The sequence below is a fragment of the Vicugna pacos genome, chromosome 10, assembly GCF_048564905.1.
Source record: "Vicugna pacos chromosome 10, VicPac4, whole genome shotgun sequence".
Classification (NCBI taxonomy): domain Eukaryota; kingdom Metazoa; phylum Chordata; class Mammalia; order Artiodactyla; family Camelidae; genus Vicugna; species Vicugna pacos.
The window spans coordinates 75,147,462-75,283,076 of NC_132996.1; the positions used below are offsets into that span (position 1 = coordinate 75,147,462).

The following is a 135,615-nucleotide window of genomic DNA, read 5'->3' on the forward strand; positions in this document are numbered from 1 at the left end:
CTGTAGGGATGTTTTCTTCCACGAATTAGAGTGAGCACCAATGAACAGGTGATCAGAAATCTCTCCTCACCCCTAGGAGAGCTCGATGACTCCACAGCCAGTGCAGTTTCAGCTCAGCGCACTCACCTGACTCATTGGCCAAGGTGGTTCTGGATTATCATGTAGCCTGTGCTTACCTGCTTGCTGAGCAAGGAGGTGTCTGTGCCATAACAAACGCCTATTGCTACACGTGGACAGATGCCTCTGGGGAGGAGAGACCCAGTTACATAAAATTAGAGCAAGCACATTGGCTGCAGCAAATTGCACCTGACAACCCACTGTCTTTTTATTTATTCAGCTGGATACCTTCAGGGCTGGACTCCTGGCTTAGCACCATTTTGGAAACTGGGTTTACTATGTTGTTTTTAATTCTGCTCTGTACACTGATTCTGCAGTATACTGCACCTACTATTTGTCAAATCTTTGGGAAAATGACATACCTAATGCGATCGCGGCGCTAACTCACTGCTTTGAAGTAATTTCTAGCACTTACAACCGTTTACCTAAATATGGACTTTTAAGAAGAAATTCCTGAGGGTTCTCCCTACTACCTTTGCTTGCTACTCAAATGCTGCCTCATGAGGTTTCTGATTTACGTGCTCTGCCTCTGACATGGGACATGATGACCAGAAAAGGTCCTTCCTGGCACTGAGGGACAAAACCACTGCATGCACAGGCCCTGACTCTTGACTGGTGATCCTCCTGAGGTAGGATCTTCATCAAAAGGGGAAAATGTGGAATTAAGGAAATTAGGCCACAGTTGGGGTCAGGACAGCCCTGTAAGGGGAGCTCTCACACCTGCCACGCATCCTCAATTACTGCAAAGAGAAAAAGAGTCCCCTATGCCTCTGCAGGAAGGCACCTCTACCTACAACCAATCAGGAAGAAGGAAATGCCTCTGCGCCCCAGGACAGCCCAGCCAATCCAGGCCTGCAGCGGCCCCGCCCACGGGGAGCCTCCGTACTCTGGGCTCCCGGCTCCTGCAGCTCCCCCTTCTCCCTGTAAAGGCAAGTTCCCTCCCTTGGTCTCTGGGTTCGCCTGTGGCCCAGCGCGGTTCGCAGGTCCAGAATTGCCGTTCCTCTGCTATTCCTGAGTGAGCCCGCCTTTGCTGGTGAAGTAACTGGCGGTTTTATTAGCACAGTTGACGACAGCCGTGTACAGCTCTGCGTGGACACGTTTTCGTTTCTCTGGTGAATATACCTAGGCGTGGACGTGCTGGGTCACACGGTGACTCCTTTTCAGTTGCTGCCGGACTGTTTTTCAGATGGCTCAGGGCTCAGTATTTCTGCCAGGGCCCTGTCTGTGTTAAGAACTTGAGTCAGTTTTGAAATTAGCGCGTGTACTCCTTTCTTAAGAACTACCCTCTGGCCACCAAGAGGACCCCATAGGCTAGAGTCCGGAGCCCCCAGTGGAGACTGGGGTGGGGGGACACGCCTGAGTCTGGCGGGTCAGGAAAGGGGGGGCGGGAGGGCCTGGGGCGGGGCTCGCGCAAGCCGCCCGGCTGGAGGAGGGTCTGGGCAGCCCTGCGCTGGGTGCTGAGAGACGCCGCGCCTCCCGCCCGCGCGCTGGTTACCTAGCAACCAGGCAGCATCCCTCCCAGCAAGCACCGCTTCGAACGCAAGCCACTGGAGACTACGAGTCCCCGCATGCCCCGCGGCCCGGCGCGCGGACTACAAGTCCCACAACGCGTCGCCTGTCCTCTCCTGGCCGCCCCCCGCCCCTGCGCTCCCGAGACCCTGCGGAGCGCGCGCGCGACCCCTTCCCGACGCTCCCCGCGCCGAGTGCGGCGCGGTCTCGCGGTGACTCGGGAGCGTGGGGGCGAGGCCCGGAGGAGCGGCTGGGCCGGGGCGCCATGCGGCGGGGCGAGCGCGGCGGCGCCGAGGGGCAGCGGCCGGGGTCCCCCGTGCCCGTGGGCAAGGCCTCGCTGGAGGAGCCGCCGGACGGCGCGCCCGCGGGCCGCCGCAGCAACGAGTCCGAGGTCTACGACGACGGCACCAACACCTTCTTCTGGTGAGGGACGCGGTTCGCTCCGCTGCCGGGATGAGGGGTGCCCGCGGGGCGCGGGGCGGCCCAGCGCCTCCTGTGCGCGCTGCCCCCGAGGGAGGGCTGGAGGCGAGGGGGACAGGGAACTCGACTCGCGGTCTGCAGAACCCTTTGGCAGTTTAACGTATACCCGAGGAGATACTTTTGCTTGGGAAAAGTGATCCTGAGGCTGCAGAATCCCGCCGGCGTAATCTTGTCTCTGCAAAGTGTTCGCCCCACCGAGAAGCCCGAGGGAGGAGTGAGCGCAAAAAGGGCAGCCAGTGAGACGACAGGCAGCCTCAAAGAGCAGATGGAAGGACCCAGCGAGACCCCAGGGGTGCAGCTCTTCTCTCAAGCTCCGCGTGCTTCCTCCCAGTTGGTGGGCGAAGACCCACCTTTAGCGGGATCCCCATTCTAACGGGGAGACTTCCGTCCTCTAACAGAGGGGATGGCCGGGGGACCCCGGGACCAGCCTCCTCCCTGCCCCAGCCCCTTTTCCTGGGAGGACTTTGCACAGAAGTCACCTCAGAAAGAGTTTTCCTGACCTCCCATCCAAAATTCACCCCTGCCCTCCGTGCGTTGCCTTGGAGAGTGCTTGTGCTGCGTGAGGTTATCTTCTGCTCCCCCAGCGCGTGGCGGGAACAGCTCACTGCGTGCCAGGAGCTCAGGGGGCGTTTGTGGAGTAAAGGTGCTTCTTCTCTTTAGTTGTCCTTGGCAGGCCAGCTCTTTGACCCCTGCACAGCTAAGTCCTAGACAAGCCTTGGGGTCAGGCTGTCCTCTAGTCGGCCTCCAGGGGCAGCCCCTCCCTGCCAGGGCCCCTGTTGGAAGACTTCATGATGTTGCTCTAGGCTGAGTTTGGCACTTTTGTGCTTGGAGGTCCAGGAACAGCCTGGGACCAACAGGTCCCAGGCGTGGCTCCTCCGCCTGATGGCTTGGTGACCTTGGGCTGCCCTTCGCCTGCCTGAGCTTCCCTTTCCTTGTTAGGGAGACAAACCCCATACACTAGAAAGCCTGCTTCGTGGGAGGAGGCCTGTGGCTGTTCTTTGCGGCTCAGTTCATGTCCGGCTGAAGTTGAGTTGTGTAGTGGGCTCCGGGGACAGGGGCAGAGTCAGTGTGGCTTTGGTCCCCAGGGAGCTCATGGGAGAGACAGATGGATGTGTGGTGTCTGGCAGGAATGCCACGCGGAAACAGCCCCGCAGAGTTGTGGGGCTGCCAGAGGAGGTGTGATCTGGAGGTGAGGAGAGCCTGAACGGTTCAGGGAGGCAGTACGGAGCCAGCGGTGTCCTGGTTGTGTCTGACCCAGGAGAGACGGGTTGGGCAGTCCTGTGTCTGCCTGGCTGTGGAGGGAGAGAGAGACAGGTGCCCTCCTCAGTGGGGGTGTGGCCCCAGAGCTGGTGGCCCTGCTGGACATCCTGTAAGTGGCTCAGGCCTGTCAGCTGCCCTGCCCCGCCCCCTCAGCCCGCAGCCCTGCTGGCGGCCACTGGAGGCAGGTCCTGGTGCGGCGGCCAGGCTTGCTTCGTTTCTTTCCCGTTTGGTGCAGGTTTCAGGGTGCTGGTTGCTGTTCTAAGGATACACAGAACTAAACGAGCTTAGATTCTGGCGCACACCTGGACCCCCGAGGGCACGGTGTGTCGTGGTGCTCACAGAATCCCGAGGGCACACCCCTCACCTGGGGCCGTGGAAAGCGTGTGCTGGTTTTTTAGAAGCACAGACAGGTGACGCTCGGGTCCCTGTAGCTGAGCTTACTGCAGGGAGGGCTGATGGGGGCCAGGAAGGCTTCTGAGGGCGACTGGACTGCCAGTTTCAGGTTCCTGCTCGGAGGTCTCCCGGGTAGGTGTCTCCGCCCTCTGCCCCCTGCCCCCCCCCCCCGCCCCTGGGTAGAGGTGGGCTGGTGTGTGGGGCTCTTGCCTGCCTGTGCAGGGGAAGGGGCGTTGCGTTTCCTCAAGGCAGGCAGGTAACCGGATGCCTGCCTGGCAGGGTCTAGCTGCTTACCTTCTTCTGAGTCTCTAGTCGTTGGCTTGCTGTGTTGGAATTTAAAAACTCTTATTTTGTGTTTTAGAGAATCTTAATAATGAATGTTCCACAAAATTAATATAAAGGCTAAAGTGTATGTATTTGTAGAAATGACTGTGTTCCAGAATTACTCAGAATATCTGTTGCCTGGTTGAAAACCTTCTTTTTAGGGTTTTCGTTTTCAAAGAAACTTGGGCTTCTTGGGGGCCAGTGACGGTGGTTGTGGTGGGCCACGGATGAGGACGTGGAGTTTCTTTGTCATTACCAGCCGCAGAGCGCGGAGTCCAAGGCTGGATTCCCCCAAACTGGGCCTGAGGGAGGGACCAGAGGACCATGGGGGCCCAAGATGGCGTGGACACTGCTCCTCTGCCTGTCGTGGTGTCGTCAGTGGGGACGTCAGGGGAAGCAGCCAAGACCACAGGCACAGGAGCTGTGGGAGGACATGGCACCTTGTGTGGTCCAACAGGCTTTCAGGACGCTCTTGGGGACTCGATGCCCCAGACAGGTGCTTCCAAACGTTGCCGCCTGTGGGCGGGAGGAAGGTTACCAGGAGCCAGGGACAGCATGGGTGGTGGTGACATTTTGGCAGTGCTCTTGTCCGCAGGTGTCCTCCAGCACGGAGCCTTCGCTGAGCACGCTTAGTGATTCACGGAGCTCTCCTGTCAGCAGCACATCTGCAGTAGCCAGGAGAATGTGTGGGGCGGATTTTAGGTGCCCCGGGTTCTGGAAGACGCCTTCCCCAGACATTGTGGCTTGGGCTTTGCCCGCTTCACCCACATCTGGGAAGCATGACTTGTCCGCTGATGCCTTTTTGGTTGTGCTGGTCTGAAGGCCAGGGGTCAGTGGCCCCAGTTGCCTCATGCAGGCCTGTGACAGGCCCCGGTCTTGACCTTTCCTAGACTAGTCTCACAGCCAGACCTGCTTGTCTTCACTGCGGGGCTCGCAGGCTGTTTTCCTGTGTACTCAGCATAATGGGCGTGCTCGTCTCTAGAGGGGCTGGTGGCCGGCCGGGTGTGTCCGCGGCCCCCCTCCCCGGCCCTGTCCAGAGACCCACCGCTGCCCCTCTCGTCCTGGGCCTGGATCCTGGGTTCTCTGTTAGCCACTCGGCCAGAGGGTGCGTCTGTCTTCCTGGGCTCCATGGCAGTGGAGGTGGAACGAGGCTGAGGCCAGGCCTGGCGCCTGGGAGGGGCCGGGAGTCTCCCTGCAGGTCTGAGGTCCCTCATGGCGGCTCTGGTGGTGTTGCTGGGTGGGCCCCTTGTGGCACAGTCTGTGTGCTGGTCGGTGTCTGAGATCCTTACACTTAACTGTCAGGGCCACTGTTTCATGCCTCGTCTCTGCTCCCGCTCTTCTGTCCCTCCTGCCTTGGTTTAGTTCTGCATTTCACCTGACTACGTTCCCGGTCACAGTGACCGTTCCCAAGCTCTCCCTGTCCAGGACTGCCGCTCTGCCATCAGGTCCGTGCGGCTCCCCCCTGCGCTGGCGGCCCCGTGGGACAGTGTCCATGAGAGTGGCTCCCCCTCTGCCAGGCCTTCCTTCCCGGCCGCCTGGCTTCCTGGTCTCATTTCCCTTCTGTCTGGAGGACTTCCTGCAGCAGCTCTTTTGGAGAGGGTCTGCTGGCCCTGGACTCTGCTTCCTCCTCCGTCCACAACTGTTTGGTTCATATGCGTTCCTGAAGGGTATTTTTGCTGCATGTGGGACCCTGGTTTAACGTTTCTCTCAGTGGAGGCCGCTGACCCGCGTGCTCCACCCACCCCTGGCAGGCATGTCTGGAGGCCTGGAGCTGGACGCCCCAGCTCTGAGCAGTGCTGCGCGGTCACGTTGGGCTGGCCTGGGTTCCACGTCCTGTCCCATCTGTCAGCTGGCCTGCTGTCTGTACCCTCTGGGCAGGTCCAGAATCCAGCCACTCCCAGCAGCCCCGCGGTGGGCCGGCCCCATCACCCGCACCCCTCCCCCCTTGCCGGGGCCCCTGGGGGCAGCCGCGCTCCGTTATCGGCCCTGCAGTGGCTCTCGCCCGGCTGAGGTCCCTCTGAGCCTCCTGCCACACTGCCCCCCGTTTCTGGGACTGGCTAGGCCCGCCCGCGCTGCTGGCCTGGCCCTGTCCCCATCCCCGGGCGTCCACCCTGGTGAGGCCCTCCTTAGTTCTACGCCCGCCCGCTCTGTTTTCCCCACATGCATCCTGTTCCTCTCACACCTCAGCTCAGGCAGGCAGGTTTGGGGTTTGTTGGCGTGTGCCAGGTACTCTGGACCACTTACTGTCTGTGGCACTTGGGACCTCTCACCCTGGGTCTTGTCACCTCACAGTGAGGGTTTGTGAGGTGATGCAGGTGTTCCCAGCGGGGCTCAGACCCCAGGCCCCCGCCGCTGAGCTGTGTGACCTGGACACTGCATTTACCAGCTGTGACCAACCTCGGGGCCAAGGTGATGAAGAGGCCCATGCATTGTCAGTGTCAACCTTGTGATCCGGATGCCCTTGGCCCCTCATGGGTTCTCAGTGACTCCCGTTCTCCCTGCTAACATCTGATGTCCCCTGCAGGGAGGAAAGGGTGGGCCGTGTCCTGGGCCCAGGAGCCAGCTGAGCTCGCCAGTTCCCTCTCTTTGTAGGCTTAGGCAGAGGATGAGTTTCTGGGTCACCGTGTCCAGGGCACCGTAGGAGTGAAAGTCTGAAATAGGACCTTATGAAGCAGTCTCTGTGTTGTAATTATTCCACAGGCCTTTCAGGCAGTGAAATGTTTACAGAGTTCAGCTGAGGTTTTCCTGAGGGTCCCTATGGCCTAGGACTCAAATGTGAATGTATTTATGTTGAATTGTACTAAAATAGTTAAAATAGAAGTTTTGTTCACTTCTAACAATTTTAAATGCCCAGTATTGTGAAATGTGGTAAAAGAATGCACTGTTTTCTTAGCTTGGGGCTAATTTATCTAAACATGGCTGCCTTTGTTTTTGTTTTCATAAAGAAAATAAAATTTAATTGAAGGGCAGGAAATAACACCTAAATGGGAGATGTTCCTTGTCTTGTGGATGGGGAACTCTTGGTATTATTCGCCTACCAATTCTTCCCGCACTAATTTATAAATTCAGTGCAATTCTAATTAGAATCCTAATAGAATCATTTGTGGCCACTGTCGGACTGATGCCAAAAGTTAAAGTGTGAATAAATATGCGAGAATGAAAAGGCTGGGGAAGTAAGAGGGTTGGGCTGCCGGATGTCAGGTCTTAGGTCTCAGGTCTGCAGCCCCACCCTTGCTTTTTAAAAAATATCACTTGAATTGGGGTAGGATTTTACTGGATGACACACACCCACCTGAGTCCACATCCCTTGAGTTACACACCATGTGCACTGCCAGGGGTGGGGGGAACGTCCCGCCGCTGGGAAGCTGCTGTTCCCTGGCCCCCTCTTGTGAGTCATCGCAGACGGCAGGTGTCTTTCAGGGCTGGCTCTGTGGGCGTGGCGTTCACTTCCACACACAGGTCTGAGTGGACACGTCCTCTTTTCCCTTGAGTAAACACTCTGGGCTGAGGCGGGGTGATGGGGAAGCCTGTGTGACTGTCAGAGCTGCGAGCTGCTCTAGCCCCTGTGTCTTGTGCAGCCCCCTCCCTCGTGACGCCGGAGTGCAGTTGCTCTGTGTCCCTGCCGGCGCTTGAGCCTTCCTGTGCTGCAAGTTTGCTTTCACTGTGGCTGGTGAGGCCGCACGTCTGTCTGTGTGCCATTGGCCATTTGTTTACCTTTTCCTCTGAAGTGTGTGTGCAGTCTTTTGTCCTTTTTTTTTTTTCGAGATTGTTAGTCTGTTGTTGGGTTGTAAGAGTTCTTTATGTTTCTGGATACAGAGGCCTTTGTCAGACACGTGTACTGTGAATGTCTTCTCCCAGTTTGTGGTTTGCTTTTTCATTTCTTTAGTGTATGTTTCATGGTGAGAGACAGGGAGCTAACGCCTGGTGGCAGGTCCTCTGCTCGGCTCGATGCTTCTGTGTGTTTGTTCGCTTGATCTTCGTGGTGTCCTTCAGGGGCTGGGGGCATCCTCAGCTAGAAATGGAGGGGTTACAGTGTCTCTCCAAAGACACACTCTTCTCCTTGGGTGTAGGAACTGGGCCTCTGCCTCCTTTGCAGGCAGCTGTTGAAATGCAGAGGGGCCCAGGCGAGTGTGTGACTCAGGCAGCGTGCAGGCTGGTACTTGGCACTTGTGGGCCCTGTTTCCAGGTGAGGCCCGCCCACTGGCTGCTGAGAGCCAGCCTCCTTCCTCCCACATCAGGGCTCTGAAGGCTAATACGGAGGGGGCCAGACAGAGGTGAGGAGGCTGCCTTCGCTCCAGCCACGCAGCCGTCTCTCAGCCAGGTCTCCTGGGTGTTCAGCAGCAGTCGGCCCGCCCGTCTTGCCCGTCTTGCTTGGGGCCTCAGAGCCCCTCTCTGCCTCCTGTCCTCCACTGTCCTTGCGGTCTCCCATATGTGCTCATTTCATGCACCAGAGGTCGGTTTCAGCCTGGCCTTACTCCGTGAAGAGAGCTGTGTTAACCTGCTGCCTGGTCTGTCTTACAAGAGATGCCAGCTCCAGGCACCTGGGGCGTGCTGGCGTGACAGACAGACTGGACAGGGTGACACAGCACACGCAGAGTGTGTAGCTCATGGTCAGTGGAGTCCCTCCCCTGGTGGCACGTCATGAGCGTGGGGTGGCGCTTTCCGGACTTGATGTGGCCGTGTGCTTGCCTTTCAGGCGGGCCCACACCCTGACGGTGCTTTTCATCCTCACCTGTGTGCTGGGCTATGTGACTCTGCTGGAGGAGACGCCGCGGGACACGGCCTACAACACCAAGAGGTACCGGGCTGCCGGAGGTTGGGTGGGGTCCTCACTCCCTCAGGCTGGCCAGGGGTCTGGAGACCAGCCTCCACTGCATGCCCGGAGCATCCTGCCCGTCCCTGGGGCCCCACCAGCACGTCTCCCATGTGATCTGCAGGTCGTGCTGCATTTGCACATGTGAGACCAGAATGTGCTGCGGCAGCTCCCCCGAAGGGGTTCAGGTCAGTTCCCACAGGGACCAGCTTCCCCACACGCCCAGCACTCAACACTCCAGGCACTGTGAGTGTCCTGCAGGTCAGCCCAGTCTGGACACGGTCCCCCAGACAGCGCCAGACCCCAGGGTTACGGCCGCAGTCCTGCAGGACAGCCCCACCCCCACCCCCACGACCCCAGTAGCAAGTCCCGGTTGCCCTGTGCTTCCGACTGGCTGGCTGTGAGTCGGTTTCCCACCACCCCCTCCTCCTTTCATTAATTTGTTAGAGCAGTTTACGGAACTCAGAGAATACGTTACTTACTTACTTTGAAAAGTTTATCCTGAAAACACGTAACTGAGGAACAGCCAGGTGGGAAGGACGTGTGGGACGAGATGTTGGGAAGGGCCTGGAGCACCGGCCCCGCCCCCCCACGCCCCAGGTCGGCCGCTTTCTAGAACCCACTCAGTTCACCAGCCCCATCCTTCTGGATTTTAGAGAGGTCCCTCGCATAGCAGGGTTGGTTAGAATCCGTGGCCGTTGGTGATTGGCCCAGTCTGTGCCCCGCCCCCAGAGGTCTGGGGTGGCACTGAGCTCTGACCCCCTAATCGTGTGGTTGGTTCTCCTGGCAGCCAGCTCCCATCCAGAGGACACCCTGAGAACCTCAGCACTCTGGAAATTCCAGTTCTGGCCAGAGAAACAGATGAAGCCCAAATACATACGTGTTATAAATCACTGTGTCGCAGAGACTGAGTTGGGTGTCTGGGATGTACGGGTTTTTGTGAGGCCGGGGAAGGTTCCCACCAGCTGGCACCATCCTTCCACACTCTGTCGATACAAGGCTCTTGGAAAATTTTAAACTGGCTTTGAGAGTCTGGTGGCCTATCTCGAGCTGCGCAGGAAGAGGGAAGTCTTTCTGTGTTATCTCCAGAAGCAGATGAGCTGATGGGGTGCACCCTTTGCCAGAATCCATGGGATTCTGGGGCCAGTCTCAGAGGTGCAGGAGGAAGATTTGCTGGTTTTAGTACTCGTTTCTGTGGGTTTTCTGCACTGGACGGATTTGCTGCTCCCTCTGGTTGCATGAGGCCCCCGTTGCTCTTCCAGTCCTGGGGCCCAGCCCCGCCTGCTCTGGTGGGGCAGGCGGAGGAGGCCAGGCATGGACAGAGGCCTGGAGGGGCCAGGAGACTGCTGGTCGGTCAGCCTCGGGTGGCGGGACTGGGCTTGCGCGCCGTCGTCCCCTGCCGGGCTTGAGGTGAGCGGCGTTTGGCACATCCTGCTGGACACCAGGGGGCTCCCACCAGGCTGTGGTGTGGGGTCTCCATGCTGCAGCGGGCGTGTCCAGGGGAGTCTGGGCTCAGGCCCCTGAGGGCTCCCAGTGGCTCACGTCCTGCCCTCACCCGTGAGGCGCAGGTATCCCGCCCGTGCTCCAGCTCCCAGCTCCACGCTCGGTGGGGCTTCCTCCTGCCATTGCCTCCGGCTCCCGTCGGCTTTGCTGGGTCTTCCTCATTATTCTCGTCTGCGGGTGAGTCGTGAAGCCTTGCTGCCCGGGGCCCTGCGCTGCGACCCAGGCCCAGGGGCTGCGGGCTCAGGCTGCCCTTGTTGAGGAGGAGGCTTATTGGACGTGTCCGGGGCCCACCTCCTCGTCCTGTACTGGCCTTCCTCCTGAGCCGTCCCTGCCCGAGAGAGGCCAGGATGGTGAGCCCAGAAGGGGCCACCCAGACAGCGACAGGGGCGCCTGGACCCTCTCCAGGGGTCCCCTGGGTGAGTTCGTTGAACGAGGGGCTGGAGGAAGGCAGGTGGCTAGGGATTTGAGGGCCCCCAGACACATTCTGCTCTAAAGTTCTGTGCTCTGTGGACACACGGCATCATAGTGCACGATCTCTGGAGCCCAAAGGGGCTGCCCTCCCTGCCCTGTGGTGCTGCTGGTGGTGCCTGGAATCCACCCAGCGCCTCCTGGGAGCCCCTACCCCACCCTCAACTCCTGAGGCTCTGCTACTGCCTGCAGGGACGTGCTCTTGTGAGCACTGGTGCATGGCTGTGTGTGTGCAGAGTCCTCCCCCATGCCAGCATGTCTGCCTGAGCTGCGACAGGCGCTCCAGGGGCAGCCCCCCACCCAGGCCCCCAGGGGCTTGGGGAGGCTGCCAGGCAGACTTATTTTTATTATGTCAGAGCTCTCGCTGGAAGGTTTTATACATATAAAACGCTTCCTAAAGATTGTACGTATTTTCAAAAATAATATTTATGTTGTTAAAAATTTAGGAAATTGGTTTTCTTTAAGCTTCCGATTTCAGCTTGTGTGTCATCATTCCTGTTACAGAACTCACAAGTTCTGTCACTTTGAGGGAGTGGGTTTTCTTCCAAGTCAGCTTATTGACATGTGATTTCATGTGGCATGTAGTGCCCACATCCGTCCTGCCGCCTCTGAGCGCTGCAGTCAGTCTGCCGCCACTCCGGGCACCCCCGCCGGCCACATGCGGCCCTTCCTGCCTGTCCTGCAGCCTTGCCCAGCACACAGCTCCTGTCTGCCACCTCCCACCCAGCACCCTGCTGCGCCCGCCAGTGGCTGTTCTGGCCTCCTGCTGAGGGCGGCCCCATTTGGACACACCGCCGTTTGTTGACCCATTTGTCTGTTGGTGACATTGGGGCGTTTGTATTAGTGTACATGTTACATATGTGAGTGTATGAATGAGTCTACACCTGTGAAGTGTGAATCAATTTTGCATGTGTACACCAGAGAGAGCACAGCTGGGGAAGAGCAGAGTCAGGGCTGACTGCCTGGTCAGGACGAGGCGCTGACTGCATTGGTCAGGATGGGGAGCCAGCACGAGGCGCTACAAGACAGTCGACAGGACAGGACAGAGCCTAGAAACGACTCACAGACGGGGCCAGGCGCCTGGGACGGAGAAGAGGCAGCTCAGTGGAGAAGGGAGAGTCTTTTCAGCAAGATGGGCCTGGAGTGACCAGAGGTCCACTTGGAAAGAGTCTAGACACAGACTTTACATGTTTCACAGTGATTGATTTGAAATGGATTATAGACTTAAATGAAAAATAGAAAACTGTAAAACTTCTTGAGGAAAACATGGGAGAAAGTCTGGTGACGTTGGTTTGGTGATGACTTTTTAGATAGAATACCAAAAGCAGGATCCATGGAAGAGAAAACAGACGCCCAGTACTCTGCGGGGTTGGGGGGTGTGCAGAGGGTATAACTGTAAATACCTCATTATCCTCCTCCGAACACCTTGGGCAAAATACCTTCATTAAAATTGAAAACTTCTGCTCTGCAAAACTTGTTGTTAAGACAATGAAAAGACAAGCCACAGGCTGGTAGTAAGGAAGTATTTGCCTAACACACATCTGAAGAAGTACTTGCACTGTGCAGCGACCTCCTAAAGCTCACGGTGGGGAAGCCAGCAGCGCAGGGCAAACTGGGCAGGCGATCTGCACGGACACCAGAGGTCACACACGAGGAGGCGCTCACATCACCTGGCAGGGAGGTGCCGTCTGCACCTCAGGAGCCCCGCGACGTGAACCCAGCAGCACCACGGGCTGGTGAGGTTGTGGAGCCACAGACGCTGCCCCATCACTGGTGGGGTGCACGTGGGGCTGCCGCTCCGGGAGACGGCTTGGAGTCTCTCGTGGAACCAGACACTCCCACCGTGTGGTCCAGCGGTTGTGCTCCTTGGTGTTTACCCAGAGCAGCTGAAACTTACCACACAGAAACCTGCACACAGGTGTTCATAGGAGCAACCAAGACGTCCCTCATGGGTGAGTGGGCAGACACACGAGGACACTTGTTCAATGGACTCACTAAGCAGTAAGGGGAATGAGCTGTCGAGCTGTGGAGACACGGATGAAGCTTAAATGCAGGTTGCTGAGTGAGAGAAGCTGTCTGAGAAGGGGCCGTGCTGTATGAGTCTAGCTCTGTGATGTGCTGGAAAAGGCACGCTGTGCGATGATGAAAAGATCAGTGGTTTCCAGGGCAGAGGGAGAATGAGTAGGTGGAGTGTGGGATTTTTTAGGGATTTTTTGAAACTGCTGTGTGTGATACTGTAATGGAGAATACATGCCCCTGTGTGTTTGTCAAAACTGTGGGACTTTAATGTATGCAGATTGAACCACGCTCCTTGGAGAAACGGCCGGTGCCAGGGCCGGGACAGGGGAGCCCAGGGTGGGCCTGGAGTGTCTCCTTGGCAGCCCCCACAGAGATGTGTGTCCCAGAGGTACAGAAGCTGAATAAAAGCAGCCGAAGCTGGAACAATTTGAGCAACAAAATCAACAGAGTAATCTCGAATGATAACCCAAAGTGTAACGTAGACGTCCATGAGGCCATGTTGATAGAAGAAACGGTCGAATGTGTGAGTCGGGGAGAAGACAAGTCTCCCACGCAGAGGATGTCCCCTCAGGCTGTGCAGAGGGCCTCCCTTCCGAGGGTGCGGTGTGTGGGGGGCCACCTCGACACCCACCCGAGCATCGAGAATCAGCGGTGGCGTGTCCCTGTGAGGGTGTGGCACGGGCGGCCCCTCACACCTGCGGTCTCCTGCTCAGCCAGTAGCTTGCAGCCTTAACTAGGGGCTTCACAGCCCTCTGCCCAGCCTCCCAGACCAGGGACCGTCTGAGGATCCGCGCAGCCCAGAGGAGCTGAAGGAGACATGATGACTGATTGCCGCGGAGGTCTGGAGTGGGGTCCTGGGGCAGAAAAGGGACATGAAGTAAAAACCGAGGAAATCCGGGAGCACTGCCGACTTCGGTGTATCAGCGTCAGTTCGCTAACTGACAGAGGTGCCCTCCTGACAGTAGAGGGGCTGGGCTTGGGGAGTGTGGGAAGCTCTGTACTGTCTTGGCAGCTTTTCTGTTCTAAAATTAAAAGGTTACTTTAATGTGTAATTTAGTCACTTTTCTTTAAAAGTCAGTCCTCCTGGACAACAAGTCTTCCCACGAAATCGTAGATGTTACAGTAGGATGTGCACCCGAGGTCAGGGTCGTGGGCTGACCCGGGAGGGACAGGCTGCTCAGCACCGCGTGGCATAGGCCTCTCCTTAGTTCCGCCCTTGTGGTGTCTCCATGTGTCACCCCCAGCTCTGAGGCCGTCTCGCAGTGGCCCCGACAGTGGCCTCACTGGACAGCTGCCCCTTTCATAGGGCGGGGGGTATCTAACAACCCTTTCAGTGGGTTCTGGGAAGGTGCCCGCCGTCCCCTAGGCAGCCCTGTGTGGACCTTCCACACCCACCCACCGCTGGCACCGAGCCCGGGGCGGGGCGCTAGTGAGAGCTGGCTCTGTGTGGCCAGCGCCCAGCCCGTCCCTTGCCATCACAGCAGCCCCGCAGGACCGGGTGCGGCGGCCCCAGTGGGACGCGCCATTGGGCCCCCAGCCCTACCACCCTTCCATCGTAGGGCTTCAGTGACGCTGAATCATCAAGTACGGGGTTTCAGGCGGGTTTTGTTGTGTGTTTGTTTTAATGTGAAGCACGTCTTGGTGGTGAGGCCCCTGATGGTGTGAGTAACTCCTGGCCCCCAGTGGAAGGGCCTTCTTCCGAGGGCACTGCTGCCTCTGGGTGGTTGGAGCTGGTCTGGGCTGCTGAGGCCCCCTGGCCTCCCTGCTTCCGTCCCCTCTGCCCAGGGGTCAGGGGCTGTCACCACAGTGGGCGTCCTGGGGGTCCCTCCCACCTCCTGCCTGGGAGGAACCGACAGGGGCTTGGTGCTTACGCACACTGAGGGGCTGTTTGTTCTTTATTTGCAGAGGTATTGTGGCCAGTATTTTGGTTTTCTTATGTTTTGGAGTCACACAAGCTAAAGACGGGCCATTTTCCAGACCTCATCCAGGTAACTCGCCAATTCCCTTTCCGTGTGTGCCCGCGTGGCAGTTCTGTTCTGAGGGTTGCTCTGTGTCTACTGCTGCGTGTGCGTGTCTTGGCCCCCTTTCCTGGCCCCCAGCCAGCCACGCAAGTGGCCGGTGAGGAGGGTGGGCGAGGGGCTTTCAGACCTGTCTCCAGGTCTCTTCCTGTGGCCGCTGGACCTCCTTGGGGCCCTCCTCTGTCCTCCCACTCTTTGCCCTGTCCTGGACCTGTCCTGGCCCTTCTGTCCCGTCTCTGCCCACTCCGCCTCAGTCAGGGCCATCCTCCTGTAGACGGAGATACCCCTGGGGCCGTCCAGTGGCATTGGGGTGGGCTCGAGCTGGTGGCTCTGCCGTCAGCTGTGAGGTGCCCACCCTGCTGTTGGGGGCTCCCCAGGTGGCGACTGCAGCAAGGTTTCTGTCTCTGCCCCCCACCCACCCTGAAGTTGTGGGGCCTTCTAACCATGCCGGGCGTCCCCTCAGAGCTGGAAGGCATGGCTCAGGCCCCCCAGCATGTCTGGGGTCCCAGCCTCACTGAGGGGTCGTCTCTGAGGGCAGGGGGTGGTCGGTCTCCTGAAGGGTCACAACTTAGTGATACGTTTCTTTTCTGTCTCAGTAAAGGTGTGTATTTATTGTAGAACATTTCGAAAATACAATTTTTAAATTTAAATAAAAAGCACTCACAATAACCACTGCTCAGTTTCAGTGTGTCTGTATATGTGTGTACGTACGCAGCTGTGAAAAATTGGCATCACACCATACGTGTGGTTTTATATCGTGCATTTTTCCCTTCAGGTTTAACATAAGCATTTTCTCATTCATTTTTTATGCAACAGCTGGAGTTTTGGTGGCTGCTTGTTTAGCCGTCGTTTGAATGTACAGCAACCTACTGAGCCAGTCCTGTGTCATTTTATGTGTAGAGTTTCCAGTTTTATTGTAATAAACCAGGCTGTAGTAGGTTTCCACACATAGACCTGTGTGTACATATGATCATTCATGTGACGAAAGTTCCAGGAGGGGAAGTGGCGGATTAAGGGTGTGAGTGTTTGGGCGCCTGATGGTTGCCCTCTGGAAAAGGTGTGTGCACCCAGCGGCCAGTATGCACTGGGGGCTCATGGAATTGAGCGAGGCGCCAGGGTGTTCTGAGCCGGGCGGGGGCTCGCCATCTGCTCTGTCCTGGTAGTGCCTGGTGGGGACCGGGGTGCTGGATGAAGCCTGTGTGGTCCGACTGCAGGGCCTGCTCTACCTGCTCAGTGGTCTAGGTGCATCCAGTCTTGATGTGGGGGGGGGGGTGCTCCTAGCCAGAGCAGTGGGAAAGTGAGGTGAAGTATAAGAACCACCAAAATCACAGTGAAAAGCCAGGTTTAAGTGCTGTCAGATCGAGCTGGAAGGAAGAGAGGGGCTGCTGGAAACGCACCCAGTGCTTGTCTGTGGTGACGCACTGTGCCGGGCGGAGCTGTGAGCAGGACTGGCAGGCAGGCCCGGGGGTGCCTCGGGGCTCCAGCTTCAAGTCTTCCTTGTCTGAAAGCTCTCACCAGGGCCCCTCTGGGCCTAGTGGGCAACAAGCCGGCTCCCCTTCGGCAGAGGGCAGTGTGGTGCTTTCTGGGTCTGTTTTCTGAGCTTTGCTCTTCAGTTGCTGTTTTTCTGCTGACGTTGATCAATTAATGAGGGAGCTCGTCCTGGAGCATCGTCTTTCGGATGTTTTGTCTCGGTAGCCTGGTGGTTGGCTAGAAACCCTCAGGGTCTCAAATCAGGTTACACTAGAAGTGGCTCTGGGATCAGTCCTGGGCTGCACGCTGAGGGGCCAGGGAGAAGGGCTTTCTGGCCCCAAAAGGAGGTGCTTTGGGGTCTCCGCCCACACCCTGCCCCGCAGGCCTGGGCCCTGGTAGCCACGAGGGAAGCTGACAAGAGGCCCCAGGTCTGCCTGTCTGGGGGCTGCTTTATTTGGAAGCTTGAATTGGCTATAGGTCCAGATGGGACTGGCCCATCTGTGGCTCCCTCTGAAAGCTGGAGTAAGTATGAATGTTTCCAGTGCTGCTAAGGTGGCCAGATTCGATGTTTAGGAGGAAAATAGGAGTGTTGGGTTGGGGAGGGGTTGGGCTCTGAGTCAGGAAACCAACTTCAGGAGTCTCGGGGGTGGTCCAGGGAGAGATGGCAGCTGTGGAGCAGAAACCCTGGCCGTGGGGCACCTAGGTGTTTGGGGTGGGGTGGGCGGGTCTGGGACCCTGGTGGCTCTGCAGGCCGAGTGTGATGGGGAGTCTGGGGGCCGTACGGGGAACGTCGGGCAGTGACGGTGCCACTGCAGATGCGAGACGTGTCTTCGTGGGAGGAGGCTGGCTGTCACCGCAGCTGAGCGGCCCCAAGTCACCTCCCTGCCACCCGCTGCCTGCTGCTGCAGCTCTTGAACCAGGGAGTTTTCTAGGCTTCTCCCATCCTTAAGGGCGCAAAGAATAAGTTTGTCACCTCAGCCGTGTGTCTCCAGTGTCTCAGAATGTTAGTCAGCTTCCCTGAAAACTGGCCACGTCAGTGAATCTCTGTGGCCGCTTCTCCCGGCAGGTAGGTCAGACACAGGCCTGAAGGCCCTGTGTGCCTTCCGTGAGCCGCTGCCCAGGGAGCCGCCTGGCGCCTCAGCTCACCCGCTGGAGCTGAGGCGCGAGGGCCCGGGGCGGACACGGGCGAATGCAGACTCCCTGGGGAGGCCATGGCCCAGCCTTGGGTCTCCAGCTTGTGGGCGGGCCCGGTTTGTTTCAAGATGAATGAGCTTTTGCAGGTAGGCTGGTGGGTTTCTAGTGGACGTAAGCCTAGGGCAATCAGATACCTTAGGCCTTTGTTAACAGGTTTATGAAGAGTCTTGGACGGTTCTAGACCTTCCCCTTCTCGTTCCCTCATCCCCCGGTGGGAAGTTGAGCCTTCTGTGTGAGAGCATGGAGAGCAGACGGTGAGCGAGAAGCCCTCGCTCGTAAGAGGAATTCTGAGGGACACCTCTTTCTGTCTCCAGCTTTGTTGGAATGTAGCTGGCACATACCGTGTAAGTTGAAGGTATACAGTATGACGATTTGATGCACATACATCGCAAAATTAATACTCCAGAGGGGTTAGTTGTCACCCCACGTAACCCTATCTGCTTCTGTGGTGAGAACGTGTACCATCTACTCTCTCAGCAGCCCTAAGGGTGAAGTGCAGCCCTGCTGGTCACCGGAGGGCAGGCTCTTAAGACTGCTGACTGAAGCTTATGACAGGTTCCCGAAACAGGTCGTTATGACCAAATTGGTTTTATCCCGGGAATTCGGGAATGGTTTAACACTAGAGAATTTGTTAATACCATTCGTCACATTAACACTGAGGGAAAAAGTAGATCCTCGTATAAACTTTCGTACTCATTTTTGATAGAAGCATAGTGCATTAGAATTGAAAGATTATCTTAACATGGTGGAAGGTGTCCACCAAAACCCTGCAGGCTGACTTCACAATGAAAGTCAACACAAGGCAGGAGCGCTTGCCGCCCCGCTCTGTCCTCTGAGCTGCAGGGAGACGAGCAGAGGTGGAGGCCCGGGGACGGGCACGCAGCTGGGGAGACTGCTCACCTCTGACCGAGGTCTGGCTTTGTGAAGTGTCTGCCGGGGGCCCGAGCGGGGCCTGGACTGGGGCCCGCGCGTGTCCAGGAGCCGCACAGGGGACGGGACAGCCAGGTGCCAGCAGGGCTGGCGCCCCTAATGCCTCTGTGTTCTGTGTCTTTGCAGCTTATTGGAGGTTCTGGCTCTGCGTTAGTGTGGTCTACGAGCTGTTCCTCATCTTTATACTCTTCCAGGTAAGCGGCTTTTCCGGGTTACGAACTGGGGAACGAGGTGAGTGAAGGGTGGCAGAGAAGGCTTTGCATGTCAGCCCCTCCCCGGCTCTGATGGGAGGCAGGGCTGCACCCTGTCCCGGTGGGCAGAGGTTGCGGAGGGAAGGTGGGAGCTGTCGCCTTTACCAGTCTCCTTGCAGCGGCAGGGGCCTCTGGGCCCGCTGTGCTGTGTGGGTCGGAGGGATGATGCGTTGGGATGCAGGCGCCTGGAGGGTAGTCTCTGCTTTGAGTTGCAGGTGCTTCATCTGAGCGCCAGGCCGCGCCCCGGGGGGAGCACCGCTGACCCCTGACACGGGCGCTCTGGGTGTTGGAGGTGGACCTGGGGCCCGTGGCTGCACAGTTTGTTTCTGGCTTTGTGGCTTCCCTCCCTCCTGCACACGTTCACAGGTGGTCAGGGTGAAGGGTGGAGACTCACTTCCTCAGTAGATAAACCGTGGATCAGGATTTGTTGCCACTAGTGTCCATTGAGTAATCCTCCTTGTTCTGGTTAACCCAGGGAACCACATTTGGTGGTGGTCTTCAGTCATCAGTCTCAGCTCTGCCGGTGACGGCGGGGCTGTGTATCGTCATAGAGACATGTGTACGGCGCTGTTCACACCTGCGCAGACGCCACAGCTGGGCGCGGAGCAGTCTTGTCACCCAGCCCCCCTCGGGCGCCCTGGGCAGCTGCATGGCCCCCGGCCCTCCCCCAGCAGCACAGCGTTGTCTCTTGGAGAGTCTCCTGTGGATGGAACTGTGCGGAATTCATCCAGGCTGCGTGCCGCCAACACCCGCTCCTTGTTCTTGCGAGGGGTCCCTGGCAGGTGTGCTGCCATCGTTCCCGGTGTCGGGGACACCGTGTTGTGTCGAGTTTGGGCAGATATGAGTGGGGCTGCTCCGAGCCCTCCTGTACAGGCTTTTGTGTGAACCTGAGCGTTTATTTCTTGAGGGCAAACACACATTAGGTGTGTTTCGCTTTCCGGGTCGCTGCGGGCTGCTCCCCGGGGCGGCGGTGTCCCTGCCGTCGCCAGGATGCTTTGCTTTAGCGAGTGTCTTGTCACGGATGTAAGTGTGCTTCCAGAGTGGCCAGTGGTGCTGGCCGGCCAGTGCTTCACGAGCCGTGACACGTCCTTTTTGGGGAAGTATTCGTCTTTTGCCCTTCTTAATAATCGGGTGGTTTGTTTTTGTAATGTCTGGTTATGGCAACTTTTTACATAGTTCTGATGCCAGGTCCTTTATTGATGGGTGGTTTTCTCCAGGCCTGTCGCTGGTCCCTCATTCCTTACCAGTGGCGTTTGTTGTGTCTTTTCTTTTTGTGCTTTGATGTCATGTCTAAGATTTCTTCGACACGAGGTTAAGATTTTTTCTTGTATTCTAAAACCCACATGGTCTTCTATTTTGCATGAGATTGCCCATTCTTTGAGATATTTTACATTGAGATTGTCCACTGAGTTTTTTTACATTTTGTCTTGAAGTAATTACAGATTCACAAGAAGTTGTGAAAAGTTGTATGGGTATGTCTCATGTTCCTTCACCTAGTTCCCCAGTATTTTGCATAAATACAGGACAGTATCAAACCAGGAAAGTGGTTTTGGAGCCATCCACAGAGCTTGTCCGTCCAGTTTTACACACATGCATACATACACACGTCTGTATGTAGAAGTGCTTAATTTTTATAGTTTTATTCCAGTGTGTTTAATTAAAAATTTTTAAAATTGTAGTAAAAAAACATAACATACAATTTATAATATTAACCATCCTTAAGCGCACAGCTCAGTGGCATGAAGCACAGCCGCACTATTGTGTGACCAGCACACCATCATCTCCAGAACTTGTCCCTCTCCCCAAACTGACGCTCTGTCCCCATTAAACACGCGCTCCCCTCCCCGTCCCCAGCCCCGCCCGCCCCTCTCTATGGATCTGACTCCCCCGGGGACCCCATGTGAGTGGAGTCGCACAGGACCTGTCCTTCCATATCTGGTTCATTCCACTCGGCACCACGTCCCCAAGGCCCATCGTGCTGTAGCTGGGTCGGAATGCCCTTCCTTCTTACGGCTGAGTAGTGGTCCATCGTGTGGATGGACCACGTTGTGTGTCCACTCACTGTGCTGTGTGGACACTTGGGCCCCCTCCACCTCTTGGCTGCTGTGAGGAGCCCCACGTGGACGTGGGCAAAAGGATCTGCCCGAGTCCCTGCCCTCCATCTCTGTGAGGACACACCCCGACATGGCAGCGCCGAGTGAGTCCGTGCTCAGCCTTCAGAGCAGCTGCCACACTGTCCGCCACGGCGGCTGTGCTCATTCCACATCCCCACCAGCAGCGCCCAAGATTCCAGTTTCTCCATGGTCTGGCCAACACTTTTTATTTTACCTTTTTTTCTCTATCTGTTTTTTTTTGGTGTGACGTGGTAAATGGTATCTCGTGTGGTTTGACTTGTGTTTCCCTGATGCCTGGTGATGCTCAGCATATTTCATGTGCCCGTTGGACATTTGTATGTCTTCTTTGTAGACCAGCTTTTGTTCTGATTGATTTCTCATGGTCCGTATTTTGTTCCTTTATTTAAAATAAACTTTATGTAAAGCAAATCATAGAACTGTGAAGTTAGTGCAGAGTTCCCATCAGCCCTGCACCCAGCTCTCCTGTGGCAAACGTGGGCTGCGGTCCATCACCCCCTTCTTACCTGAGCCCCCCACGCCCCTGCGGGACGTTCTCCATGTGCGGCTCCTTCACCTCCTGTGGTTTTCAGAGTCTACCTTTTGCGCTTCCTCTGTTGAGTTTATTCCTGAGGGTTTCACTCTTTTTGATGCTGTCATAAGTGAAATGTCGTCATTTCGTGCTGGTCTGCTCATTTCCGGCATCTAGAAGTGCAGCTTGTTCTGTCTGTGGACCTGTGTCCTGCAGCCTGTCTGCGCCCGCCGGTCCATTCCAACAGCTCTGCTGTCTGGCGGGCCTGACCGTTCCCTGCGCAGGCTCACGTCTGCAGCAAGGAGATTCCTGCCTCTCCCTTCCCAGCCTGGGTGTCTGTCTGTCCTTCTCTGGCCTCCCTGCCCAGCGGCAGCCTCACCACCCCTCGTCTTGGTGGGGCGCCCTGCCCTCCCCAGGCCGCTTGTCCTGGGAGGAGGGCGCCCTTTTCCTCGTTGGTTGAGTGTATTTATCTTGGGAGGTGTTGGAGTTCGTCCAGTGCTGCTTCTGTGTCCAGTGAGATGTGTGGGTTCTCCCTTTGTTGAGATGACATACTGCGTTGATTCATTTTCTTCTTTTGAGCCAGCTTAGCATTCCTGGGATAAATCCCACTTGGGCATGGTGTATGGCCCTTTTTATATAGTGCTGGATTCAGTTTCCTAGTATTCTGTTGAGGATTTTTGCGTCTGTACTTGCAAGACACACTGTGGTTTGCCTGTAATGTCTGGCTTTTTGGTTTTGGAATCAAGGTTGCTGGGGGTTTGTCCGGTGTTTCTCTCATGATCTGACACAGGATTCTGACTTGGTGCCAACCCCGCCCCCTGGCTGAGGGGTGTCCGTCGCGTCCCCCTCCACGCCGCGCCCTCGGGAGGGAGGTCCCGCTGCACATCTTGAGGGGGGAGCTTCTGCTTGGGAGACTTGTTTCTTCTCCCCGACCCACGTTTTCCGTCACGTCTTGTACCAGCACGGCCTCACGGACGTCCGTGTTGCACTCTGGGTTATAATTCAGTACTCGGTTGATTTTGTTGCTCAAGTTGCTTTGGCCACTGGGAGATTTCACACACCACGTCGTCGTGGGTTCTTGGTGTTTTGTCTTGTGTTTCTGAGCACCTGCTCTCTGGGGAGTCCCTGCCCCAGCCCTGGACTCGGCCGTTCCTCCAAGGAGCCTGGTTCCTTTGTTGGAGGATGGTCTCGGGAACCAGGCCCTGGGCCCTTTTGGCCAACAGCAGGGAGACGTGTGGGTCCTGACGGGTGTGTCTGCAGATGTTTTAGAAACAGCCGGTTCAGGGGGCCCCTGCTGCCCAAGCTGCCGGCTGCTAGCCACCGGCCTCCCGCCTCCCTCTCCAGGGAGCCACATCACACGGGGGCCCGAGGCATCAGCCGGCCTCACTGGCCTTTGCTGGAGTGGAGGGTCATGGTCTGGAACTCTGACTTCCTTGGGTCATGAGCCTTCAGATGCCCCAATGTAGAGACTTTTTATGCTTGACCAGCTGTTCACCTCCCTGGGGGTTGAGCATCCAGGGGTCTGACCCTGCAGACCCGGCCTCCAGAGCCGAGTCCAAGAGGCCATCCCTCTGACTCGGGAATGTGGCGCTGTTGTCAGCCCCTCAGATCCAGTGTCACCCGGGTCATGTGGGGTGATGTCAGTTGCTCGTGGGTCACCTCCGTGGTGTGACAGTTGCAGGTCTGAGTGCCATCTGCCCACACACACCCTGGAGGACTTTGTTGGCCCAGCCTGAGCCTCCTCCCCGCTGCACCCCTCAGCTGGTGCTTGGGCAGGATCCTGGGGACGGGGCCCTGATGACGGGGGCCCAGAGGGAGGAGTGGGCGCGGCTGCTCAGAGGGGCTCCTCTTCCGCCGGGTGCAGCCCCAAAGCCCACTTCATGCCAAGCCCAGAGGAGCACTCAGCTAACGCTGGCGTCTGGGGAAGGCTGTCCGGCCATCATGTGAAGAAGTGTGTCCCAGGAAGGCCACTGCTCTGTGGGGTCTGGGCCCTGAAGGGTCTTGGGGAAGAGAGGTGGGGAGACTGGTGATCTGAGCCCCCGACGGGATGTGCTCCTGTAACCCTCCTTGGCAGGGTCCCGTGGGGATGTCACCTCGGACCGGGGAAGCCCCTGATCTGCCAGGCCCAAGGCTAGGGGTGGTGCTGAGACTGGGTGCTGTCCGCACACCACAACCCTCGGCCCCTAACACGGGTGCTGGCCTTGCAGACTGTCCAGGACGGCCGCCAGTTTCTGAAGTATGTTGACCCCAGGCTGGGGGTCCCACTGCCAGAGAGGGACTATGGGGGCAACTGCCTCATCTATGACCCAGACAATAAGACCGACCCCTTCCACAATGTCTGGGTGAGTGTCCAGAGGGGTCACTGGGCATCAGGAGGTCCGGAAACCGAGTCGTCTGTGGATTGGATGGGGTGGGGCAGCATGAGCCCCAGCAGGTGCTGACCCCTCCTTCCTGACCTGGGGCTCTCCTCGGCTCAGCGCCCTCCTGGAGCGGTGTGAGGACCAAGGGTGGGGACGCCCTCCCAGCTGTGGCGGGGTTACGTCCCAGCTCACGACTAGGGCCCAAGCACCAGGATGGGGGCCAAGCATGTGGGGTGGGGGGACCATGAATGGGATGGGGGGACCCTGAATGGGATGGGGGGCTGAGCACCAGGCCTATGTCCTTCCCCTCACAGGACAAGCTGGACGGCTTTGTGCCTGCACACTTTATTGGCTGGTACCTGAAGGTAGGCACCTCCTCATTGTGCAGAACACCTGGTTTCGGGTCAGTCATGGAGGACAGGTGGGCTGTCTAGAGGGTCTGTAAGACCACCTGGGCTCAGGGTCCTTACTGGGCCGAGCATCCTGGGCATGCCACGGTGGCTACTGAAGAGCAAAGCAGAGGGACAGCCGGGAGGCCTCTGGCCCCCATTCCTGCCAGCCCCCAGCGGCTGAGCCTGAGGGCCGACCTCACATGCCCTCAGCTTGGGGACGCGAGTAGACACACCTGAGAGCTGCCTGAAGGCCTTACATCGGGGTGCTTGGGGACTGGTGCGCCTTTGCTGATGCCTCAGCTGAGGGTGCTGCGGGCTGGGTAGGAAGGAGGCCTGGGAGGGCTGTAAGTGGGGGCCCGTTGCGTGCTGACGCACGGCTGGCCCGCAGACCCTGATGATCCGGGACTGGTGGATGTGCACGATCGTGAGCGTGGTGTTTGAGTTCCTGGAATACAGCCTGGAGCACCAGCTGCCCAACTTCAGCGAGTGCTGGTGGGACCATGTAGGTGCCGGCTGCCCGCCTGCCCACTGAGCCCCGTGTCCCTGACCCGGGCCCGCCACACCATCGCTGGGGGAGGCACATGGCGCAGGCTCCCCGTGGACCGGGCCGGACGGAGTTGGGTCTGTGGCACCCACCTCCCCCGGCTCCTGCCCCCAGTGGATCATGGACGTGCTCGTCTGCAACGGGCTGGGCATCTACTGCGGCATGAAGACCCTCGAGTGGCTGTCCCTGAAGACGTACAAGTGGCAGGGCCTCTGGAACATCCCAACCTACAAGTACGTCCCAAGAGCCACCCTGCCCCTCGGGGCCTCGGCGTCCCTGCCGGCCCTTCTCGGGACCACCCCGCCCTGGCCGCCCTCCCTGGGGGAAGTGGTCCAGGAAGAGACCTGGGGGCGGGGGGGGGGGGCGGGGCGGTGGCAGTGCCGCCCCAGGTGACAGCCCTGGTTCTAGGGGCAAGATGAAGAGGATCGCCTTCCAGTTCACGCCCTACAGCTGGGTGCGCTTCGAGTGGAAGCCCGCGTCCAGTCTACGCCGCTGGCTGGCCGTGTGCGGCATCGTCCTGGTGGTAAGGCTGACGGCCTCCCGCGCGCGGCCCCCGGGCACCGGGCTCACCCCCACCCTCCTCTGCCCCCAGTTTTTGTTGGCAGAACTGAACACGTTCTACCTGAAGTTCGTGCTGTGGCTGCCCCCCGAGCACTGCCTGGTCCTCCTGCGGCTGGTCTTCTTCGTCAACGTGGGCGGCGTGGCCATGCGGGAGATCTACGACTTCATGGACGACCCGTGAGGGCCGCGGGGGCCGGGGAGGCACGGGAGGAGCCGTGCTGCCGCTCGGGCCGAGCTGGCCTGCACGGCCTCAGCCGACGCCTCCCCCGCAGGAAGCCCCACAAGAAGCTGGGCCAGCAGGCCTGGCTGGTGGCGGCCATCACGGTCACGGAGCTGCTCATCGTGGTCAAGTACGACCCGCAGACGCTCACGCTGTCCCTGCCCTTCTACATCTCCCAGTGCTGGACGCTCGGCTCCGTGCTCGCCCTCACCTGGACCGTCTGGCGCTTCTTCCTGCGGTGAGCCCGCACGCCACGGCCCTGCGCCTCCGGGCCTCTTCCTGGTCGGGTCCGAGGTGCCAGGCCCTGCACGGCTCTGCCCTGCCCGCGCTGGCACCCGCGGGGGGCGCGTCCACGGGGCAGTGGCAGGGACCTCCAGGGCCCAGCTGGTGGTGACGCGGCCCCCGCTGCCACCAGGGACATCACCCTGAGGTACAAGGAGACCCGGCGGCAGAAGCAGCGGAGCAGGGCCGACGGCAGTGTGGACGGCGGTGTGGACGGGCACGGGCACCCGCCTGGGCCGGACGACTCCTTGGGGCCCGAGGAGGCCGCGAGGGAGGGGGTGCCGGCTCCAAATTGAGAACGGACGCTGCGCCTCAGCCGCGTGGAGCCCGGGCCCGCCGCCCTCCATCTGCTGGGATTCCCGCTGGGCCTCAGCCCTCAAGGTTTTCTTTTCCTTTTCTCCCACATGCACAGTGGGGCCAGGCGTGTGTGTGTGTTCGCGGGGGTGTGCGTGCGGGCGTGTGGGCGTGCGTGCGTGCTCCTGGCTCCTGAGGCTCTGGGGCTCGCCCTGGGCCACGGCCTCCCCTCTCTGCGCAGTCACCCCGCCGGCCTCGTCCGCACTGAGCCTTGGCACCCACTGAGCGGCTCGGCCCGAGCGGCAGCTTCGCGGTGCCCCCTTGGCTCCCTGGACCCTGGCTGCGCCCTGCGGGCCCCACGACTCCCCTGGCAGCCCGTGCAAAGGATGATCACCCGGGAGCGCCCTGCGGCCGCTGAGAAAGGGCAGATCCTTCCCTTGGGGGCTTTCACCTGACCTTCCGACCTGGAGGGTGTGCGGCCGGGGCTGGGGGTGGGGTCGGATACTCCAAGGCCAGGCAGCCTGGCGGGTCGTGGGGTCTCCGTGCCCCCAGAGTTGAGCTCATCCCCACGAGCAAACAGAACAAATAAAAGCCACAGTGAAGGTCTGTCGCTCTGCGTCTCCTCGCTGCCCTCTTCCTGTCGCTGCCAAGCCCTGCAAGGTGCCCAGGACCCTGGCTTCCACACACCCCCACTGGAAGGAAGCAGGTGGCCTCTTGCTAACCCGCTGCCCTCACCTCTGCCGTAGCCTGTGCCACCACGGACACCGTCCCCACCCCAGGTGCCCCGCTGTCTCTTGGCTTCTCAGCCTCTGGCTTCCGTGAGCTGACCTCGCTTTGGGGGTGTGTGGCGGGGGTCTCAGTGTGCCCCACCCAGAGGCCCGCCTGCTGCTGTCCCTGCGTCAGCTTTGCTCTGGGCTGACCCACTGCAGGGACACCAGGTGTCCTGTCCGCCCAGCTAGCTCCGCCCGAGGTTCAAGTCACTGGGTTTGTGGTCACTCTGGGTCACAGCCTGCCTCCCTCCCTGTGGGGTGGAGACCCCCGCTGGCTTCTGGGCGAGATGCACGCAGGCCCACGTTGTGCGTCTCCTGCCCAGACCCGAGGGCAGCTGCTTCCTTCCAGTGGGGGTGTTTAGAAGCCAGGGTCCTGGGCACCACGAAGGACTTTTGCAGCGACAGAAGTTACTGCCCAAGGACCAGACCCTTTGAAAGCCACCCAGCGTCTGCTGCTCGATTGTGCTGGTCAGGGCAGGTCACCCCTATGCTGCCCACCTGTGGCACGGTGAGGCCAGCTAGACGGAGGACCCTGCCCTCCCGTCCACGGGGCTCTGGCCTCCACCAGGAACGCGTTCTGGAGCCGGCCACTGACAGGTGCAGCCGCGAGCCGGGAGCTGGGAGCAGCTCCCAGGCGGGTTTCCGGCCCACATGCCAGGCGCCCAGGTGAGCTGCTGACGACCAGAGGCTGCTGTGCCTCTGAGGGCAGGGGGGACGTTCTGGTGCCCCTCAGTGTGGGCAGGACGCCGTCCTCGCAGACCCTGAGGATGTGAACGCCTGTGGGGGGAGGTGGCCTCCAGGACCGCAGGGAGCAGGACCCTGCCAGCACCCAGGTAGCTCGGGCACATCCACGGCCAGGCCTCCCAGAACTCACTCAAAGCTGCTCAGTTTGTGGTTATCGGGCAGCAAGAGCCTCGCGAAAACGTTGCTCCCTCGACACCAGCACCTCGCAGGAACCACAGGGACGGACAAGGACCCCTCTTGCCACAAAAGTGTTTAATGATTATAAAGTGCCTAAAATTCTCTCGCAGAGATAAGTTGATTTGAGCGTTTCTCTCAGTTAAAGCTGGGACACCCCGAGGGGGGAGGCGGGCTGTGCACGGCGGCGCCTCAGGAGATGACCCTCAGGCTGGGCTTGCTCCTCTCCAGGGCCCTCAGGCGGTCCTCCACCTCCTCCGTCCAATAGATGTCATAGAGGCTGCGGAGGGAGAGGCAGGGTGGGCCGTGCCCGCCCGCGTGCCGGCCCGCCCCCGCCCCCGCCCCCGCCGCCCACTTACACCAGCTGCTCCAGGGCACAGCCGGGCTGGTCCAGGCTGCCCAGCAGCTGCAGGACACCAGGGTCGCCCATGCAGTTGTTGCTCAGGTCCAGCTCGCGCAGGCTCTGGTTGGCCAGCAGGAGCGCCGCGAGCCCGCCGCAGCCGCCATTAGACACGTCGCAGTCCCCCAGCCTGGGTGGAGAGCAGGGCAGAGGTTGGGGCAGAGGGCACCAGTGACCGGCCTAGTGACCTGGGCCATGCTCGTGGCCCCGGCGTCACAGCTCTCCCCCCACCTCAGCCTGGAGGCGCAGAGCTCCCCTCTGCGGGCACAGCAGCCACAGGCTGGACTCAGGACCCCAACTCCTTGCTTCCTCACCCCCGAGCCCGGCTGGGTGGGGCGGAGGCTCTACAGAGGCCAAGGGGATGGCTGGGGACAGGAGGCACGAGGGCCAAAGGAAGGTTAGAGGTGCCGGCTCCCGCCGGGGGGGGCAGCGGCGCGAGGCCCAGGGGCCCCCAGCGCCACAAGACCACCATGCCGAGGGGCCGCGCCGGGGCAGACCCAGGTGTCAGGGACCACAGCCCCTCTCCCCGCCTGACGTCAGAGTGTCCCCAAGACCCTGGAGGCAGGACAGTGTCCCCTGGCAGGATGCAGGAGGGTCCCGCCTGGGGCTCAGCTGCAGGGCCGGCTGTCTAGGGCTCCTCGGCCCCACCTTCGCCTGGTGCCCGGGATGACCACCGTCCCAGGGGAGCCACCAGTGGAAGGCAGGCAAGGACACAGAACAGAGGAAAAACAGTGACGGCAGAAGTGAAAGGCTGAGCAGCTGGGCTGGAAGGCAGAACAGGGAGCCTGGAGGCCGGCCCACCAGGCCAGCAGAGGACCCTGGAGCACGACACGACACGCTCCTTCAGTGCAGCCAGCACCCAGCACGCACGGTGCCGGGGGGAGCACGAGCCAGCTCACGCCAGGCAGCACGGAGCAGGGCCCCGCCGACGAGGGCCTGGCAGGCAGGCGAGCGCAGGCCGGGGCGGAAGCTGCTCTGGGTGGGGGCCGAGAAGAGAACACCCAGAAGGCTGCGTGGGGACAGGGCTCCCGCACGGGAGGGGGCCCTGCCGCCCCGCGCAGGCACACTCGCGCTCCGCCCGCTGGCTCACCAGAGCGCGCGCAGCACGCAGCCGGGCTGGCGCAGGCCCCGGCAGAGCTCCTGGACGCCCGCGTCACCCAGCTTGTTGCTGCTCAGCTGCAGCTCCAGGAGACGCTTGTTCCGGGCCAGCACGGTGCTGAAGTGGGGGCAGCAGGCGGCCGTGAGGCTGCAGGACTTCACCCTGCGGGAGGCAGGCAGGGACTGAGGTCGCTGCAGACCTGAGCCCGAGGGGCGCCCCTCCCAGGGCCCCCTCCCACTCCTCCTGGCTTCTGGGCAGCTCAACCTCAGCACCTCGTCCCTGCCCTCCCTCCGAGGAAGCTCCGGCCCCCAGGCCACAAGCCTCCTCACGGGGCGCACGCTCACCACAGCATCTCCAGCTGGCAGCTGGGCTGCAGCAGGCTCTCACACAGCAGCTGGGCGCCCTCGTCACCCAGGTGGTTGCCCGCCAGACTGAGCTCCTTCAGGGTCTCCTTGGCCCTGAGGACGCGGCACAGGTCTCTGCAGCCGCTGGTGGTGACCTCACATTCCCAGAGCCTGCGGGGGGGCGGGGGTGCTCGGGCTGTCACTGCAGGGCCAGCGGGGCGATGCCGGCCCCACGTCAGCACAGCGGCACTCTTGGACGTCCCCCGCCGCGCCCGGCCGCTCTGCAGGCCCTGCCCGCCCTGCCCGCCCAGCCCGGGGGCCGACTCACCACAGGGTCCTGAGCTGGGAGCCGGGGCTCAGCAGCCCGGGACACAGGTCCGCGACGCCCGCGTCGCCCAGCGCGTTGCTGCCCAAGTCCAGCTCTCTCAGAGAGGCCTGGGCAGCCAGGATGCCACACAGATCCTTACAGTTGGCTGCCGTGAGGCCACAGTTCTCCAGCCTGGGGACACAAGAGGTGCCGGGAGCCGGGGAGCCCCGCCCGCAACCCCCCACCCCGGCCCAGACCTTACTTGAGCGTCTCCAGCTGGCAGGCGGAGTCCGCCAGGCCCCGGCACAGCGTCCGGATGCCCGCCTCGCCGATGTCATTGTTGCTCAGGGCGAGCTCCTTCAGCTTCTGCGTGGCCCTGAGCACGGCAGCCAGGGGCTCGCAGCTGGCGGCAGTCAGGTTGCAGTACTCCAGCCTGGGGACAGGTGGCCGGCCAGCCCCTCACTCGCAGGAATGCGTCCGGGCCGGCAGGCCGAGGGCCTCCCTTCCCACCCCGGACAGTGGGCGGCGGAGACCCAGGAGAGAGAACACCTGTCCTGAGCCGGGCCTTTCTGGCCCAGCTTCCTTCCTCGGCCGCTGACCCCACCCGTGTGCTCACGGCCACTCCTGCTTGTGCGCGGGGTCATAGGCCAGCTGCCAGCTCCTCCGGCCTCAGCTGGGAGTCAGGGAGCAGGAGGTCTGCAGGACCCCGAGATCCCCCTCAAAGCTCCCTGAAGCTGATGAGCTGGGGACGGGGCTTCCCAGGGGACAGGTGGGTGCAGGGCTGGGGGTGGGCCTAGGGGGAGCGGGCACACACTCACTGCAGCTTCTCCAGTTGGCACTTGGGGTCCAGGAGCCCCTCGCAGAGCAGCTGCAGGCCGGCGTCCCCCAGCGGGTTGTGGCTGAGGTGCAGCTCCTGCAGGGTGGGCAGGGAGCGCAGCAGGCCGGGCAGGGCCCCGCAGCCGGCCTCCGTCAGGGAGCAGTTCTGGAGGCTGGAGCACGTGGCCGTCAGCGGGGCCCCACGCGATACAAGCCACCCCCGTCTCTAGGAGCCTGGGCAAGGCGCCTGTGTGGGCGCCCACAGGGCGGCCGGGCCGGGCTCAGGTGTGCCTCAGGGCCCAGGGCCCAGGGATGACAGGCAGGGCTGCGGTGTGAGTGGAGCCTCCCCGGACCGCCAAGCAGGCTCAGACCCTGCAGCCTCACCTGAGCTTCTGGATCTTGCAGGTGGGGCTCTGCAGCCCCTGGAGCACCAAGCGCACGCCGCCATCACCCAGCTCATTGGTGCCGAGGCTGAGCTCGGTCAGGGAGGAGTTGACCCGGAGGGCTGAACTGATGTCCTTGCACCGCACCTCCGTGAGGCCACAGTCGTCCAGCCTGTGGACGGACACACCTGGTCATTTCACACAGCAGGCCGTGACCCGACAGTGGGCTAAGAACTGGGCAAGGTGGGTGACAACCAACACAGCTTAAAACGAAACAGGAAAAGCATATGATCATCTTGGAAAACTTCAGACACCGGCACGTGTACGGATGCGGATCTCCGCATCTTACCGAGGGGCCCGTCAGCAGGTGTCCACCTCCAGGAGAGAAATCAAACCTGGACAAGGCAGCAGCTCCGAGCACGTGTGGGAGAGGACGCGGCACCTCGGAGGGCAGTGCCCCCCTGAAGGGCCTCAGCAGGCCCAGCGGGGAACGTACCAGAGCACAACCCAGGACCCGTCCGTCCCCGTGAGTGAAAACCCGAGTGAACACAGGTGGAAGAAAAGCCAGCTCTTACTCACGGAATGACAGCTGGTAGTCGTGGAAGGAACGGGGACATTAAAATCCCAGTTAGGCAAAGGCCCGTAATAGCCATTCTGGCAAGACCCACCAACGGGTGTGGAGCTCAGTGGACGACCGTTTTAGCACAAAAGGGTGAGAGCAGAGTCTCAGGTGTCTCACCCAGGGTGTTTGCCGATAACAGGAAAACCAGTGGCTGCAGTGGAGAACCGGCAGGCACCACCCATCAGGTGGTCATGGTGACCACGAGGCGAGGGCTCACCGTTTGGCGCCACTGTGACCATAAACCCCAGATATGACATGCCAGGCAGGGCACAACATCACTTCTGTGTTATCTTCCCCAGAATGTGTGACTCAGCTCTGAAAAGACGTCGAGGGTCAGGTGGCCAAGGTCAAGGGCGGACAGAGGGGCCGTCACAGACAGGAGGGGCCGGGGAGACGTGAGGATGAGTGCCCCGAGGGCTCCCGTGCGCCCCGGGAACAGGAGAGGACGCAGGTGGAAGAGCCGGTGACGAGAGGCGAGGCGCCCTGTTGGGCTCTTCGCTATGACCCGCGCCCCAGGCGACAGGGTGCCTGACATCAGCGGGAGGGGGCGCAGGGCACAGGGAACCCCGCACCGTCTTCACAACTCCTCCATAACCTAAAATGCTTTCAAGGAAGTTCAAAAGGAAAACGACAAGCAGGCAGGCATCCATCTCTCACCGGTGAACGCTCAGGACCCCTAGGTCTGCGCTGTTTCCCAGCCTGCGGCCCCGCAGGGGACAGGGCACAGGCAGTGCCCCCGGGAGGGGAGCCGACAGACGCGATCACACCCCCAGAGCAAGAGGGCGAGCTGCAGACCCTGGTCTGGGCCGCTCTGCCCACCAGGCTTGGGCCGGCAATGCGTTTGCATTCAAGTGGTTGGAGAAAGGCAGGGTAAGATACAGCCCAAGTGGTAGAGCGTACGCTTAGCATTCACGAGGTCTTGGGTTCAATCCCTGTATCCTCCTCTAAAAATAAATAAGTAAACCTAATTACCCCCCTCAAAAACAACAAGAAATAGTTGGAGGAAAATTAAAAAAAAATTTCATGCCACACAAAAACCATACAAAAGTCACAGCACGCTTCCGTAAATGAAGTGACGTGGGGGCTGCTACCTGACCACCTCGTACTGCTGGATCAGAGGCAGGAGCTCCGTCCACCGGCTGTCGCTCAGCTCCTCACACTGGATGTCCAGGTTCATGGCGGGAGGTGAAGTCTTTCCTAGACAAGATGCAGAGGGAGAAATTCTCTCAAGGTTCGAGAGGCCAGAGACCCAGCAGATGGGGGGGGGGGGACAGCGAGGGGAATCCAAACAGGACCCCAAGCGGCCAAGCTTTGTGGAGGAGCCAGTCTCTCCCTCGCCTGCTTCCTTCCCCTTCCTCAGCTCCTTGATCCTTTATCCACCTCGGCCTCCAGCAGAAAAGCCGGGGTGGGTGGAGGGAAGCTTCGCCCACTGGGCTCCCTGCTCCCCCAGCCCCTGGCACTGACACTGGCCACCCACAGCCCTGCCTCTGACTTGCCTGGGCTGGCCGCAGGCCTGGCCACAGCGTGGAGACCCCAGTCAAGGGAGCACAGGGGCCACATCTGTCAAGTGCTATGGAACTCTCCCTGCCTGCTCACTGGAAATGGGGGGCTGTGCCGGCCAGGCAGACCACCCACAAAGCCGCAGTCCCCCCAGCACTTGAGTACCTGAGGCCTCACTGCCCCGAGGCAGCTGGGTGGGTGGCACAGGTGCCTGTGGTCAGGTGACAGTTCCCGACAGCACCAGCTGCAGGTGCCCTGGACAGGACAGAGCAGGTGGGGTGGGGGCCCCAGGTCCAGTGGCCTGCACTCTGGGCGGTGCATTCCCTGGGGTGCCCGATTCCATGATCCCCTTCTGGGAGCCGGGACTCTGGACAGGGCATGTCCTCTGCCGCACCTTGGGTCAGCGAGGGACCAGCCCAGACAGGCCGCTCACCACGCAGGCTGAGAAAAGCAGGAGGCCTTTGCCCAGCAGGTATGGGATGGGAGGTCACACAGACCCTGAAACCTCACCTGGGACAAGCACAGAGCCTGAATAAAAGAGGAACCGGAGCCCCAGGCCGGGGCTCACTGTGGCCCCGAAGGTGGGGGCCAGCAGGAGAGGGAGCCACGGGCTGCCATGAGTGGAGACTGGGGATGGGGCTGGGGGCGACAGAACGCTCAGTGGAGAGTCACACCTGGGAACAGTGTCATTCCGGGTCTCTGGAAACAGGATGACTCAGCCCACGAGCTTTCTGAGAACAGCGCTCCTCTCATGCTTGTGCCCGTGCCTGGCTCGGCCCTGGCCTTGCTGAAGGGGGGCTCCCCCTCCCACCCCGAGGCTGGTTCGGAGCCCACAGTGGGGAGAAGAGCCAGCCCAGGCCAAGGCTCTAGTTGCACTCCTGCTGAGCAGAGGCCGCCCCCCACCCCGTGCCAACCTGTCAACGGGCAGGCAAGACTCACGACTGCACGTCCCAGCAGGTGGGCCTGCTAAGAAACTGGGGCGAGGACATCGGTAACTGGCCACCTGACGCAACCATCACACGGACAAACCCAGCGCATGTGAGCAAAGCCAGACCTGCCCCACCCAGCCCAAAGTGTGCTCACCCAAACCCTGACTCAGAATCCTCCATCCAGGCCTGAGAGGCGTCAGTCAGGAACAGGGAGCTCACAGCTGGTGATTCTGACCCCTCCCGAGGGGAGGGGGGAAGGAGGTGGCACGGAGGGACCCCTGAGGGGCGCCAGTCCCAGCTCTGCTGCCTCTCCCTGAATCCCGTGTGACGCTAGGGGACTCCGTTCTAGGCTGGGAACTGATACGCAGCAGCTGGCCCGACCTCCCAACTTGGCTGGACCGCAGGGCATCCCTTTGGTTGGCCCTTGGGACCAGGAGGCCGCCTCTTCACCTCCAGGGGTCACTGATCCCTTTCAGGATCCGTGAAAAAGCGTTACATCCCCCCAGAGATGCCGTGTACAACCGTCCTCAGCACCCTCAGCTAGGGCACCTGGTCGGGATGGGAGCAAGCACACGTCGGGCCCACGCGCTCACTGGGAACCGGGACCAGCAGCTGGGCTGCTCCCCAGGCCCCAAGGCCTGGGTCCAGCATCTCCACAACGGCCCGTAAGTAACGCGGGGTAACAGGCCGCCGCGCACGGCCGCGCCGCACGACCGGAGCCGCGTCTGTTCCGCCTTCGGTCTGGCCTGGGCCTTCCCCTGGGCGGCGCCCGCGGGGCGGCGGGGAGCGCGGGCGCGCCGGGGACAGCCCGGGGCCGGAGCCGCCCTCCGCGCCCTCCGCGCCGGCCCGAGGCTCCGCGTGTCCGGCGACCCGCGGTCAACGCGGGGTTGGGCCGGGGCCGCTCAGACGCGGCGCCGAGAGGACTCCCGGCGCCCCCGGCCCCCACGCCCTCCCTGGGCCCCGGGGCCGTCCGCAGGCGGTCAGGGGCCGGGGAGCCCCCGAAACGCCGCAGGGTCACCCGAGTTCGCTCGCCTGGCCAGTGAAGTGAGGCCGCCGCGCCCCGCTTCCCGGCCCGCGCCCGCTCCGCCCGGGACGCCGGACCTCACCTCGCGTCGCCACCGCAGACCCGAGGGCCGAGCCGCTGCTTCCGCCGGGGCCGCGGGGCGAGGGCGAGGGCGAGGGCGAGGCGGGTCCAGGGGCGGGGGCGGGGCTTAGGCGGCGGAGCCCGGCGCGGCCCGGAGGCCCAGGTCTGGTAGCCCTCGCCCACCCGACCCCCACGGCGGGACACCGGCCCCAGGGACCGGCCTGCCCTTCATCCCTCCTCGGCCTGGCGCAGGGCCTTTTTCTGAGCCGTGCGCCGAGCCAAAGCTCCCAGGGAAGCCCTCGCCGCTTTCCGCTTGGCCCCGGCGTAACCTTCCAAGTCCCTGTTTGATTTACCACTGTGTCGCCCAGAACAGATGGCAGGCGAGCTCGCGGGGAGGGGGCACCAACCGGAGGTGGGGCTGCAGGCGCTGGGAGGCCCGGCCGCCCCCACGAAGACTCGCCGGGTCTTCCCTTCCTCTGCCTCCTCCCGCCAACAGGCCAGTCAGGGAGTTTCCCAGAGCACAGAAATGAAAATACCTGAGACACGCCAGACAGGAAAAGGTGGGAGTGACCATCGGTTATCTGCAGTGGCTGTGATGAACTGGATGAGCCAGTAAGCAGGTAGGTAGGGTAGGGAGTCCCTGGAGAAAGAGAACCTGGGGTGGCTTTCTGGACACGAGAGGCCATTTTTGCCCTAAGCAATTTTGTGGTCTAAGCCTGGCCACAGCGCTTGCCCTTGAACTGGTCTCAGTATAATGATCTTCAGTGAACACAGGAATACGGAAACAGTGCCTGGCAACCCAAGTGACAGCAGCAAAGATACCAGCTGTAAAGATTCCCAGTGCTGGAGGGGGAGGGTACAGCTCCGTGCAGAGCGCGTGCTGAGCACGCACGAGGTCCTGGGTTCAGTCACCAGTACACCTCCATTACAAGAACTGAATCAACCGAATTACCACCCCCAAAACAAACAAAAACAACAAATAAATAAAAATGGTTAAGATGGTAAATTACAAAAAAGAAGAAGAAAAAAGACTCCCAGTTCTGTTTCAGTGGCAAAGACCAGCCTGAAGCCTCAACCACCACGCCCCCTGGGCCCTAAGGGACGATGGCGCTGACCTCGTCCGACCCTCCTGACTCCGATCAAATAAAGCTGGGGCTCTGTGGGAAGACACTGCTTTGGGAAAGAAGCCCCGTGTTCTCCTTACGTGCTGCAAGTAATAATAAATCCTTCCTTCTCCCGATCTTTGGCTCAGTTGTGCACTTGGGCTCGACACCCACCAAGAGGCCAACACAGCTTTTCAGGTAGCAAGCATGGAGGTCCGCTTCTGGAGCACAGTTTGGCTTATGTAGAACTGACACACCCCTCCATTTCTGTGTATCAGTCAAAAGACATATTCATGCCTGAGCTCAGGATACACGCTCAAAATGCCTTTTTTGCAGCAACTGTGTAACCGTCCAAACCTCCAGACGCTCTAAATGTCTATCAGTAGGGAAGTGGTTAAATCATCTGTAACATCGCTGTTTCGTGCCCCTTTTGGCTGAACCATAACCAATCCTGAGGCTGGACTGGCCCTCGTGGTTCTTACTATGATTGCAAGACACCCTTCAGCAAAGACCATTAGGAAACTTGGAAAAAATGTTTATTACTCACATTTGTAGGAATGCACAGGGCACACCTGGGGCTGCAAAGCGAGGTGGGAGTGGGGTGAGGGCAGGCGCCCAGGGCTCTGCTTTTACTGGGGTTGAGGATGGGGGCCTACGGTTTCACGGGCTCACTACTGGTAAGTTAAAAACATAAGAGCAAGAATTTAAAGCTGGAGAAGAAGAAAGAGCATGTGGCCCAAATGGTCAGCTACTGAAACCAACCAACCTCTAACGGTACCAAAGGAGGCTCAGGGAACTGACTGGTTGCCTGGGAGTCCAGTCTCTGGGGGAATAAAGGAAGGGCTACTCAACCTGGGGAGACTATTTGGCGGGGCCACTCCTTGGCTCGAGGAGCTCGCAAGGAGACCAGGGCTACCAACGTGGGGCCACGGGATCCCGAGAGCCCAGGGGCTTCCCAGAGGTGAGCCCCTTAAGCACAGACAACCACCCCACCCCACTGCAGAGCAAGTGCAAGTCGACAAGTCGTCAAGGGAAGACAGCGAGCGGCTCTCTCCCACCTTGACGCAGGAGAATGAGAGTGGTGCTGGGCTTCTGGCAGAGGCTACTGCAGCCCGGAGTTGGCGAGGATGGAGGAAGGCAGAAGGGAGGTGGGCAGAGAGGGGACTCTGGGTGCGCTGGAACCCAAACCAACTTTAACGTGACTTGCATAAAGTGAGCAGAATGTGCTTTCTGCAGGAAAATTTTAAGACATAAAAAGTGGAAGGCCCTAGAATGTCCATCTTCCAGAGACAAAGGCTGTGTCTCTGTATGTGCTCCTATTCCTTCTGTACACACAATACACTCGTTTTAAAATAAAAATGAGATATTGGGAATGGTAGCTGGAACAACGGCCCCCCAACTCCATCGCGTGTCAATCCCCAAACGTGTCAGTAGTCACCTTACGCGGCAAAGGGGTCTTTGCAGATATGACCACGTTAGGGATCTTGAGATGGGGAGAACGCCCCGGATCACTCGGATAGGCCCCATGTAGTCACGAGGGTCCTTATAAGAGAGAGCGGCAAAGCGGGAAATCAGAGAGGAAGCGTCACAGGGCAAGCAGAGGTTGGAGGGGTTGCCCTCCGGAGGTGGGGGAAGGCAACGTCTAGAGGCCCAGACAGATTCTCGCCTGGAGCCCGCGCAACGAACCGGCCCTGTGGAGAGCGTGGCTTCGACCCCCCGAGGCCCATTTTGGACTCCCCGCCTCCAGAAGTGTAGAATAATACGTCCGTGGTTAACTCCCTGCAGCAGCAGGAGGAAACGTGCGTTACGGAGCTCTGCATCTCAGCTAAGACCAGCTCCGTGTACAACGTACACACGAGTACAGCGTATACGTGTCACGTCCACGGGCGCGGGCACAAGCTAACTTCTCCCGGCCACACTGTGAGCCGCTCTCCGAATGTCTCCACTCAGCCCACCTGTACAGGCGGACATTTAGGCTGTTTTCACCGTTTCCGGCTTTACAGCATGTTCTCCTACGTGGCTACCTTCCTCGTACGCCATCCTCTGGGGGGCCCGCCTGGTTCCAAGGTCCCGGCCCAAGGCCAGCCTGCAAGGCGGCAGATGCCACTAACGCGGCCGGCACCGCGCGCCCGCGCAGCTGCGTGGGCGCCGGGGCTGGTGGCAGCCCAACAGCGCAAGGGCTGGGACGCGGACCCCCTCCGGACCTTCCAGCCCCCTCCCCCCGCCGGGACAACCCTGACCCCGCGGCCCCGCGAGGTTCTGTCCCGCTTGCGTTCCGCTCCCGCCCGCAGGAGCTGCCCACCCAGCTCCCCAGGGTCTCGGACGACCTAACGGGGCGGAGCTGCCGGCGGGCAGATAGCCCGGCCCAAGGCCCAACACCCTGCGGCGCCACGCGGGCAGACCTGTCTGCCGGGGCCGCCCGCCCTTCCCGGGAGTCGGCTCCTCAGAGCGGCGTAAGGTCGACCGTTACTCAATTCGAGGAGGGAAGTCTGGCGGACGGTCCGGGACCGCGCAGGCGCAGACGCGGCGCCCCGCCGGACTCCCAGCGAGCCCCGGCCGGGACGGCGGGCGCGCGTGCGCGGGGCGGGCTCGGGCGCTGACGTCTTCGGAGCGCGCCGACGTTCGCTGGGCGGCGCCGCGGCCTCGGCCCTCGCGGCCCCGCCTCACCGCCCCGCCCCGGGAGCGCGCGTCTCCCCGGGCCGTGTGGCCTCAGTAACGCCCGGCGCGCGTCCACTCGCGGCCCGGCCACGGCCGGCGCCCGTGAGGACTGGCCACGGCCAGGCAGTCGTTTATTTGGGCCACCCGCTGACGGACCGCAGAGTGACCGACGTAGACACGACGACAGCCTGTCCCTGCCCGTAGACTGGGAGGGAGGCGGCCGACTGCAGACCGGGGCGAGGGCCTCGCGGGCGGGGCGGGGCCTGAGTTGTGGTCTGGAGGGGTTAGGAGCACCTTCGAAAACAGTGTTTTGTTCTGTCAGTTACATATTTTTTGCTCTGTGTTTTATTCTCTCATCTGTGCTCCACAATCCCTTGTCCCCTCAACGTCACTTCTACCTCTTTTCTGTATGCATTTCTAGAACATGTTCTGTATTTCTGACTGGTTTTTATTTGCTTTTTAATGGAGGTTCTGAGGATAGATCCCCTGACCTTGCGTGCCAAGCAAGCTGTACCGCTGAGCTACAGACTCCCCCGACCCCCACTGGGGTTTGAACAGCATTTATTCGTATTTTTGAAATACGTACAGTGGCTTTTATTTCTGTAAACGTTGTATTTTTTTCGTCCACTTTCCCTAGATGTATTGTCAGGTAATTCAACTTTCTTTGTTAATGTCATTCATTCTTTAGAATAGCCGGGTTTTTTTGGAACAGTTTCAGGGTAACAGCAAAACTGAGAGGAAGGTACAGATTTTTCCCATAGAACCCCTGCCCCCACGTACGCAGCCTCCTCCGATTACCGCACCAGATGGGACATTCGTTACAACTGACGGTGAGATGGTGCGTCGTCGGCACCCAGAATCCATGCTTCATGAAGGGGTTCGCTGGGTGTCGTACCGTCTGTGGGTTTAGACGATGTGCACGGACACGTACTCATCATGATGGTGGGGCGCAGAGTAGTTTCACTGCCCAGGGCATCCTGTGTGCTGTGCCTGTTGCCCCTCCCTTGCTTCTCCGCCGCCGCCTCGCAACCACTGATCTTTTTACTGCCTCCATAGTTCTACCTCGTCCATGATGTGACACAGTGGGAATCATCCAATCTGTATCTTTTTCTCATTGGCTTTTTTCACTTAGGGTTCCTCTGTGTCTCTTTGTGGCCTGATAGCTCATTTCTTTGTAGTGAGGTACCACAGTTTATGTATCCATTCACCTATTGAAGGACATCTTGGTTGTTTCCAAGTTCTGGCAATCATGAATTAAGTGCTAAAAACATGTGTGCAGGCTTTAGTGTGGACATAAGTTTTCAACTCCTTTAGGTAAATACCTAGGAGAGTGATTGCTGATGACATGGTGAGGTTGCATTTAGTTTTGTATGTCTTCCAAAGCCGCTGCACCATCTCCATTCCCACCAGTGATGGGGGAAGAGAGTCTGTTGCTCCTGATCCTTGCTGAATTTGGTGCTGTCAATATTCTGGACTTTGGCTGTTCTGATAGCTGTGTAGTGGTACCTTGTTGTTTTATAACACGCGTTTCCCTGATGATGTGTGATGTGGAGCATCTTTTCATGTGCTCATTTGCTTTCTGTCTCTCTTCTCTGGGGAGGGAGGGGTCTATTAAGGTCATTTGCCCATTTTTCAGTTGGGTTACTCATTTTCTTACTATTGAGTTTTAAGAATTCTTTCTATATTTTGGATAACAGTCCTTGGTCAGCTGTGCCATTTGCAAATATTTTCTCCCCATCTGTGACTTATCTTCTCATTCTTTTGACATTGTCTTTTGCAGAGCAGAAGTCTTTCATTTTAGTGAAATTCTGCTTATCAGCTGATTCTTCCATGGATCATGCCTTTGGTATTGTATCTCGTAAGTCATCACCATGCCCAAGGTCATCTAGGTTTTCTCCTATGCTATCTTCTAGGAGTTTTATAGTTTTGTGTTTTACATTTAGGTCTATGATTCATTTTGAGTTAATTTTTCTGGAAGCTGTAAGTTCTGTGCCTAGATACATTTTATTTACGTGGATGTCCAGTGTTTCAGCATCATAGGTTGAAAAGACCATGTTTGTTCCATTGTACTGCCTTTGCTCCTCTGTTGAAAATCAGCTGACCATATTTATGGGGGTCAATTTCTGAGCTCTCTGTTCTGTCCCATTGATCTATTTTGTCGACTCTTTTGTTTATACCACACTATCTTGATTGCTGTAGCTTTATATAAGCCTTGAAGTTGGATACTATTGGTCCTCCAAGTTTATCCTTTTCCTTGAATATTATGTTGGCTATTCTGGGTGTTTTTCCTCTCCCGAAAACATTCAGTTAGCTAATATCCACAAAACTTGCGGGGATTTTGTTTAGGATTGCACTGAACCTATAGATCAAGTTGGGAAGAACTGACATCGTGACAATATTGAATCTTCCTACCCATGAACATGGATTATTATTGATTTAGGACTTTGATTTGTTTAATTTTTTCATTTTTCAGTTTCATTAGGTAGAATTGTTACAATTTGACTGTACATATACAACATATTGCATGTAAATACATACACACAATATACTGCACATATTTTTTTAAAAATTACATATTGTACTATTATTTCTAAGAATATTTAGAGCTTTATCTTTTTAAATTTACATAGTTATCAAAGGAATAAAGCCAACTACAAAATAAGAATTAATTCAAAAAGATAACTACACCCCCTTATTAACAGCAACATTATTTATAATTGCCAAGATATGGAAGCACCCAAGTGCACATCAATAGATGAATGGATAAAGAAGATGCAGCACATATACGTGATGGAATACAACTCACCCACAAGAAAGAAGGCTATTTTGCCATTTGCAGACCTTCAGTCACTTTTTATTTTCACTTCAAAACCTAGAATTTTGTAACTGGCATAAATATTTCCATTGCATCAAAAACAACAAAATACCTAGAAATAAACTTAACCAAGGAGGTTACCTATACTCTGAAAACTGTGAAACATTATTGAAGGAAACTGAAGATGATACAAAGAAATGGCAACTTATCTTGTGCTCTTGGATTGGAAGAACTAACATTATCAAAATGGCTGTTCTACCCAAAGCAATCTGCAGAGCCAACGCAAACCCAGTCAAAGTACTCATGACATTTTTTTCAGAACTAGAACAAACAATTCCAAAAGTTACATGGAATCATAAAAGACCCCAAATTACCAAAGCAATCTTTTGTAGGTCTTTTTTTTTTTTCCTCTTCCTTCTTTTTTTCTTTTCTTATGGTTTGATGACTAGAAAAGGTCCTTTAACATTTGTTGTAAAGCTGGTTTGGTGATGCTGAATTCTTTTATTTAGCCTTTTTTTTTTTAACCTGTAAATCTTTTGATTTCTCCATCAAATCTGAATGAGAGCCTTACTGGATAGAGTGTTCTTTGTTGTAAGTTTTTCCCTTTCATCATTTTAAATACATCGTGCCACTCCCTTCTGGCTTGTAGAGTTTCTGCTGAAAAGTCAACTGCTAATCTTATGGGAGTTCCCTTGTGCGTTTTTGTTGCTTTTCTCCTGCTAATTTTAGTATTTTCTCCTTATTCGTAATTTTTTGTCAATTTTATTACTATGTGCCTTGGTGTGTTCCTCTTTGGGTTGATCCTGTGTGGAACTCTGCACTTCCTGGACTTGGGTGACTGTTTCCTTTCCCAAGTTGGGGAAATTTTTGGTTAGTATTTCTTCAAAAATTTTCTCAGGTCCTCTCTCTCTTCTCTTTCTGGGACCCCTATAATGCGAATATTAGTGTGCCTCATGTCTCAGAGTTCTCTTAAACTATCCTCATTTCTTTTCATTCTTTTTTCTTTTTTTCTGTTCTGCAGTAGTGATTTCCATGAATCTGTCTTCTACTTCATTGATCCAGTCTATTCTTGGTTCCTTCTAGTGTGTTATTCATTTCAGTGATTTTACTCTTCAACTCTGTTTGGGTATTCTTTATATTTTCCCAGCTCTTTGCCAAAAACTTCGCTCTGTGCATCTGTACTCCTCTTGAATTCTCTGAACCTCTTTGCCATCATTACTCTAAACCCTTTCTCAGATAAATTGCCTGTTTCCTCATCACTTATTTCTTCTTCTGGGATTTTATCTTCTGCCTTAGCCTGGGAGATATTTCTCTGCCGCCTCATATTGTTTATCTTTCTGTTTGTATTTTTAGGTAGGTTAGTTACGTTTCTTGACCTTGGAGAGGTGGCCCTCTGTGGGAGATGTCCGATGCGTCCCAGCAGTACACTCCTCTCTTGTCACCCAAGGGCCAGGGTCCAGCTGGTCCCAGTGTAGAGTCTGGCCTGTGTTTGTGGATTCCTTCCATAGGCTTTGGGATTGTTGTTTTCTTATTTCTAGTACCTGCCCCTGGTGGATGGGGCTGGATTAGAGGCTTATGCAGGGTTCCTGGCAGGAGGAACCAGTGCCTGCCCACTGCCGGGTGGAGCTGAGTCCTGGACCTCTGGTGGGTAGGGCCTTGTCTAGAGGTGTTTGTGGCTCAGGAAATCTGCTGATGGGTGGGGCTGTGTTCCCACCTAGTATGTTGTTTGGCCTGAGGCTTCCCTACGGGATGTTGGATGGGGCTAGGTCTTGGTGCTAATCATCCAGTGAAGATACCAGCCTTCAGGAAAGCTCATGTAGAGGAAAACTCCCAGAATGTCTGCCACCAGCTTTTATGTCCCCTGGGTGAGCTGCAGCCATCCTCTACGTCCCCAGGAGACCTTCCAAAACCAGCAAGCAGGCCTGGCCCAGGTTCCCATGAAATCACTGCCTCTGCCCTTGGACCTGGCACATGCGTGGTTCTGTGCACACTTTCCAAGAGAATAAAGTCTCTGTTTCCCCACTCCCGTGGGGCTTCTGGAATTAAGCCCTGTTGGCGTTCAAAACCAGACGTCCTGGAGTCTCCTTCCCCTCCCAGTGCCGGAACCCCAGGCTGGAGATCCTGACATGGGGCTTAGAGCTCTCACTCCTGTGGGGGGGCCTCTGGAACCTGATTATTCTTCAGCTTGTGGGTCACCCACCCGGAGGTATGGGGCCCGATTGTATTGCGAGCACGCCCCTCCTGCCATCCTGACGTGGTTCTCTCTTTATGTTTCCAGTTGAAGATCATCTTTTTTGCTAGGTTCCTGTCTTTCTTCGATGGTTGTCTAGCAGTCAGTTGTGGTTTTGTTGTAGTCGCGAGGAGAGGCGAGCTCCTGGTCCTGCTACTCTGCCATCTTGACCAGTAATCCCCTAATCGGTCTTTGATTTCTTTCGTCAGTTTTGTAGTTTTCCTTATACAAATCTTATACATATTTTGTTAGACTTATAGCTAAGTATTTAGTTTTGGTGCTAATGGTAAATGGTATTGTGTTTTAAGTTTCAAATTCCAGTAGTTCATTGCTACCATATAGAAAAGCAATTGATTTTTGTATATTACCCTTGTATCTTGCAACCTTGCTATAATTGGTTATTAGTTCTTTTCTTTTTTGTTTTTAGCTAATTCTTTTGGATTTTCTACATAGATGATTATGTCATTTGCAGACTAAAAGAGTTTTAGTTTCTCCTCCTCAATCTGTATACCTTTTATTTCCTTTTCTTGGCTTGTTGCATTAGCTAGTACTGCCAGGGTAAGGATGAAAAGAAGTGAGGACAGGGGGTTTATCGTTGATTTTTAAAAAATTTTCTCAAATGTCACGTTTGACTTCCTCCCCTTCCCCATCTTGTCCTTGACAGCCTCAAACTTACTCTTCTCTTTCTGGCTTCATTTTTCTCTACAACAGTTGCCACCAGGTAGTATACTGCACATTTTCTTTGTGGTGTCTTTTGTCTGCTCCTGTCCACTCTTCCCTAGAATGTAAGTTCCACAAGGACAGGATTCTTGTCTGTTTTGTTCATCACTTTTTCCTCAGTGCCTGTCACATAGTAGGTGCTCAATAAGTAGTTGTTAAAATGGATGAATAAATTATGGTGTATATATAGTCAAAGTTAGATGGAATGTTGACTGAAATTTTCTTCTGCTTCCAGAGGTAATTATTTTTCTGATGGGCATGCTCCACCTGCCTGCTAATTACATTCCTCCCCTCTTTAGGTCATATATATTCTTAATTCCAGTGCTGGTTCTTTTCTTGTTATGAAACATCTGTGAGTGGGGACCATTCCCTCTGAACCAGATACTTAGGGAGGAGTGATCAGTCTGAGCTGGGAGCCTCTAGGATCTTCTTAGTAGGTGTGCAGCAGGTTAGCTGTGTCCTCCGCCCTGGGCCCTTGCCTGCTGTGGACCAGCCCCTTGGGGTGAAGCCCACATGTCATCAGTGACTTAGGTTTACAGACACCTGCTGGCTGCTCCGGTCAGCAGTCACAGAGTCGAATGCCCCTTCCCACCCCTTCCAGCAGGTCCGTCTCTAGGCTCTTCTCAGGGCCTGAATGGAGTGTCCATCTGGCTCCTCTTTCATTGAAATCCTTCGTGCTGCCCTGTGTTAATGGTGCGGTATGACCCGAGGATACAATCTGGGTAAATCTCACGAGGGTTGTTTGGAGTGCTGGGTACATGGACTGTCCTCCCACTGACCGTGGATGAGGAATAGTGGCCCCAAAGATGTCCATGCCCTAATCTCCAGAAGCTGTGGCTGTCACCTTACATGGCAAGAGGGACTTCACAGATGACGTAAAGGATTATACTTGGGATGGGGAGGCTATCCTGGGTGGTAATCATAGGGGTCCTTGTAAGAGGGTCAGAGTCAGAGGAGATGCGATGGTGAGACACAGGGAGAGAGCAATACGGAAATGGTGAGCTGCCAGCTTTGAAGATGGAGAGGAGGCCGTGAGCCAGGACATCCAGGTGGCCTCTAGATGCTGGCAATGGAGGAAGCAGATTCAGTCCCAAAGTCCAAGGAGGAGCACAGGCCTGTGAAAACCTCAATTTTAGGACTTCTGACCTCCAGAGGTGTGTGTGTGTAAGTCGGTTCGACAGTGGCCGTGGGGAACTCACCCAGGCAGGCACACCCAGGGCCAGGCAGAGGGCCGGCCTCCCTCCTGTGATCGGGACCTCCCGGGAAGGGCAGGCCTGTCAGCACCACCAGGGGGTTGCTGACCCTGAATCTCCAAGTATGCCACGAAAGTCAAAGGAGCAAACTCCCCATTATGGCCTAAGCCAGTCTGCATTGGGTTTTCTGTTTATGGCAACTTAGTCCTAACTGATACCCCGAACCTGGCCATGGAACATCCCCTGCCACCCTGGGGACAAGTGTTGGAGTGCGTGAGGAGGCTGGGGTGAGACTGCCATCTGAGACCTGTCTTCACAACAGAGGGGACTGAGGAGAAGGCTGAATGGCAAGTGGGAAGGCCCCATGCCATGCCGGTGACCAGCGGCTCCACGCACAGGGTGGTGAGGAAGGAGGCCAGGCCCCACCCCTCCAGGGCCCAAAACAGAAGCTAAAGGGGAAGAGGAGAGTGGTTTCAAGGGTGGAGGAGGATGGGGTCAGCATGGCTGCTGCAGCTGCATGTCAGGAAGGGGCCTTGGGAGCAGGGACAGTGCCCAGGGCTGCCCATGGGTGTGGGGCTCTCCTGCCAATGCTGACGCTCGCCCCTGCCCACCCAAGAGAACCAGGCACGGAGAATGAGTCAGAACTAAAAAAAATATTTCATTTCATTCTGAATAAAAAATGGAACCGACGGAACTCTTGGAAATCCTGAAAACAAGGTCATCGCTACGGCAGAATTTCACAGAAATCATCACACAGGGCGTGGGGACCAGGCCTGGGCCCCAGCCTGCCATGAAGGCTGCCTCTCTGGGGAGGGGCACAAATGGGGCAGTGGCCTGGGTGGGCCAGAAGGGCCAGGCACAGATGGTGGCTGTGCCCCTGGGATGAGCCCCGCCGGGTCCCCAGGGTCCAAGCTCAGAGCTTGGCTGCCAGCTGCCACTGCAGCGCTGCAGCCTGGGCCAGGAGGGGTCGCTGGTCTTCAGGGTGCCTCCCTGTGGGAGGCCTTCCGGCTGCGTGTGCCCCACATCCCCCGCTTGGAGTGGTAGTGGTGGTAAAAGTTCCGCAGTCGGAGCCGCTCCACCTCCAGCCCTGCCTGCAGGACCCTGGGTAGAGAGGGGCGGTCAGGGCTGCCCCCGAGCCTGTAGGATCTTTGTGATCCTACAGGGGGTGATCAAGACTGGGTTTGGGGGTGACTGGGGTGGCCCTGATTCTTCAGGACCCTGCAGGGGGAGGGCAGGGGTTCAGGGCTGCCCTGAGCCTACAGAACTCGGAATGGGATGGGATGGAAGTGGTCGTGACCCTGCCCAGGGTCTAGGGGGATCAGGGCTTCCACCACTCTAGGACCCTGGTGGGAGGGTGGGGGCTCAGGACCACCACCAGGCCTATAGGATCTGGGGTCAGAACTGATGCAAGCGCTTCCCTGAGCCTGCAGGACCCTGGGGTAGGAAGGGGTTTTGGGGAATGGGGTGGGGTCTGAGGGTCCCTCTAGGCCTACAGATCCTGGGAGTCGGGGAAAGAGGAAGGCAGAGTTCTCTCAGCATGTGAGGACCCCTGGGGGTCCCCCTCCCTCCTCAGAGGAGGAGGATAAGGAAGATAAGGAAGTCTCAGTCTCCATGATGGGGGAGGAAGTGGTCACCTGTCCAGGAGCTCCCAGTCCTCGCCTCCCCACTGGTCTCGGAATTCCTCAGTGTTCATGCCTCCAACGCGGTCAAAGTCTGACTTGTAGATCCCAAAGAGGCCGAAGCCGTTCACCTCCCAGTAACCTGGGGTAAGGATGGGGTGCCCTTCAGACACTAGGTCCTGCAAACCCAAATCCTTCCTCAGGAGGGCTCTCGGGGTCACTGCTCCGTGTTGGTTATAACCTAGGAGCCTTGTGCATGACCTGGGTGTTGGAGGAGGTTCCTAGGGGCTGAGCATGACTCTGGGGTTAGTAGGGGAGGACCTGGGGTCCTGGGCATTTTGGGGGTCCTAGATACCACAAGGGGTCCTGAGCATTATAGGGGGCACTGATAGGGTCCCTGGCCTCCTTAGGAGTTGGGAGGCCCCCAGGGAGCCTGGATTTTACCCTGGCATGACTGAAGGGCATTACCATGTGGGTCCCCAGGCGAGCTCCCGCAGCCCAGACGCATGACCACAGGTGCGAAGGCCAGCTTGCCCTCCACGCAGTGCTTCCGGATGCTGTCCAGGATGCTGAGGGGGAAGTGGATATGCAGGTCGCAGAGGAAAACGATGCTGCTGGCATCCTGGAGGAAGCGGGGAGGTCTGAGCCTCACCCCCTCCTCCGGAAGACAAGTTCCTCTCTTGGCATCCCCCACCCCAGCCCATCTCACTCTGCCCACCCGCCCCAACCCACACAGGCACCTCCACCGCGTCCACTCCAGCTTGCAACCCAGCAGAGCGCTCAAAGTTTCCGGTTCGCCTTAGGTATTGGTACCTGGTCAGGGGGGAGTAAAGACTGGGAAGTCACAGCCCCCATTTCTCGGGGCGACGGCAGGCAAGAAAATCCGCTGTTCGGAAGAGAGAAGATATGCTCCTCCCTCCCTGGTCGGGGTGCTGTTACCTGGGCAGTTGCGCAGCACGCAGGGCCTGCTCCACATCCATGTCCTCGCTCTCAAAGTCCACCAGGATGACACTGAAGTGAGAGTCTCCTGTGTGGGCGTGCAGCGCGGCCATGTCCGCCAGGAACTGTACCACCCAGCGTGCCTGGTTCTTCACTGGAGGATGGGGACACAGAGCCAACCCTGACTCACCGTGATACCCTCTCCAGGGCCAGTGGCACTCCCCATCTCCCATGGGGCCTCCTGGACCCAGTCCCCCCGATCCCAGGTGGCCGGCCTGCAGCCCTCCTGCGCACCTGGCACAATGAAGTGTACCGTTACATCCTGGCGCCAGGCCAGGCGCAGCGGCCGGCACAGCTCCGGGCGGCCGTCGGGGTGCGCTGAGACCTCAGGAGTAGGCTCGGGACTCTCCCCGTCCCCATCTGTGTCCCCGGCTCGGACTCCAGGCAGTCGCAGGAAGACGTACTCAGACAGGCGCAGGCGGCCGCCTCCGCGTTCCTGCAGCTCCAGCTCCAGGAGGAAACGGCTTCCGCGTGCGGAATCCCTGCGCTTCTCCACGTTCACGATGCGCAGAAGTGCGTACCGCCTGGGAGGCGGGGCCAGGTCAGCTCCTCCAGTGGGCGGTTGCATCCCCTGCCCCCAACCCCGACTCTTCCTGCAAATCGCCCCAGCTCCAGAAACTCAGGTGACTGAGGGAGGGTGCTGCCATGGGTCCCTCTCCCTCCCGGCCACCGGGGAGTTCCCAGAAGACAAGCCCACATTCTGTGCCTCCCCCAGCCTAGGGCAGCCCACAAGGGAGGTGTCCCCCAAGTCCAGTTTGGCCCTCTCCTGTCGTCTTCTCTTCTGGGTGCCATCATTCCTGCCCACAGCGACATGCTCAGAAATCTTCAGGGACACCCACTGTCCACAGGATGAGGTTCAAACGTCTTAAGTGGCATTCTAAGTCAGTGAGGGTCTCTACCTTGTGGCCTCAATATCCCCTCATGCTCCATGAGCAAACTTCCTCCTTTCCTGTGCTCTTTGACGTGGGTGTCCCTGCCTGGATGCTTGCCCCAGTCTTCCCCAGCCCCTCCTCTCTACGGTCCTGGGTGCTTCCCCTGAGAAGCCTCCTTGGTGCCTTCCCTGGCACCAGCCCAAGGCCATCCTGATCCCCAGGGAAGAAGCCTCTGGGCCTGCAGTGAGACCCTCTCTGCTCCCCCCACCCCAGCCCTGCTCAGTGCACCATTTCCCCCATCACTCTGCCCTCAAACAGAGGCTTCTCCTCATCCTGGGAAAATCGCACCTGCCCCTGACTGAGATCACTCTTCCTTCTGCTGCCAGTGTCCCTCATGCCAGGAGCCTACCTGTGTGACCTCCTTGGGGTCCAAATTCCTCCCTTCAACCTCTGCCCTTCCCCACCATGCTGTCCTCACTGTCAGGGACTTTCTGCCCCAGACTCTCTGGTCTGTCTGCTCTTGCTCCTTGGGACCACAGCCATGACCCTTCTGCTGGAAAGACCCCTCATGCTGGTCGGATGATGAGCTGCTGTCAGGAAGTTCAGTCAGGGGGCAGGTTTGATTTCTCAGCCATCTAGAATCAACCTGCCTCCAGCCCCCGCTGAGAGCCCAGAACATCTTGTCACTGCCCTGGACCAAGCCTTGGGTCACAGGCTTCCCCTCCCACCCACTGCCCTCCAAGGCAGCCACATGCTTGTCTACAACCCAAATGGGCCAAACCCAAAGTCTCAAAACTTTGTTTCACAGGCAAGAAGAATGAGTCTTGTGCCTGGCCTTCGAGGCCCACGATGCCTGTCCTCTGCCACCAGCCCTCCTGGCCAGCCCTTACCTGTTGTGGCTATCTGCAGAGCCTGCCTGCCCCTCCTTAAGGGTTCAGCACACCTCTGAGAACCCTAAGGCCAAGCTGGGGCCCCCACTCTCTGCCCCCATACCTGCTTGGGGTGGAGACAGGACTGGAACCTGGGGCCTAGGGGAGACCTGAGGGTCCAATGGGGCAGGAACCCTGAGCCTTCCCTTGAGGACCAAGACCTGAGTCAGCACTTTGCCAGCGGAGGAGCGGTCCAGGGGGCTCTTAGCTTGACCTTCGTGTGCGTCTCTATCTAGAGGAGAGACCTGGGTGGCTCAGGTCTAGGTCCAAGGCGATAGGCATGGGGTTTGGAGGTACATACAGCACTGCAGGGCCAGCCCTGGGTTGGGGAGTAAGTTCCTAATACATGGGACCCTATGCAGTAAGGAGCCCCAGAAGGGAGAAGGGGTGTGTGCTACTCTGTTAAACCCTAGGAAAGGTCTAAGGATCCCACAGAAGCCAAGGCAGTCCTGTCTCACTTGCGCCCGACGCCCGTACCCGGCGTGGTGCGTGTTGAGACGCTCCATGTACTGAGCCACCACGTCCACGGCCTCTGCCTCGGGCAGCTGCAAGTTTCCAGACACGTTGCAGCGCAGGTCATTCCAGTCTGAGCGCAGCAGCTCAAAGTCCACGTTGCCCACGCTGAATGTGCGCTGCCAGTTGATGGCATCCTCGCGCCATTGGCTGTGCGCCGGGCCAGCTGCCTCTTCGCTGTCCTCTGACGCAGCCTCATCGCCCGGGGCCCCTTCCTCCTCGTCCTCGTCGTCCCCTTCCTCCTCCTCCTCCTCACCCTTCCCAGGCAGCTGTGGCCTGGACACCTGGGACAAGCTCAGGAAGGAGGTCACAGGCTGCCCCTCAGTAGTTGAGTTAGAGTCCGCTGTGGGGGCCGCGAGTCCCGGCGCACCCTCCCGGCTCCCCTGAGTGGCCTGGGCCCAGGCCAGGGGCCTCAGCTCTGTGGCCTGGGGGCTGCCGGTCCTGCGGCCAGGAGCCTGGGGTGGGCGTAAGGGTGTGCGCAGCTGCACCCTGGGCAGAGATCTGGGGCGCAGGTAGACGCCGCGGAAGGGCGGCCAGGGCAGGCCTCGTGGGCTGAGCGGGGCCAAGGCCTGGGGGGGCGCCCGCGGTCCCGGCCGCACCCGTGTCACGTACACCTTTGGGGCCGGCCGCTGGGCTGCGGCGCGTGGTGGTGGGGCGCGGCCCAAGAGGAGGGGAAGGGGAAGGGCAGCCCAGCTCAGCGCCCGCGAGCGCCTGGGGGCCGGGCCGCCCCGGTGGGTGGCAGACGTGGGCGGGGCAGGGGTGGCTGGGGCCTTGGTGGGAGCCAAAGGGGCGGGAAACAGGCGGCTGCTCTGCGCTGGGGACGCCTCGGTGGGTTCCAGCTCCCCTTCGTCCTCGTCGTCCAGGAAGTCTGTGGAAAGGGCAGTTCAGTCACCCTGCCCGGGAGGGCCTAGCTGGGGGCGGAGGCGGTGGGGGGCACTCACCATCCGGGTTGAGGAAGAGGAAGGCTCGGCGCTGCACCTCCTCCTCTTCATCTTCCTCCCTTTCCTCCCTGTCCACCTTCATGTATTTATAGAACCCAAACCTGGGGCGGGGGCGGGGCATCAGAGACCCTGCTGCGCAGAGGCCCCGCCCCATTCTTTCCCTGTTACCACCCACACACCTTTCCAGATACAGCGGTGACTCGCGGTAGAAGCACTTGTTGTCCGTCTCCATGTGAGTGAGGCGCGTGTGGTCATTGGGATAAACGAAGGACAGGTACACCTGAGACAGGGCAGAGTGCTCAGGCCAGGCGTCTTCCAGAGGATCTGGAGGAGGCTCAGGGGACCCTGGGGAGAGGGAGGCCTGGGTCTCAGGGAAGGTCTTGGCGAGAGGCACTCACAAATTGCAGTCCCTGGTATCTTGCGATAGGAAAGTCCTTGACGACGTAGGTGGGGGCGTAGGAACAGGGCTCCAGCACATTCTCCAGACTCGAGGGCTCCAACCGAGGCGCTGCAGGAGGGATGGTCACAGGGTGGCCGGCCTGGAACCCCCGCCCCATGCCCCTCGCGGGCCCCCTCTCACTGAGAAAGAAGGTGTCTCGTGGATCTGGCCGCAGCATGTCGGCTCTGGGCTCCTCTTGCAGCAGGAGCCTCTGGACGCGACTGGCTGGGGACTGTGGGACGTGGGCCACGTGGTCCATCTTCAGGGCTGACTCATCTAGAGACAGAGGATGTGGGGGTCCCCGGGAGTGCCCAGGGACCCCTCCTCACCTACATCCAGACACCATCCCAAAGAGACCACCCATTAGGAGCCCTCCCCCTTTCCCAGAGAGGCACCAGGCACTGCACCTGTGTACAGGGAGATGTGAGCAGGGCCTATGACCTCGAACTTCAGGCCCGGCAGGAAGGCTCGCCACTGCAGGGTAGAGAGGATTGTCAGGACCAGAGGACAGGGGTCAAGGTGGGAACTTGGCTTGGTCAGGGATGAGTGATTCTTCCCGATGCGGGGTGGGGAGCTAAAGCGGATGGCCTAGTCAAGGGTGCAGGAAGCTGGGAAGGTGGATGGGAGGGGGTCCTAAGGAGGCCCAGACGGCTAGGGTCCCTGGAGGCAGGCGAGGACCTCCCATGCTCCCTCCAGGCCTTTCCTGACATCCTGGGTGCTTCCTCATCTTCTGGTTATGGCTTCTGCCCTACCTGCTCCTGCTGCTGCAGCCACGGCTCTTCTGGAGGGTGGAGCTGTCCTTCCAAGGGATGGACTCAGCAGCCCCCGCTCCCTGCTGGACCTCCCCATCCCCATTCCCCAGCTTCTCCGGCCACTCCCTCTCAGTCTCCCTTGCAGACTCTGTCCCTCTCCCATGCCCTCACAATGGGGTTCCTATGGGCTATGCCGGGCCCTCTTCGTCGCCCCCTCGGCTTCCACAAGGTCACCTTGAATCTGCATTTCCAGCCTAGACTCTGTGCCAAGCTGAGCTAAGGTGACACTCACTGCACACAAACCAGGCACCTGCAACATGCCCCCCAACCCGACCCACCCTGCTCACCAACCCACACCCAGCCAGGCTCACGCTCTTGGTAGCTGTGCAACCCCCCACTTCCTCCATTCTCACCTCCCTGGTTCAGGCCCCAAGGCTGCCCCTAGAAGTCCCTCCTACCAGGCTCTCTTCAAGTAGTGGCCAGAGGGATTTTCCTCAGGGGGAAGTCCTGCCTGATCTGGACACCGGCCTGCTTGGATTCCAGAAGACTCTGGGTGGGGACCTGGAGTTCATTTGATGCACCCCAAATTCCTCTGCTCGTCTCCTGGTGGATGTCTATCATCTCCCAAGACTCTACTCCAGGGCCACTTCCTCCATGAACCCCCTGGGCCCCGAGCGGGAACCGTGAAGCCTAAGCCCATCCCTGAGCGTCTGCTTTGTCCTCTGCTTCGTCAGCTAGGCTGGGTGCTCCTCTGGGGCAGGGTCCACACTGCTGCCCTGCAGGGAGCAGCGGAGGGGAGGGCAGGTCCGGGGAGGTGGGGTCTTGAAGCCCTCAGGAGGGCAGCTGCACTCACGCCTACTTCCACGTGGTCCGAGCCGCGGTCATCCTGCTTGTGCAGCAGCTCAAAGTAGTACCTCCGGGAGGCCATGAGCCTGGGGACAGAGAGGTCAGGGGCAGGCCCCAGGAGCCCCAAGCAGACGGAGGCACAGCAGCACTGGCCTCATGCACGCATGTCACCCAGTCCCCACACACGCAGACACACGCTCCCACAGCCACTCACCTCCTGGGCTTGGACACCTGGGAGCTGAACTTGGTGAATTCTCCAGGCGCTGTCCACTCGGAGCCAGTCTGGAGGGTGACACAGAAGGGGCAGGGGGCTCACCCCCTCCTTGGGGGCACCAGCCCCATCCAGTCCCCATTCCTAAGAAGCTGGAGGGAACAAGTGACCAAGGCCGCAGGAGGCCCGTGAAAACAGAAGGGGTGTGGATGGAGGGGCTGGGCTTCAGGTGGGGGTACCTTGCCCACAAAGGCCATCAGCTGGGCGCCCGCCGGGCTCTCGTTTGGGCTCAGCCAGAACTCAGAGTTGTCATCTGAAGCCACGGAGAACTGGATGTCTCCTAGGCCACAGGACAGGGCTCAGGGGGGTGTGGGGCCTTCCTGCCCCCCTCCCCCCACACCCCATGCCCGCACCATCTCTCGCCGGGTGGATGAAGCCGAAGATCCGGAGGCCATAGTTCTTCCACTTGGGGGACACGGCCAGCTTCTTCACTGTGGTGCGTGTCTGGGGGTGGCAGTGGCCTCGATATCAGGGCCCCCGCATACCCCTGCCCACCTGTGGGCCAACCGCCCAGCCCCCAGCACTCACGTGAGGGAAGAGCGGGAAGTGTAGGTTCCTCCGCAGATGGCCCACGGCGCCACCACACCAGTCCTCAAACACATGCAGATTCACCTGCCCCTTGTACTGGGGGCAGGAGGAGGGCTTACCTCCTGCACCGCTGCCCTGCCCTGCCCACCCCTACCAGGCAGCCAAGCAGAGCTCACCTCCTCCCGCCAGGGGGGCACCTGATGGGTGAGGTTAAGTGAGAAGGGCCTTCGGGCCCCCCCAGGAAACAGCACGTCTGGGTCCTGACCTTCCGGCTGCAGGGGAGAAGGGCACAAGGGTCAGAGCTGAGAAGCAGAGGCAGGGAAGGGCCACGCACACACAGATACATGGGGACGCACCCCACGGAGACCCCTCACACATCCAACCATGCCGAGGCCCAGAAGACCCTCACCACCCCGCCCAGACACTTGGCCACCCAATGTGCGCCACCTACATCCGCCCAGGCCGGGGTATCTGTTTCTGGGCCCCGCTCGGGGCTACGCCTGCGTCCTCCACCCACACAGCCCACAGCTCTGGAGGCCACCGGCCCGCGAGTGGCCCTGGCTCTTGTGCGTGCTGTGCACACAGGCTCTTCCCACGGCGCTGCTCACCACATGCTCCTCCTCACGGCTCTCGCTGGAGTCCTCCACCCTCTGTGTGGACAGCGACACCCCGACGCCCCGGCCGTCGGTCACACTGCTCAGCTTTTCACCTTCTGTGGGTGGCACATGGGGCGTGACTGGGGCTAGGCTCTCCAAGGCCACAGCTGAGCTCCTGGGCTCAGCGGGGGGCAGAAGGCCAGTGGTGTCTCCACTGAAGCCCCCCTCCCCACATCTGCCCCTTCCTGATGCCCCGCCCTACATCTGGAAGTGCTCTCTGTGGGGCCCTTCTCCCATACACACTCACTTCTGTGGAGACAGCCCCTGTCCGTGTCCTACACCTGGCTTTTCCCAGCCCTGCCGGCGTGAAGGAGCAGCTCTGTGTGCAGGTGCTGGTGTGTATACCTGCACATGCACACCCGTCCTCTTGTCCTCATCGGTGGCTCTGCCTCCAAAGAGGCCCCGGGACTGCTCTGCCCTCTGCTCTTTTCCCATGTGCTAGAGTGGTGTCTGTCTCCCTTACCAGAACTGAGAGCCAAAGGTTAGGGCTGCAGCTTGCTGTCAGGAGGGCACCATGATCTTGAAACTATGCCAGCCCCAGCCCGTGGCTCATGTGCCACCTACTGCCCTCCAGGCCAGGGTCCGGGACCAAAGGTACCCTGGCACCAGCCTGGGCAGAGGAGGGATAGGCACGCTGGTCTGGCTGCCAGAGGACCTGGGGCCAGTTCCTGGAGGGAGACTGTCTCCCTGAGAAACCCCTCCCAGGTCTGTGGCCATCTCTAGAGCTTGGCACCCCTAAAACTCCCCAAGCCAGACCACCTCCACACTGCCCTTAACTTTCCAGACCTCCTCTCTAAGCTGTGGACCTGGGGGTTCCATATCCTGGGATCTGAGCCTCCAAGGTGAGGCTTCCCTGTACCCCATGTCTGCTCCCATCCAGGGACACCCAAGCCAGGAGCCCCTCTGCTGCAGGGCCAAACCTAGGCTTCAACATCTATGCCCACCCCTCGATCCAGATCCCGAGGAGTTAGATGGACACAGTTGGCCTGGGTGCCTTCTCCGGGGGAGGAGGGTGGCCCACGGCCTTCTGCCTGTGAGAGCTCCATGGTGCCTGCCCCCTGCTTCTTATTATGGGTTCTTCCCCCACACCTGTCCTCTGTCTAGCTGGGAGGTGAGCTCCTTGGCCTGGCCTGATGCTCCCTGCCCACCAAGGTGAGTCTGTGGGTATTGGGAGCCTCCTGCAGTGGGGGCCCAACCCAGGCTGCCATCCCAGTCCTGTAGGGGCTGAGCCCCAGCACAGTGAGAACCCGACAGGCCTCCTGCCTCCTGGTTCGCCCTCCCTCCAGGACCTCTGCCTGCACAGGCTGCTGGACACTGGGAAGCCTTCTTGGTGGAAGTGAAGACGGTGCTGACAGGGCCGTCAGGAAGGCCTCAGACGTGTTCAGACACCCAGCTTCTCACAAGCCCTGCCCTGGTGGGAGTCTGTAGCTGGACAGGAGGCAGGCTGCAGCCAGAGGTGAGATGCTCGCGCTGGGGCTGCTCTTGGCAGGTGCCACCTGAGAGTTTGAGCTTTTTCATAATCCTGAGCTCTGGCCTACCCAGGAGAGCCGGACAGGTTGATGAGTCCCGAGCTTCCCTGCTGGTCCAGCTGAGAGCAAAGGAGGCCTCAGAAGTGGTGTTCCCACACCTCTGCCCCCTCCCAGTTGCTGAGCTAAGCTCCCCAGCTGCTCAGGAAGTCGGGTTGGGGAGGACAGGTTGCTCGGAAAACCACAGAGGCAGTTAGGTTATGTTCTGTGTTGCTGGGTCACACTCGGGTTCTGCTTTGCTTGCTGATAGCTGGAGGGCGGGGGGCTTCTCTGAGGGCCCGAGTAGTGCTGGGGGCCTCTAGAGGGAGGGACAGCTGCGAGATGCATGGACTCTTGGGGGTGGTTGGAACAAGCCCCTGACCCCTGGCCTGGGAGTCTGTGGAGCCAGTTGTGGGACTGAATGGGGAGCTCTGGACCCCTTTCTGGTGGGCCAAGACTTCCGTGAGTCAGAATCGTGCTGAGTCTTTGGGAGGCAAGACTCGCACTGCCCATCTTAAGGACATCCCACTTCCTCAAGAAGGGCCAGGAGCAGCTTGGCTGGCATCTTCCCTGCCCTGAGGTGGGTCGTTCTCTCTCATCACTTACCCCCAGGTTCCAGGTGCTCTGCCCCTCCTCCTGCAAATCTTGTGTGTCAAAGGTCACCACCTCCAAGAGGCCCTCTGGGATCCCCCTAGCTAAAGTGGCAGGACCCTTCCCCTGACTCTTTCTCACAGGGCTCACCAGGACCTGATCACTGTCTGTCTCCACTGGAGCCTGAGCTCGAGGAGCCTGGGAGAGTTCACTCTAGCAGTTTGAGGTTCCCCAGGCTGGGTCCCCATCCGCATGCCTCACCTTCCAACACACAAGCGTCTCAGTCCCTGATCACAGGTTTACCTAGGACACCTCCTCCAGGAAGCTTGCAACTGCAAGGGTCAGCTCCCCCCAGCCCTCGTCCCCCTCCACCTAAGTCCAGAAGAAGGATCTCTGTCCCTCTCCTCCTCCCCAGCAGATGGGGAAACTGAGGCTCTGCTAAGTAGGCAAGTGGTGGAGGCGCAGCCATACTTGGCCTCTCGGGAATCCCAGCATTCAGGGCCTGAGAGCGCAGACCTCTCCAGGAGCCCACCTTTAACCCCGTCACTACCCGCTCCGGGCTGGATTCCGGAGTCCGCCCAGGTTCGGGGACGCTCCCCAAGAGGGTCGCGAACGTCACTGCTGACGTCATTGGGCATTCGGGCGCTGCCCAGCCGCACCCCCTGCCCCAATAGAGCCGAGCTAGGAAAGGCAGATGGGGTCTCCAGGCCGATCTGGCCCATGCTGAGACCCGGGCGCGATGGGAGGCCCTGGGCCCAGCGCTGCTCGGGGCCCTCACTGCCCCTCGCCCCCAGGGCGCGCGCCCCCTCCCGTACCTCGCCCGTAGCCCAGCCGCTGGCGCAGCGCGCGGCCCTGGCGCACCAGGCTCAGGTGCACATACGTGAGCCACGCGGCGCAGGTGAGCAGCACCAGCAGGAGCAGCAGCTTGATCTGTTTGCGGATCTTCTTCACCGGGAACCACGGCATCGCGGCCGGCCCCGCCCCGCCTCGGGCCGTGCTCAGCGGCGCCGCTGCGGCCCCCCGCTCCCGCGCGCCCCGCGCTGCGTCCCCCAGCCCCGCATGGCTCTTTGTCCGCCGCCCGCGGCCACAGGGTGCGGCCGCGACCCCAGGTTGCCCTTGGCCGAGGGCCCTGGGTGGGCGGCGGAGCGGCTCCCAGCGTTGCCCCCGCCCGGCCCCGCCCGGCCGCTTGGGCTCCACGCTCCTGGGGGCCGCGGCGGGACCAAGCAGCATCCACGCTGCGGTGCTACCCACCGTGAAACGGGCCCGGCCTCCACGCGGCGCGAGCCAATCGGGACCCGGCCAGCCTAGGGGGAGCCAATCCGCGGTGTGGGAGGCGGGGCCGGCGGGTTAGGGTGTGCCCACCGCTCGTCTCCACGCAACGCGCGCGCATCCACCTGGGCGCGCCGGCCAGCGCAGCGCGCGGGCGCGGGCACCCGTGGATGCGGGGTACTGGGAGGAGCGGAGGACTAGGGGCAGGGGTCAGGGTCAGAGGATGCAAGGGGAACGGGGTGGTGCATAGGACCGGGGACGGGGGAGCGCGGGACAGGGGAGGTGTGGGGGACAGAGGGACTCGGGGACACGGGGTCTAGTGATGGAGGCCGCGGAAGGCGCATGCTCTGGGTCGGGGGACAATGGGGACACGGGGGACAGGGGTGTAGGGACTGTGATGGGGAGACTCGGAGCTTGGGGAACGTGAGGGGAAGGATGCTGCGGCCTGGGCTTGGACCTGGAGCAAGTCTCCTGCTAACCGTGCAACCAGGAGGAGTGGGGCTCAAAGTGGAGAGACGAAAAAGGAAGTTTGAGGGAGAGACATAGGGGGATAAGTGGTGATGGGCGTCTGGAGTGTGTGTGGGTGGACGGGCTCCTTAGAGGGTCTCAAAAGCAGGTGGCTTCACCCTGAGGGCCATGAGGAACCACCAAAGGACCTTAGCTTGGAAGGCCAGGGTCCAACCTGGCTGCCAGGTGGACGGAGGCTGCAGAGGGGCAAGGTGGTGGCCTTCACTGAGGGCAGAGTGAAGGTGGAGAGGTGCATAAGCAGGAGGGGCATGGCGGTTCCGAAGGGGCCGGGAGTGGTGCTCAGCCCAGCTCTCCTGTGTCTGGCTGAGGTATGGCTGAGCTGGTGGCCCGAGGTGAGTGTAGGTTGATGATGGACTTTGCCCCACTTGGGCCCATCCTTGCCTGGACCATCTCAACCCCTCCCTGCCCTGTCTGTCTCCTCCACCCCCCCGCTAGCGCAGCTGCCTGCCTGACTTCCCTCTGTCCCTCCCTCCACTGTTTCCAGTTCTCTGTAAAGCACCACGCGCATCCCCTCTTACCCCTGGGTCTCCACCATATGCTGGCTCAGCCAGTAGCTACCCAGAATCCTTCTGAGTCAGAGGCTTAAGGGGCACAGTAATGAGCAAGGCAGATAAGGTCCCTCCTTCCCTGGCGTTTCTATGCAGAGACCCACTTGAACAAGTAACAGTTCCCCACGGTGGTAAACGCTGTGAAGAAAACAAAGTGTGTCGAAGAGCTTACGAGACTGGGGAGGGCTTCCTCCCTGCTGTTATCACTAGGGGGCCACTGCGGGGGAGTCACATCAGTCTGAAACATTAACGAAATTTCAGAAAGCGGGCATCAGAAGGTGCGTGCCAGGAGGGAAGTGTTGGGCACACCACTGCCTGGGAGGGTCAGGAAGTCGCCTCTGTCAGCTGGAAGCCAGCAGGTGAGGTGAAGTGTGGATGGCTGAGATCTCCCTGACGCGGCCGTTCCAGCTGTGCCGCATCTGGCCGAGACAGCCCTTCAGAGTAGCAGGCACGATTCACTGCTGTCTCCAATGTCACATGAGTTTCTCTTTCGCCCACCTCTGACCCGAACCATATGGGGAAGGGGATTCTGGGAAGTGGATTCCAGCTTAACAACAGAACCACCCAGCAGAGGCTCCTTGACACCTCAGCACACATGCACACACTTCTACTTTAAATCATGTTCAACTTCCAAATAAAAACAAAGGCTTCTGCTTAACGTGGTGCAACTATCCCAGCCGAAAACAGGCTGGTCTCTCCAGAAGGGACTGATGAAGCTTTCATGTCACTTTAACCATCTTTAGGTGGCACTGACTCTAACTGAATGACAGGCTCTCTTTAAGAATGTTGAACACTTAAACACTCTAGAAGAAAGTGTGAGCGTTAATGACACAAACACTGAGATGTCAGGTTAACTCTCACTAACGTGTTAGAGGGAAGGGGTGGGAGGGGAAGCGGGAGAAAGAAGAGCGGCTGAACAGACACAGGAGGCCGTCACGTGACACTGTCACGACAGCCATGTGGCCCTAGCTGGTAGCTGTAACTGCCTCCTCCCCTGCTCACCCCACATTCCCTGTGTCCTCAGTCAGCGCTGCAGCTGGTCGTGGCTTCTTGGTGGAGTGACCCAAAGGGTCTGTGCCTGTGCTGGGTGGTTCTAGTTTTCTGGTGGCATTTACTCCGGGTCCTAGGGTCACTCAGAGACACCCTGAGCATCTCCTGCCTTCCAGACCATCTCCTCCTCATCCCATTCTGGAATGAAAACTCAGCCCTTCCTTCTGTGACCCTCTGATTCCCTGGTGTGAGGAGACGCAGGTGGCCAGGTGGCAGTCAACTTCCAGTCTGATGTGTCCCCTAGTGGAAGCACTCCAGGGCTTGCCCAGGATAGAGGGGATTCCTACAATGTGGGACTTTCAGTTTTAAAGCCAGGAGTGTCCAGGCAACCCGAGATACACTCCTCCATTGGACTCTGAGACTGCTGGACCAGCAGAGCCCAGGGCTGCAGGCACGGGAAGCAAACATCTCGCTGGTGGACCATTTGGGATGACAGAACACCGCCATTTCCTCTTCTTCATACCTGGACCTGTGGATCTCGGCTGTGAGGGGCCTGTGGGTTGCTGACTTAGAGCATCTACTGCCTCTGGAGAATGTGACCCCAGCTCCATAATCATTCCACCCTCTGGCCACCCTCCTACCAGGCCAGCTGCTTCAGGGAGATGGGAGTGTGGACCCACCACTGCTTTTCACTTGCTGCGAGGTGAATGCCTGGCTGGAACACCATGACGGTGGAGGTGGCATTCTGGAAGTCCTGGCAGAAGCATTGTGGCAGGGACGGACACCCATAGCCCAGGTGTCACTTCCAGCAAGAACGAAGCCCTGCTCCCCTCAAGACACCACCCCCGGGGTGGAAGAGGGGCTGGTGTTGGTCTCTGCTTTTGGCCGTCGGGCACTGGGCAGTGGATCCTGTACAGATATTTTAAAGTTTTGTACCCAAGTGTTTACTTTTCTGAAGTGCTAATGTGATGGTATTCTGCTTTGAGTGTCAGATTTCCCCTGTTCGTCGCTAACATCTGGGAAAGCAGCGGCCTTTTGCCCCTAAAGCTTGTTTCCTGCAACTTTATTTTTATCGCTTATTCATTCCAGGAGTTTTTTCTCTTTTGTTCTTGTTTTGTTAATTCTTTGGGTTTCCTACATAGACAGTCTTGTCATCTGTGAACAAAGATAATTTTATGTCTTCTTTTGCAGTCTGTGTATATTTTACTTCTTGTCTGATTTCATCATCCTGTATTTCTTGAACGATGTTGAACTGGAGTGATTGGAGGGGACATCCTGGCACCTTGCTCCTGATCTTAAGGGGAAAGCAGCTGGCTTCTCACAATACAGTGTGACTGACGTTAGTCAAATAAGTTTTTGGTGGGTGATCTTAATCAAGTGGAGGAAGTCCCCTCCTGTTCCTAGTTTGCTGAGCGTTTTTAATCATGAATGGGTGTTTGGTTTTGTCAAATGTTTTTCTGCATCAGTTGATAAGATAATATTGTTTTCCTTTCTTAGCCTGCAGATGGGATAGACTACATTGATTGATTAAAAAAATGTTGAGCAGCTCTGCGCTCCCAGAATAAACCCCACTTGTTAGTAGTATATAATTATTCTGTGATGTGTAACTCATTACTGGATTTAATTTGCTAATATTTTGTTGAGAATTTTTGCATTTATATTCAAGAGAGATATTGATCTGTAGTTTTCCTTTCTTCCTATGTCTTTGTCTGATTTTGGTTTTATTAGGTTAATGCTGGCCTCAGAATGAGCGAGAAAGCATTCTGTCTCTATTTTCTGGAAAAGGTTGTAGAGAATTGGTGCCATTTCTTCCTTACATGTTTGGTAGACTTCACCAGTGGGACCATCTGGGCCTGGGGTGTTCTTGCTTGGATGATTATTGATTATTCATTCAATTTCTTTAACAGGCCTGTTAGTGTGTCTATGTCTCCTTCTGTGCGCTTTGATAGTTTGTGTCTTTCAAGGAATTGTTTTGTACTTCTAAGTTACCAGGTTTGCGGGCTCGGGGCTGCTCCTAGTATTCCTTTATGACCCTTAACGCCCATGGAACCTGTCCTGACGGCCTCTCTTTCATTTCTCTTTGTAGTGATCTCTGTTTCCTCTTTTTATTTCTGGCTAACCTGGCTAGAGGTTTATCAGTCTTGGTTACTTTTTCCCCTCAAATAACCAGATTTCAGTTTCATTGATTTTTAGAAAAATGATTTCCTCTTTTCAATTTCATTGATTTCTGCCCAGTTTGTATCATTTCTTTTACTCTGTTTGCTTTCAGTGTATATAGGGTTTCTCTCTCAAGTTTCCTAGATGAGAAGTTTGGATGACTGATTTTAGGTCGTTCCTTTTCTCCTAGAACACACATTCATACCATAGATTTCTCTCTAAGCACTGCTTCTGTTGCTTCTCACAAATTTCAGTAAGTTGTGTTTTCATTTTTAGTTCAAATTGCTTTTTAAAAGTTCCTCTCAGAACTTATTTTTTGATTCATGCTCAAGTGGTCTTCGGTTAGGCTACGTGCAGCAACTGAGGCTGCAAGTGCTTGGTGACACTGCTCCAGTGTCTCAAGCAAACCCACGTACCGGTGACCCAAACCAAATCCGACCTGGATTACCTGTTCAGGTGTGCAGAGGGTGGGCCTCAGGCGCCTCTCCACAGGGGGCGGGGCAGCCTTCTGGTCATTGTCACCTCTGATTATCGCCACTTAACTCCCATCCCTGACCACATCCTCTCTTTGGACCCCAGGCTGTCCTGGGTGGGGGACAGATGCCTGTCTCCATGCCCAGGAGCAACGGTCAGAACACCATCTACCAGGCTAGTGAGACGGCACAGCCCAAGGGCAGCACCTGTGCAAGTCATGACGGACAGCAGATGCCCTGAGCTCACCTTGCCTAGTGGGGAGGACCACCCCCTGCAGTGTGTGGGTTGATGCCACTGTGAAGCCCTCAGAGGGGAAGCTAAGGGTCATCTGAGATGCAAACTGCACCCCGTCTGGGACTCACGAGGATCTGAGCCAGCATCCTGGGAGCATGGCAGGGGTCAGTTCTGTGGGTCACCTCACTCTGCAGGTGGACTGAACACATGTGGGGCACAGTGAGCAGGCGTGGCCCAGGGCCTGTCAGCATATCCGACCTGTGACAACTTGAGTTTGGCCGAGAGTAGAACTATTGAGGGAGGCTATCGGCTGTGGCCCCATCTGTCCCAAGTGTCTGTGCTGAACGACCAGATTGCAGGGCCAGCTGTCAGAGGCGGAGTGGCTTCTGAAGCCATCACAGGCACCACTGGGCAAGTCAAGGGGACCCCGGAGGACCACTATTAACTGCCTCCTCCTGGGGGAGGGACTGGTGGGTTTGCTGCTTGCCCCGTGGCCCCAGGTCTGTCAGCCGTGATACGGCCCACTGTGCATGCTGCATGTGACGTCGCCCCAGGACCAGGACGGAGACCTGGGGCCCCGTGTGGGCCCCACGTGCTGTGACCCTGAGTCTTGCTGGCATCTGTCAGCACCTGTGGAGTGCTGAGAGGTTTATTCACGGCATCCTCTGTGAGGCTGTAGTTTTACCTGGGCCGCTGCATGGGAGGTCAGAGCACTGACCCAGTACCAGACCAGCACGATGAGGCCTTGCCGCTGCCCTGTGGCTGCCCTCCTGAGTCACTCTGCCATTCTCGTCTGGCCTCTGACTACTTTCCCTCTGAATTCCCTCCACTGGAGGAACACACCACCCGTCTGTGCCCCAGGGCCTTTGCCCGGCAGTCTCCTCCAGCAGGATGCTCTCCTAGGCCTGTCCTTAGGAACTTTCCTGAGAGAGTCCTCGCCCCCTCCCGCCTCCATCATCCTTCATACCTCACACTGCTTCATGTGCTTCCTAGCTGTTTCCAAACTGAAATTACCCTGCTTACTATTTTGTTTTAATTTAAAAAATTGAGGAATAGTTGATGTATATCCCGCCTGCTTCTTTGTCTGTATGTTCTCATTTCCATGCTGTACTTTATACTCCAGGAGGGCAGGGCCTGGCCTTCCTCTCGGAGTGTCCCCAGCTCACTGAGGGGGAGGGTGTCCAGCAGCGCCAGGCAGATGCTGGCCCTGGACCTGCAGTCACCGTTCCCCGTGCCATCTCTGCGGGTCCGTCTCCATCTGTGCTGGGACAACAGCTGCAGTTTAAAACCAGAAGACCTGCGTGGGCCCAGAGGCTCCTGCCCCCTCGCTACCTCCGGCACCTTTCATGCCCCTGTTGCTGCGTTCTGTCCCGGCAGCCACCAGGTGGCGACGCAGGCCCACACGTGGCCGAAGGGGCTCCAGAAGCGGGCGCAGCCGGGGTAGGTGCCTTGCGGGTAGTGAGGGTCTGAATCCCGTGGGCGGCCGAGGGGGCTGAGTCATCTGGACGGCTCAGGGGATGTCCTGGGAGGGGGCAACACGTTTCCTCGAGCTCCCCGGGACGGCTGGCCAGGGTGTGGTGGTCGAGAGGGTCCCCAGGGAGGGAGGCGAGTGCCGGTGACCCCAGACGGCTCCAGGCTGCAGGAAGGGGCGGAGAATCCCGGGAGAGGGGCGCGGGGTGCGGGGGCTTGGCGCGGGGCGCCCGGGGTGGGGCCGCTGTTGCAGCATCCGAGCCTCTCAGTTTCCCCGAAGTGACATGGCGCGCAGGGGCGGGGACCGCGGGAGGCTGATGGAGGGAGGGGCCCTGCCGTCAGCACAGCTTCCTGTCTGAGAATCCGTGAAAGTAGAGACACAACGTGGGTGGGTTTGTGGGTGCGGAGGCTGGGTTTGGGGGCAAGCTCCCCTCTGCGCTGAGACCCTGCTGAGGAAGCAGGGGCGGCGAGCTGGGGACATGGCCTCTGTTGAAGCCTGAGGTGCTGCGGAGACAGGGCTCCTCTCAGAAGAGCAGCCTGTAAGTGGAGCCCCGACATTTTCCCCTGAGGTCGAGCCTTGAGGAGACCGCCCCCAACCCCCCCGGGGGAAGGCATCCCCCTGGAACTTGCCCTGAACCCCAGAGCTGGTGAGCTGGCTGGCTGGTGGGCAGGGGTGGCCTACACATCTCCCTGTGGAGTGGGACCCGGGACCCTGACTCCCGAGACCCGGGGCCAGCGGTGAGGGGAGCTCTAGGCTGTCCTTCTCAGCACGTTCTCCTGCTGAGCAGCTGTGGGAGACGGCGCAGGGGCAGGCTTGCCTCCTGTCCTGTCATTAGTGGGATGTCATCCTTGGGGCAAAGATTGTGCTGGTTAGAAGTGTCAGGTACCCACTGCCCAGGCCTCCCGGGCCAGAACCTGGGCCTCCAGACCCCTGGGGCAACGCCTGGGAGTTTGTTGTGAGACGTGGGTGTCCTTTCTCTCTGACCCAGAGGTCTGTATCTTTGGAACCTGTGCTGGGTGACGTCTCAGGCCCTTCAGTTCTCCCCAGAACCCTCCAAATCTTCGGCAGGGATGATCGTGGGGCCCTTCCTCCCAGGGTTTTGCTGCAGTTCCCCCAAAAGCCACTTCCCCCAGGCCCTGGCCTTTCTTCTCTTAACCAATTAGACCTGGTACCAAGCCCCCCAGCAGGCCGGCCCTGCTCTGAAGCCTCGCCCATGGTGGGGGGTGGGCAGGCCTCCCAGGAAGCGGCAGCCCTGCGGGGGTCCCCCGGGCTGCTGGTGATTGGGAGCTTTTGCCTCCTTTGTGGGGCCAACTGACAACCTTCAAGATCCAACGACCCCCCATTCATGGGCTCTCAGACGTCCGCCTGCAATCCCTCAACAGATAAAGTACGTTCTTTCCTGGGCGTGTTTCCCCAACGAACTGGCAGTCTCTGAGGAACAGCTCCGGCTGGCTTGTTTCAGCCCACACCTCCACCTTACCAGAGCCATAGACCCTAAACTTCTTACCTCACCTGCAGCCAGTCAGAGACGTGTGCACAAGCCGATCAGGCTACCTTGTGATCCGACCTGATAAAAGACCCCAACACCCGGCCCTCGGGGCTCACATGAGCACCTCTCGCCTGCGGCAGCGTGACCTAACACACTCCTCTCTGTTCTCGCCCTTTGCCTTTTGTACCTGCTTTTACTGCCCGTGACACCGGCCCCCCGCTGTGTCCCTCAGCATTCTTCACACCCTGCCGTGGTCAGGAGCAGTCTGTTCATTAGATTATTCCACATTGTATTCTGGGCCCTATTTCCCATCCCACCCTGCTCTCCACCCCAAATCATCCTTAACCTCTGAAGTAAACGCACAGCTTAAAAGTTGAGAGTTGTGTCGTATTTGGTGGGAGGACTCCAGCCGGGATGGCAGCCCCTCAGATGCTCTGAAGAGGTAGGGGAGGAGCCAGGATGTACAGGAGCTTTACAGCAAAGACCAGGTAGTTGGAACAGGAAAAGATTACTTGTTATCTAAGGAAAACCAGGCACCTCAAGTTAAAGAATTGAGCACTTTTCTATGCATGGGAGGAAGCAAACATTTGGGCTCATTGAATTCATTCCTTTGACAAGCACCTAGCTATCCAGGGCCAGTGTCCTGCCCTTTCTTATTCTGAGTTCCCTCAGGGGGCACCATGGTGAGTGGCTGCAGAGGCCGGGCTGCAGGCTTGTCTTCACTTGGGGGGGGGACGGACAGCGGTTGATGACTTGATGGCTTCTGCATTCTTTGTTTACTGATGTGGTTTGCAGTATTTTTCGTTCACACCACAGTTTCGGTCTGTAACAGAAGTTGCGCTTTTCGGTCAGCGGCAGCATGAAGAGGCTCTGGTGCCGTGATAGCCCTGATTTGAATATAAACCTTTTCCCAATATCCAGGGTCACAGGAGAAATTAGGTACAAGAATGAATCCTTTCCCACAGTATCCTAGGCCTCAGAGAAATTGAACTGGATCTTACGTTAAAGTCCAAAAAAGCTCACGTTCCAGGAAGGAAAGCAATCCGACGCGTTGTCAGGTTCTCTGCCACAGTCTCTGAGGAACAGCCCCGTAACTCCCGGCTCCTGTTCCCGGCAGCGGGAGCCCACAGCTAGGCTTTGCTTTCACAATCGAGGGAAGTTCTGCTGCGTCGGGGCAGGTAACTTTCCCCTCCTTCTCTCCGAGTTCTGCGGCATGTGTAATCTTGTGCATACAGGGGCCCAGTAAAAGTGTGAGCCCCAGAGGGCAGCCAGGTAACTTCGGCCTCTGTAACTTCCTGAGCCAGGGTGGGGTGGGGGCCGGGGTGCAAGGAAGGCAGGCAGCAGGGTGCCGTGCGAAGAGGCTACCCTCTTTGCAGTGAGTCTGTTAGCTCTCTTCCTGGGCCAGCCCCTCTCCAGGGTAAATTAGGCGGTTTAGGGGAAGGCAAGGCATCTTTCCCGAATCTGCTGGACTTTGCCTTTCGCTCAAAATAACCCTTCTGCCAAAGAGACATATTTTGGGGTGAAAGGCCTGCTCCCCTTCAGTTTGAAAAAGAAACCCTCCCTGGAGCCCTCTCTGGCTCCACCTGTCGGAGGCCTGGAGTTGGCAAGGTGAGGCGGCGGCGGGCCAGAGGTGGGGGTGTCTGCCCAGCACTTTGTGTCCTGGCCTTCCTCTCCCTGTGTGAAATAAAATTCAGATTTTTATGGCAAGACAAGAAAAATTTAAACATGAAAAATTCTTCTCTGCCCTCTTGGCTCCTCTCTCCCACCACGTGCACTGTGTATCTGCATTTATGCATCAACGAGACCTCCCCCATCAGCAGGGACACCTGCTCAACCATAAGGAGCAGCAGTCTCCCAGCACCAACAAGACAGCTCACTGGAAGCAACCTAGGTGCCCATCGATGAGGACTGGATAAGGGAGCTGTGGTGTATGTATACAGTGGAATACTACTCAGCCATAAAAAGAATGACATAATGCCATCTGCAGCCACATGGTTGGACCTAGAGATGATCATACTAAGTGAAGTAAGTCAGACAGAGGATGACAAATATCACTTGTCACTTATGTGTGGAATATAAGAAAATGACACAAAGGAAATTTTTCACAATACAGAAATGGGGAGAGAGTACAGCTTAGTGGCAGAGCTTGTGCTTAGCACGCACAAGGTCCTGGGTTCAATCCCCAGGACTGCCATAAAAATAAATAAACCTAATCACCACCCCAAACAAAGAAAAATGGGAATCAGGGTAGCGGGGCGATAAAGGACATGGTTCTGGAGCACACTGGCCTGGGTTCAAATCCTGACGTCCCCTGTGCTAGAAAGTAATGGAAACTCTGTGCCTGTTTTGTAAAACACGAACAAACTAACCAACCAACCAACCAGAAACAGACTCACAGACATAGAAAACAAACTTATGGTTACCAAAGGGGATGGGGAAGGCAGGGATAAATTAGGAGTTTGGGATTAACGGATACACACTACTATATATAAAATTAAGAACAAGATCCTGCTGTAGAGCACAGGGAACTGTACTCAATTCCTTGTAATGACCCACATGGAAACGAGTCTGAAAAGGAATATACAGATTATAACTGAATCACTGTGCTGTACACGAGAAACTAACACAATGTCGTAAACCAACTACTTCAATAAAAACAACCAACCAAGACAACTTCTCAGGAGGGACCACCCCGTCTTCACCTCACCCGGGGCACGTGGCTACCATGAGGGCGCTTAGATTGTGCCGGCTGTGAATGGCGCGTCGTTTGACGTGCAGCCCTTTGGAAAGGCGTGGATAACCGAGGGCTGCTCTCTAGCCAGCGGAGCAGTTCTCAGAGCTTTCTGAGATGCTCTTCCCAGGCTGCAATCCTCAAATTGGGCTCGAGCAAAATTCTCCATTTCTGTCTTAAACTGACTGATTAATATTTTGTCGACACCTGCCTGGGGTTTCTTCAGCCCTCTGGGGTTAAATCAACACACCCAGAGTCTCTCTTCTTTAAAAAAGTCTAAGAGTTACTAGTGCTAGTGGCTAGTGAGACCCCTAAGTTAGAAGGCCCACAAAAGTGTGGGTACCTGTTGCCAGCTGGAAAGAATTCACAGCTGAGGCCGAGGGACAGAGCAAAAGCTGCTTTTATTTCTAGAAGGGAAAATGGAAGGAAAGTGCTCCAGCAGGGAGTCGTCAGCCAAGACGGTGGTCAAGAGGGCTCCAGCTCCGGGTCAGGCCACGAGGGCTTTATGGGAAGCTTCTGCCATCACGTCCTCCTTCCAGGTGTGATGGAGTCAATCAGTCCTTGTTCGGGCTTTTCTGGTGGTTGCCATGGCAATTGTCAGCTGTCATGGCGCTGAGGGGAGTGTGTCACTTAGCAGCTAACACATCACAATGAGCGTATATGAGGCTTAAGGTCCACTGGAAGTTAGTTCCTCCACCGTCTGGGATTCCCTAGGTTGTGTCCTGTCTGCAGCTGCCTCCGGAGACAGATAAGAGTAACTGGTTTCTAATCGAGGGAGGGGCAGGGGTACGACCCTGGGGGCAACAGCCTTGGTAACAAAAGGGAAAGTTGCTTTTAACCAGAGTGCCAGCAATCTGGTGGACCTAGCGTCCCCTCAAGAAAAAAGTCTCCAGAGATTCTGCTCAGCCATGAAAGTTGCAAAGGGAGATGAGGGGACAGGCCCAGGTAGTGGTCGCGAGAGGTGGCCGGCGTGGTCGCCGCCCCCGGCGCCTGCAGCCTGTCCTCACTGCTGGAGCCGCTCTTTTGTGGCGCAGGGGGGCCTGGGGGACATCAGCAATTCTGTCAACCAGAGGCGGGGTGCAGTGGGGTGCAGGGTCCCTCTTGGGGTCGCGAGGACTGGTACAAGTCTCACATCGCCTGATACACGTGGATGAGCACATGTTTTAGAAAATAGTTCTCTCCGCTTCCCAGAGGTTTTCCAGGCAAAACCCCAGGGCTCTCCGGGGGCAGAGGCTGGGGCTGACTGAGGGGCAGTGGAGGAGGCCCCCTGGTCAGTGGGCAGTTCAGATACACCAGCACGGGCTTCCCGCCACAGCTCTGCCAGGGGGAGGCCGGAGCCCAGGCTCTGAGAGGAGGAGGCCAGTCCCTCACATCCCTAGGGCCCCCAGGAAGCGGGGGCAGCCCCCCCCCCACACCAGGAAGTGGATACTTTAAAGAAAAGCCACCAGTTGACCGACATAGCATCTGACTGAGTCATCACACCAGATGGACCTGGACTCTTGCAAAGCCTGGCGAGCACAATTCCCCGTGACCTCCCCGACCTCTGGGTGGAGTCGGAGGCTCAGGACTGAGCCCAGCACAGAGGGCGCCCAGTGCCCGGGGCACAGATGGGCTGGGCTCTGAAGTGGAATCTGAAGCCACACAAGCGCCAGAAGAAAACAGGTGCCTCCCTCCCTGACCTCAGGGCAGAGAAGAGCTTCCTGACCCGCAGGGAGAAAGCACAGGCCCCAGATGGCGCCACTGCGCTACAGCCGTGACCCACACCCAGCCCCTCCCCCCACCCGACTTACCTGCACCTAAGCCTCCTGGAAGTGCAATATGCGATCTGGTCAGCCGGCCGGAGTTCCCGGTCAGCGCTGAGGAGGCGAACGGCCCGTGGGCGCACTCCTTCCCCAGGGGCAGAGGCTTATGCCTGATAAAACCCCCTGCTCTTCCCTCCCCCGCCAAGAAGAGGTCCTGGCCCTGAGTGACCCTTCTTGTCTTTGGCGAATGACCTCTCTGCCCTACCCTCCTGTCTGTAGAAGCGTCCTTTTTTCTTGTGCTTTACAGAAGTGGAAGTATAACTGAGGTGCAATATTGTATCTGTTGTAAGTGTGCAACGTAGCGACTCCCAGGTTTTAAAGGCATGCTCTTCCCGGTTCTACAATGTTGGCTGTGTTCCCCGTGCGCACACGTGCCCTCCTAGGTTGCTTCACACCTGACAGTTTGTGCCTCTCACTCCCCTGCCCCTGCACTTCCTCTCCCTGCCCCTTCTCCCACTGGTAAGCACTGGTTTGCTCTCTCTGTGGATCTGCTTCTTTTTTGTTATATTTGCTAGTTTGTTGTACTTTTTAGATTCCACTTATAAGTGATGTCATATGGTATTTGTTTATCTCTGTCTGACATTTTACTAAGCATAATGCCCTCCTAGTCCAGCCATGTTGCTGCAAATGGCAATATTTCATTCTTCTTCATGGCTGAGTAGTATTCCAGTGTGTAATACAAATATATACGTATATAGCACATCTTCTTTATCCAGTCATCTGTTGATGGACATTTAGGTTGCTTCCATATGTTGGCAACTGTAAATAATGCTGCTGTTAACACTGGGGTGTGTGCATCTTCTCAAGTTAGTGTCTGTGGTTTTTTGGGGATATGTACCCAGGAGTGGGACTGCTGGGTGACACAGCAGTCTGATTTTCAGTGTTTTGAGAACCCTCCACCCTAAAGAACCTCCTGTCCTGGCCGCCCCAATGCCCTGCTCCTTGCAGGGTGGTGTGCTGCCAATTCGCACGTCACTGAACAGCCCCAGCTAGATCTTCAAATTTGCTCAGCTGAATTTTGTTCTTTAACATAACTAAGATGTAGAATCCAGACAAAACAAAAGGTGAATAAATTTGACTACATAAAGGTTTAAGATTTGTGTGACGAAGTACAAACAGCAGACAAGCTGGGAGAAGATATTGGGAACACACAGGACAGACAAGGGACTGGCGTCCCCAGGGCGTCAAGAAGCCTCATAAAGCTGAACAGGAAAATGGAGAAAAGATATGAGCAGACAACTCACATTAAAAAAAAGTGACCCTAAACATACGAAGAAGTTTTAAATTCACTCATCATTAGAGAAATGCAAATTAACATAAGATGAGAGCCCACTTCTCACCTATCAAAGTGGCAGGAAATTACAACTCCGACACACTGTGTTGTGAAGCTTCGGGGAAACCAGCACATGCCCTTCGCTGGAGGGAGGCAAATGGTACTGTTCTGAAGGGAAACTTGCGCACACCCAACAAAAATCTATACGCATTTACTTTGACCAAGCAATCCTACTTTTAGGAATCTGCTCTGAAGATGCACTTCAAACAGTGTGAAACACATATTCACAAGGGGATTCGCTGCAACACGGTTTGCAATGGCAAACCAGTAGGATCAACCTAAATGTCCAAGCTTAAGAAAGAGGTGGAATAAACGGTGGTGCAGCCACACAGTGGCGTTCCGGGCGCTGGGAAAAGCAGGAGGAGGGCTGCTCCACACAGAGGGTGAGAGAAAAGCACGCTCAGCGCTTCCGCTCCTTTAAGAAAGACGGCGACGCGAGAGAATGCATGTGTGTCTGCTCCTTTGTGGGAAAGACACTTGGGAGGGTAAACCAGAAACTGAAGAGGCTGGTTACCTCCGGGGGTGGATGCGCCTCACAGAGTCCATCCTTCTGTGGAAATTCAGCTGCTGGAACCAAAGTAATGCTTCGCCTAGCCGAAAAGCAAACAAGCAGTCTCACTGCTCAGGACCGCGGGAGCGTCCAACGCGCACGCCAGGCTCCACAGACGGGTCCATCACAGACGAGGGAGCCCCGCCGAGGGGGGCGGGGAGGACAGACCCCATCCAAGTCGCCCAGGAAACAGCCACCAAGCTGGACGCCGCAGGCTGACACCTCCGCAAAACGGGCCACGTGTGAATGTTGGGGTGAGTGGAGTGCCCTCAGGTTGTGGTCTGGGAGTCCTGAAACAGCTTTATCCGGATATGACAACTAGGCAAGTGCCTGAGTCTCTGTAGTTAAGAACTGGTAAGCACCCTCACTGTTGGGGAAAGAAGTTAGGAGAGGGAAGAGGAAGGCTGGCCACGAGCCCTGCATTGTTGACTGGGACTCCCACCAGAAGCGTGTGGATTTTAAATACATTAAGAAAGATACAGATAAATGGAGGTGCATGTTTGTGCACAGTTACAACGCGTGCATGTATTTCCCATCTCCACTGAGAGGGCCCGGAAGCCAGGAGCACAGAGCGCCCAGGAAAGGAGCCAGGCTCCTTGGAGAAACAGCTGACGCCAGGGCAGGGCAGGGACTCCCCAGGGTGGGCCTGGAGCGCCCTGAGGTGCCGGAGCCCGAGGAAGCACTCAAACTGTAAACAAAACCAGACGCGGCTGTGGACAGGATGTAGGTGCCAACCCCAGGAGCCCGCAGCGGTACGAGCCAGGACACCGTCAGCAGCGACGCAGTGAGAGTCACTGGGCTGTAGGCCAAAGAGGCAGGTAAGTGTCCCTCCGTCCTTACTGACCTAAAGAAGCGGCTGATTTAATACGTAAACGGAAGATAAGGGAAGCTCTTCTTTACAGCAGAGTTCTAGTTACCTAGTGCCGAGGGAGAGGTAAACAGAAAGCCACCACTGGGCAGCAACTGACGGGGACCAAAACTGCGGGAGAAAGCTGGAGGAGAAACGAGATTTGCACACTCTCGAAATGGATTAATTATCCATGATGAAAACACAGCGGTTTTACAGGGAGACCCTAGTAGATGCCGTCTGCACCAGTGGCCAAGGGCAACATCACTGCTAGTAGACACAATATGATACGTTTTGCGTCCATGTCACGAGCTCCATGTTAGGGTGCACTGGGAAGGTCCCAACATCATGTCTATAGTACTGTTGTCAAAAATTCATGATCTCTGTTAAAAAGGAGGTGACAAACCCAAATGGAGTCACTGGTGTCAGGCCACACGGCAACGAACCAAAGCTTAACACCTAACCTAACTGCAGTTTAAACCCTACCCAGGAATGTGGCCTTTAACCAGCCAACCTGGAATTCCGGAGTCAGCAGCCTCCACTCCCCTTCAGAGGGCAGCCTCGCCTGGAGCAATGTGTTCCTTGCTAATAGTTTCCTTTTCTCACTCCTTCCTGCCTTTAAAAACTTGGATTTTCTGCAGCTATCATGGAACTCCTTTCTGTTGCTGGATGAGAGACTGCCTGATTCGTGAATCGCTCAATAAAGCCAATTAGATCTTCAGATTTACTCAGCTGAATTTTTGTTATTTAATAGACTTGGTGGCAGCAGTGGGATCAAAAGACACTTCCAGCAGCTTGGGGACAGGGAGATACGCAATCATGGTACCATCAGCCTCTTCTCAAGTTCACTGCCTCTCACTGTCTCCAGGGGCCGTGGTGAGTCTGCCCTTGGTTCTGAGATCTGTGTCCACTCCTTACCGAATTGGCTTACAGGGCAGGACCACTCATGCTGGCAGCCAGCTCTGCCAGGAGCTAAGCCCCTAGACTTTCCGACTGCAGTTCGCAGATTTCTGTGTGGATTTCCCCCCATGGGTTCTGTCCAGAGAGAGCCCCTCACCTGCAGCCTCCTTGTTGAGGTCTGCTGACCCAGCCCTTTCCCCAGGCCGAGGTTCCATGGGCGCGGGTGGTGCACACGGGGCCTTCTCTTGGCCAGGGTGCAGTAGCATCTCTTGGTTGCTGCTGGCGTGTTAAGGTACACGTTTTTTTGTCTCATTTTGTGTAGATAAAGGTGATTGCTAATGGGGATCCCAGAGGCCAATACCTGCAAAAATTGCGGAGCAGGGGTTGAGCACTTAACAGCTGTCAGAGCACAAGGCGTTGCACCCAAGGGCCCGTGTGTTAGGGTAAGATGGTCATAGGAGGGGTTCAGTTGACTCTGGGACACCTGCCAACCTGAAGGGCACTTCGGAGCAGTGAGTGCACCGTGATGCATGCACCGGCCCCGACCCAGCTGCGCACCCCGCGAAGTATTAGCTAGGCTCCAAGAGACCCGAAGCCTTAGCTCACGGGATCTGTGAACTCCAAACAGTCAGGTGCTCCACCTCCCAGTACACCTGTTAATTTTAGGTCTGATAACTATGGGCATGGAAGCTATATATATCAACCAAATCGGCAAAATATTACTAAAAACGACCTGAAATTACAGCGGCCATCACAGGGAACGTTCTACTTAAACAAGATTGTTCATTTCAGAGGTGCACTTGAGAGTGAAGGCTCCCAAATCGAGCAGACAGGTGACACCTGTCTTGACTGGTGTGCAGGAGCCTCCACAAGGCCTCAAGGCCGGAAAGCAGCCAGAAGGCTGGTGGAAACAGGCAGGAGGAGGCCTGAGGCAGCAGAGGACGGGCCGCAGGGCCTCCCCTGCAGCCTTCTCTCCCCGAGCCTCTCATTTTACTGCCTGGACGGCCTTTTCGCTCTGGAGAGGTGACCACATGGGTGCCTTTTAGAAGAAAGCTGCCCGAGGCTGCAGGCCTTCCTCCTCGGTACCCTTCACTCCTCGGTCAAAGAGCAAAGCAAGGGCCAGAGTTCAAACACTCCCTTTAGGGCTCCCAGGAAGGAGCCCAAGATGGTTTTTGAAGGGTTTAGAGTCATTCCTGGGGCCTCTGACCCGGGCTGTCAGATCTTTATCAGCCTGTGCACATGCAGGGAGGGCCCAGGGGCGCCCCAAAGTGGAGGCGGAAGCAGAGTGTCGTCCTTCCGAGGGTGGTATTCGAGGTCCGCCATGTCCAACGTGGTCCTGTAACGGACGGGAAGGAGCTCGGACAGTGGCAGCTGGGAGCTCCTCCGTAGTGTCCCGAGTCTGCACGGTGAACGAGGGCACCCAGCCTGTGCTGGCTGCCCTGCTGATAAGTGCGTTATCCCCTGAGATTAGAGGGTTAATCAAAAGGCAGAAAATAGGGCGGGAGGCCACCCAGCTGATGGAACGCACTTTGAAAGGACTTTGGACCAAGGTTGCAAACAAAGGTCCTTCAAACCAGTGGCCTTACAGCTACAATGCTCCAAGGCCAGAAACCTGCCCTCCACAGGGCCCACTGTCAGAATGAGGGCCCATGAATGGGACTTCATTCGCGATCAACTGGGGCACCAAAAAAGGTTGTCCTCAAAGGTCCCGTGCAAATTCCTCAGCACCCACTCAGCTGACCCAAGGAAGGCCCCCCACGTGGGCCCCGCCCAGGACTGACAGGACCCCAAGGGACCCTCCGTAAACTGCTGCCAGGGAGAAACTACAGCTAAAAGTAACGGAAAACTTTGCCAAACTCTAGTAGCTGCTCGGGCTGCCGTCCCTACCTAAACCCTGCCCTCCCAGGACAGCGAATCCCTCAGAGCGAAACACAGCTTCCAGGGCGAGGCACCCGGTTAGAGAGAATGTCTGTCTCAACCAGCGCAAGTGACTCCGGGGCCTTTTACTGGAGACGGGGCGCGGGCCCGCGGAGAGGAGGCCCAGGCGGAGCTCTCCTTCCCGAGTTAAGGAGCTGATAGCTCTGCCTCCAGTGGAGATGCCGCCTTGTCGTTTCCTGGCCGACCTGCACCTGGCCTTTAATGCTCCCCACCGTCTGTCCTTGTCACAGAAGAGGTAGAAGTCCAGCAAAAGTCCCCTCAACTAGCTGAGGTGCCTGAGAACCTGAGGGCTCCCTCTGATACTGACACTGGCAGGACCTGTAAAATCCAGAGACACAGCTAAACCTCCATAGCCATCAAAGCCTCCGGCCATACGAGGCCTCCCACCCTCCAGACCTAATCTCTCTCTGTTCCAGCCCCTGCAACGCAGGTCCTGCCTGTCCGAAAGCCTCGGGCTCTGAGAGCTGTTGACAAGTCAGTGACTCCATGCTTCCCGGCTGTTCGAAGCCTGAACACCCTCCGTAGCATGTTCTGATGGACTCCAAGTGGTTCAGGGCCACGGGCCTTTGTCAGCCTTCTTCAGCATCTCCCAAGTGCTGCACTGAGAAGGGAGCAGCGTCCCACCCCTGTTACAAGATGCAGGTGCTGGCTGTGCTCAGTCACCAAAGAGGTGACCAAAAGGGCCCGTCTGTTTGCTGACTGTTAACTGAAAAAGGACAGAGTCTCCGAGGAATAACTACGATTGTCTCCAGACACTAGTTCGTTACCTGAGTCCTAATTTAAGCCCTGAAAGAATTCAGCTGTCTCCAGGAAGAGTTAAACTAATCCAGGAGTTTCCTGGACCCACAGCTGAGTGGCAGCCTCGTGGATTTCTAGGCCTGCCGGGATGTTGTAGACTGCGGGTTGCTAATTTCCCTGTTTGCTTCCCCGCTTTGTGAAGTTGCGACATTTCAGGCCCCAAGCCCTGTCCCTGGGAAGATAAGCCTAAGAGGGGGTCCAGGACTAGGACAAGCCCCTCTCCCTCGGGCCACCCCGCTCTCCTAGACCTTTCACCTTATTTGTCATGAGAGAGCGAGCCAGGCCCTGGGAGGCTCCCGCAGACCCGGTAGTTCACAAGGGCCTGCTTCCTGGCGAGGCACACACGGGACCAGCGACTGGCGTTGGCCCAGCCGCCCTGAGGCTGCAGCGGCCTCGCACACTTAGTAGAGACGGATTTGGCCCCAGGAAGTGACGGGTATTTACAGACCTCTCACACCGTCCAAAGTCTTCCTGACCGCGCTGGCTTGGCGTTTCCCAGCAGGGAGCCCAGCCCACAACCCAGTCTCCTGCTCCACCTCATAGCCTGCATCGGAAACGCTGCCACATCCTTAATCCTGACTCCCTCCAGCCTCGCCGGCCAGCGGGGACGGGAAAACGTCCCGCTTCTCACCCCACACCCTGGTTCACACCCCTCGCCTGGTCTACTTGTTTGTTGACGGGTCACACTGCGCAGACAAGAAAAGGGATTTCCTAGCTGGCTGTGCTATTACTGCCCGGTAGGACCTGCTGGGAAGGGCACCTCCCACCAGCCACATCAGCCAGGTGAGGGCGGGCTTCCCGCGCTCGCCCGAGCACGCCAGTTGTCAGAAGGACGCACTGCAAACGTTCATACTGGCAGCCAGGATGCCTTTGGGGTGGCCCGTGATTTGGGGATGTTACGGAAACAAAGGCGATTTCTTCATCCTCTGGGACCGCCGTGAAAAGTGGGCCGCACGTAAACGAGCTCTGTCTGCTATCCTCTTGTCTTCTGAGGTTGCTGTCATCAAAGTTGGGTCCCACGAAGAGGCGTGACCCTGGGTGTCAGGGAAGCGCCCGGTGGCCTTCATGCAAAGGCAGCGGCAGTAGAACCATGAGATTGTGGCCCAGCAGAGGAAGTCCTTGCTGTTGTTGTGAAAAATGGCCCCTCTTTGCCCACCCTGGTGTCCTTGTAACACGGCAACCGCCTGCTCCAGCATCAGAGAAATTCAGATGGGTAAACAGTGGCTGTAAATTAAACAAACAGTCGGGGCTGCGGGAAGCCTGCGATGGCTTCTTGGTCCTTCGTGGCTCCCTGGCAAGCTCCATTTTCAGCTTCTGCTCCCTTCACCCCCACAATGCATTTAATATGGTTCAAATTATAAATGAACACTGGTGGGGAGACCTCTACAAAACTGTGAAAACAGTTTACCATCAGTGTCTGACCTGCCAGGTCCACAACCCTCGAAAAAGTCTTTGTCCCCAGAAGCCTCAAACCCCTTCCCCTCAAGCCCTGCGCACACCGGTGGCTGGATTCATTCCACTGCCTCCAGTGTCAGCTGCCAGTCTGTGCTTGTACAGTCGTATACCTCCCTGGTGGGTCAATGCCTTCCCTCACTGCAGGGGTGATGCCCTCTTCGTGGCAAAGAAGCTGTCAGAGAATGTGTTTCTCTGCCACTCGGGGTGAACCGTCCACAATCTCCAGTGACCGAGGCACCCACTTCACTGGGCAGATCACACAAGTCTCAATGAAGTCCTTGCAAACTCCTTGGGGCCTTACTGCCCTTCTCACCCTCCATCACTAGGTAGTCCTCAGACTTTGAATGTCTAAACTGCAGAAACTGCCGGACTCCCCTGGCCTGAGGTCTTGCTGACTGTTCACAGGACCTACTTTGGGAGATGTAGATTCGCTGCCCAGGAGATGCCACCCGCAGACTGATGTCCACTGGTGTGCGACCTTCTGCTGGTCCCTTGCTGCCTCTCGCTCGGGTTACCGAGCTCAGGTTCAGCTGCTGGCTGCTCGAAAGCCAATACTGGGGAGACAAGTGTTGGTTGGAAGGGAAAGGTTGCCTTATTCAGGAGACCCACAACCCAGGGAGAGGGTGGGCTTGTGCCCAAAAGCCAATTCCAAAGAGTCTGCTTGACCACGAAAGGGTCTAAAGGGAGAGTCATGTGGGGAGAGGGAGCGGAGTCTCCATTATTGCCCACTATGTGCAGACTTCCTTCTGGCTGCGGGGGGAGGGAGCAGGGCGGGGCTCCAAGTATCTCGCGCTCAGCCTGCAGTTACTGTCCTCCACCTGCGTTAAGCCTAACCCTAACCTTTGGTTCCTGCAGAAGAACTCAAAGGTGTTGCTCTGCATGTTCCTTGAGGAGGAAGCAGGGCTCTGCCCAGGGCTGCACTGTTGTGTCTTGACTCTTCCCCCCTTGTCTCTGCACTCCCTCCCTCCCCTGATTAACAACTGACTGAATCTGCCCTTTGGAACTCAGGGGAGGTCATGGAGGCTGAATGAAGCCAACTTCCAGTAAACACAAAACAGGGAATTGGAAAGGATTTCCAGGACCGCCCCACTGGGTCCTGCTCCGTTCCCTAGTCTGACAGCTGCTGGCAGTCTCTGGTGGCTGACAGTCAAGTTCACCGCCAACAGGTCAAGGGAGCGCTCCCAGCCCCAGTTCAAAGGATCCGATGCTCAGTCTGGAGCCTGGTGGCTGGGCCTTCTGGAAGCTTCACCAGAGGAAGACAGCCCTTGATGTCATTGGAAGGGGACTTACTAAGTGCTGGTGCCCGCCAACACTGCGGCAGAGCCCGAGGCTTGAGCCTGGCACGCACATCTCACCGCCAAAGAAGGCCCCACCTGACAGCTGGTCCTGTGCAGACGCGGGGCCTCGGAGCAAACTGGCAAGTCAGGACTTCACACTGTACCTGAAACGTGAAACTCTTTCTTCTCATTCTCTCCCTCACGCTGGCATTGAATCTGAGTCCCCCTGAAGCTGATTCCCCTGCCGATGAATGGCTGCCCTCTCCACCAAAGCTTCGTTCCCTTCCTGCTCCTCCCGGTTCCCTCGGGACCGAGGGGAAGCCAGGGCACGGGCCTGAAGCCAGGCAGGGCCGTGCAGGCCCCCCCGTACGAAGCCCCTCCGTGTCCCCTGCTGCTTATTGTAGAGAAAGGCTTCAGTCTCCCAGAACTCCCTGAGCTCCAGGGAGCGGACCACAGGGTCACTGATTAGGGAGATGCGGGAAGGCAGAAACAAGGAACAGCAGTCAGACAAGAAAAGGAATGACAGGAGTTCAGGAATGACAGGAGTTCAGCAACGACACAGCCCTAGTCCCTCCTCCAGGGGTGCCCGTGACAGCCAGGCGGGTGTGGCCGAGTCGTCGTTCAGGAGGTGAGCCTCCCCCCGCCTCGTGTGTCCCCCCACGCCAGTAGTCTCGGCGTCTCTGACTCCGTCTTGTATCCATCTCTGCCCTGCATGCACACAAGTTAGTCACCAAGGAGCTTTGCCTGCAGTGTATGTGAGAGCCCCTTTCCTGGAAACTCCCCCACGGTGACAAGAGAATATGAACAAGAAACATTAACATTTGTCTTATGAAGCAGAGCAGGGACGTCCCCGCCAGATGAACATCAACCAGAGTCCACTGGCCAAGGACAAAGCTCCTGTGACCTCCCGCAGCCCACGGCCCTTCCATCTCCCGACCTCACCCCCGCCCACTTCCCCTTCCCTCACCATCGAAGAAGCCTGATGTCCACCCCAAGTTAAGGTGGTTCTTTGGGACACTAGTCCACCATCTTCTCGGTTTGCTGGCTTTCCGAATAGTTGCTATTCCTTCCTCAATACCTTGTCTCTCATTGGTGACTCACTGGCCGGTCGTGGTGGGTAACACATGTCACCCTCATCTGTATCTTCAGGCTTTGTTAAGAGGGTAACCTTTCAGACTGCCAGATCTGTCATCAAAGATTCTGATCCGTCCCTGGGCCTCCCCAAGGCCAATGTCTCTTCTATTCCAAATGTCACCACAAAGTACAACCGACTCCCCTAGAAATCTCTTGCTGAGTCCAGCTCTATTCCCAAGCCCAAGCTCGTTCTGCTCGCCCCACGGCAGACCAGTGAGTCAAGCGACAAGGCGTGGGGACAAGCAACAGCGACTTTATTCGAAGAGCCAGCAGCGGAGGAGATGGTGGGCCAGTGCCCAGAGAGCCGTCTGGGCACTGAATTCAGGCTGCTTTTGCCCTATAAGGGGAGGGCTGTGGCTGGTTGCTGCCGACCTCTTGGTGTCGCCCTGAATGCGTCGGTCTGGTCACGATGTTCCTGCAAACCTCTAGCAAGGCCAGTGTCACTCTCTGCTCTGCAACTTTTTCTGTCTATATGAATGAAAAATTGGTATGCCTTTTACTTAGTTATTATTTTTAATTAATTAATTGATTTTTAAAAAAGTGCTATTCCGTTAAAGGGCAAGCCTGGGAGGCAGAGCCTTGAGAAAGGGCGCCATGTGCCCTCCAGGCTCTGGGAGCGCTCCTCCAGACGCTGCGGAGCCAGCACGACTGCATGGTGGTAACGGGGGAGCCGCAGGGACAGACCCGCTCGGGGGCGGGCTTGCTCTCCTCTGTCACACTTTGGCCAGACAGCCTGTGCCTTGTTTTTGACCTTTCTCAAGTGATAGCACAAACACCCAAATGAACGTCAGTACGTCTGCACCCCACGTTCTAAAGATTGTCTAGATCAGAGCTGCACCCACCAACCGAGAGAGCTCACAACAGCCGAACCTCGCAGGGTATTTCGAACAACTCTGTGTTTCAGGCAAGGAGATTTCTTGCCAAATGCGCTAAACATCTGGCTGAGCCCCGGCTTAAACTGTAAATGCAGCCGGCACCCTCTGTGAACAAATCCATGAGCCGCGCCGCGGGAGAGGGAATGGCCGGGCTTCTCCCTGCCTGTGCGGCTCTCGGCCGTCTTGGGCGGATACAGCTCTAGATGGCTGGCACAGTGCCTCTGAGCTCATCTAACTTAACTTTCCACAGATAAAGACCCCTCGTTGGTCGAGCCCGGATTTAGCGCAGAGCTAGGGAGGCCCACCCGGAGGCCACTGTGGCTCAGGACCCTTTCCTCCCGCAGGACCAGGCCTGCTAGGACAACAGCTGCCCGACCAGCACCCTGGACTCCTGGCAGCGCTGCTCCTGAAAGCGGGCAGTCTCGATCATCTTCTGGCTGAGCCGGGAGCGCGGCGCGTGGCCCTCATCTCCTGCCGCTCAGACTCACTCTGGGGATTGACACTCAGCTACATAAGATCCCGGGCAAGCCGCGCGGCTTGAAGAGGTGGCTCCTTCCATGAGACTTTGATTTCCGTGATTCTGGTCGGTTTGTGTCTCGGGGACCATGGCTCCAAAGTGCCCTCCAGACACTGGAAGTAATCCTGCTTCTAATGATCATGGTGATGTCCCTGACCTGCTGTGTCCTCTCAAAGGCTTTGAATATGCACTCGCAGCAGCTAACCACCAAGCAAGCGACCGTCCTAAGACTGGGACGTCAGAAGAGGGACAGAGAGGACCATCGACTTAAACATTGTGCCTCTGCGGTCGTGACCTGTGAATCCCACACGCAGGAGCCACAAAAACACACAAATTTCAGAGCGGTAGCCGGGACCCGTGCTGATGCCCTAACTTTGGTCACGTCTCCCAGGCAAGCTGAGCCGTCAGAAGGGAGCTTGCTGAGGGGAGACAGCCGGCCCCAAATGGAGTCCTGGGTGCTCAGCTCCCACGGGCAAACCAAGACTCAGTGCCTAACCTGACCGCGGTCCCAGCCTTCCCAGGAGAGCAGCGGTAACCAGTCAGCCTGGAGTCCCCGGCAGCGCTAGGAGGAAGCCTGCTGACGACCCCTTCCGTCCCCTCAGGAGGGGGCCTTGCCTGAAACAGCGCACCCTTTGCTGGTAATTTCCTTTCTCTGTGCCCTGCCTGCCTTTCAGGCAGATACGAGGAGGAGCCTCCTCTGTCGCCGGATGGGAGCTGCCTGATTCGTGGATCGCTCAGTAAAGCCGGTTATATCTTCAGATTTACTCAGTTGAATTTTTGCTCTCAGCACCTCATTCCAAACACAAGAAGCCCCACAGAAACACAAACTGAAGAATATTCTACAGAACAACTGGCGGATGGTGCTCTTCAGAGGCATTACACTCGTGGAGGTCTGGGAGAGACCGAGGACCCGCAGGCCGGAGGGGGCTGGCGCAGATGCCTGGGCGCAGCGCGGGGCCTGGGACAGAAGGACACACGTGACGAGGCTGGTGGAATCTGACGGGCCTTCAGTCTAGCTGACGGCCTTGCACCAGTGCTGGTTCCCTGGTTTTGATCACGGCCCTGCGGGTAAGACGCTGTGGGTGGAGGAGACGGGTGAGGAAGCACAGAGGGCGTTATACTCCCGTGAGTTCTCCACGTGTCTTAAATTGCTGCAAAGCACAAAGCTAGAAAAAGAAGCCAATGTTAGGCTTGTTGAAATGAGTAATGCAAGAGGTGGGAGAAGCAAGGCGGCATCATGGCTGAAGCCTAGAGCCAGCCTGCCTCGGTGCCAAAGTCCCGTGCTGTCCAGCTGGGCGACATCCGTCTCTGGGCCTCCGTTTCTTCTCTTCTAAAATGGGGGCAATAAGAGCACTTATCTGATCAGGTTAGAGGCTTAAGTCTGTTAACACAAGTGAAGCGTTTAGAACAGTGCCTGGAGGCCTGGCTTTTACCAGCCTTCCTGTGACCAGAATTACAAGTGGGCGGGACCCTCCAAGGGCAGGTGAGTGTGTGGAGGGTCAGTCGCTGTCCTGGGACGTAAGTGGGAGACGCAAGAGTGGGGATGCCAGTGGGACCGAGAGGCGTCCGGAAAAGAAGCAGAAGTGCCTCGTGTACTGAAACAGAAGGAGGACTGAAGTGCAGAGGAAGAAATACTTGAAGAAACAACGAAGTTAAACTCCCCAGAATCTAAGAAGGATGAAGAGCTTCAGGCTGAAAGACCACAAGGGGCAAAAGAAGAAATAACCCACACTTAGACGCGCTGAAGTGAAACTTGTGAGTATCAGAGAAAAGTTTCCAGAAAGACGAAGCTGCAGAGAGGAAGAGCAGACCACCTGCAGGGGAGCAAGAATCACACTGATACCAGATTTCTGAGCAGATCGTATAAGAAGATACAGGGTGATATTTGAAGGAGTTGAAAGGAAAAAATCTGGACTTTAACATCCAGCCAAATTGTCATGCAAATGTAAGAGTATAATAAAGATAGCTCCATAAAGCCTCAAAATGGGCCCCTCCCAAACACCTACAGAGAGAACATTCTTGGAGGAGCCACTGAAGAAAACAAAAACAAACTCATGAAAGTCCGGGGGCCATGGAGGAAGTGAGGGACCCGAATGCCTTTGCAGAGTCTGTTCCTGCTTTGGGAACAAACCGCCACCAACCGAGAGGCTGGGACAAAGGGCGAGAGGAAGGCACCCAGGCCACACAAACTCCACTTAAAACTGGGTGGCGCCAGCGTGACGGGAGGACAGGGGAGGGGCACCTGAGAGCGAAGGTGCAGGGCGTGCATGCCCACCGCCAAGACGGCTCTCGGCGAGGCGGTGCTTAGTGCGTGTTTGGTGAGAACATGAACAAATGCGACTTCTTCTAACGGTTACAAGTGGAAACAAGGTCCACCCCATGAACATCAACAAAAACGAGAACAGACAGAAGAACGCAGACAGCAAACAGGGAAAGTACGGCGAAGTCAGACCCCACAGGAGGACTGTCATGTGAGGTCAAGGCAGAGATGAGGGAGGAGACACAGCTTAGTGAAGCATCTGGAAACACGGAGAAACCTCAGTCTCTGAAGCTGGACAAGGGAGTCCAGGGGCTCGTCGGAGCATCGGGGCCTCCCCGGGGCAGACGCCGTCCCAGACCCGGAACCCAGGGCCGCTGGCTCAACGGCCTCACGCCGAGAAGACGGGAGGAAGCTGCAGACAAGCATGTGAGACACCGCAGGCAGAGTGAAAGCTGCTCCAGCACGTCTGATTTGCGTTCCAGAAGGAGTGGAGCAGAGTGGAGGGTAGAGGAGAAGCAAGATTTGAAGACAACGAGCACTCCCCCAGACTGCTGGGAGACACCAACCCACGGACGTGGACGACCTGAGGGGGTCTCCTCCAGAATAAGTGAAAATGAACCCCCAGCTCCACACGTGGCAGTGAAACCACGGAGACCGGCCGGTGAACACGAAGTCACAGCGGCCTGACACAAGCACAGGGTTCCTGAGGAGAGTGGAGGTGACTTGGCAGCTGATGTCGCAGTGGCAGCAGAAGCAGAGGGCAGTGCGGCGGTGTCTTCCCCACGTGAAAGTACTCTTCAAGAACGAGGTGGAATAAAGTATTTTTAGGGAAGCAAAAATCGAGGGGCCTTGGCCACCAGCAAGGCCCCACTAAGGGCGTCTTCGTGCGGAAGGAAAGTGATCCGGATGGAGGATCGGACAGGACGGAGGGGTGGGGAGCAGCTCCAAGGCCCGTGGCTGTCGAGCAGGTGAGAGCGCCCGAGGGTCTCATATGGTGCAACCGCCACAGAGGTGCTTCATGCTCCACAAGGTAACCGCTGAAATAAGGGGACAGGACTGTTGGAATAGTCACGCTGTCAGATGAAATCACACAATAATCAGCATCAGACAGAGTGGAGATACTGTTAGAGTCAGTAAGAGTGTCTGGCGAGCTTGCTGGATGCAAAGCTTACGGGCAAACACTGGGTATTTCTGTGGCGCAAACATAAGGAAAGGGGCCACACTTCTCCAAAAGGTTGATTGCAGAAGTGGCCCCCCTCAACAAAGATCTGGGGTCAGTTTTGCAAACACCTTCCACGCTTGTCCAGGTAATGAATGTGGTGAAAGAGACACGGCCAGTTCCGAGAGCCCGCCAGCCCCACACCCCTGCTCTCGCGGGGACCCTGCCGTGGCTCTTAGAACCAACCCAGCCAAACACCCTGGAGGATGAGCAAGCCCATGGAGAGCTGGAACTGTCCCCTCAACCTGCAGCTGACAGTGGGCGATGGTGAGCCTGGCCATCGAGGCTGGTCCAGGTCCACTGAGGCTCCCGGAGTCTTGGGCAAAAGCAGGTGCTTCTTGATAAATACCACTGAGGTTTTGTGGTTGCTCATTGTGCAACCTCATTGTGGCAACAGATAATTGCCACAACCTAATTCACCATACCAAAGGAAGCTGCAAAGAGACGGCATCACACTCCCCACAGAGCGGCTACCCTCGGAGTCAGGGGGACGCTCAAGCCTGCTGTGGGAGGATGCACTGTGACAACCCCTGTGGAAAAGTCCGGTCTGGCCCGCTGAAGTGGGAGGCACACATCCAACTGAAAAGCAAATTCATGTGCAGGGACCCCCCCACCCCCCGGCACACACGGACGCTCACGGCAGCTTCGTCCCTGGGCATCGACAGCACGGCAGACGAGCCGTGGCAACATCATAGAACGCAGCACAAATCAGGACAAGTGACCGCAGCTGCAGCCTGTGCGAGCCTGGGCGTGTTGTGCCGAGTGATGGACGACAGGCACCGGTGAAAGCAGCGTCGTCTCATTGACATAAGTTCAAACGGGCAAGATTAAACCATAGTGCCCAGGTTTAACCTACGCTCCGTTCTGCTCAGTCTAACCCACACGTGGATGGGGAAACACGCGTGGGAACGAGAAAAGCCGGAACGCACACAGCAAAGCCAGGGAGTCATGACCTCGGTGGGTTGGGCGCGGCGGTGCTGGTGCTCCGGGAGAGAGGCTGCGCCTGACCTGGAAGGGGCTCTCAGAGAGCCAAGCCAGAGGGCTGGGAGAGAGGCAGACAGGAAAGGGGGTTGCAGAAGGGGTGGGGGCGGGGCCAGGCCTGCAAGGTGCATCACTTAGCTGTTAAGGGGAAACAGCACAGTGGGCATTGCCCCTGAGTCACAGGAACAACCCGACACAAGACACACACCTCTCTCTGCTCTGATGTCCCCATCCTTCCGTGGGGGTGGGCAGAGGCAGGAAGAGGAAAGCCCGCAATCCGGAGAGGCTCTGGCCAGCGGTACGCACTGCCCCTTCCAGAGGCCTCTCTGGGTGTGGCGCCCTCCAGGCCCTTCCATCCTCGCCCTCAAGCTCCACGGCCCTTATGTGAGATGCCTGGGGAGTGGGGAGCAGCGGAGGTGGGGCCGCACAAGCACGCAGGCCCTGGGCCCCGAAGCTGCTGCCAAAGGGCTCCCACCACGGCTGCCTCCTCGGGTCAGCAGCTCCCAGTGTCCTGCTCGTGGGAGCCCTTGGGAGATCATGGGAGGCTCCCCCGGGGCAGGCAACACGGGCTTCTGGGTGCCCGCCTGCAGCCAGGCAGGCCCCCAAGCCCGCCTGGAGCTCGGACTCAGAACCGGGACGGCACAGTGCGCGTCAAGGGGAGGGTGTGCAGCTGCGGTGCGGGCTCTGGGGTGCGGCTCCCTCTGGGGGCTGGGGTGTGGGGGCTGTGAGGGGCTGGCAGGGCCCTGCGTGGGGGCAGGGAGGGCCTGCAGCAGGCTTGGGTCCCCAGACCCCCAGGCTGGGGAGGAGCCCCCAGGGCCTGACCACATCCCTAAACAGGCCCTGACTCGAATGCCTGGGACAGGAAGCCATCGCTTAGACTGCAGCACTCCCCCACCCATCCTGAGTGGACAGCCAATTCACCCATTTACAAAATAACAGGAACTGGAAATTTCTGAGAAAGCAGAACTTCCGACTGAGATGGGGGCTGAGCTCTACGAGGGACCGCCCTACAGCATCCGGGGATACCCCAACAATGGTCAGGGCTCGGCATTATAAGTGCACTTTCCAGCCCTCCTTCACTGGCGCCCAAGCCTGCATCCCACAACCCTAAGACATGTACACGGAGAAGGAGGTCGAGATGGGGGCGCCCCAAGGCTCAGCCCCCATGACGAGCACCGTGATCAGCATGCAGACGGAGACCCCTGGACGAGACTACGTCATCTGGTCCCTGTTCAACACCCTCTTCATGAACTGGTTCTGCCTGGGCTTCGCGGCATTTGCCTACTCCGTGAAGGTAGGAGGGTGCCTGGGGGAAAGAGCGTGAGCCCGGAGAGGCCCCTGCCCAGACGGCACGTGGGCTGTGGGAGGCCTTGTGTGTGTCCGCGTGTGTGTGTGTGTGTGTGTCAGCGTGTGTGGGTGTGTGTGTGTGGGTGTGTGTCTTGGGGTATCATTCCCAGTGAGCGGTCACGATGGGGCTGCAGGTATGCCCAGCAGGAGAGCGGGGGTCGGGGCGTAGGTGCTCTGTCTCCACCACCCGCGAAGTTCTCCTTCTCAGACTAATTAGAGAAGCCACACCCTCATGGTTCAGACTCAGACCTCCAGTCTGGTCTAGGAGAGAGAACAGGCACTGACTATAAGTATGCTGACCCCTGGTGGGGTGATTGGCCAGGGAAGGGGCCAGAGCAGAGGGAGGGTGAGCCCTGGGGTCTCCTGGACAGGCTGAGAGTCTGTGAGGAGGGAGATCCAGGCCCCAGGAGGGGAGGGAGGGCCCGCTGGGCACGGTCGTGCTCAGGCTGTGGGGGGACGGGCAGGGGTGGGTCGCCAATGGGTGAATGGACACCGGGGGACCAGCAGGGAGGACCTGAGTCTTGGCACCTGGCCTTCACCCGGCCCGGCCCCAGGTCCCCCTCACCATCTCTCCTCCCCCAGTCCAGGGACCGGAAGATGGTGGGCGACGTCTCTGGGGCCCAGAGCCATGCCGCCACTGCCAAGTGCCTGAACGTCTGGGCCCTGATGCTGAGCATCCTCGGGACCATTGGAGTCATCGTTTTTCTCTCCACTCGCTTATGGTTCAGTTTCAGAGTGTATATTTAGATTTAAGGCAACAGGGAGGCCACCACTAGTGGGCCATGGCCACGGCCCAAGTCCTGCCCCTGGGGCGGTGGGCCCTGTCTCCCCCATCCCCGAAGACAACTGGATTCAGTAAAGTGCACTTGTACGTGGCGGTGCTGTGATGTCCCTGGGGAGGGGCCCTGCTAGGCGTCCCCAGACTGCCCCTGAGGCTTAGTCTCCCCTCCCTTGCCCATCTGCTGCTCTGTTTGGAGGTGGGAGGGCGCATCACCAGACTCCGCTGGTTTCTGGCCCCCTGCTAGGAGCAACGGCTGGGACAGGGTCCTAGGAGAGGGGTCTCTCCTTTCCCAAGGAAGGGCACTCTGTGTCCAGAACACCCTTGGCTCTTAGGGTAGCCTCCCTGACTCTCAGCTGCTGGGAGCAGCGGTGCAGGGGGGCTGCGGGCAGCTCAGACCCTCTGGGAAGACGACTGGCTTTTGTACCTGTAGGTGTACCTGTCTCCCGCCCGGGGTGACGTCCAGCTGCCGCTGCACCCTGCTGCTGCTCCTCCAGCCCGCAGGCTCGGTCCCGGCTCCTCCGGAAGGGTGGAGGGAAGGACAGGCAGCTGGAGGAGCGAGCAGGACCCATCCTCAGCGCCAGGCAGTCTGGTCCTGGCTAACTTCCTGCAGAACTGCCCTGACCAGGAGATCAGCTGCCTTCCTGGTTCCCTCCCTGCCCAGGACGAGTGGGCACTTGGGGTGCCCCAGGGCAGACTGCCCACAACCAGCTGGACTGTGGGGGGCGCTGAGGTGCACCTGGCCCTTTCCCCACCCCGTCCGTCTTGAGCTCACCCGTCACTCTCCTCACTCGGCCCTGCATCCCCCAACCCTCAGAAGTGGCTGCTGGGTAGGGGTGCCAGGGTGGGCCATGGGGAGTACCCGCCCCCCAGGCGTCCCAGGTGTGTGAGTTCGAGGGGGCACAGCCCCAGGGAGAGTGGGTCCTGGAAGAGCGGAGCCTGGTGGAACCGCCACGCTGGGTCTGGGAAGGACTCCGAGGCAGGGAGGGGCCGGGGGACAGCTGGGACCCCGGCTAGGGGAGGGGGCGCCACGTGTGATGGTGACCCCGGCTGGTGGGGAGGGCGGGCGGGCAGCACTCAGGAAGGGCCGGGGTCTGGACCCCACAGACTCTCCTTCCAGCTCTTCCACAGCCTGGGCCTCCTGTGCGTGGTCTCATACCCACCTCCACGGGCTGCACATGCCCACCTTTCCTGGAGCCCCTTGGGGTGACCGCCCACCTCACCCTCCAGCTGGGCTTTCCTTCCCGACTCCAAGGACAGAGCGCGTGACGCTGGGAAACCCACCAAATGCCTGTGCCAACCCAGAGGTTGGGGGCGGCCTCCCCTGCACCCGGGCGGACGCTGGGAAGCAGACGAGTTGTTGGAGGTGGGGGCTGGGGTCGCCATCTTCCATGGGCCCACGGCAGAGAGTTCTGGACACAGTCACGGATGTGTCCCTCGGGGCACAGCAGGAGGACGGGCACCAGGGTGCCCTCGGCTTCCAGCAGCCAAGGAAGCAACAACGGCAGACCAGGATGTGGGGCAAATCTCTTGTCAGCTCAAGACCTTGCCTCTGTTTTGAGCTGGTCTTTGGACCTGATCCCCTCGGGGGCAGGAGAGGGCACATCCCTCGAGCTGTCTCCAAGGGAGCGTGTGGCAGGTCCCGGGAAATGGGGTCATGGCTGTGGGTTTCCTGATGTCTTAGGAAGAGCTGGGCTCGGGGCCTGGGTCGGTGTCTCCACAACACAGTGTGGCCCCCTTTCGTGTGAGGCACCTGGGTCCAAAGAATCAGGGGCCTCCAGGCTTTAATCAGGCTCTCCGTGGGGCCCGTCCCCATCCAGCTGGCATCTCCACTGCGGGGGTGGGACGGGAGGACACGTCCGGGGAGGTCTGCACGTCCGCACCCTGGGCCCGTGGCTTCTGGGTGAGAGCCAGGGTCGTGGGGCTGGCTGGTGGGGACGTCTGGAATTGCGCCCCAACACCCACCCTAGCAGGGGAAATACCAGAACCATATCCCACCCTGGGAGGGAGCAGCAATCGCGCCACCTCAAAGCCCAGTGGGAGCGGGGTGCCCCCGACACACTCCTCCATGTCACTGACCAGTCTGAGCCCAGACCCAGACAGTCCTGTCGGGCGCGGTGGATGGCGGCCGATCAGCCCGTGGGAGTCCAAGCGCAGCTGCTGTGCCAGACGGACACCAGCCCGGCCCCGGGGCTGGGCGTGTGGACAGGGATCTGGTGGAGGTGGTCTTTCCTGCCTACCTCTAACGCTGGACACGGGCTGCCTGGGGAGCTGGCGGCGGAACTGTCTGCCACAGGAGGGTTGTGTCAGGCCCACCCAGAGGGAGGCTGGGGTGCCCCGAGCAGCTGGGCCTTTGAGGATGGAAGTGGAACATCCCAGGTCAAACAGGCAAGGCTGTCCTGACCCCGAGTCACCACCGGGGCTTCCCAGTGCCTGTGCCCTGCTCCCGCCCGGGCTGCGGGGGACCCTGGGGACCAGAAGATGGGAAGAATTCCCAGCTTGGTTTTGCCAGAGTGAGGGAGAGAGCTGGACACAGATGGGGCTGGCGCCCCAGCTCATGAAGGGTGGCCTGAACACCCGGAGGGGAGGGTTCCCGTGGGCAGACCCGGAGCGGGACACCGGCCACTCGCTCTGTGGGGAGAACTGGACGCTAACAGAACAGAGGGGACAAAGGTTGTGGCCACCTTCCAGGAGCTGATGGGAGAAGGTGGGAGGTGAGGACCAGGGGCTGGGATGGAGGCAGGGGACCAGGAAGGAAGGGTGAGACATGAACACCCTACTTTCAGGATAAAATCCAGGTTTTGGGCACAGGTGCCCACTTACGGCAATGTTGTGAGCTGATTCGAAGCACAGCCATACTGAAAATTAAACCGGCTAAACTATGAATCATATCAATTATGTAGGAGAAAAGTCAGCATTTCCCAAAGCACAGCTGTGGCGATTAAATTCCCCACGGCCCATGGTCACCTCTGCACTGGAGGCCTCTTCTGTCCGCTGGGTCCGCCACCTGGTGGAAGGCTGCCCAGGGCAGAGCTACGGCCCCGCACCGGCCACAAACACGGATGTCGTGCTGCTGGAGGGAACAGCCTCGGCTGGAGCATCATCCCAGACGCAGGCAGGGGCAGCGCGTCAGGGCCTGCGGGCGACCGCCCCACCCCCGCCGACCTCACCCCAGACCAGGGGCCAGGCCCAGGCCTCAGACTGCCCACGCGTGCACCTCCGCCCAGGCGATCAGGGCGGCCTTCTGGGTCGGTGTGGCCCAGCAGGAGAACAGGCCACACCAGGTGTCTCAAGATGAGGAGGACTTGAAACGAGGAGCGGGTCACAGAGAACGCCTGGGTCCGTGGGCCCAGAGGTGCTCAGGGCGGGGCAGCTGACGCCTGTGAGGGAGCCCAGGGCAGCGGCGGAAGTGGTCAGGACCTGGACAGCTGGAGGAGGCCCCAGGGCCAGAGGCCCGCCTTCTGGGCGGGTATGGGGGCCACTGGCCACCCTGAGCCCACTGGACCCAGCTTGGGTGAGGCCCGTAGGTCCTAGCAGGACAGTCCGGCCTGGACCATCGCATCCCACCCGCTCCTCCACCCAGGTGGTAAGGACGCAGGCGGCACCCAGGACGCTGCCATCCGTTAGTTTCTGGAGAGCTGAGTCCTGGCCTGAGCTGAGCTGACCCCGTCCATCCCTGAGAAGGGGGCATAGGGCCCACAGCCAAGGAGCTGTCCCACCAACACCCAGTTCCTGCGTGAAATGCCAGGGGTGGCGGGAAGGAGGGAGGCAGCGGAGGTGGGCCGCACAAGCACGCAGGCCCTGGGCCCCGAAGCTGCTGCCAAAGGGCTCCCAGCACGGCTGCCTCCTCGGGTCAGCAGCTCCCAGTGTCCTGCTCGTGGGAGCCCTTGGGAGATCATGGGAGGCTCCCCCGGGGCAGGCAACACGGGCTTCTGGGTGCCCACCTGCAGCCAGGCAGGCCCCCAAGCCCGCCTGGAGCTCGGACTCAGAACCGGGACGGCACAGTGCGCGTCAAGGGGAGGGTGTGCAGCTGCGGTGCGGGCTCCGGGGCGCTGCTCCCTCTGGGGGCTGGGGTGTGGGGGCTGTGAGGGGCTGGCAGGGCCCTGCGTGGGGGCAGGGAGGGCCTGCAGCAGGCTTGGGTCCCCAGACCCCCAGGCTGGGGAGGAGCCCCCAGGGCCTGACCACACCCCTATATAGGGGTGGGGGCGGCTGGGGCAGGAGTGACTTGAGTAGGAAGGGAAGCAGAATTCATCACCCCAAAATACGCCTCCTTGTCCTATCGACCATTTGGAGCTGGGTACACCGCGGAGATGCTCTGAAGCTGAGTAAAGGTCGCACTTTGCAAGAGACATTTACTGCACAGGGGGAACCTGTTTGTAAGGCTGTCTCCTCTTGTGCCAGGAAGGGGGACGACTCCTTTCTCGAAAGTCTTGTGGCTGGAGGAGGCAGGACTTGGGGCTGCATGAGGCCGGACCCTTGTTCGTGTGCTGTTCTGGGTCCCCCCGCAACGGGCCTCTCCCCCCAGCGCCATTGGTCTCTGGTGGAGGTGGCACTTCGGGTGGTGGCCCTGATACAGGAAAACATGGGGCGAGAGGATGGCCGTGTCCCATGTCGGGTCTGAGCCCCTGGGACGCGCCCCGCCAAGTGAGGGTCCTTGGCGTCTCGCAGGTAAGAATTCCGGATCGAGCCACGACTGAGACAAAGTGGATTTACTCCTTAGACCGCGTGTGGGGCTGCTCCCGTGGGGAGGGATCCAGAGGCCGCGAGGCGCGGGGTTGCTAGCTTCTCTGGGCTCGCGAGCTGCTCCTGCTGACAAGTGGGAGGGTTGTTCCAACCACTCCGGGGAAGGGGCAGGGGTTCCCAGGAACGGGGCCGCTGCCCACTTTTTGACCTTTTATGGTCAGCCTCGGAACTGCCCCGGCCCCTGTGGGAGGGCCCTTCAGCAGGCTCCTACTTTACAATGAGCCCACGCGAGGCTCAAGATCAACCGGCACCAAACCTCCCGAAATATTGGTGCTAATGGCCGTGTGGTTCCTTTAATGGCTGTGCCCTGCCTGCCTCCCTCCTGTCGCAGCTTCAGCCATTTCGGGGAGTTTCTCAGTTTTCCTGGGTGTCTCCCATGCACACAGGATGCAACGCACGTTATTCAACTGATATTTACTTTTCCCCAGTTAACCTGTCTTTTCGAAACAGGGGATCTCAGCCAAGTCAGGCCATGGAGGGAGGAAGGAAAATGTTCGGCCACCTCCAGCCTCTGGGACAGGAAGCGCCCTCTGAGCCCCCGGCCCCCCTCCCGCCCACCCCTGTGTAACCTGACACGCAGCGGTTCAGCCCGCCCCCAGTACCAGCCCATTTCCGTTTCCCAAAACTCCAGGCAAGAGAAATTTTAGAGAAATCGAAACTACTGGGGAGAGGGTGGGTCCCCCCGAGCACCGTGCCGCCGTCCCAACCGCAGCTTCTCTCTTCTGGCACCATGAACCGCGTCGCCCAGGCCGCCTTCCCCGGTGCCCACGTGGGCATACCCCCGGCGTATGAGATGCTCAAGGAGGAGCACGAGGTGGGGGTGCTGGGGGCTTCCCAGAGCCCGGCCCCCGTGACGACCACTGTGATCAACATCCGCAGTGAGACCTCCGTGCCCGACCACATCGTCTGGTCCCTGTTCAACACCCTCTTCCTGAACGTGTGCTGCCTGGGCTTCGTGGCATTCGCCTACTCTGTGAAGGTGGGAGGGTGCCTGGGGGAAGGAGCGTGAGCCCGGCGAGGCCCCTGCCCAGACGGCACGTGGGCTGTGGGAGGCCTTGTGCATATAGTTCTGTGTGTGCGTGCGTGTGTGTGCGTGTGGGCGAGCGCACGCCCAGGCGTGCAGGTCGTGATGAGGTTGCAGGGGTGCGTGGGGATGACCAGCGTCAGCCTTTTGCCCCGTGGTGGGGCGGGCGGCCAGTAGGAGGCCAGAGCAGAGGGACGGTGAGCCCTGGGGCCTCCTGGACAGGCTGAGAGTCTGTGAGGAGGGAGATCCAGGCCCCAGGAGGGGAGGGAGGGCCCGCTGGGCACGGTCGTGCTCAGGCTATGGGGAGACGGGCAGGGGTGGGTCCCCAATGGGTGAATGGACACCGGGGGACCAGCAGGGAGGACCTGAGTCTTGGCACCTGGCCTTCACCCGGCCCGGCCCCAGGTCCCCCTCACCATCTCTCCTCCCCCAGTCCAGGGACCGGAAGATGGTGGGCGACATCCTTGGGGCCCAGAGCTACGCCTCCACCGCCAAGTGCCTGAACGTCTGCGCCCTGGTGCTGGGCATCCTTCTGACCATCGTGTTCATCATTATTTTTGCCACTGGCTCCCTGATGATTTTCCAGGCGATTTCACAGATTGTAAAGGAGTATGGAGGCTACTAGTAGCTGCCCGCGGCCACCCCTTCACAGCAGTTTATACACACCCCCGTCTACAGCTGAATAAAAGCCGGCGTTCCTGTGTGAGGCTGCTGTGTTCTCACCTGGGGAGGGCGCCCTGCTGAGAGCTCCCGCCTGCCCCTGAGACAGCCCAGCCCCCCTCTCCCTCCTGCTCTGCTGCCCAGGGGCCTGAGCCCCGGCCCCAGACAGGTCCTCTGGGGGCGGGCTGTGCTCGGTCCAACTCCCTTGCCTGTCGAGAAAAGAAAAACGAGAGAGAGAGAGAGAAAGGCCGCAGAAGCCTGCAAAAGAGAGAAAAGAGAGAAAAGGCTCTTTTGGGGAGCTTTAGGATCTGCAACTGGGAGGCACACATTCGAGTAGCAAGTCAAATGTGCTCCGAGGGAAGTCAACACGGTGGGGGTTACAAAGACAAAGACATTCCTGAGAAGTTACAGGGCTGTTTCAGAGCTGGGACTGGGGCCAGCAGGCTTTGAGGCTCACGTCGCAGCTGACTGGTTGCTAACGTGAGGTTTGCAGGGAGTGAAGAAAGTGAGTCCCCGGTGGTCCCAGGGTGTGAGGGTGGGTGTCAGCTCCACGTCCCGTGGGCTCTGGGGCTGTCTGAGACCCTACCATGGGGCTGCATTTGGTGGTCCGTAGCCCTCAACCCGGGGTCCCCATCAGTGGGAGGGCTGCAGGAGCCCTTGGTCCACCTGTGGAGGGACGGCCCCGGCGGTCCCTGCTTTTCAGGCGGAGGAGACCCCCTGCCCTGGAAATCAGCCCCCCGTCCGGTTTTGCCGTGGCCTCCAGACTTGTGGGCACAGGAGTGGCCCCGGGGCAGACCCTGCCCACAACCAGCTGGGCAGGTGCGGTGTGAGCTGGGGTGGCCATCGCCTGCCCCTTCCTCCCCGCCACCTGACCCCAGCTGTGGGCCCTCCTGTGAGTGGAAAATATCACCTGCCGTGTCCGTGAGCAAAGGATGTTGCAGCCACCAAGTCCTCAGCCACGGCAGCCACCCGGGACCCTGAGCCCTGAGGGTCTCAGGCGGGGAGAGCCCAGGACACTGGCCCTAGGAGCTCAGCTGCACCTCAAAGGAAGGATTCCAAGGAGCCCAGGCTCTGGCGTCTTCCCAGACACAGAGACACCTGAAATTCCTTACCCTGAGATAGCTGGTCTTATTAACAGTACTCTTTTGATGTGCCGACCGCCTGGGGTCTTACCAAGCTCCTGTGTATCCTGGCTCCTCCCCGCTCTCGGGGCAGCCCTTCAGAGCCATCTGCCTCCCGGCTTGAAGTCCTCAGAGAGCCCACCAGATAAAACATAATTTTAACTCTCAGGCCGTGCAGTTCTTCAGTCCGTGAGCCCCAGCCCTCACCCGCACCCCTTTTCTGTTCCCGGCAGCAGAACCTGAGTCCAGGAAATGGGGTGTTGGCGTCCCAGGGCGGGCCATGGAGAAGCCCCCTCCCCCGGGCGATCTGACTCCTGTCAGCAGGCGTGGGGACAGAGCCCGGGAAGGTTGGCCCTGGAGGAGGGACGGCAAGCCGACCTGGCGCTCTGGGTTGGGAAGGACCGACCCCAAGGGGGGAAGGGGCCAACAGCCAGCAAAGCATTGGAGTCTGGAGCAGGCGCTGCCCAGCGGCACGGACCCTGCTGGGGTGGGCTGGGCAGATGGAATCTTCCGGACCAGCAGTGCCTGGCAAGGGAGCCGGCGGTGCGCGGCCAGAAGCAGCCCTCTGTCCCCCCAGGAGCACAGGTGTCCTGTTCCGCCCTCGTGCCCCCTCAGCAGGAGTCGTGAGGTGCGGCTTCCTCCAGGCAAAGCAGAAGAGCATTCTCTCCCCAGGGCTATTCGGAAAGTGTCCAGAAATGCCTCTGACGCTGCTGCCGCCCACCTGTGCGCCCGGTCCTGGCTCTGTGTCCTCCTGGCCCACCATCCCAACCCCTCCATGCCCTCCTCTCCCCCTCCGCGCCCTCCTCCGCCGCCTCCTTGCCCTCCTCTCCCCCTCCACTCCCTCCTCCGCCGCCTCCTTGCCCTCCTCTCCCCCTCCTTGCCCTCCTCCGCCGCCTCCTTGCCCTCCTCTCCCCCTCCGCGCCCTCCTCCGCCGCCTCCTTGCCCTCCTCTCCCCCTCCGCTCCCTCCTCCGCCGCCTCCTTGCCCTCCTCTCCCCCTCCTTGCCCTCCTCTCCCCCTCCGCTCCCTCCTCCGCCGCCTCCTTGCCCTCCTCTCCCCCTCCGCGCCCTCCTCCGCCGCCTCCATGCCCTCCTCTCCCCCTCCACTCCCTCCTCCGCCGCCTCCTTGCCCTCCTCTCCCCCTCCACTCCCTCCTCCGCCGCCTCCTTGCCCTCCTCTCCCCCTCCGCGCCCTCCTCCGCCGCCTCCTTGCCCTCCTCTCCCCCTCCGCGCCCTCCTCCGCCGCCTCCATGCCCTCCTCTCCCCCTCCGCGCCCTCCTCCGCCGCCTCCTTGCCCTCCTCTCCCCCTCCGCGCCCTCCTCCCCCACCTCCGCGCCCTCCTCCTCCCACTTCACTGTTCTCCCAGCTCTGGGCCCTCCAACGTTCAGTGCTCCCAGCTCGCCCATTTCTCTCAGCCCCGCATAGATCGTCCACCTCACCAGGCAGCGCTCACCTGCAGGTGACACAGGACACTGTAACTGCCCACGTCAGAACAGAGCTGGTGGTGTGGCTCCAAGGGTTAGAGCTGCTCAGGACCCAGCGGTCAGCACCCAGGACCTTGGAAGGGACCTACAGTTCCCCTGCGCGATGCCTGGGACCTCACCTGCTTATTTTGGAAAGCTCCAGATCCCTAGTTCTTTGCTAGCTGCCAAGAGAGGGGGTCTTCCCCTGGCAGGAGCCTAATCCTGAGTCAGTGGAGCGCAGGTGGGGTTGGGCTCAATGCCCATCGCCCTTCTGGACGGCTGCCCAGCAGGGGAATGTGGGACCCGCCTAGTCTGCCCTGTTGGGGCTGGGGTCAGGGTCATGCGTTCTGGCCCCCAGCCCCACCTTGGAGAAAGTCCTTTTGGACCTAGAGGGGCAGGTCTGCCAGCCTCCCCTCCTCCAGGACCCACCTTCCCTGGGCTGAGCCTCCCGTGATGAAGTGGGACCCGAGAGAGAGTGGGCAGCCTCTTCTGAGACACCGTCCACCAGTGAGGACCCCAAGCAGCGTGGCCTCGGAGTTTGGCCACTGCGGGGGGTGGGCGCCCTTCCCTCCTGGGTGCCTGGACTCAAGGGAACCCAGCGTGAAGAGCTGAGACTTCAGCGAGAGCCAACAGGACTTGGCCTCAGCTGACTGAGCGTGCCCAGGGGCAGGTGGAGAAGGGGTCACCTTCTCGACACAAGGCGAGGCTGCCTGGGCTCCTCCTGCCTCCCCAGGGTGACGCCCAGCACACTCGGGGTAGCGTGCAGGGCACGGTGGTCTGTGGCAGGGTGCCCCTTCCCCACCCACCAACTCCCTCTGGGGCCTCAGAGATGGGAGCACAGGTCTGGGGCCTTTCTCCCGCATTGGGCTGAGGACGGTCCCCACCTCTCTGGGTGCAGCCCAGGCTCTGGCAAAGGTTCACACCCAACACCCCAGGGTCCCCAGTTTCTGGGAGACCCTTCCCGGGACACCGAGCAGTCGCTCAGCCAGCAGGGCCAGGCGGGTTTGGTGGGAGGAAGTGGTCTTTCCTCTGGGGGTTTCTGTTCATCCAGGTGAATCACCGGCTCTGCTATCTGCTTCTGCAGTCAGGCCACTGGGGACTCCCAGCCGTGCCCCCTCCCCAGGGACTTCACTGCACCCTCACATCTGGGGACTCCCAGCCGTGCCCCCTCCCCAGGGACTTCACTGCACCCTCACATCTGGGGACTCCCAGCTGTGCCCCCTTCCCAGGGACTTCACTGCACCCTCACATACAAGTGCACTTTATTCGATTCAGTTGTCATCAGGTGTGTGTATAAACTGCTGTGTAAAGGGGTGTGGGGAGAGCAGGCTCCCAGCCCCAGGGGCAGGGACAGCAGTGGATGGTGGAAGACCTGGGCTGCCTTCCATTGGTAGCTCTTAGTAGCCTCTATTCTTCTTCATAAACTCTGACGTGATATGGTTGGCCATAGGGTATAAAAATACCAGAAGAACGATGACTCCAATGGTCCCGAGGATGCCCAGCACCAGGGCACAGACGTTCAGGCACTTGGCAGTGGCGGCATGGCTCTGGGCCCCAAGGACGTCGCCCACCATCTTCCGGTCCCTGGACTGGGGGAGAGATGGTGAGGGGGACCTGGGGCCGGGCCGGGTGAAGGCCAGGTGCCAAGACTCAGGTCCTCCCTGCTGTCCCCCGGTGTCCATTCACCCACTGGGGACCCACCCCTGCCCGTCCCCCCACAGCCTGAGCACGACCGTGCCCAGCGGGCCCTCCCTCCCCTCCTGGGGCCTGGATCTCCCTCCTCACAGACTCTCAGCCTGTCCAGGAGGCCCCAGGGCTCACCGTCCCTCTGCTCTGGCCTCCTACTGGCCGCCCGCCCCACCACGGGGCAAAAGGCTGACGCTGGTCATCCCCACGCACCCCTGCAACCTCATCACGACCTGCACGCCTGGGCGTGTGCTCGCCCACACGCACACACACACAGAACTATATGCACAAGGCCTCCCACAGCCCACGTGCCGTCTGGGCAGGGGCCTCGCCGGGCTCACGCTCCTTCCCCCAGGCACCCTCCCACCTTCACAGAGTAGGCGAATGCCACGAAGCCCAGGCAGCACACGTTCAGGAAGAGGGTGTTGAACAGGGACCAGACGATGTGGTCGGGCACGGAGGTCTCCGTGGGGATCTGGATCATGGTGGACATCACGGGGGCTGGGTTCTGGGGAACCCCCAGCACCCCGACCTCATGCTCCTCCTTGTACATGTTGGCGTTGGGGAAAGCAGATGCTGCTCGCAGAGGGAACGAAGGAGACGGTGTTTCTCGAGGCTGAGTTGGAGCAGTTGTGCTCTCTGGCCAGCCTAGTGCAGAGTGGGCCCTCCCCTTCTGGTTTGGTTTCTATTTCTCGGTAGTTTCTATTTCCTGTTGTTTCTGAACTGCTGAATTGTCTGGAAAATAGGAGGGTTGGACAACTAACTGGGTGCCTGGTAGGATTTTATGAGCCCTGTCCTTCCAAGGCGGGGCTGCTTTCCTCGAGGTCCCGCTGGCAGCCTTCCTGGCTAGATGGAGGCCTGGTTTCCAGGCTGTCTGGGGAGAACACTTGAGCTAATTACCCATGAGATTATGATACAGGACTTTCTTTTTCTTATTTTCTTTAATTTGGGTAAAATATATACAACATAAAATTTACCGTCTTTTTTTTATTTGAGTAAAGGTAGATTTGTTTGGAGAAATACCCAGTGCGCAGCGGGCAGGCTGTTTCAGGAGGCGAGAGAAAGGCCACGAGTTGCTGCAGTTGGGAGCCCAGGTTAGAGTAAAAGTAGATGCACACTCCACAGACAGAGTGCGGGCCGTCTCTGAAGAGGAGGGGGCAGAAAGGGCCGCCAAAATTTACCACCCTAATCCCGCCTCGGTGCAGAGCTCGGGACACTAAACTCACTCACATGGTTTAGCAGCCATCACACCATCACCTCCAGGACTCGTCCGACTTCCCAGACTGACACCCTGTCCCCAGTGAACACTCAGCCTCCAGCCCCTGGCCCCGGGATCGGCTTCCTGACTCTGTGACTGTGACTCCCCCAGGGGCCTCACCGCACAGGAGTGGAATCAGAGCGTTTGTCCTCCTGTGTCTTCTTATGTCACCAAGTGTAACGTCCTCAGGGTTCGTCCACATTGTAGCATGAACTGAAGGACGAATGACATACACTTGTCTTATTTTAACGACCAGTAGAAGCCTCTTCTCTGGCCGCTTTGCCAGGCTTCCCGGTGGCTTCCGTTCCCAGCGGTGGTGTGTCTGTGCAGCAGGCTTTCCGGGGAGGAGCCTCCTGTCTGGGGGGAGAAAGGAACTGTGGGCCTGGGGTGCGGGGGCTTGGTCTGCTCTTTAGGGGCCAGAGCAGCAAACTGGGAGTGCTGAGGGCACAGGCGGCAGAAGTGTCTGAGAGCAGGAGCTGCGTCAGAGGCCCGTCCCTTGGCATCAGCGATGCCTGCCTTGGGTGCGTGGCACAGAGACCCCCGGATGAACTCTCGCCCAGCAGGGACGGGGAGGCAGGCTAGAAGCTGGCCCGGGAGCTCGGGGTCATCCCGAGCTAGGCGCCTCCTCTCCTCCTGCCCGCTGCCCGCAGAGAGGGATTTCTGTCCTTCCTGGACCTCCAGGCCCTGTGTCCACATCCACGCAGCACAAAGCGAGAGGCAGGCCAAGAGCCGAGGGTGTGCTGACTTGGTTCTGTTCTCCACCGGGAGCATCATGGTTCCTGTGGGCTCATGCAGCCGGCTTCCTCTTCCCTCCCATTGGCCGAGGCTGTTTCCCACGGTCACCGCCTGGGAAGTCAAGGTTTAGAGGAAGGCACGTGACTAACCCACCCAAAGTGGGTGCTGTGGGTGAGGGAGGAGGGCAGAACGGGTCTTGGGGTGACATCTGGCAGGGCCCACCACCCCGGGGCTTACTCTCCCTCTGCTCTGGCCCCTCTGCTGGCCCCTCGTCCCGTTAAGGGTTAGTGTCCTTTCAGTACCATCGTCTGGACCAGACTCAAGGTCTGAACCTGAAGTGTGAAGGTGTAGCTTCTCTAATTAGTCTGAGAAGGAGGACTATCGGTTGTTGGAGACATGGGGCCGACCATCCTCATGTGTGTCCCTGCAGCCTCGCCGTGAATGTGCACTGGGAACGATCCCCCAAGACACAGGATCCGTGGCTCCCTATTTGAGTGGAAAACCCTAGTCCCCTGAACTTGCCTCAAGACATACGTGGGAACTGTAAGTGGCAGCGCACAGGTTCCTACTCACATGGAGCCCGTGGTCTGCAGTCCTCATTTGTGGACGTCTGCTGGCCAGTCCTTCCCCACCCTCACACTCCACATTAGAAACTCTTGGTGTTTACCAGCCAGAGTGGGATTGGGTCTGTCTTAAAAACCAAACTGGGTCTAGAAATGAACTAGGTCCAATTTACGCTGGCCTGGGTCCAGTGCCAGGCCTTGGGGGAGTAAAACCTTATGTGCAGACTGAGAGCTAGTAGGAATCCGCAAGTGAAAAAGAAGCCCCATAACCTGGTAGGAACAGGTTGGCCTCCTAACCTGAGGACTCCCGTGTTGGGATACGTTGGCCGTGGGATGGGTTATACTGACTCTGCGTCACCCACCAATCTCAAGGAAATTTTGGAGCAGTGAGAGGCACAGTGAGTCTGGCAGAACCTCTACCTAGCAGCACAGCCCTCGAGGAGTCCGTCTGGCTCCCAGGGTACCAAAGGCTCAGCTAAAAGAAAGCAGCTCGCCACCCCCTGGCATGACTGGCCAGTTTGTATCTGGGAGCCGTGGCCCCAGGAGCTGCAGAGGTTACAAAGCTGGCAAGGTCTCACCACAACCACCCAGAGTCACAGTGCCGCACATGAGGAATGTTGTAAATAGGTGTGCTCATTTAAGGAGTGGACTTGAAAGCAAAGTTTCCCAAATCAAAGAAAGCAAACGGGATACCGATTTTTATTGGTATGTGGAAGCTTCCAAAAGGCTTCAAAATCCCAAAATACCTCCATTTAAAAATTAGTTACAAAAGGCTAATGAAACTGTAAAGACACAAGGTCATAATGAAAAGTCCACCAAACTATTAGCTTTGTAGCTAATGCAGCTCCGAGGCCCAGCATCTAAAATAAGACCCCCGCGTCAGACTCTTCTAGGGACCTCATTAAAGCCTGGCCCACCGAGCCATGTCACCATTGGAATCAACTGGGACCCTGGAAAGAAGATGGTCCTCAAAGGGAATCTTTCAACATCAACCCAAATGCCTTCATATCTACCCCCAAAGGAGACCCCCAGTTCTCCTCCCAGAACTGATGGGACTCCGAGGGGTCTCTGGTAAACCGTTGTGTTATTCCCTTATACAGCCAAGGAAGCTAACAATAAAGTCAATGGAAAACTGGAGCCTGCAGAGAGGATCTTGGGAGAGCTGACAGAAGCCAGAGAGAGCTGAGAACTCTTACCGGAGTCAGCTGTCCCAAATCTCTGTCTATAGTGCCCAGCTGAGAGGGAAAATAAAACTTCACGTTGTTGCTTCCTTTCCAAACCAAACCCACTGGTTACTTATCCTTTCTCTACCAAGGAGAGCTACTGTCTTTTTTCTTGTCTCGTTTTGTGCCCTAAGACCACGGCTTGGTGTTCTGCCTGCCTCAGACATGCAGGCTGTCAGCTCCCTTGGGCTGTCTTTGAGGGTGACTCTGGATCTGGGGAAGGGAGTGACCTTTACACCTCTTTGAGGACGCCACTTGTGTCCATGGACTTGTTTAATACTGTCAGAAATAGTTACTGTTTGTCCTGGCTGAAACCTGACAAGATATTTAAAAAGATTTAGTAACTCTTATGTCAATGAAAACTTACTCAGTTTATCTAAGAAAGAAATGGAAAATTTAACCTGAGCCAAATATGAGGATCATAACCCAGGAAGAGCATCTTAGAAATCTCTGAGAATTGTTCTGCCCATTAGAAGTCAAGGTCAATTTCTGGCGTACAACGTAATGTTTCAGTCACACATATACATACATATATTCCTTTTCATATTCTTTTTCATTACAGGCCAATGTAAGATATTGAATAAATTTCTCTGTGCCACACAGAAGAAATTTGTTTGCTGTATATCTGTTTTATATATAGTAGTCAGTATCTGCCAATCTCAAACTCCCAATTTATCCCTTCCCACCACCTTTACCCACTGGTAATCGAAGTTTATTCTCTATGTCTGTGAGTCTGTTTCTGTTTTGCAAATAAGTTCATTTGTGTCTTCTTTTTTTTTAAAGATTCCACATATAAGTGATATCATATGGTATTTTTCTTTCTCTTTCTGGCTTACTTCTCTTAGAATGACGATCTCCAGGTCCATCCTTGTTGCTGCAGATGGCACTCTTTCATTCGTTTTTATGGCTGAGTAGTATTCCATTGCATAAAGATATTCACATCTTCTTTATCCAGTCATCTGTCGATGGACATTTAGGCTGTTTCCATGTCTTGGCTATGGTAAATGGTGCTGCTGTGAATATTGGGGTGCACGTGTCTTTTTGAATTATGGTTCCCTCTGGATATATGCCCAGGAGTGGGATTGCTGGGTCATAGGGTAAGTCTATTTTCAGTCTGTTGAGGAATCTCCACACTGTTTTCCATAACAGCCGCACCAAACTGCATTCCCACAACAGTGCAGCAGGTTCCCTTTTCTCACGGCCTCTCCAGCATTTATCATTCACGGGCTTTGGAATGATGGGCATCCTGACTGGTGTGAGGTGGTACCGCATTGTAGTTTGGATTTGCATTACTCTAATGATTAGCAGCACTGAGCATTTTTTCATGAGCCTGTTGGCCATTTGTATGTCTTCACTGGGGAATTGCTTGTTTAGGTCTTCTGCCCATTTTTGGATTGGCTTGTTTGTTTTTTGGTTATTAAGTTGTATGATCTGTTTGTATGTTCTGGAAATTGAGCCCTTGTCAGTTGCGTCGTACGAAAATACGTTCTCCCATTCCGTAGGCTGTCTTTTCGTTTTGTTTTTAGTTTCCTTTGCTGTGCAAAAGCTTATAAGCTTAATTGGGTCCTATCTGTTTATTCTTGCTTTTATTTCTATTGCCTGGGTAGATGGCCCGAGGAGAACACTGCTGAGATCTGTGTCAGAGAATGTTTTGCTGTGCTTTCTTCTGGGAGGTTTACAGTGTCTTGTCTTACGTTTAAGTCTTCAAGCCATTTTGAGTTTATTTTTGTGTATGGCATGAGGGAGCGTTCTCACTTCATTGATTTACAAGTGGCTGTCCAGCTTTCCCAACGCCATTTGCTGAAGAGACTGTCTTTTCTGCACTGTATCTTCTTGTCTTCTTTGTCAAAGATTAGTTGACTGTGGGCGTGAGGGTTTGTCTCTGGGCTCTCTGATCTGTTCCATTGATCTGTGTGTCTGTTTTTGTGCCAATACCACACTCTTTTGATTACTGTAGCTCTGTAGTATTGTCTGAAGTCTGGGAGGATTATTCCTCCAGCTTTGTTCTTTTTCTTCAGTATTGCTTTGGCAATTCTGAGTCTTTTAGGGTTCCATGTAAGTTTTAGGATTATTTGTTCTGGTTCTGTGAAAAATGTCCTGAATAATTTGATAGGGATCACATTACATCTGTAGATTGCTTTGGGTTGTTTTGCCATTTTAAACAATACTAATTCTTCCAACCCAAGAACATGGGATATCTTTCCACTTCTTTACGTCATATTTAATTTTCTTAGTCAATGTTTTGTAGTTCTCTGTGTGTAAGTCTTTACTTCCTTGGTCAGATTTATTCCTAAGTATTTTATTGTTTTGGATGCACTTTCAAAAAAGGGATTGTGTTTTTACTTTCCTTTTCTGATATTTCCTTGTTGGTGTAAAGAAATGCAACAGATTTCTGTATGTTAATCTTATATCCTGCTACATTGCCAAATGCTTTTACCAGCTCTAGTAGTTTTTGTGTGGGGCAATTAGGGTTTTCTATATATAGTATCATGTCATCTGCATATAATGACAATTTTACCTCTTCTCTTCCAATTTGGGTCCCTTTCATTTCTTTTTCTTGTCTAATTGCCATGGCTGGGATTTCCAAGACTATGTTGAATTGAAGTGGTGAGAGTGGGCGTCCATGTGTTGTTCTAGATTTTAGCAGGAAGGCTTTCAACTTTTCACCATTGAATAGTGTGCTGGCTGTAGGTTTGTCCTAAATAGCTTTTATTATGCTGAGATGGGTCGTTGGCGTCATAATATCAATGTACACACACACCCCGTATGTGGAGAGAGCTGATGGCTAATCTAAAAGTTTATTAAACTACACAGGCTTATAAAGCAAAAGAGAACAATATGGAAAATGTTTAACTATGGTTTGACATTTTATGACTCCCTAGACACACAGATTGTTTTAAGGTCAGGATCTTAAGATCCTTTGATATTTTTGATAGATTACACTCGTCATGGAGCCAGTGAGCCTTAAATCTTATCAGGGCGGAACATATAGGAAAATAGCTGCTTGACGACATTCTTTCTGACTCAGGCGGCTGTGCCTGTCTTAGGTTGCCCCCCGCTGGGGATCTTACCCGTCATTGGCTAACCAGCCTTCTCACCTCAGAGTCTGCAGCCTTTTATAACTTGTTTACCACTCCAGCCCAAGGCTCATTCCTTTGTTCACATGATCGGGGGGCTACATATGTTCCCTCAGTATAGAGTTACTTTGGTTAGAGTTTTTATCATAAGTCGGTGTTGAATTTTATCAAATGTTTTTTGTGCATCTATTGATATGATCAAGTGATTTTTGTCATTTCTTTTGTTGATGTGGTGTATCACATTGATTTATGTGTGTTGTACCATCCTTGTGTGCCTGGAATGAACCCAACTTGATCATGGTGTAGAATCTTTTTTATTTGTTGTTGGATTCTGTTTGCTAATATGTTTTGAGGATTTTTGCATCTTTGTTCATCAAGGATATTGGACTATAGTTTTCTTTTTTGATAGTAACTTTGTCTGGCTTTGGTATCAGGGTGATGGTGGCTCCATAGAATAAGTTTGGGAGTATTCCGTCTTCTTCAGTCTTTGGAAGAGTTTGGGAAGGTTCGATATGAGCTCTTCTTTGTGTGTTTGATAGGATTCCCCAGTGGAGCCATCTGGTCCTGGACTTTTGTTTGTAGGGAGGTGTTTATTGCTGATTCTACTTCACTTCTAGTGATTGGTCTGATTGGTCAAATAATCTATTTCTTCTTGATTCAGTTTTGGTGGACTGTATGTTTCTAGAAACTTGTCCATTTCTTCTAAGTTGTCCAATTTATTGCCATTTATTTGTTCATAGTATTCTCTTATGATTTTTAAAATTTCTGTGGTATTGATTGTAATGTCTTCATTTTCATTTCTTATTTTGTTTATCTGTGTTCTCTCTCCCTTTTCTTTGGGGTGAGCCTGGTCAGAAGTTTGCCTATTTTGTTTATTCTTTCAAAAAGCCAACTCTTGGTTTGATTGATTTTTTCTATTTTTTTAATCTTTATTTTATTTCTTTACTCCCTGATCTTTATTATTTCTTTCCTTCTGCTGACTTCAGGTTTTGTTGGTTCTTCTTTTTCTAATTCTTTTAGGTGGTAGGTTAGGTTGTTTATTTGAGATTGTTCTTGTTTTTTGAGGAAGCCTATATTGCTACGAACTTCCCTCTTAGGACTGCTTTTGTTGCATCCCATAGATTTTGTGTGGTTGAGTTTTCATTGTCATTTATCTCAAGGTATTTTTAAATTTCTTCTTTGAGTTCATCATAGACCCATTGGTTTTTTTAGTAGCATGTTGTTTAGTCTCCATGCTGTCATTTTTTTTTTTCTCATTTGTTTTTCTGTGGTTGATTTCTAGTTTCATGCCATTGTGGTCAGAGAAGATGCTTGAAATAATTTCTATCCTCTTAAATTTGTTGAGGCTTCTTTTGTGCCTGAGTATGTGGTCTAGCCTAGAGAATGTTCCATGAGCACTTGAAAAAAAAATGTATATTCTGTTTTGGAGTGATGTAAAGTCCTTAAAATATTAACCAAGTTCAACTGTTCTATTGTGTCATTTAGGATCTCCATTGTCTTATTGAGTTTCTGTCTGGAAGACATTTCCAATGATGTTAGTAAGGTGTTAAAATCTCCTACTATGAGTGTGTTCCCATCAGTTTCTTCCTTTATGTCTGTTAGTTTTTGTCTTATATATTTAGGTGCTCCTATACTGGGTACATACATGTGACCTAGTGTCACCTCCTCACCTGCACTGCCTCTCTGATCGTTGTGCAGTGCCCTACTTTGTCTCTCTCTATGGCCTTTGCTTTAAAGTCTATTTTGTCTGATATGGGTATTGCTGCTCTCACTTTCTTGTCATTTCCATTTGCATGAAATATCTTCTTCCGTCCTCTCACTTTCAATTTATGTGTGTCCTTCACTCTAAAGTGGGTCTCTTGTAGGCAGCATATTGTAGGCTTTTGTTTTTATTATCCAATCTGCTACTCTATGTCTTTTGATTGGAGCATTTAGTCCATTGGCATTTATAGTACTTACTGATAGATGTGTGTTTATTGCCATTTTGAACTTTGTTTTCCAGTTGACTGGTATTTCTTCTTTGTTCTTTCTTTTCCCTTCTGTTTTTCTTTTTGTGGTTTGATAATTTTCTTTTGCACTAGCTTGGTTTCTTTTTGGGTTTTATAACTTTATTGTATGCTTTTGATTTGTGCTTACCCTGTTTTTTTAAGTATGTTAACCCATTACTATATCTGTTTGTTTTAGACTGGTAGTCATGTAGGCTCAAACACATCCTAAAAAGAATGAAGACTAAAAGAAAAAAAATATATTTCCTTGCTCCCCTCTCCCACTTTTATGATGTTGATGTCTTTTTTTTTTCAGCAACTTTATATTTATTCTCTTGCTGCTCACTGTAGTTATCACATTTCTGGTTATGGTTTTCTCATTTCTCTAGCTTCCTGCTTCTCCATTTAGAGTAGATCTTTTAATATTTCTTTTAGGATAGGTTTAGTATTTCTGAATTCTTTCAGTTTCTGCTTGTCTGTGGCATTCTTTATTTCTCCTTCTGCTCTAAAGGATAGTCCTGCCAGATGGAGTGTCCTAGGTTGCAGCTTTTCCTCATTCAAGACTTTGCCACTCCCTTCTGGCCTGCAGTGTTTGCGTAGAAAAATCAGCTGAAAGCCTTATGGGAGTTCCCGTGTAACTAACTCTTTGTTTTTCTCTTGCTGCCTTTAGAATCATTTCTTTATCTTTAACTTTGACCATCTTAATTATAGCATGTCTTGGTGTAGGTCTCTTTGGGTTTTTCTTATTTGAGATCTTCCTGTACTTGGATATCTGTTTCCTTCTTTAGGTTTGGAAAGTTTTCAGTCATGATTTCTTCAAATACCTCTTCAATCACTTTTTCTCTTTCTTCTCCTTCTGGGACCCCTATTATGTCAGGTTGGCATGCTTTATATTATCCCATAGGTCCCTTATATTGCTTTCAGTGGTTTTTGCTTGCTTTTCTATCTGCTATTCTGATTGGGTGATTTCTGTTATCCTGTCTTCTACGCCACTTGTTCATTCCTCTGCATGGTCCAGTCTGCTTTTGACTGCCTTTAATTAGGCTTTTATCCCAGCCATTGAGTTTTCTGTTTTTAACTGGCTCCTCTTCATAGTTTCTGTTTCCTTTTCATAGTATTTTCTGTCTTTATTCATAGTCTCTTTTATTTCCTTCAGTGCTTTTATCAGCCCCTTTTTGAAATCAGGATGTAGTACACTGTTGAGGTCTATCTCATTGTTCATTCTTTCAGGGGATTTCTCTTGTTCATTTAATTGGCAGAGGTTCCTCTGCTTCTTCATTTTACTTATATCTCTCTGGCTCTGTGGATTTAGGAGCATCAGTTATCTACTGTGGTCTTGAAGGCAGTTTTATTTCTTGTATTTAAAGTGGGAGCATTCCCGTGTAGACTGTGTGTGTCTGATAGTGTTGCTGTGATGGCTGTTCTTGGTACGGGTGGCTGCCACGTCTTTCTTCCGTGTGTGTCGGCTGTTGTCCCGTTGACTGGGGGTGTGGTTGGTGCTGTGTGATCAGGGCCTGCCCTCATTGTTGTTGTTGAGCGGGGCCTCCTTTCCCGTTCTGTGGTTGTCACAGCCTTGACAGGGTCTGGGTCTGCTCCTGTTGCTGGCATAGAGGCTTCTAGACCTGTTTCTGAGCTGCAGTGTGTGGTCAGTAGGGTTGGAGTGCTTCCACTGGGAAGAAGAGTCTCTGAGTGTGCCTCCACAGAAGCTGGCCCCTGGGCAGTGCTCTCTGTGGAGTCATCTGTCATGTGTTATGTGGGCTTACAAAGTACTCTTTGTTGATGTTGCTTTTGTTCTTGCCTTAGTTGCAGGAATGTCGGCCACCTGCTCTGGTGTCCCCCAGGTTCTGAGCCCCAGGAACCACCAGTGCAGTCCACCAATGTCAGGCACTAGGACCTGCCATAGACAGCATGCAGTCACATGCCTGAATCCGTGGTGCACCGCAGGGTCAGCACAGAGCACAGCCCCACCTCCACGTACATTATGTACACAAGCCTGTTGTAAACACCCATACTCGCCCCCATTGTCAGCCAGAACTTTGCTCACTGCCTGTTCATCCCAGAGGTGTGGGTCAACAAAGGAACCTATGGAACAAATTCACCCTCTCTGCCTGAGGCTGTAAAGAAATCTCAGTCCTGCCTGTGAAGTTGTAAGGCCCCTGGGTATGAATTAAGCTTGCAGCAGCAATGGCTATGACTAAGCCCCACTTCTCTTCTCTGAGGATTCACCAACAATGGAGCCAAGCAGACAGTGGCTATGGCTTGGCTGCATTGTGCCCCTCTTCCCTATGCACAGCAACAGTGATGCTTTCTTATGGGGGTCCCAGGCTGTTCTGTTCTGCACACACCCCCAGCCAGGGTTCACATGGCCCTCTAGTTCCCTGAGGCTGCCTCTGTGCAGCAGGCCCCAGCCCTCTCCCTGGACTCATCACAGATCTCCGGCTTGTGCCTGCCAACCTGAGTCTAGGGCTAGAGATCACAGGGACCTCCGTGTCAGTTTCTCCTAGTTTTGTCTGCCAAGGGGCTGGGACTTTCTCCTCCAAGCCTCAGAACCTCCACTTCTGTCCCTGCTGATCTCCCAGTTGGAGAGGAGGCTTCCTAGTGTGAGGGTGCCTTTCTTCCTTTACTGCCCCCTCTCTGCAGAACTGGTCCTGCACCGATTTTCTTTTTCTTTTTCTCTCTTACCAAATTTTATGCAAATCCTCCTGTATTTCTAAGCAGGAGACACTCTGCCAGAGCTCAGTAGATGATCTATGCGATTTGATGAGTTTGCAGATGTAATTCTTAGTGTATTTGTGGGAAAGGGTGAGCTGTGAGTCTCTCTACTCTGCCATCTTGGCACCTCCCTCTCCAGAACTCAGTGCCTGGTGTCTTGACAGTCCAACATCCTTTGTTACTGATATGGCAGGTGACATTCTTTGTCCAAGTACCTCCTCTTTGTCATAAATTCAACCAATGTTTGGGAGGCATTTCATGATCAGTTTTGTCCTACAGCACTAGGAAGGCTCATTCCTAGATTTGGCAAAGATTCTGTTGATAGTCCATTCAATGTGTTAACTTTGGATCAGGCCCTGTTGATCACCTAAAATTCTCTGGATCAGCTGTCTTACTAGTCCAAGAAATGTCCTCCTATTTTGCTTCTTCCCATATCTAGCTTCGCACTATTACAATTATTCTACATAGAGTTTTATGTATGTGATCATCTGTCTCAAGACTTTTCATATCATTTTGTCCGAGGCCTAGTTACACATTTGGTAACAACAGTCTTCCAGAACATGCAAGATACAGGAAATACAGCCAGCAACATCAATAAGGGGCTAGTGCAACAGAAGGAGACACAACCCATAAATGATTTGTAACCAATGACAGCAAATTAAAACGATGATTAGTAAAATCTAGTTATAATCTGGTCACAATAAACCGTCAAGTTTAGAAGGGAACCAGCTGGAGAAGCCAAATTCTGGGGGGATCGGGCGGAGAGAGAAAGAAAAATGTCTCATCTTCGTTCACAGAGGTGTACTTTACCACTTGCTGTGCTCATACATAAGAGAAAAGATTTTTCTGGAAAACAAAGATTAAAAGCCAATATATTTCAGAAAAAGCCGTAAAATTACAAATCGTGTCTGTCAGTTCTCTCAGCCCCATGTAGTTAATTCCTTTCGACATGGATGACTTCGTCACGTCTCCCTTAAAGCCTTGTGATTTCTTACCCAGTTCAGTGATATGACCTAATAACTATCAGAAACTTACACTTGTCAGAAAGTCCTTTTTGTGAATCTTCTTGAAGATCTTCATTTTATAAAAGCATCAGAGTAAAACAATGATTATAAATGACAAGACAAAATGACATGGTTAAAGATCTGATTACAATGCGATTGACAAGAAACATGGCTATTTCTGTGACATACGACATTTTAAGATCATAGTTAGAATTATGACTGATAACATTATACCAGGGCAATCAGATTGTTTAGGAATTCCATCTTAATTTTAGAATATTTATATTAAAGACATTTTCCCATAAAATATACACCTAAGGTTTATCTCCACTCACTTGACAATGCTTCTCAAGTAACTTACCATAGCAGAAAGCCTAATTAGTTTAACATTTCTCTCTGATTTGCCTCAGGGTTTCTTTGAAGCAAGCACTCTAGAGTTAACTGGAGGTCAAAAGAACTTCAATTAGGATTTTGTATGTAACCACTTTTTATGGTTAACCTCTTAAACATACTAATTTTTATAAACTTTTATCTCAATGCTATCAACTTTTATACCTTAAACTTTCGTTTCCATTAAAACCCTGTCCACAAGTCTTGGTCTTACAGAGAGTCATAGAAATTTTCCTTACTTTTCCTCAGTTTTTATTCAGACCATTTTATCTATTTTGTGTAAGATGCTCTCGGGCCCCCCAGAGAGGGGCTGAGCCAGAGCCTCAGGCCCTCTCGTCAATCCTTTAACTTGATTAATTGTTGATTAACTGTTGCCCTAAGTATCTGTTGATCAGTGTAATTTTCTTCCCGTCTTTTAAATAAATAAACAAACATTTTAAACTGGGGTGAATGGATTGGACTTTTTTGGGGCCTCACAATGTTGGGGACCAATTGTGGTCCCTCTGGCACACCCAACCTCAGGTAGTGCTGTATCAAACCTTCGATTTAATCCCATTAATGTCCATTTTATTTATCCCATTGTTAAATAACTGTCTAGAGTTTTTTTACCCTTTTGGGATGAGTCCCTTTAAAATTTCCACCTTGTTCGGAAAAGTATCTAGACTTTCCTTTCAGTATTTTTTTCTTATTTACCTGTTAATTAACCTAATTAACATTAATTATTCAAGTGTTTTTATTAGCATCTGTAAGAACTGTTGTGGGATTCAGCACACCGGTGTGCGGGTAGTAAAGGAATTTACCAAAGACAAAGGACGAAGGTAGAAAAGGGATTCTTTAGCTGCGCTGCCGGATGGCAGCGGGGCACAGACAGCAGGGCTGTGTGCCCCGGGGTCCGTATGCCCCGGGGGTCTGTGTGCCCCGGGGGTCTGTTGCTGAGGTCCTTCACAGGAGGGGGACCTTTTACTGCTGTGCTGATGTGACATCGGGCACGAGGGGTCGGGGGTGTGAGGCCGGCCGGTGCACATGTCTCTGACTGGCTGGGGTGGAGGTAACAGGGAAGGGAGTGGGGGTGGGGTGAGAGGGTGGGGCTCCCGGACTGGGCAGAGGCTGTGACCGGCAGGCTCCCAGCCGCTGCCTAGAGCAGACCATTCTGTAGGGTGGTGCGTTCAGCTGAGGCAGGTACGTGCTAGGAAAGGAATGTTCTTTGTTATCTTTAAAGGGCAGCAGCCTGACGCCTGGGGGCCTAGGAACAGGAATCTGCCAGGTGTCTGTGGACCCACAAGACCCACTGAGGGGAAGGGGAGACCACAAATAAGTCTTCCCAAATAGGTTTTTTTTGTTTGTTTGTTTTAAACTAAAGGAGTTGTTAGATTAATATATATACACAAATATCTTTCTCCACCTTCTAATTTGTTTCCCCACCACCACCACGTAGGTACCAATAAACCAGCTGCCTATGATGAGGCCTCTCTGAAAATTTACATTAAGAGTTTTTCCAATTTGAAGGATCCATCATCTGGACATTAATTAGATATATCTTCCTAGTGACTCAAACCAGTAAGATGCAAAAGGCACGAGAGTGTGAAGGATGTAGCCTTCACAAGATCTAGAAAGTTTATCCCCCAAAATAGTGTAAGCAAGTAAAGGCCTTCATGGCCCAGTCTGAGGTAGTGAAGGTTAAGGTGGCAAAGAGCCCCTGAGAGTTAGTGCAGTCAGATAAGGGACTGCTCAGAACCCCAGTCTGTTTGACTGGCTGCCAGATGGACACCATACTTGTAGCTTCTGGATGGCAGAGACCAGGTTCTCAAAACACACACACAGACGCACACACACCCCCTGCTGAAGACCAGGCGGAGCGCTCACATCTCAAAGACACGAAGTGTGCTCCTCCTAGAAGGGCTTGGTCAGAGTTCTGAAAAGATGTTTTATCAAGCTGGCTTTTTTTTACTTCACTACGTAGACAATAAAAGAGCTCCATTTTAGTCATTTTCAAGGTGAGATTTTCTTTAATTCCCAATTAAGTACTTGCAGTTGTAAGCTTTGTACATACACAGACCTGACTGGGGTGTAAGTCGGAGGCTGGCAATCTGTCATTCTTTTTTCTTTTGTTTTGAAAGTTTTGCCCCCTGTTCTGAGGTGGGTCAGTAGAGATAATTCAAATGAGTGGGTTTCCCTATAGAGACGTCTGCAGGGTGTCGACTGGAAAGAAAACACCCACACACACAACCTAAAAGTTGAGACTGATGTTTTATTCGGCGGACTTTCTGAGGACTTCAAGCCTGGGAGACAGGCTCCCGGAATCCTCCTCCAGAGGGGTGGGGGAGGAGCCAGGAGACACAGGAGTTTTTGCAACAAAGACCAGGCAGTCAGAACGTCAAAAAGTACTGTTAATTAAAGAACGCCGACGTCCAAGGTAAGGAATGTAGCGCTTTTCTGTGTCTGGGGAGAGCCCGGCGTCTGGGCTCCTTGGAACCCTCCCTTTGATGTCTCCTCCACTATCTAGGACTGGTGTCCTGTCCTCCAGCCTGAGTCCCCTCACGCACATGGTCAGGGGCGGCTGCAGTGCCTGATGGCTTGATGGCCCCAACATCCTTTGTTTACTGATATGGCAGGGGACACCCTTTGTCCACAGATGATACGTCTGCGTGTTTTCCTGCACTTTAAGTTCCACAGATTACACCATGTAGTTCAGATTCATTAAATTCCAATATATATTAGTTACAATAAAAGTACCTTAGAAACGTTGAGGCTTGATACCTGCCTCACTTCATCTTTTCTTTTGTTCTTTGCGTTTTAATTCTGCTTATGCACCTGGTGTTCATATTCAGCTCATATGTAACTCAAATTTTCCTAATTCATTTTCTGATCTCTCACCTGACAGCTGAACACTGAGTGAAATACTGTTAACCTGCAAACCTACTTACTGTTCTCTTCCATTACCAATTCCTGGATTCATCCCACACTGATCACAGAACATACTATGAGTTATTCAATTTTTTGAGATTGCTCAATATTTGCTTTACACTCAACAAGTGCACAATTGTGAAAGTTCCATGAAGTTTTCAAATACATCATGTTTATGATACACACACCCACCTGTGTATGTCGATACCTAGATACTGAACACTGCATTCTGTACGTACATACATAAAATGAAGTGTTGGCAGAGTCAATTAAGTCAATTATTTTATTATTTTGTTCCAATCTCCTACATTAGTGCTGAATTATCAGGTGCCTTTTCTTTCAGTTTGGCTCTGTCAGCTTCCGACAAGTTTGTGTTGAGTAAAATCCGTGTTAAATCGCTGCAGCTATGGTTTTGCTCTTCGTAGTTCTGTCCCTTTTAGTGTGTTTGTGTGGAAGGTACAGACCTCGACTCGCACTTCATCAATTCAGTCACTGCAGCCACGAAGCTTGGGGATTATACTCCCCTTGTTCTACCTTCTCACAGTTTGTCTGCTGCTGCATTTTATCCTCTATTGTTCAACATGATTTTAACTTACTTCTGCACATTCATACCCCCAGGGGAAGCCAGAGCAGTGCAGGAACAGAATCCTCCTTCTGGCTGCTAAGCTGTGGGTTCGCATCCCGCATCCCGGCTTTGCCTCGGGTTTGGAGTCGGTGGAGGAAAGCCCTTCCCGCAGCACATTTTTGGCTGCTGCAGAGCTGCCAGCATGCAAACACATTTCAAGGCGCTGCTTGCTGCACATCTGTTGAGTTTCCACTGGCCCAGGACGTCCCGCAGCGCGGCATCAAGTCCAGGGCGGAGCGTGTGGCAAGCTCTGATGGCTCAGCAGCACACTCAAGCACCTGGTGTCCTCCTGCCCTTCGTCCCAGGGCCCTGTGGTCACCCTGAGGGTACCCTGCTGCCATGTGAGCCTCGCAGAGTGGGTCCATTGTTATTCCCGCTGGGACCCCTGCAGGAATGGTGCCAGTCTGGGACCAAGGTGCATGTGGTCAGGGTCCAGCCACCCACGTCCAGCAGCCTCCAGCCAGGGTGCTCCAGCAGGTGCATCTTTGGGCCCTGGGGTGGGCCCTGAGCACCCCTGGGTGCCCTGCCAGACCGGCTGTCAGTGGATAAACAGACCCCCTCCACTGGAAAGCACACCAAATGTGTGGGTCCTTGCTGCTGGATGAGAAAGAATTCTCAGCAGAGGCAGAGGGACAAAGTGAAAAGCTGCTTTATTGCTCAAAAGAGGAAAATGGAAGGAAAGTGCTTGAGTGGGAGCCGTCAGCCAAGACCGATGGTCAAGAGGGCTCCAGCTCCGAGTCGGGCCACGGGGGCTTTATGGGAAGCATCTGTCATCACGTCCTCCTTCCAGGTGTGATGGAGTCAGTCAGTCCTTGTTCGGGCTTTTCTGGTGGTTGCCATGGCAATTGTCAGCTGTCATGGCGCTGAGGGGAGTGTGTCACTTAGCAGCTAACACATCACAATGAGCGTATATGAGGCTCAAGGTCCACTGGAGGTCAGATCCTCCACCATCTTGGGACCAGTTGGTTCTAACTAGTTCTTGTTTCTTCTTTGCAGCTGCCTCCTGAGACTTAATTAGGAGTAATTGGTTTCCATCCAAGGGAGGGGCAGGGGCATGATCCTGGGGCAATGGCCTTGGTCATGGCAACGGAAATGAAGTCACACAACGTGAGAGCTGTGGGCTAAGTTTTGTCTGGGGCAAGATGAGGACTACAGCCCGGGAGACAGCATCTCAGGAAGCGCCAAGAACCTGTTCCAAAGAGGCCGGGGGAGAACCGGTGTCACATGTGACTTCAGTGAAGGGGACGCGCAGCCGAGCACACCCGGGGGCAGAGGCTGCTGCTGGGCACGAGGAGCAGGTGTCCCCTTAATGATTTCAGTGCTTCTCTAGATATGGGGAGATGCAAGTATTGGGCTCCTAAAATCTCTTGAAAATGCCTGACTATCTGAAGGCCTGTTCAGCCCATTGTCGCAGAGCGCAGAGCGCCTCATTCCTGGTCCCAGCCTGCACTCTTCCCCGAGCGCGCTGGGGGTTGGCGGCCGCAGCGGCTCGTGACTTAACCCAAGCGGAGGCAGCCGGCGAGGGCCGACTTTCAGTTATCGATAACAAAAGGAAAGTTGCTTTTAGTTAGAATGCTGGCAATCGGTGGATTCAGCGTCCCCCCAAAAACCATCTCCCGAGATGCCACCCTGTCACAAAGGCTTCAAAGGGAACTGGAAAGTAGCCTCAGTTGTCACTGAGGTGGGGGTCAGAGTCGTGGCCACCCCCGCTGCGTGCGGGCTTGTCGACTCCTTGCGAATGTTCCTCAGACGCTGTCTTGCTCACACGCATGTTCAAGGGAGGACCGAGGGGAGGCCAGGGAAGAGGGCTGGTCACCGGGTAGGTGCCTTTCCCCCGGAGCAGCTGTGGTGTCTGTGGGACAGCTCAGGGGTGTGTGTCAGTCACCGGGTCTGCGCCTCTGCTGTGCTAACCGCCTGCCTCAGCTGCTCTTTCATGGCTCAGGGAGGCCCGGGAGGCCGGGGGTGGGGGGCAGCCTGCCCGGTTCCGCTGCTTTCCCAGGAGGCTCTCTGCCCACACGTCATGGGCTGCTGCCTGTGGAGCCTCCAGGTCCACTTGGGCGGGGTCCAGACCGCCCTCTTCAGGCCACTGTGTCCTTTGTGTAGACGTGGAACTGAGTGGGACCCCGTGGGTTCCTGTGTCAAGTTTGTCATTAACCTCTCTAGCCAAAACTTTATTCCTTTTTTGTTCTACCCCTTTTCCTCCTCAGGATTGAGGAGCAGCAAAGAAAAGGGGGGAGTTGGAACCGAGCAGGACCCTGCAGCCCCTCAAGCCCTGCCTCTTGTTGGTGGAAAAGCCGATGCCCCACCCACTCCGGCTCCCTGAGTCACAGACGAGCAGCTCGAGCTGCCGACGGTCAGGAGAGGAGTCGTGGCCTCGTGTCTGCCGCTCACCCCTGAGCAGCTTTGCAGACACTGTGACTGACCAGGGGAAAGGCCACCTGCACGGCGAGAGAGGCTGCCCCATCTTGAGCAGCACCGAATCTGTGCCGAGCACAAGTCCAGGAACTGGCTTTGAGAGAATGGGGTCACCACTGCTGCTTACCATGAGCTGTATCTGAGGGGCATCAACGTAAGTGTAGCCTGTTCCGCCCACGTATGTAAGCGGGCAATTAAAACTGTCAGCAAAGAGGTGCTTCAACCCATGTCGACATCTTTCGCCCTAAGACCGCGACACCTTTTCTCAGGACGAAGCAGTTACAGAAGACGGAACTTGGTCCCCAGTCCTACAGGAATGGAACGATGTTCTGATGGCATGGGCGGGGGAGGAGGGGAGGATTTGTAAGCAGTTCTTTGCAGGAAACTGCCCTCAGCAGGAGACTCCTTTCCCCACACTGTAACTAACTTTTAAATCAGGCAGCCCCATGCTTTTCAGATCTTTGATTACAGATCACCCTGCCTGGCCTGCTGGTTTTCTCCGCAGATCTGAGTAGGAGGGGAAAGAAGCGGCTAACAGATGAGCACAACTTCTCCAGCTTCCCCTTCAGTCAGTTCATGAGCAAACTGTGTGAACAAGACAGCGTCTAACGAAGGGCCTCGAGAAGTTGACACGCCTGCACGTGGTGGGGGGCGGTGACGACTCTGACCCCCAGCTCAGTGATCAGTGAGGCCGCTTCCCCCTTTCCCTTTAGAACTTCCATGGCTGAGCACAAAATTTGGAGATGGTTTTGGGGGACACTGAGTCCACCATCTCCCCAGGTTGCTGGCATTCTGATTAAAGGGAACTTTCCTTTCTACCAACATTGCCTCTCTCAAGTGTTAATTTCTGAGCAGCAAGCTGCCCACCCCCAGCTCCATAACAGACAGAAGTTTATCTCATGGAAGTGAGGTGGGGAATCAGTCAAACATAAAATCGCTGGGGGGACAGAGAAGGGTCTTCTAAAGACAGAGAGTTTTGTTGTGACTTTCGCTGTGGTGGATGGATTGAGTTGAGTGATTTTTTCCTTTGTCCCATCTGTCACCGTTGCACAGATCAGCTACTCCTAAGTCAACAGGAAAACCACACGACGGGAAGAATTCCTGTGGTGTCTCCAGATGGGAAAGCAGTGGGCACCCAGGACGCGGCATCTGAGGAGCGGCTGCATTAGGGGAGCAGCTCGGTCCCGACTGGGGCGGGGCAGCAGGGGCCGCTGACCCCAAGAGCCTCGGACAGGACTGGCGGGGCCTGGGGGAGACCAAGGGGCAAGCCTGGGAGGGACCAGGTGCCACGACAACCCCTGCTCTCACCCCTGCCCCGTCTGCGCACCCAGGACTGAGGACCGGGGCAGCACTCGTGGGGACGGGGCGTCCCGGCAGCACGCCCAGTCAGGCTGGACTTGGTGCGGAAAGGGCTTGTGCTGTGGACTAGCACACAGTGGCCTCCATCAGTGGTGAGGGAAATGAGGGCCAACATTTGAACTGCTCCAACCTTGAAGGCAGTGGGGTGCTTCAGCCACCCTCCTGGTGGGATCTGATCCCAGTGGGAAGGAGGACCCGCCGGGATCATAGTCCACGAGGGATGGAGCAGCGGTACCTCGGAGGGAGGGAGGGAAGGCCTGGGCTTCTGTTGCTCCCCGACACTCCTGCCCACGTGTGGAGCTCAGGGCATCCTGGCTGTGTGTTCTCGGGGAGTAGGTGGGGACTCATATTGCCAAATTTGGGGGTGCTTCCCATTCTGTCTGGGCCTTGTGTGTGGTGAGGCCTTTCAGATGGCTGCTCTCTGGCTCTTGGAACCTCCCTGCTCGACCAGTTCTGCCTCACCTACGCACTCACCCCACTGACCTCCCCTCTGAGTCACAGATCCCAATCAGTAAATGCCTGCCCACCCCCGGCCCCGGCTGGTGGCTGCTCTGACCTGCAGATCAGAACTATCTCCTCGTGATGGTTTATCAAAGGGGCGGTGGGGGCACGCCCCTCTGCTGGCGTCCCTGGTCACCGGTCAGCCAGCCTGACCTCTCAGCCCTGTAACTGGTAACCTCTTCCCCACCGCCCGGCCCCGTAGTGACCACTGACACGTCCCGACCGCCGTCTGCCGCACACGGTGGGGTGTCGCTCCAGGGCCTTGCCTCAGACACACAAGATCCCTGTCTGTTAAACCGCCGATGATTCTGTCGCTGACTCCGGGCTCTTCCTTCCGTCCTGAGGCGGCCCTGCGGGGCGCGGCCCCGCACCCTGTCGTGAAGCTGGCGCCTGGCCTCCTCTCCTCCTGAGCTCTGGCTGAGCTGATGTGACCAGACACCACGGGGCCTGGGTGTGAACTTGCTCTTCTCCCTGGGGCTCCAGCACCAGCAGCCAAGCGCCCCCTGTGGTCCTGAGTGGAGGTGGAGACCTCAGGCTGGCACTGGGGAGCACGCAGCCCAGACGCCCCAGCTCTGCTGGGCTCGGCTGAGCGGCCACGCGGGGCAGTCAGGGCCCAGAGGGCGGAAGGCAGACCTAGTGCGGTCGGTTTCTGCCGACCCTCCCGCTGGCTGTCCTCCCAGGTGCACCCAAAGTCTGGAAAATTAGCTAAAAGGAAAAGACACTTAGCTGTATACTTTAATAAGTTTAAAATGGTAAATTTTATGTTACATACACTTTACCACATTAAAAACATTTTAAGTTGATTCTAGCACCTTTGACAGTTTATTCATTGATTTTGTGGGGGGAGACTTTCAGAGCCCTTTTACCTGTGTGATTTAATTGTAACGACAGCTGCGCTTCACAACGGGCATCAAAACTCCTTGGATCTTGAGGGTCAGCCCCCAAAAGGTGGTGTGTCCGCAGCAGGACTTCTGCCTGGAAAGTGCATTTTACTCAAAGAGCAGCACGTGAAGATCTTTGTGTTCCCCGCAGCCCGGGCGGGAGCAGGGCACAGGCACTGGGAAGCCCCGGTGGTGACTCGGGGTCAGGACAGCCTTGCCTGTTTGACCTGGGATGTTCCACTTCCATCCTCAAAGGCCCAGCTGCTCGGGGCACCCCAGCCTCCCTCTGGGTGGGCCTGACACAACCCTCCTGTGGCAGACAGTTCCGCCGCCAGCTCCCCAGGCAGCCCGTGTCCAGCGTTAGAGGTAGGCAGGAAAGACCACCTCCACCAGATCCCTGTCCACACGCCCAGCCCCGGGGCCGGGCTGGTGTCCGTCTGGCACAGCAGCTGCGCTTGGACTCCCACGGGCTGATCGGCTGCCATCCACCGCGCCCGACAGGACTGTCTGGGTCTGGGCTCAGACTGGTCAGTGACATGGAGGAGTGTGTCGGGGGCACCCCGCTCCCACTGGGCTTTGAGGTGGCGCGATTGCTGCTCCCTCCCAGGGTGGGATATGGTTCTGGTATTTCCCCTGCTAGGGTGGGTGTTGGGGCGCAATTCCAGACGTCCCCACCAGCCAGCCCCACGACCCTGGCTCTCACCCAGAAGCCACGGGCCCAGGGTGCGGACGTGCAGACCTCCCCGGACGTGTCCTCCCGTCCCACCCCCGCAGTGGAGATGCCAGCTGGACTTGGCCAGGGCTCTGTGCCTCGCTCAGCCCCATGTGCCTCACACAGTCACCAACATTCTGCATTTTGTCGTCTGTCATTCTTTTTGTCATTCTTTTCCTTTATGTTATTGTTTTTAACACTAAAAAGCTGGCATTCATCTTCACTGATAGCTGCTCAGTGTTGAAGCAGGAGGGCCCAGTCAGCTGACACACTTATCACGGTGGAGAGCGTCTCTGTGTTGCAGTCAGCTCCTATCAATGTGCTGGGGTTGGTCTTTCAATTACTAGGCGTTTGTGTGCCAGTCTGAAAAACCACATAGAAATTTGGGGGGAGGGGTGGGGAATTCCAAAGGCCCATCCCTCCACAAAAGCAGGGAAAAAACTTGCAAAAATGATCAGAATCAACATTTTCAGACTCTGGAAAGTGACAAAAAGCTTACAGAAATCAGAGGACAGCTTAATCAAGAGAAAATAGTGGGATTTCAGCACAGAGCTTTGTGGCATCTTGGTTTCCCTGGTTCCAGCCCTAACCTCCAAGCTCCACGGCAGAACAGCACTCAGGGCCAGCTGCTGTCACTCGAAAGTCAATGTTCTACAGAGAAGGGCTCTTTATTCAGGAGACCGGCAACCTGGGGGAATGCAGACTATTGTCCCCCAAACTATCTCGGAGTTGCTGATGAGGGACGAGAGCTGTTAGAGGGGAGTTTCCTGGGTGCCAGGGCTACACGCAGAAGCGCACGGGCAGCTCCCACAGTGTCCTGAAGCTGGCTTGGGGCGGTCTGGTCGGCATCGTCTGGAGTGTTTTAAGCGCAGTTATCTTCAGCTCCAGGGTCAGTTTATCCCTGTTTTCTTGAGGCCAGTTCTTCAACTGTGTAAGACGGAGCAGCTGATGCCGTGGCTGTAGCCTGGCCACCACGCAGGAGCTCCTTCGCTCTGGCAGGGGCTTAGTGTTTGCAAAACAGCTCTGGAAAGGGCATGAGATACTGTTATCTGAGTCCTTCAGGGAAGAACTGTGGCCTCTGTCACGGCTGGACGGCTGATTTGCCATTTCGACTGGAACCAGTTCTCCTGGCCCAACTGCTCTGTTTTCACTACATGTTCACATCTTTTCAATCCTTAATTCCTGAACCAGGCTCCTGTGACTCAGGGGAGGCCCTAGGAGACACGAGCCTTTTTCTACAAACAAGAAACAGAGGACATGGAGGGGCTTTTGTGCCTGGGATAGCCCCACAGGGTCCTGCTTGGTTTAGTGACCAAGAGGGTTTTATCCCAGAAATGCACGCACGGCTTAAGAATAAAAATCAATCAGTATAATTAATGCACAGTATTAATAAAATGAAGAAAAAATATAATCACACCATGTGATTATCTCAACTGCTCCAGAAAAAGCATCAGACAAAACCCAACAACATTTCATGATAAAAACATTCAAAAAAAACACTTCCTCAGCCTGATAAAGGGCATCCATGGAGAAGGGTCAGCTCACGCTGCGGTGAAAGGCGAAGACTGCAAGCTGCCCCAAGAGCAAGAACCAGACAAAGACGTCTGCCTGGATCCAGCCTCCAGGAGGTTCTACCCAGGGAAATGAGACAGAAGATGGAAAGGGGAGCTTCCAGGCCGGAAAGGGAGAGTCTTGTGCAGACGGTGTGACTGTGAGTGTGGAAAACCCTAAGGAAACAGAGGAAGATCTACTGGCGGGGTTAGCAAAGCTGCAGGCGGCAGACCAACATGAACAGCCACCAGCAACAGTCAGTCCGACCACGCCGTAGACGAAGTAGCCCGTTTACCGTCGTACTGCAAACTGCTTGGTGAAAGACTTAACCAAACAGCTGCGAGACTTGTACGCTGAGAACGACAGAACTTGGCCGAAAGGAAAGAAAGAAGCCTAAGTAAGTGAACAGACATCTACGCCCGGAACTGAATTCTTAGGCGACACCCCACAGACTGACCTACATTTCAATACGGTCACTACCGGAATTCCCACTGCTGCCCCCTCCCAGAAAGGGACAGGCTGACCCCCAAATCCACATGGGACTGTGAGGCCAGAACAGCCTTGTGGAAGGAGAACACAGGGCTCGCTCACCCTGATTTCCGTGCCACAAAGCGCAGTGACAGGCAGGTGGGCTGGTCGCAGGGTGGACATGGAGACCAACGGAGCAGAAGTCGGAGTCCAGTCACACACCTGCACATCTGTGGTCCTCGGAGCCAACACAGTGCCACGCCCTTTCAACCAGCAGAGACGCTGGGTCTCCACATGGGAAGGAAGGAAGTTGGACCCTTACCTGAAAAATTGTACAAAAATTAACTCAAACTGGCTGTAGGATCTAGTGTAAAACACAACCCTACAGAACAATTGGAAGGAAATGTAGGTGCAAATCTTTGTGACCTTGGACAGGCAAGGATTTCTTAAATATGATACAAGTAACAGAAGACGACACTGATAAATTGCAGTTTGGCAAATGCAAACGTTTGTGCCTCAAAGGACACCCTCAAGAAAGTGAAAAGACAACCAAAAAGTGGGAGAAAGTCTGCAATTCTTGTACCGGACAAGGGACTGCTGTTCAGAACGCAGACCAGTCACAGTTTGACAACAGCAAGGCAACAGCCAACGAGCAAAGGGACAAAGGCCTTGTGGGGACTTTCTCCAGAGACACACGACAGGGACACAGGAAACACACATCAAACCGCAGCAGGCAGACCGGCTGCGACTGCTATCGAGGTGGAAACAGGAGTTGGAGTGGGAAGGCAGGTGCACAGCTCATCTGATGCTGGAGTGTAAAACAGCGTGTCTGCAACGGTTGAACACTGCATTACGACGCGGCCCAGGAGTCCCCCTCCTGGGCGCAAACTGACAAGAATTAAGTGTGTGTTCACACAAAAACTTGCATGCACGGGTTTCTAAGCATTCTTCATAAAAGCCAAGAAACTAGAACAAGCCAAATGTCTATAAATTGATGACAAAAAACACAAAATTGGGTACGGGTACAACACTAATCAGCCAGGAAGGAATGCAGCTCCGACGCACCCCACAACACGGATGAGCCCATGACATGGATGAGCCCACGACACGGATGAGCCCACGACACGGATGAGCCCACGACGTGGATGAGCCCACGACACGGATGAGCCCACGACACGGATGAACCCACGACACGGATGAGCCCATGACGTGGATGAGCCCATGACGTGGATGAGCCCACGACACAGACAACGTCATGCCCAGTGACATAAGACAGAAACAAAAAGCCACTGATGTTATAAGAATGTCCAGAAAAGGGAAATCCACAAAAACAGAATGCTGACTGCTGGCTGAAGGAACTGGGGCTAAGGGAGGAGAGACTGATTGTCTAAAGGGTTTCTCTGTTCTGCCAGGAGGAGGCTGGGGCCAGAGTAATGTCTGCGACACCAACAAGGGACTAAAAGCCACCAAATTGTACACTTTCAACTGGTAAAATGACAAATTTTTCCCATACAAATTTGATGTGATTAAAAATTACATCATATAACCTATGAATTAAATAAAGTATAACAACCCAAAGTCATCACTACCCAAAACACAGCTGTGGCAATTAAATTCCCCACGGCCCATGGTCACCTCTGCACTGGAGGCCTCTTCTGTCCGCTGGGTCCGCCACCTGGTGGAAGGCTGCCCAGGGCAGAGCTACGGCCCCGCACCGGCCACAAACACGGATGTCGTGCTGCTGGAGGGAACAGCCTCGGCTGGAGCATCATCCCAGACGCAGGCAGGGGCAGCGCGTCAGGGCCTGCGGGCGACCGCCCCACCCCCGCCGACCTCACCCCAGACCAGGGGCCAGGCCCAGGCCTCAGACTGCCCACGCGTGCACCTCCGCCCAGGCGATCAGGGCGGCCTTCTGGGTCGGTGTGGCCCAGCAGGAGAACAGGCCACACCAGGTGTCTCAAGATGAGGAGGACTTGAAACGAGGAGCGGGTCACAGAGAACGCCTGGGTCCGTGGGCCCAGAGGTGCTCAGGGCGGGGCAGCTGACGCCTGTGAGGGAGCCCAGGGCAGCGGCGGAAGTGGTCAGGACCTGGACAGCTGGAGGAGGCCCCAGGGCCAGAGGCCCGCCTTCTGGGCGGGTATGGGGGCCACTGGCCACCCTGAGCCCACTGGACCCAGCTTGGGTGAGGCCCGTAGGTCCTAGCAGGACAGTCCGGCCTGGACCATCGCATCCCACCCGCTCCTCCACCCAGGTGGTAAGGACGCAGGCGGCACCCAGGACGCTGCCATCCGTTAGTTTCTGGAGAGCTGAGTCCTGGCCTGAGCTGAGCTGACCCCGTCCATCCCTGAGAAGGGGGCATAGGGCCCACAGCCAAGGAGCTGTCCCACCAACACCCAGTTCCTGCGTGAAATGCCAGGGGTGGCGGGAAGGAGGGAGGCAGCGGAGGTGGGCCGCACAAGCACGCAGGCCCTGGGCCCCGAAGCTGCTGCCAAAGGGCTCCCAGCACGGCTGCCTCCTCGGGTCAGCAGCTCCCAGTGTCCTGCTCGTGGGAGCCCTTGGGAGATCATGGGAGGCTCCCCCGGGGCAGGCAACACGGGCTTCTGGGTGCCCGCCTGCAGCCAGGCAGGCCCCCAAGCCCGCCTGGAGCTCGGACTCAGAACCGGGACGGCACAGTGCGCGTCAAGGGGAGGGTGTGCAGCTGCGGTGCGGGCTCTGGGGTGCGGCTCCCTCTGGGGGCTGGGGTGTGGGGGCTGTGAGGGGCTGGCAGGGCCCTGCGTGGGGGCAGGGAGGGCCTGCAGCAGGCTTGGGTCCCCAGACCCCCAGGCTGGGGAGGAGCCCCCAGGGCCTGACCACACCCCTATATAGGGGTGGGGGCAGCTGAGCAGGACCTGTAGCTCCTTCAGAGCCCTCAGGCTCCCTCCCCACTTCCCTAGTGTAACTTGACACTCAGTGGTTCAACGGGCCTCCTATGACCAGCCCATTTCCAATTCCCCAAAGACCAGGAAGAGGAAATTTCAGAGGATTCAAAACATCTGGGGAAACGGAGCGTCCCTTGAGCACCGTCCAGGCGTCGGACCACAGCTGCTCACTCCGCTGCTCAGGAAACCCACTTCTGAGACACCAGCACCTGCTTCTCTCAACTCCTGAGATGCTCAAAGAGGAGAAGCACGTGGGGGTGCTGGGAGCTCCCAATTACCCGGCACCCGTGCCCCCCACCGTGATCAACATCCGCAGTGAGACCTCCGTGCCCGACCACATCGTCTGGTCCCTGTTCAACAGCCTCTTCCTGAACGTGTGCTGCCTGGGCTTCGTGGCATTCGCCTACTCTGTGAAGGTGGGAGGGTGCCTGGGGGAAGGAGCGTGAGCCCGGCAAGGCCCCTGCCCAGACGGCACGTGGGCTGTGGGAGGCCTTGTGCATATAGTTCTGTGTGTGCGTGCGTGTGTGTGCGTGTGGGCGAGCGCACGCCCAGGCGTGCAGGTCGTGATGAGGTTGCAGGGGTGCGTGGGGATGACCAGCGTCAGCCTTTTGCCCCGTGGTGGGGCGGGCGGCCAGTAGGAGGCCAGAGCAGAGGGACGGTGAGCCCTGGGGCCTCCTGGACAGGCTGAGAGTCTGTGAGGAGGGAGATCCAGGCCCCAGGAGGGGAGGGAGGGCCCGCTGGGCACGGTCGTGCTCAGGCTGTGGGGGGACGGGCAGGGGTGGGTCCCCAATGGGTGAATGGACACCGGGGGACCAGCAGGGAGGACCTGAGTCTTGGCACCTGGCCTTCACCCGGCCCGGCCTCAGGTCCCCCTCACCATCTCTCCTCCCCCAGTCCAGGGACCGGAAGATGGTGGGCGACATCCTTGGGGCCCAGAGCTACGCCTCCACCGCCAAGTGCCTGAACGTCTGTGCCCTGGTGCTGGGCATCCTCGGGACCATTGGAGTCATCGTTCTCCTTGGGGTTGGACACGTGGCAGTCTACCAAATGGTTTCAGAGTTTATGAAGAAGAATAGAGGCTACTAAGAGCTACCAATGGAAGGCAGCCCAGGTCTTCCACCATCCACTGCTGTCCCTGCCCCTGGGGCTGGGAGCCTGCTCTCCCCACACCCCTTTACACAGCAGTTTATACACACACCTGATGACAACTGAATCGAATAAAGTGCACTTGTATGTGAGGGTGCAGTGAAGTCCCTGGGAAGGGGGCACAGCTGGGAGTCCCCAGATGTGAGGGTGCAGTGAAGTCCCTGGGGAGGGGGCACGGCTGGGAGTCCCCAGATGTGAGGGTGCAGTGAAGTCCCTGGGGAGGGGGCACGGCTGGGAGTCCCCAGTGGCCTGACTGCAGAAGCAGATAGCAGAGCCGGTGATTCACCTGGATGAACAGAAACCCCCAGAGGAAAGACCACTTCCTCCCACCAAACCCGCCTGGCCCTGCTGGCTGAGCGACTGCTCGGTGTCCCGGGAAGGGTCTCCCAGAAACTGGGGACCCTGGGGTGTTGGGTGTGAACCTTTGCCAGAGCCTGGGCTGCACCCAGAGAGGTGGGGACCGTCCTCAGCCCAATGCGGGAGAAAGGCCCCAGACCTGTGCTCCCATCTCTGAGGCCCCAGAGGGAGTTGGTGGGTGGGGAAGGGGCACCCTGCCACAGACCACCGTGCCCTGCACGCTACCCCGAGTGTGCTGGGCGTCACCCTGGGGAGGCAGGAGGAGCCCAGGCAGCCTCGCCTTGTGTCGAGAAGGTGACCCCTTCTCCACCTGCCCCTGGGCACGCTCAGTCAGCTGAGGCCAAGTCCTGTTGGCTCTCGCTGAAGTCTCAGCTCTTCACGCTGGGTTCCCTTGAGTCCAGGCACCCAGGAGGGAAGGGCGCCCACCCCCCGCAGTGGCCAAACTCCGAGGCCACGCTGCTTGGGGTCCTCACTGGTGGACGGTGTCTCAGAAGAGGCTGCCCACTCTCTCTCGGGTCCCACTTCATCACGGGAGGCTCAGCCCAGGGAAGGTGGGTCCTGGAGGAGGGGAGGCTGGCAGACCTGCCCCTCTAGGTCCAAAAGGACTTTCTCCAAGGTGGGGCTGGGGGCCAGAACGCATGACCCTGACCCCAGCCCCAACAGGGCAGACTAGGCGGGTCCCACATTCCCCTGCTGGGCAGCCGTCCAGAAGGGCGATGGGCATTGAGCCCAACCCCACCTGCGCTCCACTGACTCAGGATTAGGCTCCTGCCAGGGGAAGACCCCCTCTCTTGGCAGCTAGCAAAGAACTAGGGATCTGGAGCTTTCCAAAATAAGCAGGTGAGGTCCCAGGCATCGCGCAGGGGAACTGTAGGTCCCTTCCAAGGTCCTGGGTGCTGACCGCTGGGTCCTGAGCAGCTCTAACCCTTGGAGCCACACCACCAGCTCTGTTCTGACGTGGGCAGTTACAGTGTCCTGTGTCACCTGCAGGTGAGCGCTGCCTGGTGAGGTGGACGATCTATGCGGGGCTGAGAGAAATGGGCGAGCTGGGAGCACTGAACGTTGGAGGGCCCAGAGCTGGGAGAACAGTGAAGTGGGAGGAGGAGGGCGCGGAGGTGGGGGAGGAGGGCGCGGAGGGGGAGAGGAGGGCAAGGAGGCGGCGGAGGAGGGCGCGGAGGGGGAGAGGAGGGCATGGAGGCGGCGGAGGAGGGCGCGGAGGGGGAGAGGAGGGCAAGGAGGCGGCGGAGGAGGGCGCGGAGGGGGAGAGGAGGGCAAGGAGGCGGCGGAGGAGGGAGTGGAGGGGGAGAGGAGGGCAAGGAGGCGGCGGAGGAGGGAGTGGAGGGGGAGAGGAGGGCATGGAGGCGGCGGAGGAGGGCGCGGAGGGGGAGAGGAGGGCAAGGAGGCGGCGGAGGAGGGAGCGGAGGGGGAGAGGAGGGCAAGGAGGGGGAGAGGAGGGCAAGGAGGCGGCGGAGGAGGGAGCGGAGGGGGAGAGGAGGGCAAGGAGGCGGCGGAGGAGGGCGCGGAGGGGGAGAGGAGGGCAAGGAGGCGGCGGAGGAGGGAGTGGAGGGGGAGAGGAGGGCAAGGAGGCGGCGGAGGAGGGCGCGGAGGGGGAGAGGAGGGCATGGAGGGGTTGGGATGGTGGGCCAGGAGGACACAGAGCCAGGACCGGGCGCACAGGTGGGCGGCAGCAGCGTCAGAGGCATTTCTGGACACTTTCCGAATAGCCCTGGGGAGAGAATGCTCTTCTGCTTTGCCTGGAGGAAGCCGCACCTCACGACTCCTGCTGAGGGGGCACGAGGGCGGAACAGGACACCTGTGCTCCTGGGGGGACAGAGGGCTGCTTCTGGCCGCGCACCGCCGGCTCCCTTGCCAGGCACTGCTGGTCCGGAAGATTCCATCTGCCCAGCCCACCCCAGCAGGGTCCGTGCCGCTGGGCAGCGCCTGCTCCAGACTCCAATGCTTTGCTGGCTGTTGGCCCCTTCCCCCCTTGGGGTCGGTCCTTCCCAACCCAGAGCGCCAGGTCGGCTTGCCGTCCCTCCTCCAGGGCCAACCTTCCCGGGCTCTGTCCCCACGCCTGCTGACAGGAGTCAGATCGCCCGGGGGAGGGGGCTTCTCCATGGCCCGCCCTGGGACGCCAACACCCCATTTCCTGGACTCAGGTTCTGCTGCCGGGAACAGAAAAGGGGTGCGGGTGAGGGCTGGGGCTCACGGACTGAAGAACTGCACGGCCTGAGAGTTAAAATTATGTTTTATCTGGTGGGCTCTCTGAGGACTTCAAGCCGGGAGGCAGATGGCTCTGAAGGGCTGCCCCGAGAGCGGGGAGGAGCCAGGATACGCAGGAGCTTGGTAAGACCCCAGGCGGTCGGCACATCAAAAGAGTACTGTTAATAAGACCAGCTATCTCAGGGTAAGGAATTTCAGGTGTCTCTGTGTCTGGGAAGACGCCAGAGCCTGGGCTCCTTGGAATCCTTCCTTTGAGGTGCAGCTGAGCTCCTAGGGCCAGTGTCCTGGGCTCTCCCCGCCTGAGACCCTCAGGGCTCAGGGTCCCGGGTGGCTGCCGTGGCTGAGGACTTGGTGGCTGCAACATCCTTTGCTCACGGACACGGCAGGTGATATTTTCCACTCACAGGAGGGCCCACAGCTGGGGTCAGGTGGCGGGGAGGAAGGGGCAGGCGATGGCCACCCCAGCTCACACCGCACCTGCCCAGCTGGTTGTGGGCAGGGTCTGCCCCGGGGCCACTCCTGTGCCCACAAGTCTGGAGGCCACGGCAAAACCGGACGGGGGGCTGATTTCCAGGGCAGGGGGTCTCCTCCGCCTGAAAAGCAGGGACCGCCGGGGCCGTCCCTCCACAGGTGGACCAAGGGCTCCTGCAGCCCTCCCACTGATGGGGACCCCGGGTTGAGGGCTACGGACCACCAAATGCAGCCCCATGGTAGGGTCTCAGACAGCCCCAGAGCCCACGGGACGTGGAGCTGACACCCACCCTCACACCCTGGGACCACCGGGGACTCACTTTCTTCACTCCCTGCAAACCTCACGTTAGCAACCAGTCAGCTGCGACGTGAGCCTCAAAGCCTGCTGGCCCCAGTCCCAGCTCTGAAACAGCCCTGTAACTTCTCAGGAATGTCTTTGTCTTTGTAACCCCCACCGTGTTGACTTCCCTCGGAGCACATTTGACTTGCTACTCGAATGTGTGCCTCCCAGTTGCAGATCCTAAAGCTCCCCAAAAGAGCCTTTTCTCTCTTTTCTCTCTTTTGCAGGCTTCTGCGGCCTTTCTCTCTCTCTCTCTCGTTTTTCTTTTCTCGACAGGCAAGGGAGTTGGACCGAGCACAGCCCGCCCCCAGAGGACCTGTCTGGGGCCGGGGCTCAGGCCCCTGGGCAGCAGAGCAGGAGGGAGAGGGGGGCTGGGCTGTCTCAGGGGCAGGCGGGAGCTCTCAGCAGGGCGCCCTCCCCAGGTGAGAACACAGCAGCCTCACACAGGAACGCCGGCTTTTATTCAGCTGTAGACGGGGGTGTGTATAAACTGCTGTGAAGGGGTGGCCGCGGGCAGCTACTAGTAGCCTCCATACTCCTTTACAATCTGTGAAATCGCCTGGAAAATCATCAGGGAGCCAGTGGCAAAAATAATGATGAACACGATGGTCAGAAGGATGCCCAGCACCAGGGCGCAGACGTTCAGGCACTTGGCGGTGGAGGCGTAGCTCTGGGCCCCAAGGATGTCGCCCACCATCTTCCGGTCCCTGGACTGGGGGAGGAGAGATGGTGAGGGGGACCTGGGGCCGGGCCGGGTGAAGGCCAGGTGCCAAGACTCAGGTCCTCCCTGCTGGTCCCCCGGTGTCCATTCACCCATTGGGGACCCACCCCTGCCCGTCTCCCCATAGCCTGAGCACGACCGTGCCCAGCGGGCCCTCCCTCCCCTCCTGGGGCCTGGATCTCCCTCCTCACAGACTCTCAGCCTGTCCAGGAGGCCCCAGGGCTCACCGTCCCTCTGCTCTGGCCTCCTACTGGCCGCCCGCCCCACCACGGGGCAAAAGGCTGACGCTGGTCATCCCCACGCACCCCTGCAACCTCATCACGACCTGCACGCCTGGGCGTGCGCTCGCCCACACGCACACACACGCACGCACACACAGAACTATATGCACAAGGCCTCCCACAGCCCACGTGCCGTCTGGGCAGGGGCCTTGCCGGGCTCACGCTCCTTCCCCCAGGCACCCTCCCACCTTCACAGAGTAGGCGAATGCCACGAAGCCCAGGCAGCACACGTTCAGGAAGAGGGTGTTGAACAGGGACCAGACGATGTGGTCGGGCACGGAGGTCTCACTGCGGATGTTGATCACAGTGGTCGTCACGGGGGCCGGGCTCTGGGAAGCCCCCAGCACCCCCACCTCGTGCTCCTCCTTGAGCATCTCATACGCCGGGGGTATGCCCACGTGGGCACCGGGGAAGGCGGCCTGGGCGACGCGGTTCATGGTGCCAGAAGAGAGAAGCTGCGGTTGGGACGGCGGCACGGTGCTCGGGGGGACCCACCCTCTCCCCAGTAGTTTCGATTTCTCTAAAATTTCTCTTGCCTGGAGTTTTGGGAAACGGAAATGGGCTGGTACTGGGGGCGGGCTGAACCGCTGCGTGTCAGGTTACACAGGGGTGGGCGGGAGGGGGGCCGGGGGCTCAGAGGGCGCTTCCTGTCCCAGAGGCTGGAGGTGGCCGAACATTTTCCTTCCTCCCTCCATGGCCTGACTTGGCTGAGATCCCCTGTTTCGAAAAGACAGGTTAACTGGGGAAAAGTAAATATCAGTTGAATAACGTGCGTTGCATCCTGTGTGCATGGGAGACACCCAGGAAAACTGAGAAACTCCCCGAAATGGCTGAAGCTGCGACAGGAGGGAGGCAGGCAGGGCACAGCCATTAAAGGAACCACACAGCCATTAGCACCAATATTTCGGGAGGTTTGGTGCCGGTTGATCTTGAGCCTCGCGTGGGCTCATTGTAAAGTAGGAGCCTGCTGAAGGGCCCTCCCACAGGGGCCGGGGCAGTTCCGAGGCTGACCATAAAAGGTCAAAAAGTGGGCAGCGGCCCCGTTCCTGGGAACCCCTGCCCCTTCCCCGGAGTGGTTGGAACAACCCTCCCACTTGTCAGCAGGAGCAGCTCGCGAGCCCAGAGAAGCTAGCAACCCCGCGCCTCGCGGCCTCTGGATCCCTCCCCACGGGAGCAGCCCCACACGCGGTCTAAGGAGTAAATCCACTTTGTCTCAGTCGTGGCTCGATCCGGAATTCTTACCTGCGAGACGCCAAGGACCCTCACTTGGCGGGGCGCGTCCCAGGGGCTCAGACCCGACATGGGACACGGCCATCCTCTCGCCCCATGTTTTCCTGTATCAGGGCCACCACCCGAAGTGCCACCTCCACCAGAGACCAATGGCGCTGGGGGGAGAGGCCCGTTGCGGGGGGACCCAGAACAGCACACGAACAAGGGTCCGGCCTCATGCAGCCCCAAGTCCTGCCTCCTCCAGCCACAAGACTTTCGAGAAAGGAGTCGTCCCCCTTCCTGGCACAAGAGGAGACAGCCTTACAAACAGGTTCCCCCTGTGCAGTAAATGTCTCTTGCAAAGTGCGACCTTTACTCAGCTTCAGAGCATCTCCGCGGTGTACCCAGCTCCAAATGGTCGATAGGACAAGGAGGCGTATTTTGGGGTGATGAATTCTGCTTCCCTTCCTACTCAAGTCACTCCTGCCCCAGCCGCCCCCACCCCTATATAGGGGTGTGGTCAGGCCCTGGGGGCTCCTCCCCAGCCTGGGGGTCTGGGGACCCAAGCCTGCTGCAGGCCCTCCCTGCCCCCACGCAGGGCCCTGCCAGCCCCTCACAGCCCCCACACCCCAGCCCCCAGAGGGAGCAGCGCCCCGGAGCCCGCACCGCAGCTGCACACCCTCCCCTTGACGCGCACTGTGCCGTCCCGGTTCTGAGTCCGAGCTCCAGGCGGGCTTGGGGGCCTGCCTGGCTGCAGGCGGGCACCCAGAAGCCCGTGTTGCCTGCCCCGGGGGAGCCTCCCATGATCTCCCAAGGGCTCCCACGAGCAGGACACTGGGAGCTGCTGACCCGAGGAGGCAGCCGTGCTGGGAGCCCTTTGGCAGCAGCTTCGGGGCCCAGGGCCTGCGTGCTTGTGCGGCCCACCTCCGCTGCCTCCCTCCTTCCCGCCACCCCTGGCATTTCACGCAGGAACTGGGTGTTGGTGGGACAGCTCCTTGGCTGTGGGCCCTATGCCCCCTTCTCAGGGATGGACGGGGTCAGCTCAGCTCAGGCCAGGACTCAGCTCTCTCAAGACTTAAAAACTGCCTGTTATTTTACCTGCAAAATGGGTTTATTGAGGAATAACAGATTATTACTCAGAATAAGCAACCAATTGCCAAAACTACGCAAATTCATGAGAGAAAGGAAAAAAATGTTACATACAGAGAAAGAGGAGGCAGTTGGGTGCCCGGGGCACTGCTTTGAAGGAAAGTCAATTGGGGGAACGGTTCAGGGTGGTGGTAGGTCCAACGGTCTTGAGAAGAAAACGCTGGGCTGGGCCTACTTGTAAATCTAAGGTGAAGAGTGTGGGTACCTGTTATGTTCTTATTAGCTGAGTCCTTGTTCCCTGATTCTCCGCTCCCCTTTTGTGATGTTGCTGAGCTGTTCGCTCCTTATTGGCCAGAATATCCCAAGCTTGTAATCTACCCAAGAAAACCTCCCGCCCACGTCTTGGAGGTGCTCAGAGCCCCAGAGCGATAGCCCCTCTGAGCCTGCCGCGTAAGGAAGCTGAGAACCCCAGCCCCCGAGTGGAGCTTGCTTCTTGGCCAACCTG

The 135,615-nt window shown here is 56.9% G+C and overlaps 8 protein-coding genes and 1 long non-coding RNA gene across 19 annotated transcripts; 5 read left to right on the top strand and 4 right to left on the bottom strand.

The window, feature by feature from the left end:
• Positions 1 to 1,706: 1,706 nt before the first annotated feature.
• PTDSS2 (phosphatidylserine synthase 2) lies at positions 1,707 to 26,651 on the top strand. 2 transcript variants are annotated; one of them, XM_072970698.1, is made up of 12 exons: positions 1,710 to 2,049; positions 8,780 to 8,881; positions 14,792 to 14,874; positions 18,625 to 18,692; positions 23,600 to 23,734; positions 24,067 to 24,117; positions 24,533 to 24,646; positions 24,803 to 24,921; positions 25,097 to 25,211; positions 25,281 to 25,426; positions 25,522 to 25,707; positions 25,885 to 26,651. In XM_072970698.1, exons 1-12 carry the CDS (start codon positions 1,892 to 1,894, stop codon positions 26,045 to 26,047), a joined length of 1,440 nt encoding a protein of 479 aa, XP_072826799.1. In that variant the 5' UTR covers positions 1,710 to 1,891; the 3' UTR covers positions 26,048 to 26,651. The 2 variants fall into 2 exon arrangements, with proteins under 2 accessions (XP_072826798.1, XP_072826799.1); XM_072970697.1 differs by having other exon boundaries at positions 1,707 to 2,049; positions 25,097 to 25,426.
• Positions 26,652 to 27,796: 1,145 nt separating this feature from the next.
• LOC102532354 (ribonuclease inhibitor) lies at positions 27,797 to 38,871 on the bottom strand. Of its 8 annotated transcripts, XM_031675133.2 has the most exons (12): positions 38,723 to 38,871; positions 37,759 to 37,862; positions 35,754 to 35,857; positions 32,796 to 32,901; positions 31,084 to 31,254; positions 30,702 to 30,872; positions 30,146 to 30,316; positions 29,905 to 30,075; positions 29,577 to 29,747; positions 29,224 to 29,394; positions 28,093 to 28,263; positions 27,797 to 28,013 (listed from the first exon to the last, which is right to left on the bottom strand). In XM_031675133.2, exons 2-12 carry the CDS (start codon positions 37,845 to 37,847, stop codon positions 27,926 to 27,928), a joined length of 1,584 nt encoding a protein of 527 aa, XP_031530993.2. In that variant the 5' UTR covers positions 37,848 to 37,862; positions 38,723 to 38,871; the 3' UTR covers positions 27,797 to 27,925. The 8 variants fall into 8 exon arrangements, with proteins under 8 accessions (XP_031530993.2, XP_072826791.1, XP_072826795.1 ...); XM_072970690.1 differs by lacking the exons at positions 37,759 to 37,862; positions 38,723 to 38,871 and adding an exon at positions 36,868 to 36,884; XM_072970694.1 differs by lacking the exons at positions 35,754 to 35,857; positions 37,759 to 37,862; positions 38,723 to 38,871 and adding exons at positions 33,370 to 33,459; positions 35,625 to 35,717.
• Positions 34,579 to 36,567, top strand: LOC116279175 (uncharacterized). Its single transcript, XR_012076890.1, has 3 exons — positions 34,579 to 34,798; positions 35,714 to 35,837; positions 36,267 to 36,567. It is a non-coding gene; the product is annotated as an uncharacterized lncRNA (long non-coding RNA).
• A 7,738-nt stretch (positions 38,872 to 46,609) lies between the features above and the next one.
• Positions 46,610 to 58,643, bottom strand: B4GALNT4 (beta-1,4-N-acetyl-galactosaminyltransferase 4). Of its 2 annotated transcripts, none has more exons than XM_072970682.1 (20): positions 58,213 to 58,643; positions 55,254 to 55,357; positions 54,822 to 54,917; positions 54,646 to 54,741; positions 54,471 to 54,561; positions 54,297 to 54,370; positions 54,061 to 54,128; positions 53,854 to 53,932; positions 52,656 to 52,722; positions 52,390 to 52,524; positions 52,208 to 52,317; positions 51,989 to 52,089; positions 51,810 to 51,910; positions 50,833 to 51,736; positions 48,789 to 49,078; positions 48,495 to 48,648; positions 48,296 to 48,368; positions 48,024 to 48,177; positions 47,571 to 47,697; positions 46,610 to 47,037 (listed from the first exon to the last, which is right to left on the bottom strand). In XM_072970682.1, exons 1-20 carry the CDS (start codon positions 58,625 to 58,627, stop codon positions 46,914 to 46,916), a joined length of 3,363 nt encoding a protein of 1,120 aa, XP_072826783.1. In that variant the 5' UTR covers positions 58,628 to 58,643; the 3' UTR covers positions 46,610 to 46,913. The 2 variants fall into 2 exon arrangements, with proteins under 2 accessions (XP_072826783.1, XP_072826782.1); XM_072970681.1 differs by having other exon boundaries at positions 54,297 to 54,397.
• Positions 58,644 to 70,024: 11,381 nt separating this feature from the next.
• On the top strand, positions 70,025 to 89,406 carry LOC140698871 (interferon-induced transmembrane protein 3-like). 2 transcript variants are annotated; one of them, XM_072970704.1, is made up of 3 exons: positions 70,025 to 70,042; positions 88,114 to 88,468; positions 89,104 to 89,406. In XM_072970704.1, the coding sequence occupies exons 2-3, from the start codon at positions 88,289 to 88,291 to the stop codon at positions 89,266 to 89,268; spliced, it is 345 nt and encodes a 114-aa protein (XP_072826805.1). In that variant the 5' UTR covers positions 70,025 to 70,042; positions 88,114 to 88,288; the 3' UTR covers positions 89,269 to 89,406. The 2 variants fall into 2 exon arrangements, with proteins under 2 accessions (XP_072826805.1, XP_072826804.1); XM_072970703.1 differs by lacking the exon at positions 70,025 to 70,042 and having other exon boundaries at positions 87,907 to 88,468.
• A 5,264-nt stretch (positions 89,407 to 94,670) lies between these two features.
• LOC102526361 (interferon-induced transmembrane protein 3-like) lies at positions 94,671 to 95,772 on the top strand. The gene is made up of 2 exons (XM_072970699.1): positions 94,671 to 95,021; positions 95,500 to 95,772. The coding sequence occupies exons 1-2, from the start codon at positions 94,773 to 94,775 to the stop codon at positions 95,689 to 95,691; spliced, it is 441 nt and encodes a 146-aa protein (XP_072826800.1). The 5' UTR covers positions 94,671 to 94,772; the 3' UTR covers positions 95,692 to 95,772.
• Positions 95,773 to 99,551: 3,779 nt separating this feature from the next.
• On the bottom strand, positions 99,552 to 100,675 carry LOC140698869 (interferon-induced transmembrane protein 1-like). Its single transcript, XM_072970701.1, has 2 exons — positions 100,360 to 100,675; positions 99,552 to 99,895 (listed from the first exon to the last, which is right to left on the bottom strand). The coding sequence occupies exons 1-2, from the start codon at positions 100,543 to 100,545 to the stop codon at positions 99,704 to 99,706; spliced, it is 378 nt and encodes a 125-aa protein (XP_072826802.1). The 5' UTR covers positions 100,546 to 100,675; the 3' UTR covers positions 99,552 to 99,703.
• A 26,693-nt stretch (positions 100,676 to 127,368) lies between these two features.
• LOC140698870 (interferon-induced transmembrane protein 1-like) lies at positions 127,369 to 128,511 on the top strand. The gene is made up of 2 exons (XM_072970702.1): positions 127,369 to 127,689; positions 128,168 to 128,511. The coding sequence occupies exons 1-2, from the start codon at positions 127,504 to 127,506 to the stop codon at positions 128,357 to 128,359; spliced, it is 378 nt and encodes a 125-aa protein (XP_072826803.1). The 5' UTR covers positions 127,369 to 127,503; the 3' UTR covers positions 128,360 to 128,511.
• A 3,738-nt stretch (positions 128,512 to 132,249) lies between these two features.
• Positions 132,250 to 133,347, bottom strand: LOC140698868 (interferon-induced transmembrane protein 3-like). Its single transcript, XM_072970700.1, has 2 exons — positions 133,001 to 133,347; positions 132,250 to 132,522 (listed from the first exon to the last, which is right to left on the bottom strand). The coding sequence occupies exons 1-2, from the start codon at positions 133,247 to 133,249 to the stop codon at positions 132,331 to 132,333; spliced, it is 441 nt and encodes a 146-aa protein (XP_072826801.1). The 5' UTR covers positions 133,250 to 133,347; the 3' UTR covers positions 132,250 to 132,330.
• Between the last annotated feature and the right edge of the window lie 2,268 nt (positions 133,348 to 135,615).

Coding starts and splice junctions, on each gene's coding strand:
- LOC140698869 (XM_072970701.1), bottom strand. CDS start 100,545: ATGTACAAGGAGGAGCATGAGGTCGGGGTGCTGGGGGTTCCCCAGAAC. Junction 99,896..100,359: donor CATTCGCCTACTCTGTGAAG/GTGGGAGGGTGC, acceptor TCTCTCCCCCAG/TCCAGGGACCGGAAGATGGT.
- LOC102532354 (XM_031675133.2), bottom strand. CDS start 37,847: ATGGGGCCTATCCGAGTGATCCGGGGCGTTCTCCCCATCTCAAGATCC. Junction 30,873..31,083: donor TGCAAGATCCAGAAGCTCAG/GTGAGGCTGCAG, acceptor CACGTGCTCCAG/CCTCCAGAACTGCTCCCTGA. Junction 29,395..29,576: donor TGCCAGCTGGAGATGCTGTG/GTGAGCGTGCGC, acceptor TGCCTCCCGCAG/GGTGAAGTCCTGCAGCCTCA.
- LOC140698871 (XM_072970704.1), top strand. CDS start 88,289: ATGTACACGGAGAAGGAGGTCGAGATGGGGGCGCCCCAAGGCTCAGCC. Junction 88,469..89,103: donor CATTTGCCTACTCCGTGAAG/GTAGGAGGGTGC, acceptor CTCCTCCCCCAG/TCCAGGGACCGGAAGATGGT.
- LOC140698868 (XM_072970700.1), bottom strand. CDS start 133,249: ATGAACCGCGTCGCCCAGGCCGCCTTCCCCGGTGCCCACGTGGGCATA. Junction 132,523..133,000: donor CATTCGCCTACTCTGTGAAG/GTGGGAGGGTGC, acceptor CTCCTCCCCCAG/TCCAGGGACCGGAAGATGGT.
- B4GALNT4 (XM_072970681.1), bottom strand. CDS start 58,627: ATGCTGCTTGGTCCCGCCGCGGCCCCCAGGAGCGTGGAGCCCAAGCGG. Junction 51,737..51,809: donor CCTCTTCCTCAACCCGGATG/GTGAGTGCCCCC, acceptor CCCTTTCCACAG/ACTTCCTGGACGACGAGGAC. Junction 47,038..47,570: donor GACTGGGAGCTCCTGGACAG/GTGACCACTTCC, acceptor CTCTCTACCCAG/GGTCCTGCAGGCAGGGCTGG.
- PTDSS2 (XM_072970697.1), top strand. CDS start 1,892: ATGCGGCGGGGCGAGCGCGGCGGCGCCGAGGGGCAGCGGCCGGGGTCC. Junction 18,693..23,599: donor TCATCTTTATACTCTTCCAG/GTAAGCGGCTTT, acceptor CTGGCCTTGCAG/ACTGTCCAGGACGGCCGCCA. Junction 24,922..25,096: donor TGGAACATCCCAACCTACAA/GTACGTCCCAAG, acceptor CCCTGGTTCTAG/GGGCAAGATGAAGAGGATCG.
- LOC102526361 (XM_072970699.1), top strand. CDS start 94,773: ATGAACCGCGTCGCCCAGGCCGCCTTCCCCGGTGCCCACGTGGGCATA. Junction 95,022..95,499: donor CATTCGCCTACTCTGTGAAG/GTGGGAGGGTGC, acceptor CTCCTCCCCCAG/TCCAGGGACCGGAAGATGGT.
- LOC140698870 (XM_072970702.1), top strand. CDS start 127,504: ATGCTCAAAGAGGAGAAGCACGTGGGGGTGCTGGGAGCTCCCAATTAC. Junction 127,690..128,167: donor CATTCGCCTACTCTGTGAAG/GTGGGAGGGTGC, acceptor CTCCTCCCCCAG/TCCAGGGACCGGAAGATGGT.